This window comes from Onychostoma macrolepis, chromosome 09 (genome assembly GCF_012432095.1).
Source record: "Onychostoma macrolepis isolate SWU-2019 chromosome 09, ASM1243209v1, whole genome shotgun sequence".
NCBI lineage: Eukaryota > Metazoa > Chordata > Actinopteri > Cypriniformes > Cyprinidae > Onychostoma > Onychostoma macrolepis.
The window spans coordinates 14,717,807-14,820,186 of record NC_081163.1 but is presented as its reverse complement, the minus strand read 5'-3'; the positions used below and the strand labels follow the sequence as shown (position 1 = coordinate 14,820,186).

General features: G+C 38.5%; 3 protein-coding genes across 6 annotated transcripts; 2 read left to right on the top strand and 1 right to left on the bottom strand.

Annotated features, from left to right (window-relative positions):
- Positions 1 to 10,147: 10,147 nt before the first annotated feature.
- Positions 10,148 to 74,500, top strand: clybl (citrate lyase beta like). Of its 2 annotated transcripts, XM_058787267.1 has the most exons (8): positions 10,148 to 10,292; positions 43,521 to 43,731; positions 60,001 to 60,189; positions 66,074 to 66,175; positions 66,779 to 66,872; positions 67,099 to 67,266; positions 71,817 to 71,941; positions 72,945 to 74,500. In XM_058787267.1, the coding sequence occupies exons 1-8, from the start codon at positions 10,180 to 10,182 to the stop codon at positions 73,038 to 73,040; spliced, it is 1,098 nt and encodes a 365-aa protein (XP_058643250.1). In that variant the 5' UTR covers positions 10,148 to 10,179; the 3' UTR covers positions 73,041 to 74,500. The 2 variants fall into 2 exon arrangements, with proteins under 2 accessions (XP_058643250.1, XP_058643251.1); XM_058787268.1 differs by lacking the exons at positions 71,817 to 71,941; positions 72,945 to 74,500 and adding an exon at positions 69,679 to 71,808.
- A 13,520-nt stretch (positions 74,501 to 88,020) lies between these two features.
- zic5 (zic family member 5 (odd-paired homolog, Drosophila)) lies at positions 88,021 to 92,375 on the bottom strand. Its single transcript, XM_058787468.1, has 2 exons — positions 91,025 to 92,375; positions 88,021 to 89,452 (listed from the first exon to the last, which is right to left on the bottom strand). The coding sequence occupies exons 1-2, from the start codon at positions 92,073 to 92,075 to the stop codon at positions 89,007 to 89,009; spliced, it is 1,497 nt and encodes a 498-aa protein (XP_058643451.1). The 5' UTR covers positions 92,076 to 92,375; the 3' UTR covers positions 88,021 to 89,006.
- A 2,576-nt stretch (positions 92,376 to 94,951) lies between these two features.
- Positions 94,952 to 100,893, top strand: zic2a (zic family member 2 (odd-paired homolog, Drosophila), a). 3 transcript variants are annotated; one of them, XM_058787471.1, is made up of 4 exons: positions 94,952 to 95,116; positions 97,295 to 97,977; positions 99,412 to 99,575; positions 99,924 to 100,893. In XM_058787471.1, exons 1-4 carry the CDS (start codon positions 95,109 to 95,111, stop codon positions 100,116 to 100,118), a joined length of 1,050 nt encoding a protein of 349 aa, XP_058643454.1. In that variant the 5' UTR covers positions 94,952 to 95,108; the 3' UTR covers positions 100,119 to 100,893. The 3 variants fall into 3 exon arrangements, with proteins under 3 accessions (XP_058643454.1, XP_058643453.1, XP_058643452.1); XM_058787470.1 differs by having other exon boundaries at positions 94,957 to 95,116; positions 96,409 to 97,977; XM_058787469.1 differs by lacking the exon at positions 94,952 to 95,116 and having other exon boundaries at positions 95,158 to 97,977.
- Positions 100,894 to 102,380: the final 1,487 nt, after the last annotated feature.

The window sequence follows — 102,380 nt, the reverse complement described above, 5'->3', positions numbered from 1 at the left end:
AGTTCATCATTTAATGCTTCCCAAAAGTTGGTCCCAAATTAACTCAAATTAGCCCCTACTGAGTGACAGCTTAATTTAGGCAGCATTCGCATCCCTGTACTTAGAAACCTTCTTACATTCTGTCACATATTTTTTTTATGGTTAACATTTTTCTATTTAATGTGTGTGTTTATTCAATATTTATTGTTAAATGTACAAAAAATATTTTTTAAAGAGCGGCAGGTTCTATTTTGTACTCATGGCAAAAGTGCCTCACACCAACAACAGTATGAACACCAAATTCAAACATCTGCATCATTAAATCATTATACTCCAAGTCTAAACTGATTAATGTTGAATTGAGCATAAGTCATTTTCTTTTCATTTGTGTGAAAAATTGCTGAGACATCCTAAAACTTGGGTAGAAGAATTTAAATGAAAACATTTTGAATGAAACCCTAATCCCCCCCTCCCCATTTATTATTATTAATTTATTTTTTTGGAAGTGTGTATCAACATCCAGAAGCCATGTTTAACTTTAATTTACAAGTCATTTAAGACTTCATGTAGTCAAATTTACAGGTCATTTTGTAATATTTTTTAAAAATACTTAACTTAGCCTTTTAGCCAAATTACCTTGTTCACATGGACTTGATATTGATTTGTCAACTGAACTTTTCTTTCCTATTTTCATTTCCTTTTTTCCCCCAAGTTAGTTTAGTTATGAAATCTATGTTAATTTTGTAAGCTATAAAACTAAAAACTGATCTCCAAAACTGCTGATCTTCCTGTTAAAAAGCCTCTGAGTAGTTTACGATTACTAGCAGGATCCAATTTGATTTTCATTAAATAAATATAAAACGAATATGTAGGGAATCAATATTGATGCAGTTCTGTGTTTGAAGATGTTGCCTTTGTACTTGGCCTGTATGGGATAGCCTATTTTCAGGTCATCTGAGGCAAAGCCCATATTTTGGATGTCAATTTGGCTGTTTTCATATTGTTTTATTCACAGAGAGTGGACTAATTATTCCAGTGGGGCTGCGCTGCGGCTAACGGAGTGACAGTTGGCGTTATCGGAGTGATCAGTCTGCTTCTAAGCCTCTGCTTTAGCCATTTGACATATATTAACAGTAATTGGTGCCACAGCCACAATGATGTTTTGTAAACCTTATGCCATTTTCCAGGAGGATGGCCAAGAGGAATGCAGGGTGGAGGCTGGACCGTAAAGACGTCTTCAAAACCACAGAAATACACTTTTCATCATGAACCTCTATGAAAACTCGTCCTCCTGCCTAAAGGTTGGTCACACACAAAAACAAACAAGGTGGATGCAGGTTTTATATCTCTAACCTGTCAAAAAATGTATTTTTATTTTTATTTTTATTATTGCACCAGCAATTATTGATTTTGTAATCCTGCAAAGAGAGCTGTATTCAGTTGTATAATGCTGGATTTATCTAGCATCCAGTGGTTTCTCAACTGGTGGGTCGTGACCCAAAAATGGGCCATAGGCTTTCTCTGACAGTCATACACAATAATGCTAAATGCACAACATAAAATACAACCGTAGCTACTGTAGGACGGCAAAATGAATGACAGCAAGTTTTTTTATTTTATTTATTTATTTAGGTCAAGGCTGTGTATCCAATAAACTCTCAACTTAAGGTCAAAGAAAATTAAATACAGACTTTTCATATGCATTTTAAGTTATGAGAATAATGCTTTTTTTTTTACATTTCAGTGGACATTTTTGTTTATTAACAATTACAATACACAATTTTGGAGCTGTGTTGGGTCACCACTTGCTGTTATATTTACAGTTTAATTCTAAATGAAAAGTTCTACACTGATTGTGGGTAGACAAAAAAGAAAAAAGGCCACTGAATATTTTCGACTAAACCAAATCTGAGTACTTAGTCAGCATTTCCCATCCTCATGTAGGCCTATATGCACAGGGCATATTAGGTCGACATTAGCTACACTGTACAGATGTGACTGGGCCTCTTAAGGCTTGCGTGCAAATGCTCTCCCCTTTTGTTTGTGTGTTTATTTTTTGTGAAACGCACGTAACGTACTCCGAGGTTATTTAATAGTGAAGAGAGGAGTTCCGTGGACTCCAGCAGGTTCTGCAGCTGCCAGATTGCACAAGCGTATGCAGTGGAGAGATGTGTGGTGACAGCACGCCGCTCATTAAACCGAATCAGCATCAGGGGGGTGACAACTGGACGACTCGAGCCTCGCCTGGTCACTCGGCCACTCTTTGTGATCTCCTTGCTGGTATCAGGTCAACAGCGGGCATGGGTTGTACTCTCCGGGCTGTGCTGGTGATATCTATTTCAATCCACTTCACCACCTGACACGCAGAATTCCACGTGTGCCAGGGCGCTTTCAACACGGTCTTGTGTTGCAGCATCTCCCGCGTCTAGATCGCTTAGCCTCCGACGGGCTCGCCCCGAGCCATAGCGAGTCTCATTTGCGGAGGCTCAGACACTGAGGTAACAGATGTGTGTTGAATCTATTCATAGGGTGGTTTATATAATTCTGTCCGTCTCGGAAGTAATGTGTAATCCCTGTTAGGCTTTGTGGGCCTTTACAGTTTAATAGCAGTGTTTCAGTAACTTAAGTCATTGAAAAAGAATGCAAATACTTTTGTTGTACTTTATGTGTGTGAAAGCGCTGTATGAATTCAATAAAACAAAGCTTATATCTTACATTGTGTGCTAATCAGATGAAACGCCATAAAGTAACAACAAATAAAAAGCTCTTATATATGTCATAATTTCCCATGAGGCATCAATTCAGGTGGCTCTGCCCATTGTAGAATCTTATTGGTGCCTGTCCCAATATTATAAAATTTAATTCACTTGTCCACTTGTCTGCTTACATGACTTATTTTCTGTATTTGGCCCAGGCGTTCAAGTGGGCTGAAAATACCTTAAGTGTGTGAAGAACTTTTGATTACACGATGGGACAAACTTACAACCTAGTGTTGTTAAAATGCAAGCTTTATTTTTACATTTTGATTTTCAGATACTTTTGGAGCTTTAATCAAGTTCTAAAAAGATGTTGCAAACATTTTACAAAATTCTCTGCACTAAATAAAATGTGCAACACTTTACGTTTTACTACCAAATTGTATGTAATATCTAAAGAATTTAACTTGCACTTGAAAATGTTCCTTAAATTCTCACAATAATGGGATACTTTTAGCCTTAAATACTGATCCATAGCAATATTAGAGATAATGTGAATTTAGTTTAAATTTAGGGCACTGAGTTTTGGGATATTTCTGACCTGGGATAGTCTTGCACACTTACTGTTGAGTGCATACACTCTGAAGTGGCCAAGACTGCAAGTGTGGTTATTGGGACAGGCCCAAAGTAAACATCAAATCTGTTCTGATTGGCTGTGGTTTTGTTGCATCGTTTTTTTGTTTTCAGTGCGGATTTGAGAAAAAAATAGCAACAACTTCATTGTCATTCCTCTTGACTAAAGCCCTTCCAAGTAACATCTTCTGAGGTTTAACCACATGGTGTTGTGTTTTATATTATAAACAGACTTTGAAATGTAGCATTTTTCTATATGCTGATATTGGAATGAGACTAAACCAGTACCTCATGTTAAATTAAACAGTGCTAATTTTTTGTAAAATTGCGAAATCTTTTGTAAGGACACTTTTATAGGTTGTTCGCTTTGCTGTTTCTGTGTTTGGGATAGCATACCACTACCATACTCCTCATATTATTTATGCAATATAATGTTTGTTCTGTGTGCAGAATTCAAATTTTATGCATGTGCATGGATACATTTGCCAAAATGTGCAGTATGCAGTGTACAAAAACATTGAATCTCACAATGCAGTGCTCAAACTGACCTTCCATTTTCACTGTATCAAATTAACTTTAAATATAATACCAGCCAAAATCTGCTTCTTGGATTTTGCCTTTTGAATATGTTGCCATTATACAAGTTAACTGTGAATTTAGCAGTACCCTACTATTCTATTCCAGACCTCTGTTTGTTAGTGTACTCTAGTGCTCACCTTGTTGCAGTGTGTGGACACTCAGTGGCATTGATTGGAATGAGAGAAAATGGGAAGAAAATAAATGGTGCCAGATTAAACCCCATCTGCTAAGCTGCTAAAATTTTCTGAAGGGCAAATAGTAAGTGTTGGTGTACATTTTTAACACCTTGTCAAACTTCTGCCTCCTGAACAGCCCTCAGTGGTGAAAAATGGAAAACAAATGTTCTACTGACAGCTTTCCTATGCCCAGGGTGGGAGGATATTTATATCAAAAAGGTGCGAACATAAAGAGCTTTATAGACCGGCTAGTCAGTGCTAAGGGTGTATGAGGGGCTCAAGCAAATTTGGTACCTTAAGCACTTTAAAGTGTTAATTATGTTATTTTATTAGCTGATGGATGGACACAATGAAAATACGTCAGTATAGTGTGAATTGGTCTTTGTTTGGCTTGAGGAAAAGGAAAAGCTTCAGTAACATGTAGGCCATCTGGTGTAAAGTGGTTTACCCTCTAGGTGGGGCAATAGCAAAAAGTCAGTCTTTTATTTAATGCATACTTCTTTAAAATATTGTAGCATTAGGTTTACTTTTGTAAAGTGCTTAAAACTGAATGAATACCTTTATTCATGAAATAAACTGCACATGTGAACATAACCATCATACAAAGCTTGTTCATCCATCTTCCATTGATATGTGGCAATACATGCTCATAATTCATAATTTGATTGGTCTTTCCAACTTGTCTTTCATATATATTTGCCAAGCTAATGTTAACAGGCTGACAAGCAACAAATTTAGGCTTTTGTTCCTCCTGTCTTTACATAATACCCTTGGTTTAAAATGGTCACTAGCTTGGGGTGTTGTTTTTTTTTTTTTTTGACATATGATAGACTGTAAAAGAAACTCTTTTTAAGAGAACTTCTTTTTTTATTTAATTCATTATTTAATTAATTAATTAAATGTAAAAAATAAATACATTTTAAATCCAAATATACATTTAATAAATATATTTATAATATCAGTTTTATCTGTATGTTTCTGCCATGTTTGGCATATATCCAAACCGTAATTTTTTTCCTTTTTATTAAGATTTTTTTTTTTTTTACAGTGACTGTGCAGTTTTATACTTAAGCGGTTTCAGTTAAATAATCACCATTCTTGAGCTGCAGACATGATCTTGCGTCAATTCAAGGAATACATATGGAGCAGAATAAGCCCTCAATGGCGCCTACAATAATTAGACCCAATTTGTCACATGACCTGCTTTTATGTGTCCAGTGAGTGGAGTAAAACCTGTTTTCACCTTTCCCCTCATCACCGGTGTGTACTTGAGGGCCAATGTATTCATGCTTACCCATGGCTTGGCAGTGGGGCATGTTTCCTCGCCCCAATAATATATTAATAATCAGATACTGCCACCGCATGTCTTGCTGTCGCTGTTTGCTTGTTTTTATAGTTCACGGGTCAGTGGAGTGGCATTTGGTGCATGTCCCCTGTGCAAGTCATGTCTGTACTAACTAGCTAGTTGTGACCACTGTGAGGCCCTGCCGGTGACGAGCCGCTTTCATAATGTTGACTATGTAAGTGACAGGCATGATAGGGAAATGCTTATGCAAAACTGAGTATGAATAATGGATGAACTCATATCAATTCATAGATCACATGACCATGGCATAAGCAAACATATTGTCCTTGTCTGTTTGATGAGAGTGGAAGGTCACCAGAGGAACAGGAAAGAAAAGAAAGAAAAAAAAAAAACGGAAAAGAGAGAGAGACGACACATGAGAAAAGTGAATTTATCTAAAGGGGAGGTCAAGAAAAATAAACAGAGGCAAGACAATTAATGCTATTTTAAAATGTGCAATAAAATGAATGGACATTACAAATGCAGCACATGCTTGCTCACTTCAAACACGGCAGGTGCAGAACTGACCATTTTTCTCATTGGCTCTTTTATTTTCTGTCTGTTTGAAATGGGCCTGAACCTGCTCATTAATTTAGTTAAATGAGGTGAGAAAGTTGTTTTCGAGGTGGATGGGGGGTTGGGCGATCTTGAAAGCATTTCCTGTGATTTTGTTAATGTGCAGACCAGCTCCACCAACCCTGACTGCAAGCAGCTACTGGGTCACCGACCACAGTCTCGCTCAAAGTCTTTACTCTACTCCATTTACTTTGGGCCTCTAGGGGCTAATGTTTTGTGACATTGCCAGTTATGCTCAAATCACTGAAATACGAACAGTATGCCTGGATAGATTTGGTGCAATAGCTGATATTTATTAGTATGCATATAAACCTAAAAAGAAGAACACATCGATTTGAAGCTACCATTATACCCTAAAAGAGCAGATGTGACCGGTATCTCCGGCGCAGATCAATATCGTTGTCTTTGTGCTAGAAAAGCCCACAAGATACCTTCACAGGCATTTGTCTGTTAAAAGCACATATCTGAATTGTTGCTTAACCCAAGCAGTGACCCTGCCACTTGCAATCTCCCCCCCTCTGCCCAGATTCACCAGTGCACGATCCCCCTCGGAGGCAGGCGATACAGGGTGTGTCAAAAAGGACCACTAGAACCAAACAGGAAACCTGTGATTCACAAATCCGAAGGCTCGCTCCGTGGCTGCTTACTCATCTGTTAAAAACAGAGTGATCTGGAAAGTTTGTATGGGAGGCCTTTTGACAGAGCCCTGCTGCTCTGTCAGTGCAGCACATGCTCTAGGCACTGGCATCCCCTATTGCCTTCCAGGTCATTGGGTAGCCGCAGAGGGGGGTCTGCCCCAAGCCCCATGACATGCCTCTGATTCGCAGCTGGATCCGTAACAAGGTATCATAGTAAATGAGTCGGTAAAACATCACTGAACTGAGGAGCGTGACAAATTGCCATGATATCATTTGTAATACTTAATGTGAGTTGCAGAAGAAGGTGGTTCAGCAATGACGGAACTCATCCTCTGCTAGCGCCACCAAAACTGAGATTACTACTAATGCGAGAAGGCAACGGATAAATAGTCTCGGCATTGTGGTTTTACAGGTTGTAGGTGTTGTGACCGTGACATGGGTTGTTTGTGACATGTTGCCCTGCTTTAAATTTGGGTTGGGCTCTTCATTATAAATGAACAGTGATAATGTCACAAATTGCTGCTGTCTTGAGTTAGGTCTTCACCGCAGCATAGCGCAGCACTGTTTTGACACTTTTCCGAACCCCCAGACCTCAAAAAACAAAAAAGGGAAATTCCAGATGAATAACTTTGAAGCTCTGCTTTTGAAGTTGCTTGCCTGTAAAAACACAGCAGTGTGGGGAAACCACTCTAGTGCCACTCTAATGCTACTTTAATTATTACACTGAATTACATTTTCATGTTAATCTTTTTTAAATCCTTAATTTCTTTTAAATGTTATTATCTGCATCTTAAAATTTCTGACATATTTAATACACTGTATGTGAGCATTGTTCTCAGGCTCCTATGTTTATGTTCCGTTATTTCACTTTAATGGCAATGAAACTATTGATTGCCATTAAAGTAAAATTACTGAACCTACACATAGGAGCCTGGGGAAAATGCTCATTTTAGAAGAACATTTCAAACGGCATTTAGAGGCTTTTGCATCTGTACTTCATATATACAGGTTATATTAAGTAAGTACATTTCTTAATTTTTTTTGTTTGTTTTTGTTATGAATGACAATGTTTCATTTATTCACATGCAGGTATTTCAGAAATAGTATTTTATTATTATTATTATTATTATTATTTTAGCATGAACTTACATGCGTCTCTGAGAAAATTATAATAAAAAAAATAAAAAAAAACTTGCTGAAAATCACAATGGATATCTTAGGTCTAAATGTCATGGTTTCATACCAAATCCAGTGACATTTCTGTGATGGGATGTACCCCTGGGTGAACATTGCCAACACTGGGAGAGCATTGATGGCACTCATAAGGAATCTTTGTGATTTGCATTTGTTAACGTATACTCTATACAAAGCATACTCAAAAACAATATTTATCATGTATCAAGGATTTTGTTTCTTGTTTTTGTTTGATGTACTGTATATTATTAGCTTATTCTTGTTTCTTCAAAGACATCAAAGATGAATGACAGAACTGTTATCAATTAAACACATTTGCAGATAATATTAATAAATCAAATCGATCAGAATTCACAGTATAATATGACATATAGCCTAATGCAAATACAGAGAACATTTTCTTACTTGAAATTCCAGAGTTAAATTGTGACTTTTCCTCCATACATTTTGCCATCCATTTGTGTTCTTTAATCTCCTGCTTCAGGGTTGGCACTATTTCAAGATTTTCAATGAACCAGACATCCAAGACACCAAACCCTGCTGATTCATTGTCCATTTGTACCAGGGTAGACCAAAGAGAACAAAGGCGGTCAAGAGCTGCTGTATGTATTCTATATATTCTTACATCAATTCCTAACATTCAGCTTCTTTCAATAGTCATTAAACATTTCCATGATTTACACTGCCATTAAATAACGCTGGTGTTGTATCAGTTTTGGTATCAAGAGTGAAATGGTCTGATTATGATTTGTCGTGTGTATATCTGAGCGACTTTCATCAGACGGCACACAGGCCCCCTTTTTTGGGACAACCGAACTCTGGCTTCTTTCGGGGGCTCTGTGGTTCCTAGGGGAGACCAGAATAGAAGTCGTGGAGCTTGCTGTGATCCAAAGAAAGTGTGCCAAATGCTATCAAAACTGGATTAACAGACGACAATTGAGGTTGATGAAAGGCATTGAGCAAGAAAAAGGGAGTTTCCAAGTAACCCATGAATGGAATTTCAAACTATATGCAATATGTTGAATGTGAGTTCCCATTCTACACCTGTTATGTTGTTATGTTGTTATATTGTTGCAGGTCATGTAGTTTTATATGGTATATATATATATATATATATATATATATATATAATATTAATTATATTATATATTAATTCATACCTCATGTTGGCACTGAATGCACTAATATGAGAGATATATCTTCTCTGACATTAAAATTAGATTTTAGATAGAATTTTAACAGACAAATTTTGTCCAAATATAGTTTTAGTTTTCCAAAACAATGTAGAAAGTAATCTAGTGTGACATGGTTTGGACTCATTTATATTATATTCTAATCCAAATGAATGTGTCGTAGTTGTTGTTGTTTCTTTTGGGTTTTTTGTTTTTGTTTTTTTGGCTCTTACAGAGTTCCTCTCCTTCAAGCAATGCTGTGCACAACCATCGCATAGCCAAAGAAAGGGTTTTTGAAACCTGACATTTCCTCAGAGTCCCCTGCTGACTTAATCATGGCAAATATTGCGTGTCATTTGTTTGCCACGCATGGACCTGGCTGATGGTAGTAGTAGTAATTCACCACCGCTGTGCGCCGGTTCCTGGAGTGCGCTCCAGTGATGGTGTCGTGCACGTCAGCGCATAGACATGACAACCAGGATCATCACCAAACTGAGGCTATGCTTGGAATGGAGTACTGGCTTACTAGCTCGGTGTACACTTTATGATGCATTTCTTAAAAATGAAAACAAAATGTATGTGTTATGTAACTGTAAATGTTTCAACAGTAGTTTCCTAAATTGTTCTCATGTGATTTCATTATTATTATTATTAAGTAGGCTATAGCATTCTGTTGTCATTATGGGAATAAAAGTAATTTTAAAATCCAATTTTATGTGAATAAAATGTTGTAACTCAGTGAGTTTAAATAATGAGTCAAAAGTATTTTAAAATCCAAGGTTGAATTTACTTCATGTGCCACACTGTAATGGAAGGTCTAGTTTAGTGCATTGCATTGTGGGGTACAATTCCACAAAGTGTGTTCTATAGTTGTATGCTGCACCGTTCTGGCAAATGTAGGTCATGTAGGTATTTTATGTACAAAAATGTGCACAATATATACTACATACTGCAGAAATAAGTAACATGGTATTTTCTGAATATAGCCTCCAAACATTTAAATATACTAGGTATGATAATATAGTCCACATTAAAAGATGAAAAGGCTGAGGAATTATTTACCAAATGTAGAGTCATTATTAGCAGTAGGCTAGTAATGGTAGTATTTCTTAGTCCAGAACATATGCCTGCGACTTTAAATCAGAAAGGGGCGATTCGTCGTGGGCACCTAATTTTCCTCTGGCCAATCAAATGTCATTATTTTTACACATAGCGACGCTGGCAGCCAATAGGAACATCTCATGTGAGGAAGCTGAAGACATGGCGCTGCGCATAGGACGTGCTTACAGAAGAGAGTCTGTGTTGTAAGTTTGAACCTACCGGAGATTTCTCTACTCTTTACGTTATACATTATGTGTTAATGACACTGATCGTTTTCTAAGTGCATTTGTAGTAAAAGGACGTCCCATAAAAGCAAGCGCATAGAATTAAGATAGGATATGACAAAACTCTTATTTTATGAGTGTGACATTGACATGTTTCTATGCTTTGTTTTAGAAGAATAACTGTTTGTTTCTATGTCACAAAACGCTTGTGTAGCCGATGTTTGTAGTCCTCCATATGTCTCGTTTGCTGATATGTCTTTTACCAGAGATGTCAAAAGATTGAATAAGAAAGCAGAAGTTTGATGTCCAAAACTATTGGTCAAACCTGAATCTTGTTGCCTAGTCAGATGCAGAATGGATGTTTGGAATAGTATCCCAAGCAAATTAAATATTGTTATGAGCTAAAATGATTATGTATTCTGTTGGCCATGTGCATATTATTCAGCAAGGTGTGGAGCGTTTGGCGTGCTGATACACCTGTCGGTTGTTTGCCAGCAAAATAGGTTGACTACACTGATCTATAATAGAGAGCATTATAGATCAGTGGTTGACTTAAAAAATGCCTTCATTGTAGTCTCTCAAGTCTTTTAAGAGGAAAGAAAATAAAAATAAATGGTGCATGCAGCCTTTGCTTAGTAGTTCTATATATATATATGCTTATATGGACACTAGATGTATATTATTTTCTTGTTGTTTGTTGTTGTTCATGTTGTATGCTGTTCTTTTTTTATATGGACCTTTTTGAGTCTGAAATAAAGATATCATCTCATATATATTCAGGATTACTTTATCTGTCCCTAAGGAAATTTGTTTTGGACATAAAGGCTGCCACATACAAGAATACATAGAATTATAATACAACAATAACAAAAAACCCGACATAAGTGCCTTCAATACCCGCAACACCTTCATTTCACCCCACCTTAATGCCCTGAGTTTAGGAGATTCACTGATAAAGGAATGAAAGAGTTTTTATACCTGTTCAGATATCTTTTCCGGTATTTAATTGGAACTGTATAGCGGGATCAAAGGGATCTGCAATAATTTTCCTAGCCTGTTTAACTATGGTTTTCTCAAAAAGAGTCTGGAAGGAGCGATACTCTCTCACCCCCATCACTTTAATTGCTGTATGAACCAGTCCATTTATTTGTGATTTTAGCTTAGCTGATATGTTACCAAACCAAGCTACAATTCAATAACATAATACACTCTCTAACACTGCCTGGTAAAATATCACCAATACCCTCAATGATGGTCTATATATATATAATTATAAGTATACTGTAGGTTTTGAGTCTGTATGTTTTAAAAAAAAAAAAATTTATATTTCATATTATATTTATTATTCTGAATAAATGATCGTTTGAAATTTTAAATTTCAAGAATCCTGGTAAAAAAAAAATGTAGCATGGTTTCCACAACAGCAGCAGAACTGTTTTCAATATTGATAATAATAAGAAATGTTTATTACTATTTGCTGAAGACTGGAGTAATGAAAATTCAGCTTAGCCATCGCAGGAATAAGTTACATAATAAATAATAAATTGCGAGAATAAATTACTAAAATAGGGTAAACGTACCTATTAAGCACACTTCCATTTTTGAGATCAGATTATAAAAAGAAAAAATTATTTATTATCCTACTTGATGTCTTATCCAATTGATATGTTTGTTACTATATACCTCCTATAATTTCAAGTCAATCAGATCATTGCACACTGAGATATGGGTCTCCATGTGTTCACACTGTCTGGCGGCCATTTTGAAAGCTGTCTAAAAACTTTCACCAAAAGAGGAGGCCCTTAAATGTGCGGGTTTTTTTTAGATGTTTAAGCCTTTATTTTGGGTAAGTTTCACTACTTATTTTAAAATTAAGAGATAAATGTTCAGACTTTTGCATATTATATTCTTGAACTTGGATGTGGGAAATGGTTACACATTCAAGATAGTTTACGCAGATCAGATGCTACAGAACACAGTTAGCTGACTAGCTTAATAAGATTGTGTGCTACGTTAACATATTACTTCACAGACATTACTGGCTTGTACTTTTACATCCACAATATTATAAATTGACAGTTTATTGCTGGTCTGTCGTTTTACAGTGCTGTAATTAAGGTGAGCTTAAAGGGTGCACTACTATGAAAACCACACAGCTTCAGTCTGACATCAATAAGAAAAAGTATAATTTCATATATATTGTTAATAATAGTTGTTCATATTAAAATATGTATGTACTTATTACATGTCCTAGAATATTCATTTAGCAAAAATCCTGACATTTTAATAAATAGTACATGAAATTTGTTAAAAATTGTTGCTGCTCCAATTAAGCTCAGTGTGCTCTCTTTAAGCTCCTCCACATTGAACGTCTGTGTAAATACTTCATAAACAGACTTTAAATATTAACTGATGGTTGTCACTTTAAGTTAAGTTAATCGATTTTCTATGGATTCTGTCAACTCTAATCTGCAGACTGGCTCTGATCTTTGGCAACTATAGCATCAACTTCTCCAGACTGTAAATCTGTGGAAAATCGGGGCAAATATCATGTAGTGTATTCCAGCCATAAGAGACTATAGATAAATTGACATCCATTTAAAAAGTGGTTTCATAATGAGGATAGTTTCTGTGTTCATCCCCATGAATTAAATGTTTTATTTGTTTGGTTTATTTGATTTTTGAATGTTACTTAGCTGAAAGTGGACTAGCCTAGATGTTGCAATGTGCTTAAATGACACTTCACTATGAACATATAACTGATCAAATTGAATGCCTTGTTGCTTGATTTTAGTGTTCTGCTTTTTTTGTGATTGACTTTGTACCTTCAAAAATATATATTTGTACAATTATTCTTAAAAAAATTCCTTAAAATAAACAAGAAATTTTTAATAAAACATGATGTGAGCTTAATGGGAACAGGGGTGTGCTTAAAGGGTACAAAAATGTACTCATTAAGCACAGCCGGACTTTTTGAATTTAATGATGTATATCTTAATTGAAATGCTTTTGTCATTTAAAATAAAATTAAATATTTTTGTGTGAGAGATTAATATTTTATTTTAACAACTTTTTGTACTGAAACCAATATCTTGTGCACTAAAAATGTCTCAATGTAGATTTTGGTGAGCTTAATAGGTACGTTTACCCTATATATTTTTTAAAAACATTCTATAATATTTCACAATATCATTTTTTACTATATTTTTGATCAAATAAATGCAACCTTGGTGAGCGCAAGAGAAAATGTCAAAAACATTTAAAAAAAATCTTACTGACCCCAAATTTTTGAACATTACTGTACATGTATGAAGATATACTTGTGATATTTCATAGCTCTCTCTCGCTCGCTCTCTCTCTCTCTCTCTCTATATATATACACTATTGGACTAATAATAATTAAATAATACTGAATTAAACTATGAATTTTATATGAGTGGATGTTTCAAATAGTTCCCAAAGCAAATTAAATATAATATATCTTAATATAATACTGAATTAATCTACAATTTTAAATTAATTTACAGTACATCTGTTCTATTTAAAGAATTCATTGAATTGTCTATGGTCAATTCTAAAGTTTACTAAGAGCGGGCAGCATGTATTTTTATTTTTTTTTAGAATTATTGTGGATTAATTCATTTATTTATCTTTGTTTGTAAGTCAGTTTAACATGTTGAGTAAAGTCCCAATTTTGAAAATAAGTAAGTAAATAAATGGTTTGGTTCGTGATATGCTTAAGACCATGCTTAAATTTTGTTTTGATTGTGTGTGCGACATTTTCCCATTTTAAACATCTATGTCCTTCAAACATGAACGAATGACTATTAAATGACATTAAATTCTGAATGTTTAAGAATTCAAAAATGTTCAGTAAGCTTGTCTTTTCCAGAGGCATTTCAAACAACCACTCAAAATCACTAAAGCAAATTAGTACTGTACTTCTACATGGTACATCTGTGTCTAATTCCTCTTGAGAGACTTTAATGAGGGACTTCAAACAGTTTAAATGTCAATTACAAAGAAGGCATGGTTTTAAGGTCCCAGTAATCTGTCCATATTGGGCACTGGTCATCAGGACATGGTGCCAGGTGGCTGTAATTCGTGGCAGATGAATTTCCAGAGGCGCTCTACTGATGGGCCAGCTAATGTACAGTGTGAACTGTGACTGTCACGCCAGGGTTCATCATATTTGCAGTTAGTATGTGAATATGCAGTGCGTCCAATGACAGCTTTGGTGCCTGAGGTCGTCCAGGAGGATGTGTTTAACTCTGTTAATTAAACCAGCAGTTATCCCTTGAAGACAAATCCATTTGTTCAGCTTCTCTAAAGGAACGCGTTCCTCACACATTCGTTGTTAAATTAGTTTGCCCGGGCGCATGTATAGAGAACCTGGATTATCATCAGCTTTCCATTTGTTTAATAACTGTGTGAGCTGATGTGAGTGTTGTTTTTTTTTCTCCTCCTTCCACAAAAGCCACAAAGCAAACTGAGTTGGCTTGGAAGGAAATTTGAACACATGGCTAACTGCACGGGCTGGACCCAATTCCGAGGCCCGTGAGCGGAGTGTGTGTGTGTGTGTGTGTGTGTGTGCGTGTTTAATGGAGAGCCGAGAGCCACTGGCTTGGAAGCAGACTGGGATATGTCACAAACACCCTCATGTCAAAGATGCAACAGCATCCCAGAGGAAACATGGATTGACGCTATGAACTCGACAAGTGATGAAAGTAGCCTAGAGCTTGTCAATTACACTTCCCGGGCCTGGACCCTATAAGTTAATGGGCAGCTTCCCCTTTCGAGGCCTGCCAAGGCTTTATAGTACTGGTTATAAAACCATGAAGTGTAATGTGCTACCATAACTTTTTCAATTAAGAGCAACTGTGCACATGCCCTCGGATACCTGGAAGCAATGGAAAGCAATTTTAGAGGGGTTTGTTGGCATAAATCAAAGTTGGGGTTCTTTATGCCTTCATTTACGAAACATTTTAATGAACTTCTTTTTGGGATCCGATCCTGATGGGTTTTTGCTTATATTTGTCCACCTAGTTTGTAACGATGAACCTTGTTTTAAATGCTAAATGCGTGCTCCAAAATATCCCACTGTGCACGTCGCCATCAAGTTAATTGTTCATATTATTTGCTTTTAAACTACTGAATCAAATATACGGTCCGCGTTTGAATTTTATATCAACTGCGTCGGCAGTGCATGAAAGGGATAAATTAGGGTTGTTGTTGTTTCCTGTTCTAATATTCCTTGTGTGTGTGTGCGTGTGGAAGGACTGTGACATTTCCGAACAAAGTCAACAGGACAGGACAGATCATTTTAAATGTTCAAAGCTGCCGATCCCCCCTCATCTGGTGCCTTTTAGTGTAGGTGCAGCCTTTGGCATCCCATAGAAAAATAAATGAGTGCTGAGTAAATAGTGATGTGTTGACAACTCATTTCCACATTGATTGGTGCGGGTAACAGGAACAGGGGTGTGTGGCCTTAATCCAATTACGAAACAAAACCCGAGCCTCACTGTAAACCAACCATCTTACCGTATACGGCCTGAACCGAGTATAACCGAAATATGAGTTAGCCGGCTGACCCAGTGTGATCAAAGCAAGCCTGAGGTTGTTTTAGTGTGAAATAAGTTTGCTGGATTCAATAGCGCTCCCTCATAAAGTGTGTGAGGTTGTGTTTATATGTCTTTGCTCTTCACGTAACCAAAAACAACAGATATCGGTTTTGCGTCCGTCTTGCTCTCACATTTCAGATCAGCACGTCAATATATCGCTCTATTACCTGTTGTTGACCCCCCCCCTAAATTGGGCCTTTGAAATTTGTTACAGAGCATTAACTTAACACATGTTCGGAGGGAAAAACAAAGGGGAGGTAACAGGATTGGGAGCCAGCTGAGTAAACTGAATGTTAGAGGGATGGCAGTTCGAAGCGTTCTTGTCCCGGAGGTAACTGAGAAGGTCCATACGGCCAACAGATGGAGATTTGTGCTCCGAGTCCCCACCGACCCAAACAAGTGCCTCTGCTCTTGCATTAAAAGCTTTGATCAACGGAGGGTCTCGGCCAGAGAGCGGCTCCTCAGATAGGCCGTGGACTCGCATCTGTATAAACATGGCCTTTCAGGAATGTGTGAACAATGCAACAATAGAATCTTGTTCTAGAGCCAGACCCCTGGACTCGTGCGGTTCACCGATCGAGCTTGTGCTCGGATTGAATGAACAGTTTGGGGAATATTCGCTGTTTTCAGACATAACAGCGATGGGATGTTGAAACTTTGCCTTTGATTCACACGAGTTTGAACGTGAGAGTGGCATGAAATTATGATATACTGTGGAGCAAGTTAGCAAAAATTGAAATGGGCTTTGTTTGACTTTTAGATGCGTATTTAATAATAATATTCATGCCTTTTCTCCCAGTTAATACACTATACACTAATACACTAAAAATACTATTTTTGTACTTATTTACCCCTAAATTGTACATATTATATTACCTTTTAAAAGGTACTGTACCTTAATTTCTTTTAAAACTACTGCACAGCTCCAAGAATAGTGTAATGTTTACAACGAAATAATAAGGTGTTACATCGGGCGGCTGTTTCTGATAAACACGCTTCATTGCGTGCGTGACTAAACAGAACGGACCAATTCTGAGAAAATGTTTACGGAGAAACCACTGAGTCACTGCTTGCATCAGGTGAACTGGCTGCAGTGTGGGGTGTGTGCGTTGGCTTGCATGATCTCCTGCCACTGTGTCTGCCACGCTTAGTTCATCATACTCCAGGCAGAGCTCTGGAGAGACACCTGGACTGGCCAGCCTCTGCTGGGAAGGCCGCGCTGTGCCAAGATCAACCGTAATCAACACGCATTTTCTGTCTTATACATCATAATTATTAACTTTAGTGCTGAGTTTACAGCAGGCAGCTAAAGGAATTTTTATAGTGATTTAGATGCTCAGGTTTGTGGCAGCAGTTCTCTCTCAGTCCCCATGGTGTCAGTGTTTGCAACGTTTGATTATTGCCCTTTGGTCACACTCCAGGTAAGCAGTGCAGGGCCTGCAATTCAATGAAAAGTTTCAACTTACCATTTTATTGACAAGAATACAGTTGTATTCCTTACTTGTTTTTGTTTCTCGGTATGTATTTTTGTTGGATTAAAAATAAAATATTTTATATAAATATACATTATTGTATTATATATTATTAGAAATTGTTAGAAATGATATAGCGTTAAAATAATCATTTTAACATTATAACATTATAAAATCATAACATAAAATAAATCTATTAATAATAGAAAATATATAGGTGTGCTACACAGTTATACTCTAGTCTTGTCCAACAAATATGATCTGGTTGGTGTACAACCATGCAACCACTGTTTTTCTTTTTTTCCAAATACATACTTTGTATATTTGAATAAGTGCATATGCCAGCCTCCCTAAATCGACTGTCTCTCCACCTCCTAAATCACTAGAGGCTGCTAATTTTATGTAGAAACACGGATCTCAAGTTCTAATTTAAAGGCCAGAGCAAACAGCACTTACAGTGAAATTAGTCTCCGGCGATGAAGCGTGCAATGAAATCATATCCATCCCTTTTTAATGACTGAATGAAATATTAAAAGAACATAAGCAATAAGAGGAGAAATAATAATAGAAGCAGATTTCCCATGGTGCAGCACATGGAAATGGGGAGATAGGAGCCCTGAGGTTGGGCTGGGCTCCTTCTCTCCGTGTCTGTGAGGCTCTACCAAGCCAGCCAACGTTCCACCGTTTCTCATTAGCTTTGGAAATGAGCACGTCGTGGTACAGGCTACGCAGCAGGAGGTTTGAGCGCTGCGTTCAATGGTGTTTGGAAGATAGGTGGCGCTGGGGATCCTGAATATTGCCTGCTTGTCCGCTCTTATATGGCTCTGATATTAGAATAGTGTCTGTAGCTTATTTACAAGCCAGGCAAGCCATATACTCTCACAGTGTTTCAAAGTGCTTTGGACTTTTAAAACACCAGTTGTAGTTTCTATAAATGCTTTTGTAATTTTCATATTGGTTTAAGGCTCTTTTCCCACTGCGTTGGATGAACTATTGCAATCCCAAATTGAGCATTTGGCCCATGTTGCTGTGGGAGTATGTTTATGGATTTGAATAAGTGATTCAATGTTAATTTTATAGTAACTGTTAAATGTCAAATTTAGGTTATTGGACTTCTCTTTGCGTAATAGGCCTTTAATGCTCTGGATTCGTGTTTTGTGGAGAACAAAGCTCCTGCCTATGAATTTCTCTTTTTTTCCTTAGGGAATCATCTCCGTTTAACACTGTTTCATCATATGAAAGTAACAGCTGTCGTCAGATTCACAGAAATGCTATTCTGCCAGAATGTGAATTTAAAACAAACACAGGGACAAAATTCAGTCTTCCAAATTGTCTGTTTAATTTAAAAAAATAATAATAATAATCTATGTAGGTTAATAAAAAAAGCAGAGTGATATTTTTAATATAGAAAACCCCTTTTTCTTTAATATGACATGATTTTGTTTTAGAAAGAAACAAGTTTTTTAAATAAAAATACTAATGCCAGTTTCAATTTACAGAGTAGTAATTTTTTGCTATGAATGCAATACTGTCTCTCCAATTTGATTTTCAAGGTTTTGCTGAACCTGATATTTTTTTTTTTCAGGTATTCACACATCTGTGGGATTTGGAAGGAGTTAATCAGTTTTCTCTGCTTTCAGCAGCCAAAAAAAACTACTAATTATGGATATCACCCCTGCAATGATTACGCCTTACTTCCTCTTTCCTATTGCTTCTCATGCTTTTTGTGTCTTTTAGCTTCACCTTTAGGCTAGAAAGTAGTTTGCGCCAATGTCAGCAACTATGTACCTCACATGCTTGTATTCAGCACAGAGGATTTGTAACCGCTAGGAATTGTGCAAAATTATGTATCTTTAAAATCGAGTAGTCAGCAGGTTGCCTAAAAAGCTTTTTCACCTGTTGGAAGGAAACCCTGTATAATTAGGCGGGTCAGGTTCACCTGATCTATTTCGGGTGCATTTTTAAACAGAATGGGTCTTAAAGTTTTTAAAAGTTAGACTGTTTTTAACTTGAAACTGCATCTTCAGAATGGCAGCACTCGAAAAAAAAAAAAGCAAGATGGCTGAAAATGTGTAGCTGCATGTTTTTTTAAAAGTAATAAATAAAAAAAAATACATACAGCTTTTCCAAGAGCATTTTAAAGCTAAAGTACAGCATGCAAAATTAATTAATTATTCAAAAATGTATCTATAATACATTAAAAAAAGAAATATATATATATATACATATATACACACTATGGATGGAACTACTCTAACAATCATCCTACAGAATTAATTAGGTTGACCAGCTTACTTGATTTATCCTTATTTTAACTATTCAACCTACAGTAACTAATTGGCTAATAGACTTTTGGATGATAAGCCAAGCATAATAAGCGAACCCTAGGGCTTGCAAAAGATCTTTGTACTCTGAAAGCTTTTTGATTATTAAATATCATAACTAGAGTTTACTCTACTCTGACCCCTCCTGCCCTTCTCGATGCTTTCTATGTAGAACGCCTGCTCCTGAAAATCTCGTTCCATGCATCCTGTCCCATTCCCAGAGGGGTGAACCGGTACGGCCTTTGGAGGTGGGAGCACGCAGGCAAGCGAGACCGTTTACTTACGCCTCTTAATGGGGAGCGTGATGGGCGCCTGTTCACATCACTGGGAATAAGGGCCGACGCTGCCCTGCTAGTGCTGCAGCTCATTAGAACAAGGCCAAGATCCTGCCACAAACAGGAACTGGACCGAGCCAAAGACCGTCCTCCCCCCCCCACCTCATCACACTCCAGAGAAAAATCTGTGCTCGTAGGACGTGTCTGTCCGCATCACTGACCCCCTTAAGATGCTAGTTTCCAGGCTCAGCTGCCTTCGGTTCGGTTACAGTTAGTGCCTCCTGAGTACACGCAATATTTGTTTGGTTAGTTTTTGTTTGTTTATTGTTTCCAGATGGCAGCCCTCAACTTTGCCTGCGTGGCTTTCAAGTTCCCAGTGAGCGTTTTATAGTCTTGGCTGGAGTGCTTATCCTGTTTCCTAGACCTCGCTTTATGATGGCACTTTTTTTTTTTATTTTTTTTTTACCTTGAAACTGCGAGCAACTGTCAAAAGCTGTCTGCACTTTTCTAACGTGAAAATGTGCAGTGTAGCTTTGTTGTGACGCCACAAGGTTTACCCTAAGTTTAAGGGTCACTTGTGAAGGTAGTGTCCCATTCTCCGCAGTTTAGTTCCTTATTGGGAACCGGCCAAATCCCTTTGTTCGTAGAGGTGCAGTGAAATGTGGTCCTTTTGTTATGAGAAGGACTGATGAGGCTGGAAACCTTTTCCCATGGCTGAATCTGGGCACTGTTAAAGCCACGTCACTTATTTACAGGAATACAGGAGGTCAGTCTCGGCTGTAAACTGGGGGGGTGGACGACTTGCCCGTCGGATGCGGTTAAAACCGGGGGCCTACTCATATCCTTAAAGGAATATTCAGGGTTCGATACAAGTTAAGCTCAAGCATTTGTGGTGTAGATCTGCATTAATCGAAAGCACAATTGTTGATTAAATTAATTGCAACTTGTAACAAAAATCGAGGTTGCATTGCAGTACTTGCAATGGAAGTGAATGGGGCCAACCTTTGGAAAACTTAAAAACAAGTACATTAATTCTTCTGTTAAAACTTGAGTTATTTGAAAAGCTGTTTAAAACATTTTTATAGTTGTTTTAGAGTTTATGTCAGTTGTGTTGTCATAGTGACAAAGAATTTTTTTTTCTTCCGCACTACAATCATTACTGTACTGTACTGGTGGCTATGCTGTTCAAACAGCGAGCATTGTAGCATTTACAAATTGGCACCATTCACTTCCACTCTAAATGCCTCACTGTAACTTAAGTGGGTACAAGTGGAAATAATAAATATTTTTTTCTTTTATAACATCATGCCATAAATGCTGATGATCGAGCTTGACCGTCATTTCCACTGATTACTGGTTACTCTTGCATGTCATTCTGATTTAACCACAATCTGCATCGACTGCAGCTCGTTTAGTTGCGACCGCATGTTTACATTGCTAAAGCGACTGGAGACCCGTTTCCCGTTGCACGCAGCTGGTGTCAGCGCCGAGGTGTCATGGTAACGGAGCGATGACTGTGTCAGCCAGGGCTTAGCTCATGTCAGTCTTAATCACGGGATCATCGTGTTGTTAAGGTGCTGAGAAAGCTGCGATACAGTATCGCGTGTAGCACTGTAACACGCTCCGGCCTGAGGCTGACCCCTGGGATGAGGTGTGACTGTGACGTATAAGCTGTGTTTTTTTTTTTCTTTTCTCCAGACCTTGTTGTCTGTTTAATCTTTTCCCTGACCATTCGGCAGCATGGGTCGGGAAGAGGACAACAACTCTTGGCTGCACTTTTTCTGAACTGTGTTATCATGTCATACGTTCCTTTAAATAGCAGGGAAGCCTCATGCATTTAAGGTGTTTAAGAAGGGACCTTAAAGGACAACCAGATTGTCAATGGGAATGTAATAGTGTTGTGCACTAATAGCTTTTTAAGTAGTGCTCAGTACACTGTAGATAATGCGTGTTAAGTCTTCGCTTAGATTGTTTTTTGATGAAATGCTGTTGTTTATGCTAACCTGTTTTTGGGACACTAGGGTGTGATGCAGGAAGTCATTGGCGACTGGCCTTTTTTGTTTTCATTTTTGCAAACGTTAAACTCAAATTATGAGTGTTTACATCATAAAAGCACAATTTTACAGGTGAAAGTCTAAATTTGGTGAACCAGAATATTTTTACACTATTTTTTCACTCTGTTATCACATGCATTGGTAAAGGAGTCTATGTAGGTTCTCTGTAAAAATCCAATAGATATTTTTTTGTGGTGTGTATTGTTTAACTTTTTAATGTATATCTATCATATCTATGGGGGTTATTGTAGATGCCACATAATATATCCATCAATCAACACCTGTATATGATTTGTGACACCCCTTATGTGATCCATATGTTGCATACCCCATTTTTGCACTTAGTCATCAGTGTAAATCAGGAGTTGGGAAAGGAGTCTACAAAGGTTTTCTGGAAAAAAAAAATCCGAAATGTACTGTTTTGGGTGGTTTGTACTGTTCAAAATCCTTTCATTTCTTCACCTCTTGAATGGTGGACTTTGGGTCAAAAATATTTAACTCTATTGGTGACTTGAGAGATGCATGTCTAAGTGAAGGTTTAATTGTTACACGAAACGTAGAGGTTCATTTGGGAACTAGTACGTAGATCAATCAGGCCTCTTCAAATGCTTCACTTCTGAACTAATTATCACCTAATAGCTGATGTGCCAACAAACAACTAGGCTAATTATTCTCTGATTTTGCTTCCGTGAGAGCACAAAGTGAATTATTTTAACACCTTTGTAAATGTCCCCAGAAGAGCGTTATTTATCAGAATCTACCCCAGCTGCTAAATGCTCTAACAGGTGAAGATGTCTCGGTACATTTGTGGCTTTTTTGCTGCACTTGGAATACTCATTTTACCAGAGGAAAAAACGTTTGTGACTGGATATTGTTTGGTTTATTGGTAGCTAAGAACTTATGACACAATCTCTTTGTTTGTAGTTACTTCCGAACAAAGAAATGCAGCCTTGTGAATTTGCCCACGGCATTTTTTTTCTTTGCTCGTGTCTGAAAGGGTTGAGGGGGGACGGTTTGTTTAGCTGAAAAGGTCCTCTAAACGGTTTAACCTTCCCGAGCGGCCCAACAAACAGATAGGCTGAAATTGGTGGTGGCACGGCCGGCCTTTTAAAAAAAAGCAAAGCCCTTTTATTTGTCTGATCCGTGTGGATTTGTATTCAGTCGACACGAAGGGTCGTGATTATGAAGACGTGTGAATTACAGACCAGGTCATTTGAAAGTGACGACCTGGGAATGGCACCAAAGCCTTTAGAGGAACAGCCTTTTGAGGCCTTTTCCCTTTAATTCCGGTGCTGGCTTGTCCCCACAAACCCCCCTTAGTCCAGTTGGCACGGCTTTGATCTGTCCGTTTGACAATGAGCCCATCACAAGATTGCAAATTAAGGCAACTGGACACTAAATATGAAATGGAACAAAATAACATTTGGGGGTCTTTCTTGTGTTTGGAACGGACTGTTTGTGTTCACAATTACTGGGAAAACCTGTTGTGGTGTGCCTTTTTGATTCTGTCGAATTTTTGGTTTTCCTTTTGGGAGGTTTTGTGACTGTTTTCCAGGGTGTTGGATAGCCAGACCATGGTAAACATCTCTCAGACACATCGCCATGCCTTTTAGACCCAGCCGCAGCCATGCGCTACTTCCTACAGGCCTTTGTTTACCCTCCTGGGCCCCAGCTGTTGGGATAGGTGATAGCCATGCTCCTCGCCCCGAGGCCGCCCAAAAACCTGAGTCTGTGCACTGTTGCACCCCAAAACCTAAATAGGCGCATTAGACACAGCACATTAAGGGGCTGCTGGTGTGGAGGTGGGTGCGTGTCCCAAGAGGCCCTCGTCTCTCTCCTCCTTCACACCTCGCCCCCTTTGCTCTGTCTGGAGAGATCAGGGGCCACGACACTGCGAAAGCTCAACGCGGGCCTTTGTACTTCGTCCCCCCCCATTCTCCCACCTCCATTCACACAGTAGCTTACTGATTTAGATATATCTCCACCAGTGAGAAGGGGTGCCCATTGTTCGCATCTTTTTCTTGTTACACCATGTTTGATCTGCCATTATGTCGACCTAGAGTCATCATGATGCTGTTTTTGTGTCCCTGTTGACTTTTCTTTCCCTGCTTCACTCCCATCCCAATGTCTTTAACACCATATGCGCAGGCACAGCACTATAAGCTGTGAAAATACCCACAATGCTGTCGGGCCAAATGTAGCATAGCACTGATGACTCAGAGTAAAAGACTCTCTGGTAGAAAAGCTGTTTGAATGTACAAAATACAAATATAATCGCTGATACAGACCAGACAGGCTATTATGGAGATAATAAAGACTAAAGGGCAGAGGAAAAACTAACATGGAGATAAAAACAAACTGCCCAGTTTATCCTTACTGACAATTTTCTCCTCTATAATGAAGTGTATTTCCCTGTGGCTCGCGTTGTGCGCTCTGATTTTGTGCAGATTCTGATTGGTGTCATAGCTGAGAGAGCGCGAAAGATTGGATCAATAACGTGGGCCGGGATCAGAAAATGAGGAAACCTGTTCCCAAAATAATGAAAGCAATGATGGTGTCTCTCCACTCGTAATGAACTTTACTACGAGCGTACTTGAGCATGACTTTGTCTCAGAGCAATGCAAATGGAATTGCCCCCTGATGGTTTGGAATGCACCCAGCTGGCCTTTAAAAGGTGATAATTGGAAAATACAGGATACAGCCGTGGTCAGAAAAGGGACTTCTTGTTCGACTGCTTTAACCACTGTGTGTTTGATACAGGCGAGCTTGCTTTAAGCAAAATTTTTACATTTTGCGTTTTTCATTTCAGTTCATAGGCAAGTCACTTTTTAGTTTATGTTAATTTGACTGTAGCGTGCAACTTTTTCTGTTAAGATGTGTTTGTATTTTAATTCTTTTATTTTATTAATAGTTGTATTTTTTTTTTTTTTTTTCCTTGATTGATTTTAGTTGGGTTGCACTTTGAGATTAGAATTGAAAAAGGTTTTTTACCCATTTATTATGAATTATTATTAAACCGTTATCATTATCAAGAGATTTGTCTGGTGGGAAAATAAAAAAAGATTATAATTTATTTAATGTATTTGTTTATTTTTATTAATTAAATTTTTTGGGGGTTTAACTCTGCTCAGTGCCTGGTTAGATTTTTCCCAGGCTTATGTAGCTCTCACAGATTAAGGTAAAGTGGGGCATAGAAGGGGTAAAAGCGCGCTCCTTTCCTCTAGCTTTATTGTAGTCCTACAGCAGTGCATAAAGCCAGACAGCATTCCTCTACATCCACGGAAGGAAGTCATGAGGCCTGGGATTTTGGAAAGCTTCTGTCCCTTACAAGTCTAAATTGAAACCAGTTCGCTACTCCTCCTTTAACTCGGGTTAAGGAGGCGCACACGGACTTCATTAGAGTCGCTCAGTAGTAAGGGCTCAGTTATAATCGGACTCTAACTCTGGCAGTGAATACTTTAAGTTTGATTTGTGCATGTAATGTGCGGGGTGATGCAGTTGTGTCTATTTTTGGAGTCCTGTCAAAGCACAAACAAGAAGATAAATGTTATCAATTGACGCCATGCTCAGGCGAGCTGTTTTGAAAATGCCAACATTATCCAAACAAAATAGCGTGTGTTTGGTGCCATCCTGCCTGACCTCGGTGTCAAGTCTGCTGAAGTTTCCATCATTAGCACACCGATGTGCCGCCTGTACAGGAAAGCTTCTGAAATATCACATGGAACCTTTTCAAATAATTTCCTCTGAGTCAGGAGCCGTGCTGTCAGCGGTTATGTCAGCTGGAGGTGAAAAATCTAGACTCCAGTTCAAGTAAAAGATGCTCTGGGCTTTGCAAAATCACCCCTGCCAATACTAATTTATAAACTCCGTTCTCATCCCAAGACACCGTGCTTTCTCAGCTCATGTACCTGCTCTAAATGCGTGACATGTATTTTCCGTATTGATGTGTATCAGGTGGCAGAAATGTTGTCCAGGTGGAGCGGGGAAGGAAGGGTGGTGGTTGGATGCGGCCCATGGCCAAGCACAATAGCTTCCATTCCTCCCTTTCCACCACCACCTCCCACCCTCCCTCCCTTCATCATAATGATTATCCAGATTTTATTCAGCGAGATGTGAGAATTAATTTTGCTGAGCTTATCAGCGAATGAACTGACTGCTAGGAACAAGGGATAACTAATTAAACTAAAAGTATCAGTTACTAATTTATATTTATATACACTTTTTTTTCCTGCAGCAACTGTTTTTGAAATCCACTAACAATGAATCCCAACAAGTAGCTGTTTCTCATAGATACACAGATGACATGTTAACACTTTACAATAAGGTTTATTAATAAACATGAAGTAAGAATGAACAATACTTCTACAGCATTTATTAATCTTAATGCTAATTTACTAATGCATTATTAACATCACAATTTGTGTTTGTTAACATTAATGCACTGTGAACTAACAATGAACAACTGTATTTTCATTAACTAACATTACCAAAGATGAATAAATAGTGTAATAAATGCATTGTCCATTGTTTGACATTGTTGACATAAGACGCCATCAAGCTTTTTAAAGCTAGAGTTGAGTCACTCTTCGGAAAGGCTTGTTAGTGAAGCTACAAACTATTAACAAAAAGTAGCAAACTACATTTAGGATCTTTAAGGAGAGATATCATTTTTGTATGAATGGAGTTGGTGACATTGAATGAAAAAGATGAACTGTCATTTAGTGAGACAATCTGTGGCACTCCACTTAGCTGTTTGGTGTTAGCGCTAATCTGTTGACCATCTCTTTAAAAGAGTTGTTTAACTGTATGCCTTTCTCCTTAGGATGAAGGGTTGTTTATCCCCCCTGCCCCCTTTGCTTACACACTGATGTAGGCCTTCTGGATTTACTGTGGCGTTTCTACAGATGCTGTGAAGTTTGCTGTCTGCGGAGTCGAGGCGCCTGCTCTGCCATTTGCATCCACCTGGCAGTTTAGTAAATTCATTAGCCAGAGGCAAGAAAACAAACACACTGCCCTTTCCACCCTCCCACCTCCACTCTGCCTTTCCACGTTCGTTCTTTTTTTTTTTATTCCCTGCTGCCCTCCGCTCTGCATTTGTATTCCAGATTCCATTAGATTCTGTATGTTAATACTGTATTCAGTGGTTTGGAATGTTGGATTATAGCCGTAGCCTTCAGTCATGTTTCCACTGTCACGCTAATTAAACGAAACGCGGTATTTACTTTTCGAGAAACGCACAGCAGCATGTCTGTTTAGCATTTTGAGCTGAAATTTTGTATCGTAAATGCATTTAAATAAGCCCTCGGTTTTGAGAAGTTACAATGCTCATAATGAATGTTCCCGGAACCGTCTGCTGTAGCATACCGTGCAGATCTGTCTGAGCGATTTACAACGGGGCATGATTCCTAACCCCACGTTGGGCGCTATATCGTGGTTTTGGAACTTACGTGCTCCATTCCTCCTTCTGCTCTGTGCTGGGTGAAAATGTGGCAGCGATAAATGTTGGTTATCTGAATTTGCTTCTCCTACTGTAAGTGTTTAGGTGGTTTTTACAGGAAGCCAGATAATTAAATGATAGAGGAAATGCAGTTTTCAGCTGTGCATTATCACCATTGACCACAGTTCAGGCCCACTTGTCTGATCTGTGGAGTTTTTTTTATTTGATTGTTGGGTAACACTAGTTCAGAACGAGCCGAGCATCGTTAAGAGCCTAACAGCAGAACCTCGTTATTTTGGCTGCTTGAGATGGACCACAAGGACCAAAGCCTGTTATTTGAGTGAATTCTTAACTAGAATATGGTTGGATTTTAATTACTGTCCTCACAAGGTCTTGTGTGTGAGTGGAGGTGGGCGGCCTCGGTGGATTTGGTCACTGTGTTGTGGAGCAGAAGTAGGTTGGGCTTCAGGAAACTCCCTGTAGTGTCAGAAGCAATCAGGTCTAAGCCAGTATTAATTAAAGGATCTGGCCTGGGCTGAAGGGAGGGGGCAGTAGGGGGGTGTTCAGTCACATAGGCTTCTGGGTCACACACGCATACACGCACGGACCACAACAGCCTCAAAAACAGATTTTTGTTTATTTACGTATTTTTGTATGAACGTTCTAAGAACCACATTTTATTATGAACTAGAAAGGAAGACATTTTTTTTTTCCCCCATTTCATCCAATGATTTTAAGACGCGTCACTGGTAGCACTTACACATTTGCGCCGGTATCTGGCTAGATACAGCGCTCTAGCTAAACGTCAGTCATGCGTGCGGCATTTGAATGGCCGTCCTGTTGATATTAGCTGTTTAGATGCTATTAGTGCAGGTCTGGTGGAAACATTCATGCCTGAGAGAGTCTGAATCCTGCTTAAATGTCTAATAGTGCTGTAAATGCACACGGTTCATGACAGGTTTCACTGACCCAGGGTCAGCACGAGTGTCAGTGTCTCTTTGTTAAGTAATGGTGGTGCCCGTTTCTGTGTCTTTTCTGGGTTCAGGGTGTATTAGAGGAGAGGGGGACACCCGTGAAAGAGGCACCTCTCATTTGTTCCGTGCCTAACCACCAACTGAAGCATGTGTGAGTTTATCAGGGTAATTTGTGCCCTGGGAAATGTGTCTCCTTTTCCTTTACATAAACACATATAATTTCTTTTTTAATTTGTCAGTCACTCTTGGTAGATCAGCCTAACCAAAATCAGTCATGATTTCCCAAGTTTTCAAAGCACACACGAAGATGCTGCAGAAACGCATGCAGTGCCAGGTTTTACCACTTGAGGGCGAGGTAAACTAATCAGGTTTGTGTTGGGCAGCTTTAGAGGAAGCGTTTGGGATTAAATAGATTTGCAGCAGTGTAAACAGTTCTATAGTAGGGGTGGCTAATTCCACTTATTTTATTTTAGATCCAGTACTTTTTAAATAGGCCAATATTGAATCTGATACTTATACCTGAAAAAAAAAAAAAATTGTGATTTCTGTGGATGAAGTGAGTAATTATAGCCATTAACAGCTAACTCTAATTCAAAAGGCATTATTTACATTTGAATTTGCATAAACAAATTTATATATCCTAATTTGTTCACCATTTATTAAAACAATTATGGAACATATGGATTTTTTTTTTAAATTCACTTTGAAGCATGCCTCACATTAAATGTGTAATAATACTCATTAATTGCTTGAATATACTGTAGGGAAGAATATATGTCAATTATTATAATGTTCAATAAAAATCTATATTTTCCATCTTGGAACATATTATTATGCAGAAATTAACTGAATTCAGAGTCATTCCAGCGCTATTTGTTTGGTCTGGGACTCTGAGTAAGTACAAAACGCAACTGCCCATCATAGCAGCTCCAGTCTACTGGACAGATGGGTGGTATGGGAAGATCTTACCTGGGTCTTTCTGTCTATGAATTTTCACTATTTGTTCTGTGTTCTGTGTCTTCAAAGAGACACATGGGCTGCCTTCATATCCACAAAGCTGGAGACAGAGTCTTTCTGACCCGTATCCTCCCTGCGCTGGGCCTCAGCCACCTGTGGTGCAGCTAGACCATCCATCTTTCCCCTACACACACACACACACACACACACACATGCTGCTATGGGCTGTGCCCCGCAGTCATTGCGTAAGCATCCTGACGTCTTAATGTAAGAGTTAAAGCAATAGTCTCTCAAAAATAAAAATTATCATCATTTACTCACCTTCATGTCCTTCCAAAACTGTATGACTTTCTAACTTTCGTGGAACAAATATAGAAAATATAGAAATAATATTTACTCTGCTCTTGTCCTTTCGGTGAACTCAAAACTTGTGTACTGTATTCTAAATCTTTTTAAGCCATACGATAAGTTTATGTGAGGAATGGTTTAAATTTTATGCCACATCAAGGTTTAATGCCCTTGATAACCATTATGGCAAGTTTAAATATGTATGCATGTATAGTGAATCATAATTTCAGGTTTTTCTCACATAAAACTAGTAGAGGACATGGAATCTTCTGGTGCATGAGTTGCATTGGCTACATTTGTGGTACTTTTATGGAGCTTTTTGTCCTTTTTGGTGCTTAGCCTGTAGATTCTATATGTTTCCTTTTATGGAAAAAAGCAGCTTGAACATTCTTTAAAATATCTTCTTATGTATTCTACCAAAGAAAATTGAGAAGTAAATAATTAATAAAAAAAATTATATATTATGAAAATAGTCAGCGCTTTCATGGCACCATTCTGTAACACATATTCAGTAACATTTGTTTCAAAATATATTCAATTTAAACAAATATGTTGAAAAATTGGAAAAAAAAGAATATGACTTCTGCAATAGAAATAGTTTCTTTCATATGTCTGTCTGGTGTATATACAGTGCCATGAAAAGGTTTTTGCCCCCTTCCTGTTTTATTTATTTATTTGCATATTTGTCACACTTAAAAGATTCAGATCATCAAACAAATTTTAATATTACACACAGATAACCCGAGTAAATACAAAATGCAGTTTTGAAATAATGATTTCATTTATTAAGGGAAAAAAGCTGTCCAAACCTGCCTGGCCCTACGTGAAAAAGTAATTGCCCCCTAAATCTAATAACTGGTTGTGCCACCCTTTGCCGCAACAACTGCAATCAAGCGTTTGCTATAACTGGCAATGAGTCTTTCACATCGCTGTAGAGGAATTTTGGCCCACTCTTCTTTGCAGAATTGTTTTATTTCAGCCACATTGGAGAGTTTTCGAGCATGAATGGACTGTTTAAGGTCATGCCACAGCATCTCAATTGGATTTAAGCCCGGACTTTGACTTGGCCACTCCAAAACCTTAATTTTGTTTTTCTTGAGCCATTCAGAGGTGGACTTGCTGGTGTGTATGGGATCATTGTCCTGCTGCATAACCCAAGTGCGCTTGAGCTTGAGGTCACGAACAGATGGCAGGACATTCTCCTTCAGGATTTTCTGATAGAGTGCAGAATTCATGGTTCCATCAATTATGGCAAGTCATCCAGGTCCTGAAGCTTCAAAGCAGCCTCAGACCATCACACTACCACCACCATGTTTGACTGTTGGTATGATGTTCTTTTTATGAAATCCTGTGTTGGTTTTATGCCAGATATAACGGGACACACACCTTTCAAAAAGTTCAACTTTTGTCTCATCAGTCCATAAAATATTTGCCCAAAAGTCTTAGGGATAATCAAGATATTTTTTGGCAAATGTGAGACGAGCCTTTGTGTACTTTTCTCCCATGGATGCTGTTTTTGCCCAGTCTCTTTCTTATTGTTGAATCATGAACACTGACCTTAATTGAGGCGAGTGAGGCCTGCAGTTCTTTAGAAGTTGTTCTGGGTTCTTTTATGACCTCCTGGATGAGTCGTCGTTGAGCTCTTGGAGTAATTTTGGTAGGTCAGCCACTCCTGGGAAGGTTCGCCACTGTTCCAAGTTTTCTCCATTTGTGGGTAATGGCTCTGACCGTAGTTCGCTTGAGTCCCAAAGCCTTAGACATGGCTTTATAACCCTTTCCAGACTGATACATGTCAACTATTTTGTTTCTCATCTGTTCTTGAATTTCTTTAGCTCGTGGCATGATGTGTTGCTCTTTAAACATGCTTCACTTTGTCAGACAGGTTCTATTTAAGTGATTTCTTGATTCAACAGGTCTGGCAGTAATCAGGCCTGGGTTTGGCTAGTGAAATGTAACTCTAAAATAATGTGGTTAATCACAGTTCTTTTGGGGGCAATTAATTTTTCACGTAGTGCCAGGTAGGTTTGGACAGCTTTTTTCTCTTAATAAATGAAATCATCATTTAAAAACTGCATTTTGTATTTACTTGCATTATCTTTGTGTAATAATAAATTAGTTTGATGATCTGAATCTTTTAAGTGTGACAAATATGCAAAAAAAAAAAACCAAACAAAACAAAAAACAGGAAGGGGCAAAAAACCTTTTCACGGCACTGTATGTGTGTGTGAAGAGTGCAGATTGTTATGGCAGTCAGATGGCAAGTGTTACGCCATGTTTAAGAGCCAATCTCTGGCGCCGGCGTGCTCATCCCTGCAGGTCGCAGTCCGCTGGGCTTTAGTCAGGTAGGCCCTCCATAGAGAGATGACTACAAAGGGCTCAGATCTGTCCATATGGCGGAGGGACTGAGCGAGGCATGCGTTTGAGGTGCTTTGGAGTGCAGCCAGAAGAGTTGAGCATGGCGTGGAGACGGCAGGGCCTGTCGAGAGTAGAGGTATGACAAAGCAACGCCTGTTTGGGGCTGAGTGAGTGTGTGAGAGTCTGTTTGTTTGTGTGTGTGTGTGTGTGTGTGTTGCTTCCTTTGACATGGCATATAGGTTAGATTTGTTTAGCCACCTGTGTGTGTGTGGGTGCATGCAAGAGTGTGTGGGTGCGTGTTGCATGCTTAAATGCACACACCTGCATATTCATAATGTATTCTGGATTAGTGAATGGACAGTTATGAGTGTAACTTTTCTTGAAGCTTTTGTGCTGAGGACACTTATTGAGATGAAGTGTTCTATTACTAAGTTATTGGACTTGGACTCAGCTTGGTAAACCATAAAATGAGTAAAAATGGGTGATGCATCTAAATGATTTTTTACCGAAAATGAAATCATATTCTTAGGTGATAAATTTAACCAGTCATAGTAAAGTTCTTCAGCGGTGAGCCGCCTCTCAATGTGTTTGCCTTACAAAATTTGCATATTTACACATTTTACATTTTTACACATTTACAAGTGTTTTGGTCACTGTGATTTACAGTGTAGCATCGTTTATGGGCTAATTTATTTTTATTTTTTATATTGGCTGAATATTGGTTGCCAGAATTTTGTTGCATAAGTTATGAAAATAAGACTTTCATTGAAGGAGGGAACCAAGTTATATCTAGAGTCTGGAATATCATAGATATGACAGAAGCTATGTCTGAGATTGAACACTGCTAGTAGAATGCTGAAAAAATTCATAGTATTCGAAAAAGAGTAGGCGAAAAGTATCTAGATTACCTACTACATCCGCTGAGATTCTGAAGTGTGCATTTTATGGACACTTTACTATCCCATGAGGCCACGGGAGAGGATTTGTGAACAGCATTGACGTTGATCGGGCACATGACAGTAAAAACATGGCGGATGTAGTGCATCCGAATTTCATTCATACTGCCCATAATCATATTAAATGCAATGTGCTTTTCTAATAGTTGTGAAGTAAGCTCAAATTCAACTGTTGTACCCACAAATGTAGTTTGCAATTTCGAACACACCAAGGGTGTGATTGTTTATTTGGACCAGGAAATAATCATCTAACAATCTTAAAACAACCTAATAAGCATCTCAAGCAAAAACATAGAAACACTCTGTCAACCATCAACAATGGCTTAGCATCATGATGGCGAGTCTTGCGCTCTCATTTTCTGAAGAAAATGTAAAAATGTCACTTTTATAAGCCATTTTTGGTAATCTAAGTCATGTATGTCATCTTATGTCTTTTGTAGTTCATTTGAGTGTGTGGGAGTGAGAAAAGAGAGTGTCAGGCATGCAGAGCTTCTGGCAGCGACTCGTCAATCTTAGCACTGCTGTTTAAAACAAACGCTAATCAGTCAGCCCTCTCAACCTGTGACAGTCTCTCTCTAGCCCTCCCCGTGTTTAAAGAGACAGGCACACTGATCTCTTGTTCCTCCTCTCTCTTTCTCTGTCCTCCACTCACTGCTGTGTCTAGAACAATTTAAACCAATGGCTCAAATCACACTGTTTGCCAAACAATTACTACACTTGTACGTCTCGGGTCAGTGAAATAGAATTACTAATATTTGGCTCACCCCATCCAATTATTTTCTCAGTTTATTTGCATTCATCGTAATCCAGAGTATTATTCTAAAACTAATCATTTTGTTTTAATATATGTTCTATTTTAGGGCTAATGAATGAATCAAGAAATAAATTAAATAACTAAATGAAGGAAGGAAGGAAGAATGAATGAATATTCAAGAAAGAATGAATTAATTCAAAAAGAGAATAATTCAGTCAATTAATGAATCAATCAAAGCTGTACTACTAAAAAAACTGCTTAACACCAGATCCATGTTTATCAAAACACATTTTCAATACCGCCCTAAATTACTTCACAAGAGATTTTCAGGAATCCCCAACAGAAAAACGAACTGAAGGAAAGTATAATCATGCTATTCAAATTATAATAAAATATTGATATTGTTAATGCTACCCATTAATTAATGTCATTTTTCCTATTTGCATGAAATAAATAAACCGATTGCTCGTCAAGCGTGCTGCAGTGGCAAAAGGTTTCTACTCCCAGATGCAGTCTCCATCTGTGCCTCGACCACCCCGTTCTGTCGCTTTACCTCTTAAATAATTTCACTGGGACAGTACTTTTATTAACACAATGTTTTCTCTCTCGCTCTCTTTGTCTCGCGATCTCTCTCCCTCCTCGTTTTTTTCCTCTCCACTTAAGTTGCGTCCCACTGTGAGGACATTTTATCTTAACATTGGATGCCCCTGATCACATCAGTTTGGAACTATAGGCGAGTGGATGTGGACTAATTAATAAAGTGTTGGATAATGATTGGTGAACATGGCGAGGGGCTTCTCTCACCGTTGTAGCTGATGAAAAGGACAAGGTTTATTAGCGCTTTGAGAAGAGACTGACCCACTCAACTTCTCTCTCCCTCTTTTTACTCTCTGAAAACGCCCTGTCTGCCCTCTCAGTTGAGGGTTGAACTGAAGGGATGGTACACGCACCCACACACACGAGAATCCAGCGCCTCCACTGTGATTTAGAGTGCCTCAGATAATGAAGCCATATAAGCCTGTTATTTGCTGTTTTACAGCTTGTTTTATGAAGGTGAGCTGACAAGCACCGTCCATAATGGTTCCTGTCAGTTAAACTGACAGCATTACCAAGAGAAAAGAGCCCAAAGAAATTCAGCGCTCCAGAGAATAGCCGGCCTCTTTATGTGGGCTCTCTCCTTTGATGGCCATCAGGCTGCAGGCTATCATTTTACATTTTATGCCGACTGCTATTGTCAAGAGACCATTATTGCTGCTGAACTCTGGTTAAATTCACACCTTGCCACTAATCAATTACAGCGTTGATCCATTAATCAGCTAAAGTGAAAGGAAAAGAAAGAGTCGTGGGTTAAATGTAGGCTCCTCTTGGTTGCGTGGGGCAGTACACGCCTCGATCGCCGGGACCTTTTGACTGGGAATGTGCAAGGTGGGATGCTGTCTGTCATCAACAGCCGGGGGAAATGGTAGATCTTATTTAGATTTTTCCGCTCTGTGATTTTTTTGCTGTAAGCGTAATTGACAGTTTGATTAATTCTCTAGTTACTGATGCTTGCTAAGGCAAGGCTTACTATTAGGGTGGTAGGTTTTGAACAAAACTCTATTAAACAAGTATTAAACAGCTTGTTGCAGTCTAGTGCTTTTCTCAGTGATTAGATGATAAAACTGGCAGGAAAACATCCCTTTGGCTTTTCTGGTTTGGGCCTCTCATTTCATATTAAAAGACCAGGACATATTTCAACATATCATCTTTTTGTGTTCCACAGAAGTCAGTCATACAGATTTTTTGACTGACGTGAGGGTGAGTAAATAATGACAGAATGTTCATTTTTAGGTAAACTATCACTCTGTTTTTCTTAACAAGTTTGAAATAAAGTAGATTTATTTGCATATCACAAGTTCTAAGGACAGGCACGTGCAGAACATTTCAAACCACGTTATGCATATCTCAAAATTAGTTCTTTCTGTATGCATATCAGCATTAATCTTTCAGGCTGGGGCTGTGTGTTAGAGCATGCAAATGACCCGGTGCGAAGGGGAGGCGGCCATCGTTTGGAGAGATTTTATAAAAACATGTCAAACAAATCACTCCCCCCTCTCCTCCTCGCCGGCTTGTGTTCAGATGCTCTCAGTCTTGGAGGTGACACGATTTAACTGTAAATGAAGCCCTGCCACCCATTAAAATGGACAACGCACGCTGGTTCTGGTAAAAGAATCTTTTCTGTTCCAACAAAGTGTCGGGAATAAGCAGGGGAAATGTTAGTGGAGGGCATGATAATTATAGATGAGACTTATTTATTTATGTGCGGAGTCACGAGGGCCTTTTTATCAGGACAAGATGAAGGCGATCAGCTCTTTAAGAGTCGTCCACATGTTGAATAGGCGAGTGGGTGGGGATGAATGTTTCTCGGGGGGGTTAAAAGCTAATTGTGTTGATGCACAAAGAGGCACTTCAAAAGTCCTGGAAAAGAACAGAGTGGCGCGTCAGGAATAGTGGCGCTGTGGCAGAGCTCGCACTGTGGGAATGCATCAGAGATTGAGCTTCACCTTTTAAAGTGCCTTGAGAGACAGGAGCGACTTCCTCCCTCTTATTCTGTCTCTGTCTTCCTGAATATTCCCGTCTTTCCCTAAGTAAAACAAGCCCCCTATCTTTTTGCATATCCTCCTGTCAGATTCTCTGACTGTTGCTGTTTTCTTCACTTTTCTGGCTATAGTTTGCTGTCAGTCCGGCGTTGTTTCTCTCGCTCGTCCTTTTCCCCTCTGGGACAATCTGGCCCCTCAGCCGTCCAGCAGTTCCTTGTGGGTTTTTTGTGAAGTGGGGAGGGAAGCACTTCTTGTGTAGATTTTTCGGTTCTTCAGTGTGTCACTTGGCCGTGAGTGCCATTGTCTAAGGCTCCTTTTCTCCATGCCCCTCTGCCGCAACGAGTTGTGTCTTTCCCTCATGATCAGCACTTTTGTTGCCTTTGTTTCTGTCTGTACCTCAGAAGTCCATCTCCCCTTTTATGTCCCTCCCATTCAAGCCGAAGGGAACAGTTGTGCTCTGTTGTGGAGATGTTCCACTGGATTTTCACCAGTGGGGTTTCCTTTCAAACCCTTCAAAGTGCTACAATGGAGCTCCAAAGGCCTGAATGGCTATTGCCGAGTGCACACTCTTAGTAGGATCCCTTATTTTGTTTTCCCGGAGTCAATAAAAATGCTAAGTTAAAAGCTAACCCCGTTGCCCTCCCCACACCCATCGCTTGCTCCCTCCTTTTGATGGACCCTTCTCAATTATTTCTAAAGAAAAATTAATGGGAAAATTTTCAGTGTCGTTCCCGCTGTGGACAACAATCGAATGGAACGGTCGGTTTCTCGCATTGGTGCGAATTGAAACTTTAGTTTTTTTATGATTGCTATTAGCGCACACATCTGCAGAAGTTCTTTCGGGACCGGGTAACTTTCGACAACAGGTCGCCGTTATTATTTTGCTTTGGTGTGATGAATTGGATATAGACGTTCCTCGCGCTGAAGACAGGCAGTCATGAGTCTTTGGTCCAGGAAACAAAAACACTCTGATGCTTGACAGCTGAGCCGTCTGTAGTCTGAGCTTTTGTGTGGAGAAGAATTAGAGCTTAGAGTTTGCGGTTTGTCAGCCATTGTGTGTGTGCAGCTTTGCGAAAGAGAGAGAGCGAGCAACCCTTTTCCACAAGGATTACAGGTAGACGCGTAGGCCAGCGCACATAACTGCTATGACTTCACCCTCATTGTGCAGATTAGGGCGTAAAATCCACTCTAATGAGGCAGCGGCAAGGGGAACGATGGAGGAGCAGAGAACATGCAACTTCTGGGATACTGTTGCCAGGGTCACCAGCCACCAGCTGATCCTGTTACGAGAGGATCAGATGTGTCTGTCATCCCAGAGAGGGATTGGAACGGGAGGGAAGGAGGGAGATAAGGTCCCAAAAGAGAGAAGAAAGTTTCACTTTGCCTCTCTGACTATCGTCAGTGCCCCACAGTTAATTTGGCCACATATTTTCTCACCGGCACCTTGTGCCTTCTGACTGGAAAACAAGGCTGATCCCATGCTGAGAAGCAGCTTTTATTGGGATTGTTTTAGCCTGGTGCCAGGAGGAGGTGGGAGGGCAAGACAAGGCCTGGAAATGGGATAAATATTGATGACTCCTTGACCGTTTATTTCTCCACCGTCTTCCGAACTTATTTCATGTTTATGCATCACGGCATTGATTTGTTTTTGTTGTTTGTTTTTTTTTTTAACCTTCTGTTTCATCCACTCCCTCCCACCCCATTCCTAAATTTAATTTAAAAGCCCAAACACGACAGTTCCTGGAAATAGTTTGCATATTAAAAAGATGCTGATTATCGCAGAGTAGAAACACAAATCTTTAATTTTGTGCATTTTAGACACAGCTACTGCTGTTGCTGCCAGACGCTGGAAATAATTGTGAAATCTGCATATTGAAAGAGCTGCGGTTGACAGTGCTTATATGAGATGGGGAAGGGGGGTTAAATTGGACAACATATTTATCCATGGTGCCGTGTCCAGGGCTGTTTATGAATACATGAAACACAGGGGTTCAAAGGCTGAAATTCGATTCTGTAGGAAACAGACAAAACAGAAGAGAAATCTTTGTTTATTTTGTCTGGAGATGACTTATGTTTTTTGGGGGTTTTTTTTACAGCGTTGTCTAAAAGGCTATTTTATTTTGTTGCCATCATTTGATTTCACAGCCCCTTTAAAATGGGGTTTTGAAGAAGATTTGGCCTATTGGTTGTTTTGTCAGCGCAAGTTAAGATGAAATGCTGGTCTTTTTGTTTTATCATAAGATGCAGATGCAAGTTGCATCATAGGACTGGTGCACTTATTATTTAAAATGTCACCAACATGTTTTTAGCCAGAGTGAACACAGTGGGCGGTTAAACGAGTGCATTCTTAGTTTGTGTGGCTAGCTTACAGTATCATTAGGAAAAAATATAATAGCTACTTATGTCAACGTTAAAGTCGTGCAGTAAATCTTCACATCATGTCTCCTGGTAAGTTGGCATTTTGAAAGTGATGGTATACGACCCCATACATTCTCAGACCTCCTACTTGGGGTCTAATCTCAAGTTTAGAAGAGGAAAAGGAACATCTGAGATTAAATAAGAACATCTGAGATATGCTAATGATCAACATTTCTTTTTTAAATGCAACAGTGCAGTTTGGTAGGACAGTAATGGAGCTACAGCTGAGCAGAATCGATGTCCAACGAAACCACCAGAGGTTTTGGTGTTCTCTCTTGGTCCTCTTATATAGGGAAGCCAGACTTACATTTAATGAGGACCAGGCCTGTCTAGAAGCATATAAAAGCAGCAAAGAGCAGAAAACCTCAGAACTCTCACCAGTAAATCCACTAACTGCTAAGCTAACCACCCTGTTATCTTAGCCTTTCAAGTCCAGAAGAGTGAGGACTGCAGAAATGTTGTCTACATCAGGGATTGCTGAACTTATAAAATGTATATCATACTTTAATGACAGGGAAAAATGCTGGACAGATGTAACAATAAAACGGTCCAGATTGCGTATCTCGGAAGCTCTGAACGGATCTGGCTGGGAAGGCCAGCCCTCTCCAAATGGTTCCAGAGCTGCCGTAGTGCCGTAATAACATTTATTGCTTCTTGTTTTTATTGCCCATGGTCTGTGTTGCTTTTTATGTGAATTATTGTACACTTAATATTGGCCACTTGAGTTACTCTTGCGCGTATTAATTTCAAGGTTTTCTTAGCTAAGTGTGGATCCAAATGAGAAGTGGGCAAATCATGTAATCAAATAAATCACTGGGAGATAAGCTCATTTTCCTGCAGTGACTTTCGTGAATGAATTAGTATGTTGAAAGTTGGTATAAAAATCTCATTAGCCATTGTTAAACAGGATTCCGGTTGGTTTATAATGTGAGAGTGGTATGCCACAAAGTTTTATGACTTTCATGGCTAAGTAAGCCAACATTGCAAACTACTGCATAAGCTAATACTAATTACATCCGCAGTGTTTGCATTGCTATTATATAGCATCAGTACACTGGATTATAAACCATGTGGAAATTTTTTTAGTTTCAATCATTTTATTTAAAGAAAAGACAAGATATAATTTCTTTGTGTGATAGGTTCTTATTCACACAGATACTCTGAACCACAATTCGAATAATGCAGACATTTATATTTCTTTTCCTTTGGTTGGTCTCTGTCAATCAGTTCCTCCACCTGAGAATTAAATTCCTAAGTCAGAATGAATTATAATTTTCTGTGTTGAATAAAGACCCCTTAAAATGAAATGGATCTGAAATGTGCTAAGTGGACTTCACTGACCTAACTAATTTAAATAGGGTTTTCTATGTCTATTACCCAGTTTATATATTATAAACCCATTACTTTCCATTTCCAAAAAACATAATAATAATAATAACATGGGAAATCATCTCCAAATCCCAAAACAAGAACTTTTAGATTTTTATCTTAATTTTTGCCACCAGAATTTATATATTTTTTGCAAGACAGATTACAGAACCAAATTTTCTAGAAATTAGTTTAGTTTAGTTTTTTCAAATTACAATCCATAAAGAAATAGTTCATGCAAAATGTCACATGTCATTCCAAACCTGTATGATGTATTTCTTATGCAAAACAGAATATTAGGAAAAATATTCCCATTTAATTTCATCGTATGGATAAACAATACCACATTTTTAAAAACCATCTTCTTTTGCGTTTCACAGAAGAAAGTCAGTCATACAGGTTTGGAATTACTTTAGTGTGCGTAAATGATGGCAGACTTTTTTATTTTAAGGTGTCCTTGTTACATGTACTTATTATTATATTATAATAACAATAAGTTATGTATAATTACATGCAAGTAATCCTAACCCTAAACATATGAGTACATGTAGTTAATTAATATTACTCCGTACTTAAATGTATAATTGTACTGTAACAAGGACACCTTAAAATAAAGTGTAACCGACTTTATTTTTGGGTGCACTATTCCTTTAACATTGATAGATATACTGTAAGAAGAATGCAGCTAGTATGAAATCTTTTATTAGAAGCCTGATGGTTATGCATGTATTAATATGACCATGACATGGGCGTGTGAGTGTCTACAGCACATGAACACACAGCCAGCGTCCTCCCCTGCTGCACACACATCATCACGCTCTCTCGCGTGAGAGGCCAGCCGCTTGGTTTTCAAAGCGCCACCCTCGGAGAACACCAAAAAACCTTTCCTGAATTTACCGACTTGTCTTTCCCTCCTCTATCTCCTTCAAACATAAAAGAGAGAGTAACAACTAAACAAAGCAAACTCCTCTCTTTCCCCGTGGCAGCTAGGTTGCAGCAAAGTGAAACCCCTACTGTGTTTAAAAAGGCATAGAGGGAGAGCAGCGCTGAATGGCGTTTCTCTATTAGACCCCTTGTACCTCCGTCAAGCGATCTGCTCCCGCTCTCTTTCTCTCTCTGATAAAGATCCATCAAGGAAACCCCTCTCTTCCCCATGGAGGTTTTTACATTTTTTTTCTGCTCCTTTATGAAATCTATTCTTTAATTACGAGTGCCATCATTTTGTAAGCCTCCTACTTACAAGATAATTTATCTCTTTTTCAAGTGCTCACTTAAAATGGCTTTTTAACATTTTCACCCTGCAGCAGTATGCATTGAATGTAGAAGATTTAATTTGGGTCCTCCCTCCCCCTTTTGCCGTACCCATTTCTTCGCCAACCCCCTACACACGTACATGCATAATGCCCTCAACCTCCTCTGCGATTGTTCTATCCAATTTCGCTGTTTGTATTCTTTATTGCCAATCCGGGCACTGTAAGGTTTGGGGGTCTTGAGTAATAGCAAGTTCCTCCCCTCTCTCTCTGTCTGCATTGAGAGTGGTTTTGCATATTTCCTCCTCCTCCTTCCCCTTGTTGAGCTAGTGCCACTGACCAAGTCCGAACACTATAGTATTGCGAATCCCTGCCGAGACTCTGTGTACTTAGGCCCGCAAAGTGCTCGCAGCCATAACTACCTGAATTGCTTTTAATTGCCTGGTATAGCTGCATCATCTCAGTCGAGAATATGCTTGCTTGGTTCTTGAGGGCAATTGTGAGCGTGAAGGATTGGATTAAGTGGCTATTGAAGTGACTTTAGCTTCTTTTGACAACAAAGAGCAAAAGAGAATACTTCAGCCCTTCACTCCCCCCTTAAAGCACTATGCTACCCCCTTCTTTTTGTCAGGGCGGAAAGGAATACAGTCAACTAATACGGTCCCTTCATGTGCAATCGCAAGGAACCGACAGGCGAAGACTGTTCCCGGCTGTAATTAGTTGTATGTGATACCAATTATTTGGCGCATTTATTAACGCTAATTGTTTGAACACCCCGACATACCGAAAAAACAATTAAAACGTGTCTGAGCCATAACAGTGGTTATTAGTGTGTGATAAAATGTGGAAATTAAGCCATAAACGCACACCTCTATTAGCCCTGACACAAGGGAACAGAAATATGACGGCTTCTAGAACTCATTTACCAGACAGATTTGTGGTCATGTCTTAACTTTGTTGTGTTGGGGTATGTAATCTCTCCCAAGTCTCTTTCACATCATACTGGCTTGGCCCTAAATAGATTTATTCAGCTGTGCTTGCTAAGCCATTGTGAATTAGCATTAGAGAAGAAGCGTTTGCTCTGATGTTGTCGGAGATAACAGCCTCAGGTCAGCAGTGCTTATCCATTAGAAGACTGAAAGGAAAACAAACCTTGTTTCTTCAGTTTGTAAAGATTTGGAAGGGAAATTGAAGTTCAGGATAAGTGCTTGAGATTAGCCAGAGGTTTGTTACATGTGTGCAGGCATAAAGAAAGATCAGCAAACAAATGGATGGCTACAACAAATCTCTAAAAACCAACACTTCACAAATCACAGTATTTTAGTTTAAAACGCATGTTCTTAGAAATGCTACTCTTTGTATTCATGTTGGTTTTGAATTGCTGTTTTCAAGAAAGATTTAGGTTTATTGACTCTAAACTGTCATCTGGTTTAACTATCAAGCAAAAAGCAATGACATATTGTCCTTACAACTGCAATACATGCATCACTATGCATTATTTTCAAAAAGTGTTTTTTTTAATTCTATTAAGGTAATATGTAAATATAAGGTAAAATATATATCTATTTTTAAATCATGAATTATTTATTCATAAATATCATTGATTTTTTTGCCTTAGCACCAAATGATTTTACAACTGAACTAACGTTGCCTTGTCATAAAACATCAAATTATCTGATATTTTAATATGCTTACTGACCTTGACACACGGTCATGAGGGTCTGCAGGTGCCCTCTCTATAATATCATTTCAGGTTTAATTTTTATTAGGGTGGCAGACAGTTTTCAAATAATAATCACAATCTTTTTTTTTTTCTTCTTTTTTTTTTAGAAAGAAATAGCATATTATACCAAAGGTTTTTGTTTGTTTGTTTTTTTGTTTTGTTTCAAGAATTTCATTCTTTTAATTAGACTTTTTTTTTATATTTTAGGACAGTAAATGATGTATTCAAGTGATTTGTATGTATGAATTGCATTTTTAATGTAAATTAATAGATGGGACGGAAAATGTGTCATGTCATTGACCCTTGTTAAACTATTCATCATAAATGTTTACATTTTCTCAGGGGGATAAGTCGTCTACTTTTATCTGCGGTTTCCTGGTGTCAGTCCAGCCAGCGTTCCCACCATACTCCTGGCACCTCTCTGAAGTACATACCACGCCGCGCCGTGCTGTATGTTCCCGGCAACGACGAAAGAAAACTGCGGAAACTGACTTCTCTGGACGTGGACTGCGCCGTTCTCGACTGTGAGGATGGAGTCGCCCTCAACAAGAAGGTGCCGACCGCCCTAACCTCTCATTCTTCACCCAACACCTGACTCTGTGAGACATAATCACAAAATCCTCATCATTTAAAGCTCTCTTTTAGCCAGGTGCTGATCCTTAATCACTCCAAAGAAAGCTACCTAAGTGCAATGCTTAAAACAAGCACATTTCCGTCCCATTATGCGCCAATAAAGGCAAAAATGCCCCCCTATCACATTCACTTGAAACAAGGTGCCCACTTCACACTGAGCAAACAGCAGGACTTCAGCAGAAGCTGCAGGTTAAAAGCATTCTCGACCCGCCCACACAGCCAGCCAATTGGCCCTGTTTACCTCTCCATGAAATCGTGATTGGAGCAGGAGCTAAAAGGAGAACCGGTGGAAAGGAGTCAGCTAACAAAGGTTTTTAAGTCATGTTAATAAAGATGATTGATATGGCCAGAGGCTATTCCTGCTTGAGTGGGAAAAAGTTTGACAGGCAGCCTAAACGGTGACCCCTGAAAAAAGCTGATAGATCCCAATGTTTTCCAACACCCACTAATTTCTTTATCACAACCAAGTGGGGGAAAAGGTTTTATGAAAGTATCCACTAAAGCTGGACTAAAGCTAGCTTAATGCTTTCAGGTCTTTTGTGTCGTTTCAGAGCTTTAGTTACAACTTGATCCATCTTTGATGGCTTTTAAGTGTCAGAAATGTGCTCAAAGGATAAAAACATTATGGCATTGTTACCATGGAAGACCTCAGCATAATGACATATATAAATGTTAATGTTGTTCTTAAATGAGAAGTATAAAAAGATAAGATTGCTGAGCCAAAATTTAGTACTTCTGTCGGGTTCAGCCCGGATAGGATTATTTTGTTGAGAAATATTAATGCTAGGTGATCTGAGAGGGGAGAAAATGGCATTAGAGAAGGGTCTCGGGTCCCCTCTCTGAGCTGAGCGGGTTTCTTTTCGCTAGCTGATGTTCCTGTCAGAGCTGATAGAATTAACGCTCTCTGTAGTCTCCCAGATAAAAATGCTAATAACTCACTCTCAAAAAATAACGATGTACTTCGTGAAGAGCTTGAAAATAATCCCATTGCTCCTCAGCTTTTTGATGGTATAAATCTGTCAAGACTACAAGCACTTACAATCCTTCGTACAAGACGCAGTCAATTTTAAAGACCATATGTTAACTTTAAAGAGCCTGGCATGGTATGGGGAAAGCTGTGATCCATTATTTATTTGCTAGCACGCAACTGCGTAATGTAAAAATGAGTTATTAACTCAATAATAAAACACACTTCGCTCCTCTGCACCCGCTCTTTCACTTCCCACACTCTCAGCCGTTTTCCCCATACTGGCAATTGGAAATCCATGGGGGTTTCTGTATACCTATAGATAGATGTTTTATTTTTCGTGCTAAATGAAACTACTCCCGCAGCTCAGTTACTCTTTTATGGGGCGTTGAGGAGGACGGAAAAGGAACGCACACTGTACACATGCACAAGTTCTGAGGACTTTTTTTTTTTTTTCATCGAGGCACTGATTTAACCAAGGTATTCCTGTAATACTTCAGAGCTCAAATTCATTCAGATTGTGTCATTATTCAAAATTATTCCAGTTTGTATAGCTGATCATTGGTAAAATCTTTGCTGTAAAATTCTAAGTATTACATATTTGGGCTTTTGTAAATTTTATTAGAAAGGGCAAGGAGATGGAATAGGAAATAATAACTAGAGGGTTGGAAAAGCTAGATTCAAACTTGCCTGATATAAGCACCATAGTTTAATGTGTCAGATCATGTGCATCAGCCACTAGGCCACAACTCCAACATCAAACCATTTTAAAGGGGTCATATGATGTAATTTCTTGTTTTAATTTTCTTTAGTGTGTTATGTAGCTGTTTGTGCAAGTGCATGTATAAGATCTGCAGAGTTACAAAGCTCAAAGTCTCCCACAAAAGCATTTATTTTATCTAAAAGAGAAGGCTGATCCAGACCGGGCTAAAACACCTCGCAGGGCTCTAGACTCATTCTTCCCACTGATCGCACTTTTGCAACTAACTTTCTCAGTTGGTCGCACGAGCACATAATTTGGTCGCAATTTTTTATTTTATTTAATTTTTTTTTTTTTTTTTTTGCTGCAACATTTGATTAATCAATGCATACTGATTAACTTTTATCATAGTTTATAGTTATATGGTAATGAAAGCGTTCAACATTCAACCCGTTCTTTTTCATCAGTATTATTTGTGATTTTAAATTTTGTGAACAGGAATTCCTTTTTTCGTGCGTTTTCACTTTCATTTTCATTTTCAAATTCGCGATCTTGGTGTCACGTTTTACAAGAAAAGATAATTGTCTGTTTTGCTTGTATATCTATACACCTTTCACTTTTTAAGACTAAATCAAAAGATGGATTCTTTGTTATTCTTAATTAAAAAGCACAACAACAATAAAACAGTAGGCTACAATGACAAACTAGCTTGCATAACATTTATTAACAAAAACGAATAAGACGAGGCATGGCATAGGACACATCACATGCTGTATTATATACCGACTAATAAATTACAGAATGTTTAGCGAACACTGAGAAATCAAATAAATAATAATATTTAAAAAGATAAGGAAAGCCTCCATAGTGTAACTTGAGGTAAACAGCAAAGATAACACGCTTTTCAAAACGAAAACGAAAAGAAAAGTAAAACTAAACTGGCTGTGGCTGACAGGACTTGCATGTTTTTTTTAGTTTTTTTTTTCTTCTACAAGAATACCAACATGTTCACCTTCTCTGGTTTAAGAAGCGGCCTTTTACTTTAAAATGAAAACCAAACCCTCCGTTGCGCTCCCTCCGTGGCGCTCGTGCTGATGCAGCTAGAATAAACCAGGCTCTAAACCTGAAGCGCTCGCGCTGAAAGCCCCTCTCTTGACATAATCAGTAAAATCTGACTCCTGCTACAATGCGCCGCGGCTCGGCAGCTCGCGCTGTATGAAGCAGACGCTTTAGAGCTCTGCAGAGCATGCACTCGGACACGTGCGACCACGTCAAATTTTGCACATTCTCAAAAAATGGTTGCAGTCTAGACCCCTGCCTCATTAAAACACGCTCCCAAGTGTCTGTGTCACGATGTGGAAATATTTGCATAATGCTGCCCAAATGTTCAGGCAAAGAAAGAAGGCGTGGTTTCAGTAACCGCAGTAGTGCTGATGCAGCCATGTCAGGGAGATGCTGTGTTTCTGTGCAAAAGCACTTTATTTGGCCTTCCGGAAGTAGATGCAAATAGGAATCATTGGTTAAGACTATTTACAACAGAACAGCACAACCCAAATGTTCGAATTTGTAGAGTACAAGGCTGGCTGTGCACAAATGCTATTTCTACAAAAAAAAAAAAAAAAAAAAAGGGTCAATTCCACTTTGCTATGACAATCTGGCCCTTCTAATTCAGAGACTGTAAGTATGTTTTGTTGTTAGGTTAAGTATTTGCTATTGACTGTTCAAATGCGAGTTTTGCGCAGCATAGAGTAACTCTTCGTGTGTGTGTTTGTGTCGTCAGAAATCAGAGCACGTCAGTTGTATTAACCGCGGCTTGTGTACTGCAAATACATAGGAGCATCATCACCGTGTCTGTCACACGACTATGTTCCCCTTTTGGGCCTGTACTGATGCTAAAACTAAGGACATTATTAACTGTCTTTATATTTATTTTGAAAGTTGAAGCTCGCGATTATGGTAAGGGGCGTTACATTTCCGACACGTGCTTGTGATTTTCGGCCAATCACAATGCACTGTGTCATCTGGCCAATCAGAGCAGACTGAGCTTGTTGGAAGGAGGGGCTTTGTTGAAAATGACGCGTTTGAGAGAGGCGGGGCATAGAGGACCTACAATAATGTACAGTATTTGAAAAATGTTTTTTTTTTTTTTTTTACATTAAAGCATGTCAGCATATTCTGTTACACCAAATACACAAAATAATGATCTTTAAAATAGCATCATATGACCCCTTTAATTCTAAATTAATATGCTGAGAGTCTACAGGTTAGATAGTGAACTAAGTTAAAGGGATAGCTCACCCAAAAATTAAGTAGTTAGCTCACCTTCATGTTGTCCTAAAACTGTAAGGCTTTCTTTTTTAATGTATAAAAGAGATATTGGCGACACATTACTTAAAGCCTTAATGTACAATGCAAGTGTTATTAAAGGGTATAATGCATTATAATTATTCATAATGTGCATGATAATACATTACATCTTTTTGGAAATATTATAACTGAATTTAAAATACATAATGTAACAATGAATTGATAAGTGTTATAATGTAATAACTGTGGTTACAATTAGTCATGAGATTGTACAATGCATTATAAGGTGCATTATAAGGCATAATGTATTATACATAAAGGATTTAAGTAAAGTGTTATTGAAATATCCTGAAGAACAAAAAAAAAAAAAAAAGAAAAGGGGGGTTTCGGGTGTTGTGGATGGGGTCTTTAAAACAGGTCCATTCATTTATACTGTTATCAGCACATGTTGAAGTAGATTCGTCTCTTGTCGTCTCTGAGGGAATATGCGTTATTAATGCAGCGTTAGAAAACTGTCAGTTTTTTTTTACTTTCACTTTCTGTATGACTGAAGTTAAGACATTCACCGGCATAACTATTGCGCAAAGTTTGCACGTTGCTTGTGAAATCTATTGGCTCGCCTTCATGGTTTAAAACAGAAATATTTCCAGTATTGACACGTAACCGCAAACCCCCATGCATATGTATCTTAAAGCAGGGATACATGAAAGAGGAATCAAATCGCTTGCCGCGCTGTCTGAAACACATCTATATGATTGTGCGCGTTGAGTTCTGTTTCGTTTCTTCCTCTTGTGGTTTTAAATAGCTTGAACATGTAAATTGGCAAATTAATCTGCGTATATCACGGATCAACTGCGATCCGTTTAAAGGTGCTGTATGTAGGATTGACACCCAGCGGTTGAACTAGGTATTGCAGTCCAAATTCAAAATATTGGAGACGGTTTTTTTCACCAGGCCCCTCCTCCTCAGACTTGACGCACACGCAGGTTGCCAGATTAACAACACCAACAGGAACGAGCGCACATACCGATGAATGAAATTTAAATGCGCTGTGTTTTCCGCCAACTGGCAACCCGCGGTGCCGAAATTCAATTGGGTAAACTGACAGTGGGCGGGTTTCACAAACCATAACACAAACAGACATTCCGGGCCGGAATGCACATTTTCAAAGGGGAATAACTGACTGTAGCATTGTTTTTCAGATAAACAAGTATGTTAACTTAGCATGTTTCTTAAATATCTGCAAACATATTATGGCATTTTTATGCTTTAGTAGAGTCAAAATCCTACATACAGCACCTTTAAGCCCTATATGACAGATCAGGGCAATCTTTTATTTACTAATTTAACATGAAATCGTCAAATTGCTACTCCATATCAATCGCATACAACGAAAATACAGAATAATTAGAACAATCAATTACGCACAATAGATAACAGAGCATCATATCTATACACATTTTCCGCAGAACTTTCTCGGTCGCAACTCTGTGGCTGGCATTTAACCAGTTTAATATGGCGAGGCACTGAAATGTAGACCTTCGTTTGTGTGTTTTTGACCTACACTGTACAAGACGCAAGAACAGTCCGCTATTTAGGTTTGTACATTAGCATGGACTCACTAACTTTAACATTAGCTAGTTTTAGCCAGTATACCTTGCTGAAGCACAAGATAACAACGTTCTGCTTCAGCAGATGAAAATTGTAACTTAATGAGTGTATGACATCCAGAAAATGAACGTTTTTGTCTTCATTTGTATTGGGGTGAATACTTAGGGACATTTTGCTCAGTTTTGTTTGGATTCAGGAAATGTAATAAAATCAATTATATTGCCCATCCTCTCAGGATACCTGGAATCAGTGTTACAAGTACCCCAGGCACATCGTTTTTCCATTTTTGAAGCATAAACCCAATAAAACCGATACGAGCTTCGGATCTTCCAATGTTTCTCTATGGCGCTGAAACCTAAAGATGTCCGAGTTCCGCACCCTGTGCAACTGATACTCGACTTCCATTGGCTAGTCTGCGTTCGAGGGGAGGGGCTTACCGATAGGTCAATTGTTTATTCTGATTCTTTTTATGAAATTTTAATTAAAATGAACTAATTATTTATTGAATAACCTACACATGCTTTGTTTCAGAACCTACATTAAAATAATAAAAATAATTTAATTCAATAATAAACGTTCTTAGGATGTATTTTTAACCAATATTTGTGTTGAATGTATTATATGCTTTTTAGAGTATTGTGCTTTTAGCTTAGCAACATGCTAATGTCAGACTCTACTGAAATAAATTGTCAGTTGAGTCTTCCATGCAGAGTGCTACTTGTGTGCCACAAAGAGCCTATGTAGAGCATTCTGAATTAGTCCCTTATGAGTTTCCTTAGATTTTCTGACATTTTAGAGTTATTTAGTTCTTTTTCATATTGTTATTGTTGTCATTTTATAAAAAAAATGCTTAACTGTGGTAGAATCATAATGTGTGTGTTGTGCACTGATAAATGAGGAAATTGATAAATGAGAATTGTTTCTTTGTTTTAAATTGATGATCGGATCTTGTCTGTGTGCCATAAGCATCATTGTTGTTAGACTCCCCCCCCCACCCCCAAACCAGTGCCAATCTGTCCCCTGTCCTGCCCACTTGGTGCCATGTGACAGACGGTTCAGACTACTCAGTGACTGCCACTGCCACTCAGGACCAAGGCTTAACTCACACACTTAGTATTTAAAAATATCTCTCCTTACTGATAAGGAGGGTAGGGAGTTGTCCTTTTCTCTCCTCCAGCAGGGGCTGATGGCTACACCTGTCTTTTTTTCGCTCCGGGGGCGAGTTTGTTTATTTGTGTGTTTTGTGGCAGAGATGCCCTATAGACTGCGGCTCAGTTTGGGGCATTCCACTCAACGGCTCCTTTCCCCCCTCTTCTTCCCTGCCCGCCTCCCCTTTCTCTCTGCGGCAGTCTCGCTCCGCACTGCCCCCCTCCCAGCTCCAATCCCTGGAAGTTTGGAACTAATGAACTGACTGCTGAGCTGCCGCCACGGAGCTTGGTCCCAAACTATACTGTACTTCACACTCGATTTATTCTCCAGATGGCAAGACTACGCAGCCCTGCCGGGAGGGGCCACCTCTTCCACTGAAGTGTGAAAGTGGACGGATGTTGTTTTCGGATCCTCTGTGATCAGCTCCGAGCTCCCTCAAACCACCCGGCACCGTATGTAGAGAATAAATCCCCCTGCTAACGGGCACACTCGAGCTGTGATGGCTGTCTGTATGTTTGTGTGTGTGTGCCCTTGTTGCTTTTGCTGAGGTGCAGTGTCACTGGCATTGGCACTTGTGTTATCTGATGCACTCACCTGCGGGTGGTGGCGGCTGATGCTTGGAATCATGACAGTTATCCCTGCTCTTTTTTTTTTTTTTTTTTTTTTTTATAACCTTTCTCTCCCTCTTGTTCTTACTGTCTCTACACTCCTACCCCTTTCTCCTTTAGTCAGCAGAGCTAGTGCAAAACATCTTGCTAAGCAACAGGTTTGCTGGTTCTGCCCAGTCTGATGGAGATGTGTTTGCTTCTCAAAACTGATTTTGATGCTTTGTAAGATCCAGATCTCAAGTTTTTGGGGAAGCTGCTTTAAAAAATAGCTTGGTTTCAAATATTTAACCGGTAACACTTTACAATAAGGTGTCATTTGTTAAGGTTAGTTAAGGTATTAACTATCATGAATGAGCAATGATCAACACATTTATTACAGTATTTATTAATCTTTGTTCGTTAGTTAATGAAAATACAGTTGTTCATTGTTTATTCATGTTAGTTCACAGTGCATTAACTAATGTTAACAAACACAACTTGTGATTTTAATAATGCATTAGTAAATTAATATTAACTAAGATTAATAAATACTGTAGAAGTATTATTCAGTTCATGTTTACTAATGATAACTAATGAACCTTATTGTAAAGTGTTACCACAATTAGCTACATTACAAGCTGCTTCTAAAAAGTTGTTAACCAATTTATAGCTATTTATTAAAACAAATTTATATGTATAAAATTTTAAATGTTTAACCAATTATATAATTTTGAGTTCTTTGAAGGAATGGAATTTGACTGAAAAAAAATATATATTTTTTTTTTAATGATTTTTTTTTATTGTTTATCTTGATTAAGATAAAATATCTTGATTAAACTGTTCAAAAGTTTGGGATCAGTAAAATTCTTTTTTGATCAAAAGTGAGAGTAAAGGCATTTATAATGTTACAGAAGTTTTCTATTTCTATTTATTTTGAACTTTCTATTCATCGACAAATCCTGCCAGGAGGCAGCAAACTTTTTTCAACATTAATAATAATAATAATAATAATAATAATAATAACAACAATGTGTTTACTGAGCACCAGACTAGCATATTAGGATGATTTCTGAAGATTCGGCGTTACACTGACGACTGGATTAATGGCTGCTGAAAATTTAGTTTTGCCATCACATAAATAAAATAAATTACGTTTAGAATGTATCCAAAAAGAAAATGGTAATTTTAAATTGTAATATTTCATAATATAACTGTTTTTTGTTTTGTATTTGTGATCAAATGAATGCAGCATTGGTGCACATAAGAAACTTTCAAAATGCTTAAATCATACCATCCCCAAATCTTTAAACAGTAGTGTAAATCAAGCTCAGAGGAAAGTTAATAACACAAATATATTAATTGACTGTAAGTGTGTAATTTCTAAGAGCTCAAATGTTTTGACTGTGTCACAGCAGACTGTCATGTGTCTGTTTATATTGTGCCATTTGGTCTTTTCTTTATCAGCCCTGGTGGTGGCAGTAGATGAAATGATTTGGGGAAAAGAAAAGTCACACATGGCTTATATTTTAACATATGCAATCAGCAGTACATATATCAGCTGTGACTTGCAGTAAAGTTCCGTAGCAGCAGCTCCCTTTGTGAGAACGTTTCTGTTATATTTTTCTCTAGTATACATTCACAAGTACAGTGTGCATTTTCTGTTTGTCAGGACTGGCTTAATAATACACTATTGTAGTCTTGAATTTCAGTCTGAGCTCATTTGAAAGTGTAATACTTTGGCTTCCTGTCAACATTCCCAATTTACCATAATCTATGCAACCAACTGTTATCTGATATAGAAGCTTAAAATGCAATGCCGGCATTTTGAAGTAATCTAAGATTTCCTCCGCCACACTCTGACTGAGTCTGTTCAAAGAGGGAGTGCCACAATGCATTGCAATAGTGTAGATTTAGCGAGCGTTAGTGAAGTCCACATCTCAAATACTGCAAAATAATCAAATTTAGCCTTTGAGCTCATTTGAGCTGGGAGGTTGCTTAAGAAAGCTGTCCTGGTGCTCATGGGCGGCTTTTGATGTGATCAAATGTCAGCATTTACTTATCCTCATGTCGTACAAACCGGTAAGACTTCCTTTCTTCTGTGGAACACAAAAAGAGACGTTTAGCAAAATGTTCACACTGCTATTTTACATACAGTGAAAGTAAATGACTACCACATATAGCAAGCTCCAAAATATGTGAGCATACTTTATGTGAGGAAAAAGGCAGAAATTTAATTTGCCACATTTGAAAAATTTTCACTAAAATAAAACTTTCTGTATGTTATTGAGCTCTTTTTATTTTTGGACCTCAAGCAAGTCCAGTTTTGTCATATGAAAAGGAATGGCTTGTACATTCTGCTTAATGTTTTGTGTGTGTGTGTGTGTGTGTGTGTGTGTTCCACCTAAGAAGGAACATCATACAGATTTTGAATGACATGAGGGTGACTAAATGATTACAGAATGCTTATTTTTGGATGAACTATTCCTTTAAGTAGAGAGGGCTCTCATCAAAGTGCAGCTGAGGAACGTTCCAAAGGAACACAGGTTGCTCTACTGCCAAGAGAAACAAACGGCGATTTGAGGCATTCACACAGAAAATGAATCCCCAGCATTAGTGAACTCTGATAGCCTGTGTGCTGCCAGAAACTGCCTGCCAGTCAACCCTGTGGCATGTGTGTATGTCATACATTTGTCATAGGAGCTGTGTGCACTGTGTAGTCATCCTAGGGTAAAGTTTATTGAGGGGTCAGTGAAGAAGGGTGGTCCCGATTGCTTGGAACTGAATGAGAGAGATGATGATTGAGGAGGAGATTGAAAGATTTCTTCAACCATCACAGTTCTGACATCATCTTTGCTTTTTTTTTTTTTAATGTAAATTAAATATTATGACACGATAGATTGGACATCTGTATGTGTTTTTGTAAGATCTGGTGTGTGAAATCTGAGATCTAGTCAGCACTTGTTTTTTTCTAGTTCACTTTAAAGAGGTAATTCTCCCACAAATGAGAATTTTCTCATCATTCACTCACTCTTGTGTTGTTATAAACTACTGTGTGACTAACTTTCGACAGTGGAACTGAAAAGGAGGATTTTTTTTTTTTTTTATGTTCGAGCTCTATTTTGGCATACAACAAAAGGAGATGAAAGAACTGTCAAATTTCAAAAAGGTAAAATAAGCACTATAAAAGTACCATAAAAACCATGCTTTAGTTTTGTGTGAGGAACAAAATGTAATTTATTGCCACAAGATGTGACAAACAATGCAGTTTCATGTCTTGAGGCCCCAGGAGTGAATAAGCACAAGCGCAAATGAGAAATGAGAATCACAGAGGGTCAACTCTTCCTGTAATTTTAATGTTCATGATGTGTAAAGACTAATGACACACATCTGTCTTCTGCGAATCCTGTGGAAGGAACCAGAGTAGGCCAACGCATGCCACAGTATCTCATTGTATCTCTCATAATTTGCAGCTATAACATGGAGATCTGTCTTCACGTTGTCACCGGGAAAAGGATGCATGCCAAATATAGCTGCTGCATTATATGCAACCAGACACTTGTACGTTATGCCTGATGCATATAGCCAAGATAAGTCATGAGATATGTGAAAACAGTTTGCTGTGTGTTAGTGATATCTACTTGATCTGGGGGGATTTCTCTGTCTCGCAGTATGATGAATGTTTATGAGAGGTGTTAAAGACCGGTTGATTTGTTATGGCTTGATTCAGGATGAATGGATACATGTGCTCTGAGCAGAATAATAACACATGATTGGAGATTGGCTCCATTGTCATATGTAATCTTGTTGAATCAAATTTATAAAGACTGCGTCAACTTGATTTATGTAGGATCTATTATACAGCAGCAAACACTGCCTATTATAACGCAAAGAGAATTTAAGTCCTTTATCTAACTCATTAATACATATCATGTTATCTTATTTTAATCTAATAGTACAAATCTGCAATTTATTAGTAGTAGTAGCAGTAGTGTTTTTTTATTTTTTATTTTTTTTGCTTGACATAATGTGATTCATGGTTTGTGTTGGATTAATGCTAAATTGTATAAATCATAACTGACAAATTGTCCCGCTGATAAAATTTTCCAGCTTTTTAATTATTATTTATTGCATTACGACATTCACTGGATTTACACTGGATTTTTTTTTTTTTTTTTATTACTTTAATATTCATTTTGATTTTAGTTTAGGTTTTATTATTTTTTTCCAGTTATTTATTACATCAAGTTAAACTAAATGAAAAGAAATAATGTATTGGTAACTATCTGAAATACGTTTTAGTTATAGTTTGTAGTTAGCTATTATAACCCCTCTGTGATTCATTGTGTCCAATAGCATATTGTTGTTGTAATTACTATTGTTGTTATTATTATTATTATTATTATTATTATTATTATTATAAGTTCTCCCATGCTTCACATGGTACAATGGACATGGAAAGGTGACTTTATAACACTCTGGCAGCAGGTGTGAACAGCTCTAATGGCCAGAAAATTGAAAGTCAGTTACTTCCAGCACTCCTTGTACCTCATGTACTGTCACTTTTTAAAGCCTAGCAAATAATCTGCTCCCTTGTAAGAAGAAACTGGGTTTAAAAAAAAAAAAAATGAAATCTACAGAACATGGCCAGAGAGACATCTGGGTTAATGTTTATAAAAATCCAGATTTTACCACATTTTCGATGAATAATGACCTGTGTGTTTTTCGTGTTGTTCATATTCTCAAAAGTATTAGAAATGTTAGATAAACTTTCAGCAAATTAAAATAAATCAGAATTAAGAATATTTTTTTACCATCTAATTTTATTAACAAAAACAACAGGTCAAACTTTTGATGTTATTGTTGTTTATCATTTTAGTACATTTAATTGTGTTGTTTATTTAATGTATATTGCTTTTAAGATTATATGCAAAACTTTGATTAATAAGGTTATGAAAATTCCAATATAATATATTTTTAAAATGAAAATAAAACCACTTATATAATATTCAGTTTAAGCACAGAAATTAATTCACAGAAATTTGCTGGGGGAAAAATCTATTTGTTACTACCCTCTTTGTGGAAACTGTCATATCTGGTCTACCGTTATTATTGCAACACAACTAAAAACACTTATACAATCATAATCAAGATCTTTACTTTGCAATGTTTAGTGTTTTCTGTTTATCTTTGAATAAAACAATTCTCTCAAGAGTTGCTACCTATAAAACTATGATACAGTACAAAACCCTGAGAAAATTGAGCTTGGTCGTTTCCCTAGAGGCACAGAGATCCTTCTGTTCCCACTCGTATCACAGGCGTAGATGTTTTTCCTTCAGCACTTCAGTAGCAGAAGAGACTCGCACATGCAGCCTGCATCACAAGGCTACACTGGCACATTGTTAAGAATAATTTGTTTAGGTTGAAGTTTTCACTGGCACAGCTATCAAATGTGTAGATTGTGTTGCTTAAAGCCCGGTTATGTTGACAGATATTTCAAGTACTTTGAAAACTGAAATAAATAGTGAACAGTAACTGTGGACGGCAGATATTGAATGTGGCCTGAGGTCCACATCTGAACGCTCCATTACTGTAACTTCTCTATCATCTTAATTCTGGGAGTCCAATACGGCCCAACATATCACAAAACGCTGAGTTTTGAAGAAAAGCACATATTGTCCCTCTCTCATTATCGAATTACAGCCGTCTGTTTTGATTGGCAGAGCCGGTCAGTAAAATGTGAGCTGCCCGAGCAGCACTCAGAAGTAGTAACAGATCATTCTTCAGCCTCACAGTGTGAGGAGAAGTGGTGGTTTTCGAGAGGCTGAGAGAATCTAGCGGCGAGCCTTGAGGGACAGGCTTCCCTCTCATGCGGAACCGGACAAATGCAGAATCAGATGCTGGATCTGTTAGTCATTCATCTGGAATAGAGCTCCAGATGCCCAGTGTGTCACCTGTCAGACCCTGTCCATGAGACATTGTTTGCTTAGATTACACATCTAGGGAATCAAAGCCACCATCTCTAATTTAGTTACAGCTCATTTTTTATTTTTTTTTTATAAAATATCACAGTCTGTTGCAAGAAGCTGGGATGAAAAAATAACAATTAAAAGAATGAGAAACGTTAGATCAAATTTAGTTTCTTTTTGTCCCTCCCTCTCACATTTCTTGCATTTTTAATAATGCAAACGTATAAGAAATCATTATACATTTCAAATGTCATACAAACCACCAATTTTCCCTGTGCTTTGATTAGACACTGAATAATCCAAACGCAGATCCATTTCTTGGCAGATCGCACAGTTGGAGTCCAAATTCTCTAAAAATGCGAAGGATCTGGCCTTTTTTAAAATGAGAAGTCAGTATCTACAAAGTCTGTCCTATGTTTTGAGTGTTTTGTGGACGTGCTGTCATGATACTGTGTTGAGCTTTAATGATGGGCTTGATGGAAAGAATCAAAGATCCCTCAAACCTGCAATTCTCCTGGTCACTCTGTGGGATGCTGGGTGATTGGGGAAGGGTCTTTTGAAGCAACTAGTTGGACGGGGTTCCATTAATGTAAAACATTTCAGCTTTCAAAGTACTTTTATTTCTGCTTGGAATGGCTGGGTCCCTTCAGGAGCCCGAGATCTTCTCGAGAATATTCTTTCTGTCAATTTATTGTGAGGGGAGATGAGTTAGCGAGCCCTTCCCATTGATAGAAATTCAAATGTTTTGCTGTCGGGAATATCAGTTCAAAGCAAAATGTAGTGATAAAAAGCAGAGAATCGTGTGGCATGAGGTTTGATATAGCATTACACAATACAGCCGTTATTTCATTCTGATTGGTCCATTTCTAGCTACACTGTCTTTTGACTTGATATAGGAGCTTTTTGATGTTGATTTGTTACTCAAAGCCTCATGTTTTTGTTCGGGAGTGAACGCGATATCAGCCATACAAAGCACATTGGTTCACCAGTGTTTAAGACACTGGATCAGTCTTGGATTATACTGGAGGATTCAAACTGGATCCACCATGAAACAGCTTTACGAATACTGAGTTATGGCTTCATAAACCTGTCGCCCCTCCTAATATTACCACTGTGATCTCCAAATATATTATAGGCTAAGAGTACGCATGACTTTCTTTTGAGGATCCCTTTGTGTTCAGTTTGCAATTCAGCAACTCTTACCATAAACTGTAAGTTGAGGACCACAATGTTAGTTTAGACGTGAGTGTCTAGACTGTGTGTTGGTTTTAATCTGTTTTGCTAGTATATCTGCAACGCTTCGGATGTTATATAGAAGATTTCACAGCTTTGGGCTGTGTACACATTCGGTTTTGTTATAAAAATGGTTGACAACGTTGTTATTTTAGCTCTAGGTTGAGGGAATCTGAATCCAGACCGGTTGTGATTACCAGTTCAAAAGGAAGGTTTTATGGTCCAGACTTAACTTAAAAGAAGGTTAAAGACTTAGACTAGAGATTTACCATCTTTGACATTTCATGACCAATGCTGATGGTTATTTTTAAGTTTCTGACATGCAGAACCCCCTTTTTTGTCATTTTTTCTATATGTGCTTTTTGACACAGTAATACCTGGATGACTATTAAGCTAAAATGTAGCATGCCTTATAATATTATTAATTTTATTAATATATTTTATTTATTTATTTTTAAACAAATATATTAATAAAATAAAAAAGCTGATGAACTTTAGGCTAGATCATAACGTGATACATTTTATGACTAGATGATGATAATAATAATAATAATGGTATAATACATATAACATATAAGATGTTGTTATTATTATTGCTCAACTATTATTTATTCATTCATTTGTTCATTTTATTCATTATCTCTAAAGTTGATGTATATGCCATGTTTATGGCCATTATGGTCTGGGCTAAGGTTCAACAGTTTTTGGGTAGAGGTGATGGTGGACGGTGTGAAGATGTCCTAGGCCAAGGAGTTCCTCGTTCAAGTTAAATTAACCCCTGAGCCTTGGCCCCCCTCCTCTCTTTCTCTTGGCCTTTCTCATCCCTCCTCTGATCTAACCTGACAACTCCTGAGCTACTGTTTCCTCCTCCTGCTTAACTGAGACCACATTTCCCTTCGGATGGAGAGCTGTGTTCAGACCAATGGAAACCTCTGCATTGAGCTGCATCTGGTTTGAATCTCCTGGCGTGTGCTGCTGTTGTCACAGTTAGGCCCTGGAACTTGGCTTTAACTTTGATTCTTCCTCCCTCCACTTCCTTTGGTCATGTGTCTGTGGTGTTTGTGTGGAAGACTTGTGTGCAAGGCTTTTCACTTTATGGCCTTTGGTGAATCCGCTGTAGTGTGGTTGATCCCTCTTGCTAGATGTTTGTCCGCACTGTAATCCCAGGCGCCAACCACCACTTCCTCTGTAAATTCACATAACGTCCACTCGTCTAAACTGATGCATTTTTATCTTTTTACAAGTGCACCAATGCCCAGTTCAAACGGATATGTCCCATGTTGCATTTTTATTGCTTGTAGCTTTTCGTACGTGGCATAGTATTTCCTCCTGTTTATCATGTAAACACAACTCATCGTCCAGTAGCAGAATAACATATAATAAACCCTGTCTAACCTACTTTCGTTCACTTTTTTCACATTTGATAGCCACAAGCCTCTGTTCATGGTCAAACAGAGAGTCTGAATTGTGTAACATATCCATTCAGTGTTCTTTTGCAAGCGCATTATGTGTTTTTTACATCACTGAATACTGCATAAGCAGTTGGGTCAGTCTTTTATTTTGTGGTCGAGCATGCATTGGGACATTTCCATTCTTTAATAGCAGCTGTGGTGAAGAAAGTACTTTTGACACAATGGCACATCAAATTTCTTTTTTGCTTTTTTGACAGGATGCAGCTCGGAAAACCATCCCAAAGATGCTGGCCGAGCTGGATCTGGGGCGTATGGAGAAGTGTGTGCGGGTGAACTCGGTGTCCAGCGGCCTGGCTGAAGCTGACATGGAGGTTATTCTGCAGGCAGACGTGCTTCCCACAGCTCTCATGCTGCCAAAGGTGGAGGACACAGGAGAGGTGCAGTGGGTGAGTGAGTCTTTTAGCTTTTTAAATAGTAGTTCACCTAAAAAAAAGCATTAGCCATTAAAAAAGCACATTATGTAATTATTTACAATTTCTTCTATGGAATACAAAAGAATATGCTTTGAAAAATTCACTTTCCATACATAGAAATTATACAGTGAGCAGCCACTGTAAAAAAATATTTAAAAGGCACTGTAAAAGTAGTCCATTCAACCCATTTTTTTCTAAGTCTTACTTAACTTCGATAGCCATGACAGAAGCAACTTTAGTCTATATTTTCTGAAAAGCATCAATTTTCAATATATTGTACACAACTATTCAAAAGTGTGAGTAGTATTTTTATTTTTTGGCCAAGAAATTAATCCATTTTATTCTGCAAGGATGCATTAAATTGATCAGAAGTGACAGTAAAGACATTTATAATTGAAAAAACAAAACAAAAACAAAAAACAATTCAAATAAATGCAGTTATTTTGAACTTTATAAAACAATTCTTAAAAACAATACTTTACCATTTCAAACACATTTGAGCAGCAAATTAGCCTATTAGAATTAATTTAACCTATTAGAAAATTCAACATTGCCATCACAGAAATAAATGACTAATTTACTAAACTAATTTTAAATTGAAATAAACTTTCGGTAATATTACTGAATATTAATATTAGTTAATATTAGTGCTGTCAAACGATTAATTGCAATTAATGGCATCCAAAATAAAAGTTTTTGTTTACATAATAAATTAGTGTGTTCTGTGTATATTTATTATGTATATATAAATACAAACACATACATGTGTATATATTTAAGAAAAATGTTATGTTTATATATTAAATATATTTATATATAATGCAAAATATAATAATATAAATGTATATACATGTAAATATTTTCAAAATATATACTGTATGTGTGTGTATTTAATATACATAATAAATAAACACAGTATGCATACATATATTATGTAAACAAAAACTTATTTTGGATGCGATTTAATCGTTTGACAGCACTAGTTAATACATTATAACACTTAACAATTCATTGTTACACTATGCATTTTAAATTTGATTATAATTATTTTCGACAAGATACAATGTATTACAACGCACATTATGAATAATCCTAATGCATTATACCCTTGCATTAATAACCCTTTTATAATGCATTATACATAAAGGCTTTAAGTAAAGTGTTTCCAAACTTTCATAATAATCCTGTTTTTACTGTATTTTTGATCAAACAATTGCAGCCTTGGTGAGCATAAGATACTTCTTTCAGCCTTGAACAGTAGTGTTTTTCCCCAAATTTTATCAGTACATTAGCAAATATTGAATTGTGCATTGAGGACTCATATGTTTCCATATGATTATGGCCAGATTATAGGTAATGTGACATTCATGATAATTTCATCCTACAAATTGAAGTCTATGCCCTGTTTAATGTGAAAAATGAGAAACTAAAAATACCTTGAATGCTCTTGCATTTTCCATCATTTGTAAAGAACACAACACCCTCTGAACTCAAAGGGTAAGATGAAACCACAGGTCTTTTCAAAGCAATAATAACAATCTTTTCTATTAGTCTGTACAGAGGGCTTGAGCCCGGGGAGAAATGGGGCTGTATATCTTGGCATCAGCTCAAGAAATCCATGACATTTTAAAGCTAGCTTCACAAGGCAGATATCACAAAGTACTACTTTACCCTGGAAACACAGGGGCCTCTTCAATAGACCTATACTTTGTTTGACATTGTTCAGATTTTAAAATCAAAGTAGGTGGACACTTTAACCACTCTTATAGATCTCATTATCAGATGGTTGGTCGGTCAGTCAGTCAGTGACATTACAGATGGTCTCAAAGCTTGCAGACATGGACTGAAAGCCACAAAACACGCTTTTCTCCTGATCACCTCCATGTGTGTGTGTGTGTGTTACAAGAGGTGTTGAGGATTCTTCTAGACGTCTGTTCGTCCATCAAAGCAGGGCTTCCTCTGCCAGGCGGCCCCAGGAGGCCCCTGGTGGCCCCCAGCATAGCCAATACACCAGCCCCCAAATCCCTCCAGCTCATTTCCCCCAACCAGCCAACCCAGCCCAAATCTGCAGTATTCAGCTACTCCGCATGACCACTGAAAAGACCTGAAAGAAGCCACAATGTCTTAACTAGGTAGATGAAGGGAGGGAGGGAAGCTGAGAGATGGAGGGGGCCCCTAGTCTGTTGCGCACAGTTAGTTTAGACTACAAGCAGGAAGTTTTAAACTAGTGGTTTTAATTAGTGCTCATATATTTCCCGGGCCGCTCGATGTTTCTTCCCTTTTTAATTGCTGACAGGTGTTCATATTTTTGTCTCTAATTCCTGTTCACTTCCATTTTGTCATTTGCTTTCTTTTGAATTTGTTTTCTCAAAAATATTTGGCGTCTCTTGAACGTAGTCCATAAAAAAACATAGTATATGTAAAAAATGAATATATATTGCATATATGAATGACAAAACATGATTTTTGAGAATTGTTAAAAACTGAGTTATCTGCTTTTGCAAATGAACTCTTTTATATATATATATATATATATATATATATATATATATATATATATATATATATATATATATATATATATATATATATATATATATATATATATATATATATATATATATATATATATATATATATATATATATATATATATATATATATAAAATTTAAAAACTGAGAAATTATTGTTGCATACTGCTGGTTTCGGAAACCTCTCTCATCCCACAAATAAAAATAAACCTATTTTCAGAGTAAAATTACCTACACCATCAGCCATTCACTACCCACTTAGCCACTCAAAAATCAATACAACCTCTACACATATGTCACATTGAGCAATACAGTGTGTGTGAATGCATTAAAAAGTGCACACATATGTGGTGGGGGTTAGAACATGCTCTCCACATGCTTTGCACACGGTCGAGCTCATAGCCGCAGCAGGATACGGGAGATTGTGAGCGGAGAGGAAGTCATGTAGCACTGACCTGACATGGGCCCACTGCTTTGAAAGTGGCGTGAGACAAACATGAAAGGAAGAGGGTGTTTCTCTTTCTCTTTTTCTCCTTTTTGCTGTCTCTAACAGCTCTGATCATTGGACAGTTTGGATATGTTGTCACACTTGGTTATGCAGAATCCCTACCAAATCTGACCGTGGTCGCGTAGCTTTTGTAAAAATGCCGTAGTTACTGCGGTTTTTGTTGCTACAATATATTTTTGGTATCTCGGTATTCTTGACAACTATCCTCAAAAAGTACAAATCTGTAATTAAGTCATTTGCAGGTTGTTTCTTCTCAAAAGGAGTGTGGTTCTGTGCCACTATTGGTCTGTTTCTTTGCAGCCTGACATGGCAACATTGACTCAACCAATGGCATGAGTTGAGGGCGGGACCACCTGTTTGGCCAACCAATGGCAGACAAACCTATTTCATTAAAACTGAATGTATTATTTTTGTAATTCCATTTGCTGTTATACAGTCACATTTAACCAATTTTAGTGCAGAGACTGTGGATACTAATAGTAACTATAGGAAAACTGAACATTAAGTCATTTGCAAGTTAAGTCAAATAACAACATACTAAATAAACCATTTAAAACAGCAGCGTTTTGATGCCTCAGTATGTTTGTATTTACTCGCTAATCCAGTGGTGTTCTTACATGTTTTACTGTGGAATGAAAGAAGGAGCATCAAGACATAATGGAGCTTTTTATAGTGAAAACTGAGTGCTACTTTAAAATCAATTTTTATACGGTAAAATAATCACCAGCTATCAAATGCTATTGTGTAGCACTAAATATCTCTTTTTCCCTTGTGTGTTTGTGTCTGTGATGAGCAGTCAGTGAGTGTCTAATCCAACACACAACACAAAGTCGTACCACTACAAGCCTGATTATCTCTCTCTCCTCCTTCTCTTCTTCTCGTCCCGGCGGCCGCCCCTAAATCCCTCTGTTGTTTATTTTCTTCCCTTTTTTCACGTAGATGAGCAGAGGAACCTCCAGACTGATTTGTTGCTAAAAGATGGACTTACTTGTTTCCTTTTGTGTGAAAATCTTCTACTCTCCCTTTCTATCCTCTCTCTGTGTGCTTGTTTGACTGACAAGGCTTATTGGACTATAACAGGCGTAACTCTTCCCCCCCTCCTCCTTTTGTCCGCAGACAATTCTCCCACAGATTCGGAGCTGTGCGCATTCTTTGGCCGCCACACTACTGAGTCCTGAAAGGAACCAGCTCGAGTCCCGTCCCTCCCCGTCCGCTCCTAATTCACCCCCCCCTTCACCACCACACGGTGAAATGAGCACTTCAGCAGGCCGGAAACATTTAATCTGGCCCTCTTTTGAAGAGAATTAATTGAAACTTATCCACTTGCCGCCTTTTTCGCTCTAGCGGCTCCCTCGTTGCCTCGTTCCAATCCAGATCATGGTGGATGGTTGGCACTTGTGTCGTGAAGTGTGGGTTTTTGCAAGCAGCCTATAGGGACCAGAAAAGCTTGTCACCTGAGAGCGGTATTAGCGTTTGCGCAAGTGTGGTTCAATGTCGAGTTCCCCTCTGAGACTGTGTAAATATTGAAACTTCAGCGCAGCAAAAGCACACCTGTAATTTGTTGTCACTTGTCAGTGTCCGAATGATGCCTCTCTCTTCATTTGATTGAGGGCTACATAAACGCTTAATTTTGCTGCCAATTGGCTATTTTTTGCGCAAAAATCCGGGGCCGTCAGAGAGGGCAGTGTGGCGTCTGATAAAAGAGACGGTGAGGAAATGGAAGGGCCGCCATACAAGCCCTTCCCTCTCCCTCCCTTTTCTCCGTTCGAGGGGAATATTATGCTAAGCCGTTGGCGTTTTTATGTTGCCATAGCAGCATTACTCCTGCAGGGTTGTGACCTCAGATGATTACAGTACAAAGCTTATTGGGTCTTGAAAACCCCTTTGAAGATGAAAAGTCTTTGATGGTTTATATTTATGCAAATCTCTCAGATATGATTTATCCTACTGAGATTGAATGGGGAGATGATTAAAATTCCCCCATTAGAAAAAAATCCCTCAATGAAGGCATATTCTTTGAGCTAATAAAACAAGTGTGTGTGGGATATTTTAGCCTTTATTTGGAAAACTAGCCTTGACGTACCTGAGGTTATTTTAATCTGCTGTCCCCGATGTGTGAAAGAGAGACGGAATGGGGGGACAGGGAATTACACTTTTCTGCTTTGTTTTTTTTTTTCTCTTCCCTTCCCTTCCCTTCCCTTCCCCCCTCCTTTTATTTTTTTGTACAGGCTTTAAAAGAAAATATCTGACAGAGGGAGCTTTTGTGTGTTTCCAGATGATAGATTTTGGAATTTGGGCAACCCCACTGGCAGTCCACGGCTAGCTGTGAACTGGTCTGTTGGAAAAAATCGGAATGCTTTGGTCTTCAAAGCACCAAACTTCATTTTAAAGCCTTCTTAGGTAAGCTCAAATATTAGCGGGAAAATGAATAGCACGGAGAAGTGTCGTATCACACGTCGCAAGTCTCACGAGTCTGTCCGCCAGGGGAAGCCGAGGCTCTGCATAAAACTGAAATGAAATGCGCTCCCAGACAGCTCAAATCTCATCCTTTCCCGTTTCATATTCAGTGCTCCTTTCTTTGTAAATTCAGACAGGAACCTGTAGTATATCTCGAGGGCCCCTGTGAAACAGGAGTTGTCCAAAGACTGTGTGAATCCTGTCAAGTTTTTGAAGCAATATTTCTTTCTTCTTCTTCTTCTTTCTCCAAAACCCTGAGTCAGAAGTTTTTCAATTTAATTAGGCATGGCGTTTGAGTAATGTCGTCTCTTTAAATGAGATTCGAAGTGTTGTTTTTGACTGTGTGTGTGTCCATTTCAGTTTGTTGACAGGTTTCAGCGATACTTAAAAGGCAGAGAGCTCGAGGAACCCATCCGCTTGGTCACCTTTGTGGAAACTGCTGTGGGTCTGCTGAATTTTAAGGTAAACAACAACTTTATAATTTGAATTAGAAAATACAAAATTGCCCCCATCAGGGAGAAAATGGCCACAGTCATGTTTTTTGTCCTCTTATAAAATATGCAGCTCCTTTTTTCTTTTGATTATTTTTCTTTCCCCCTCCCCCAAACCCTCTGTTGTGCTGGCTAGAAGGAATCCCAGAGCCAAGACAGGGAAATATTGCAGAGTCACAGCAAGAAGTGAAATTAATTTGGAACTCAACAAAAGCATTCAAGAAATTCCATCTGCTCCGTGCCTGACACGGTCATATCACATTCCAGACTGTCTCTCACTAGTCCTGGTTCTGGGGTTAGTTACAGCCTTGGACGGTCTTCACAGATTTCTAGATTTCCCCATCCACGGAGAGAGACGGGCCATTAATTGTGTGTGTGTGTGTGTGTCTTTTTTAATATCTGATATAGTTCCATTTCTAAACACAATATAAAGAACAGAGGCATGGACAGCGATTAAGGGAGTTTTGGGGAAAATTAGAGTCGTCTGACTGGGTGACTTGATTGAGTGCCAAAGTACACACGCACACACACACACACACTCCGCACAGCTCTTCATTTTCTCTTTCTCTTGAAGGCAGTGTGTGAAGCACTTCGAGATCTTGGGCCAAAGGCAGGTCTTCATCATGATGGAGTTGTCTTCGGGTCAGATGACTTCTGTGCCAGCATAGGTCTGCTATCTTTTTATTTCACTATTTAATACCTTTATTCTTCTTCATTCACTTATATGTTGAATGACAGTACCACAAATAATACCATTTCTTTTAATTAACTGATGCCTTTTTATGATAATATATCATTAATATTCCTTCAGACTGCACATCGTTATCATATATGATGCTTGGGTTTAATAACATTTTTGTAAAAATCTGGTGTCGGATCTCTTTTAACCTGCAGGAGCCACACGCACTAAGGATGCTAAAGAACTCCTGTATGCCCGGCAGAAAGTGGTGGTCACCACCAAAGCATTCGGTCTCCAGGCGATCGACCTTGTTTACATCGACTATCAGGATGTGGAAGGACTGAGGCAGCAGGCCAGAGAGGGCGCGCTTATGGGCTTCACTGGTACGCTGACTGCTAAATCACATACATTTTCTTTTCTGTTCATTTACTGTATGACATACTGGCCTGATCATCCAACAAAATGCTATTTTGGATTCTAATTAATAATATAATTAATTATATTTTATAAATTATAAATATAATTACATTTGATGAATGTGCGTGTGTGTATAGATTAAAAAAAAATACATATAGATTTGTGGTTAGAGATTAGTGAGGTTTTTTGTGTATTTTAAAGTATTCTCTCCCTACAACTTTGAGTTCCTCTACATTTCATGTTTTACCTTTTTAGTGCTTGCGTAGTGGTTATATTAATAATTTTTATGTGAAATTTGCAAAACTGTGGCTTCTTTTTTATATTTGTGTTCATTTTTATTATGCTGTCTATATTTGCATAGATGATTTCATTTTAATATCTGAGCTTTTAATAATGTACTACATATATGAAACTTCAAAGAAAGTTACCGGCATGTGTTTATCAGTATACGCATGCGTGCATGTCTCTTTATTTGCCTGTGTGTATGTGTATCCATTACTTACAAGTGTGTTTGTGGGAGATAGACGTATGTTCGCAGCTCAGCGCTGTGTGGGTTTGTAGCCAGGCAACGTGTGTTTGTGTGTGTGTGTTTGTGTGTGGAGTCCTGGTGAGCGGGTAACTGGCCACGGGAGGCCAGACACAGCCCTCCTCTGAGCCTCCGCTAATGAATATGTAATTGCTGTTTGCAGAATACACACTGTTCTCCCTGCACATCTCTGTATACACTAGCACTGCCATTCCTCTAGAACACAGCACTCCAGTGCTAAAGATCACTCGCTTTTCTCCCGTCTTGTTTTCCTCATGCCAATTTTTGTTTTGTTTTTTTTACTTTTTTTAACATCAAAATTCATCAATAATTCCATCTAACGCATTTAATCACTGGATTTAATTTAAAACAGCATTTTATTATCATTTAAAAAGGCTTTTCATACAGAAACTATTTTAGTAGCACTTATTTGAATAATTGAAGGGTATTAACAACTGTTATAAAAGAAATTACCATGATAACCATAGTCTCTCCAAATTACCATAATATTATCACTTCTGTAAAATCATCATAAATTATTATTGGATCACCTTTAAACTATTTGATTTTTTTTTTTTTTTTTTTTTTCCTTGAAGATTGTAATGGCATTTACTACAGTGCAGTAAATTAACACATCTTTACTTAAGTTTTGTATTTTGTGTAAAATTTTATAAGGAATGCACAAATGTATGTGAGCTAACTAAATGGTTTATTTTTTTATAATTTATTTTACGTTTTGTGGGATCCCAGGATATCTCTGGGGTTGCCACTGCAAGGTTGTTTGTTTTTATTTCCCCAGCAGCCAGCCTGCGGGTTGATCATGCCATGTTGCAGCCCATCAGCCGGGCGCTCTGTTCAGCAGCCTGTCATTAGGCAGGTGGGGTCGGGTTTGATGACTCTCTTCTGCCTCTCGTGCGAGTCTGAATTGGAGCGGCTCCTCGTGTTTCATGCGCTGAGCTCACCGCCGTTCTGTTTGCCACTGCTAGTCTGAGGTCCTTGTGTCGGGAGGCCTACAGAAACACTGTTTACAGTTTACACCCTCAGTGTGAAGTGTGTGTGTGAGCGAGCGAGTGAGTGTGTGTTTGTCCGTAGGCAATTGAAATTGCATGCAGATAAATGTAGTTTAGCTAATGTATTTTTTTTCTTTTGCACTAGACTTGCATGAGCAAATCTATCACTATTAATGCAAATAAAGCAATTGGGGTGTCAGAATGCTTTTTATAAATAAAAGGGTTAGTTGAAATCACACTTTTTGTATTTTGAAAATGCATTTGTGTTTAGGAAATGTTTCTGATTTTAATGTTTTAGAATTTAAATCAGAAAATTTAATTCAGTGAGCTTTTAGATAAAGCGTGGCAGACTAATTTCAAATGCTTTAATTATTTAGGCATTTTATTTAACAACACATTTGTCTTAAAGTAATTATATTCCTATTAAAATAATAATTGAGCAAAATACTACAACAGGTACATCTTTATCAACAGACAAGTAATTAAATGAAATCAGAAAGGCCAAAAAGTTAAACATCTACCATAAATTGTATCCTCTCTTCTTGTATGTATCACTGCGCACATTGTGTTTTAAGCATTATTTCCCTGAATTCCTCACCTGTGATTTGACCTTGCCCCATGTTTATTTCTTTATGAGGGCTTTTAGTCATAACTACATAGATATGGTGTTGTGTAATGAATAAGAAAACATTTTGTTGGTCTCCTAAAAAAAGGAAAATATATAAAAAGGTTAGATATTTTTTTCCAGTACATTAATTCAGACATAATAATATTTTCCTTCTAAATTTTATTCACTTGCATCCTCTTCAGTTGTTTTTGTTTTTTTTCTGCCTATTTGATAGATTCTGTCCGTCTATGTGAGATTTTGAGAGTCATCTGACAGTGGCACTCTGCTAAATGGTAGTGAGCCAACCAGACGTACCCAAACCAGATGGCACCTCGTGATTGGCTGAATGGCATTGGGGAGCGATAATGATGCACAGCAACCGTCCAATAGCGGCGCTGCGCAAGGGCTCACCACGCCCACTTTGCTCACCCTGTCACTAGCTGGCTCAGAACAGACAGCTCCTGAACAGGTGGTAGTCTGGGGAAGGGGCATATTTTGTTGATGTGAGGGAACGACCCCCTGCCAGTCTTTTCTGGGATGGGCGTCACAAACATGGACCTTGAGCCTCAGCTTTAGGGTGTTGATCCAACAGGCCGTCTCCTCCAGAGCAGCAGAGGGACAGTACACACACACACACACACACACACACTCTGGTGATTTTTCCGTCTGCAGCGCTGTTGGCTCAATAAGAAAACGCAGTCACCAAGCTGGTTTGCTTTATTTACATTGAAGCGCATGCTTAGCTGTCATTGGTTAACCTGACGCCTCATTCACTCCCAGCTGCATCATCAGATTGTGTCGTATCTTGCAGCATTTGGCTTCGACAATGTGTAAAAGATGCAGAAAGTAACACCTGTGCTGTTGCAAGACTGTGTTAACATATGACTGACATTACGCTGCAATATGTAACATTGTGTGCTAAATTATGTGGGAACTCAATGGATAACACATGGCAGAGGCTGTTTCAGAGGGGTTAACTGGGGTAAGAGCCACAGATGGAGCTAATGGTTTTCTCATGTATTAAATTCTACGGCTGTCAGCTAGCTACCTTTCCGTATTTGTTTTGCAGAAGCAAAACGTAACAGATATTTCTCAAATTAAGCCTCATCACCCAGAGGTTTGATCTGGGAACATGTTCTTGATTATTATGGTGCAATGCTGGACAGATGCTATTTTTGAGAATAAGGTTTCTGCCGTCATGACCGTAATCCGTTTTAGCTTCTTACCCGATGCCGCAAAGCAGGGAGGAAAAGGAAATGTATATTTGAAAATGGCATCCACATTGTTTTCAAAAGACCTTACATAAATAATAATTACATTTACATTTATGCATTTAGCAGACGTTTTTATCCAAAGCGACTTACATTGCATTCAAGTTACAGTTTTTACATTTTATCAGCTCTATTTTAATAATAATAATAATTAATAATCGAGTTTAAACCAATGAGAAAGAAATCATTTTAGTATATCAGATTATCTTTAAGCATTTTTCTTTTTCTTTTTTTTTTTTATGGATAAAGTAGGTAGTAAGTACATGGATTCCTGACTTTGGGTTATGGATCATTTTATGGTCATCTGTTGTAGTAACCTCTAATTTTTCACCCCAGCGTTGGGTCATTAACACACATACCTGAGTTTATGAGAGGTATCAGTTGTTGCTGTCCATGACATCTATATCTATGTGTAGTGTGTGTGTGTGTGTGTGTGTGTGTGTATGAAGTGTGTTGAGGTGACTGCATGTGTGTGGCTCTCACATGGGCCTGTAATAAAAGCAGCAAGTCAAGTCTCACAGAGGCTGCCTCAGATTGGAGTGTAACTAAGCGTGCAGTAAAGTTTCAGAGTTCAGCGGGGCACGAGGCGAAAATCGGGATGACACCCATAATTCATAGCATCCTCTGTGCCTGCTGTGTCCCTTAAATTCATTCTTGGTCAGGGAGCTGTACTGGAGTGCCAATGCCTTTGCTTCTCTGGAGCAAAGCCCTTTAAATGTGGAGGAATAATCCTAGATGTTTTTTTTTTTTTTTTTTTTTTTTTTACAGAGTTTTGTATGCGAGTGGAAATAAAAAGGTTTATACCCAAATAAATGAATTTTTATCCTACATTTGGGCTTACCTTTAAAGATCACATGAATACTACTAACTCTTATTACTGGAGACTGTTGGTTGTAGAATTGTTGGCCTGTGCATGTTATGATGGCTGGTTTAAAAAAAAAAAAAAGGAAAAAAAAGTGACGTAAGGGTGTTTAACAATTAAAAAATATTTTATGTCTTTTATTTATTTACTGAGACGGGGCCATTAAATGTGTTATTCTCTTTGGAATATTTATTTATTTTTGTTCAATTGTTAGGGATTAATTCTGTCCCTTCTTTCTAGGAAAACAAGTGATTCACCCCAACCAGATTAAGGTTGTTCAAGAGGAATTTGCCCCCAGTCCAGACAGAATCAAGTGGGCCACGGAGCTGATCGCGGCATTCGAGGAGCATCAGAAGTTGGGAAAGGTGCACGTTCAGTAGTTCCTGAGTTTCCACACAGAGATCTGTATTATTTTCCAGCCTGATATAGCATCCATGGCGCACGCCGCACTGTAGCTTTTGTAGAAGAAAATCAAATGAGGTGTTGAATATTATAGTTCCTAATTTAGTGCATCATTGAGTCCTGTGTTTTCTGCTCGGTAGGGCTGCGCGTGTCTGAGATGTGCTAGTAATGTACAATCTGCCAGTAATTCTTACGCTAAGGATGGCCTGGGGGTGCGTCAGCGACACTCTCCCCGTTCGGCTCTTTGCTCACAAACTGAGATTCCGGGACACAGTTGCTCGATTTATTTTGCGTTTTCCTGTATATTTCTATGCCCTCTTCAATCTCCTTGCAGATTTGTTACAGAAAATGTTTGCAAAGTATCCACCTGAGGTTTTCTGCCTCTCAACATATCATTTTTAGACACTCCACCACCATTACATTACATTTAAGATGCAGCTTAGCTGCATATTTAGTTTCTTTTATGCATATGTCATTTAATTATTGAAACTCTTTCCTCTTAAGAGGTCTGGACTGGTTAGGCTGATTGAAATATCCGGCTCAGTACATTGGCGCAATGAATAGGAATATTTAGCATGCAAATAAATGGCTTCCAGCGCTAATTCCTGCATCTGTCAAGAATGTTTCAATTTTCATTCTCATGATCCTTAGGCTTTTTTTCCACTCATTTGCAAATTCCCAACCAACCTGAATAAAACACAGGCTCAAACTAGAAGCTAACAGGATATTATTGATTTGCTACAACAGACACCAATAACATAAGAATTTAAATAAATGTATCCCTTACAAAAAGTAGAATTATATATGTATTATATACGTTGGCTCTTTTCTTGGTTTTCTCTAGGGAATTTATGAATAGCCATCCTGTCCTTCTTTATAGTGTCATATATGCATTGTGGCTATGTACTTCTAGACAGTATCTGCCTTTATTGTTATTCAACCATAGTTTTGTTCTCTTCTCCTCAGGGGGCTTTCACCTTTCATGGCAGTATGATTGACATGCCATCTCTGAAGCAAGCTCAGAACATTGTCACGATGGCTTCAGCTGTTCAGGGAAAGTGAGCCAAACCTGAGTTCCTCAGACATCAAAATCCGCACCATGCTGGCTGTGCCGTGCACTTCACGTCAAGAGCTAAAAACGACCTGCAACAGAGATGATGTTCTAGTTGATGTGTTGATTTCAGATTAATTGACTGATTATTTTGTCTCCTGAAATTCCTGTTGCATTACTATTTTCTGCATTAGTTTGCATTTGTGTGTGTGTCATGCCTGCCCCCTGCCTCTCTGGTGTCAGGGCAGACGATTGGCTGTGGTAAAGGTTGTGTGCACCCAACGAAAGGGCAAACAAACAGAGCTGCCCTGCCGTCGAGCTTCCATTCAGCCTGAAGGCTCCTCCAGGCCCCGGAACATCAAAGCGCTATTTGCCAAGAAGCGGCCGCGAATTTACTAAAACCAACATTGAGAGAATGAGCCTGTGAGCCCGCTCTAAATTGTAGGCCTTTGTTTCACGGGACTCAGCAAGCCAGTTTGTTCTTCAAGACGAGGCTTGAATGCGTCTGCAGCCTGGCGTAAGCTCTACGCGCCGTGCCACACGCTCACTCGCAAACACGTACACAAAGGGCTCCGCGAGGGCTCGCTCTATGTAAATATCAGTATTTTTCCATGCCTTTGTTTCCCGGTCAGTGGTTCCCATCTCTCCATCCAGCGTCGAAGTCACCGTGAACATGGCCAAGTGCTCAAAAGACATGCCGCCGTTGTCCATTTCACCAGTGTTCCTCACACACACTTTGTCAAGAATGCCTCTTTTGAAATAAAACTCCAGGATGTCATTCCCAATGAATGACCATCCTTTCCACCCTTGAGGGCGTTGTTGTTTTTTATGTTGTGTTTGTCATGAATACATTCTACAGTACGCTATGTTCCCGCTCCTTGCTGCTGGTCTCCCACGAGCTGATGACATATTTGGCAGAAATGTCTGGGGCGGATTTGTCTGGGATGGGGGTGGGGGGAATGGTTGATGGTTCAGTTGGTCACTATGGTAATAGAGGCCTCTGCATAAAACAGGAATGAATATGGCGTGATCAATAGTGTCTGTAGCGAGCGACTCGGCCCGAGCTCTGTGCCAGTCTCGGGACGCAGACAGAAAGATGGAAGCCGCTGCTGTGAGTGGCCCAAAGGGCCCGACAGTAAGCTGACGGCCTGGCACCCGGCCCACACCTCTCTGCCGCCCCCCCTTCCATGCTCTCTGCCTTTTGCACTCATTTATTTTTCATTTTCTTTGGAATCGTCTTTTTGGACTCATGTCAGACAAGCCCTTTTGCTGTAAGTGCTCTATAAGCATGTCTTCAAGACTTAGACCATGGGTCAATAGGCCAATGACATGAGATTCATCTAGAGCCATCCTGCACTTAGTTAGCTAAATTGTTAAATTTGCTTGTATTTTGTTCAAACACCGTTTATAGGACCAGAATATTGGGCTATTGTGCAAAATTCACCGAAAATAAATAACAGGTTTAAAGTTTTTTTGTTTTTTTATGATTATTTATTTTTTATTTGTGTGTGTCAGTGTGGGTTGGCATTTGTGGTTTACTGGGACACAAATTTGTTTAATGACATGGGTATGACAGAGGTATTACAATTTGAAGGTGGTTTATGAGGACACTGCCTATGTCCCCGCAATTCAAAAGGCTTAAAAAAACATACTAAATGGTGTTTTTTTTTTTTAATCTAAAAATGCACAAAGTTTCCAGTAAGGTGTAGGGTCAGTGTATAAAAACCATTACGCCTATGGAGAGTCCCCATAAACCACAAATACCAACGTGTGTGTGTGTGTGTTAACCCCAATGACTTCAATTATAAGGACAAAAACTGCTGGAACATTCTTCAAAGTTTTTTCTTTTGTGTTGGTAAATGGTGACAGAATTTTCATTTTTGGGTAACTGTCCCTTTAACACACCCCACGCGCACAATAGAGTTAAGATGATAACCTCTGAACTTCAGTCACTTCAGCCTTTGTAGAAAATTAGTGAGATTAGATATTTGATTGTCCATTGATATGAAACTAAAGCTTTTTTGACTGCCCCTTACTTCGTGGGTTGTGTGCCTTTATGGTGTGTGATCAATTTTTGTGAAGTGACATTATTTTTAGCAACGCAATTAACCCTGATCCGTGCACTAAAGACACCATTAATTTTATTAATTATGTTGAAACTGATCTGTGTAGACAAAGATTCCAGGTTTAAAGGATTTACGGACTCCGCCACATAGATCAGCGAAATGCTACTTCCTCCCACTTCTTTGTCATTTTTCATGACATTTCTATTATGCCTGTAAGTTGACATAATCTTTTCAGCTCACAAGGCGGAATTATTTAAATACATTTACTAGTATTCCCAAAGAGAGTACAATACAATTAACACGAATAGGACCTTACCTAATCTTGACAGCACTCAATTAGGCTTGAAACACAGTCCTGATGGTTATGTGCTGAGATTGCTCTCATAAATTATCTGATATCAACCCAGCAGAGAAAATGCATGTATGCAAAGTGCTTTCAGAGGAAAATTAAAAGGAAACGTTTTACATATTTTTCATTAATCTCAATGGGACCCGTGTGGCAGGGAGGATTTTGCTCGCCTAATTTCTCGCCAAGGGATCTCCCAATAATGACTTCATTCTTTTACTAGACAATATATGACAAACTCATTTCAACAAAGATAATTCCCCTGCAATAAAACGAATCGTTTTCAACAAGAGCAGGCAGGAACCATTTTGGAAATAACGCGTAATTGAAATGAAATTGAATTTATTGGCATTGGGTGTAATGAGTGAAAATTGAACTCTAGTAATGTTGTAAAATGTCTGGCGTTTTGTGGACGTAGACTAACGTGACTTTTGAATTTGCTGGAATATCATGAACCCAGAATAATTTAATATAGGCTATGTAGCGCTGTGCAGGTGCGGATGCGACGCAAAGATTTAAGAGGGAAAACTAAATAATAAAGTATACCTTTAGCTCTTTTGAGAAAGTATTAACAAAACGCTAAAATAGAAATTGTTATTGCATTTGAGATATTAACTTACTGAACACTACACTTTATTACCTTAGGGATGACTATAATAGTAGTAGTAAATTTAATAACATGCGTAAATTCTGCTGTTATGCCCACGTTTTTGTTGTGTTGCTCTCCTGTCAGCATGTTATCAGTTTAAACAAGTCTTTAGAAATATCTGTGCAAACTTCATTTTATTCCTTAAAAAATACACATGACTCGAGATAGACACTTTAAAAATATATATAGGCCTAGGCCTATGTATGAGTAATATGTATGATTTATTTCCCCCTTCATCTCTGCTTTTTTATTTGTTTTCTATAGGTGCAATGCAGCGTATTAAAATATAATGGGTTAATTCAACTCTTGTTTGTTTGTTTTTTATTAAAAAAAAAAAAAAATGCGCACACCTTGATGTCACAATCCAACGTGAGTTTGTTTATTGTAATATAAATGCATTTAGGCCTGCATGAATTTTCAATGATTTTCTATTTTCAATCATGTTCCATATTTCCCAATACTCCTTTTTTCCCCCCCTTTCATAAGCTGTTAAAAAGATGATTTGGTCATGTGTGGTATTGTAAGCTGAATCTTGGGCCAGAATACTGAATGTGTGCTTGAGTGAAGGATAGGTTTCTCTGAATAACCGGAGACTTTGAGCTGACTGTTTATTTGAAATGGAGACAGATCAAAGGACAAACCCCAGTAAACCTCCTCCGGTCTTTGTCTGCGGTTGCTATGGCTTCGAGTCGAGGGGCCACGTAAATCAGACTCGTTACAGTGCGACAAAAAAGTCTTCAAAACTTTTTTTTTGGTTTTTAGCTGACTTAACCCCATGTATCTTTATTCATGAAAGTTCGTCTTAAGAAAAGAAATACAATGTGGAAAAATGTTTATTTGTGCATTGTTGTCTGTTACTTGAATTAGCTATTAATTGAATCTAATGAAATGCATAATATATGTTATAGAGTTAATAATAATAATAAGTTTTTAATAGAGATGAATGACTCCATTCATTATAAAGAAGACAATTTAAAAAGGATTGCCGTTTTTAAGCAATATTATGTTTTATATTTTATTTTAATAACATCTTCATCGTCAGGGTTATAGAGAACTATGAGCAGATGTAATTTCCACCTCACTGGTAGTAGTATCTTAGGAACAGCCCATGGGTGGATTCCCCAATTATAAGCCCATGGCAGCCCCCCTTCAAATTGACTTTTCCTTCTGTTGTGACAAAATGGTGCAATTGTCGCGTAGCCTCCAGGATAATCAGAGCATCATGGTTTTATGTATATTATGGCGGCTGGCTCATTATCACACAACAGCTCATGAATTAGAGAGAAATTAAAACAATTCCGCTATATCTTTCATGGATGCGATAAAAAAAAAGATACGCTTTTGAGTGCTAGTGAGCTTGCTGTGTGACTTGACTGCTTGGCGCAGCTTGTACCATCTCACCCACTGGCTTTCTGATGAAAGAAGAACAGAACTTTAAGAAGTGTGCCGCCGGATGCTGTCAAAATTGGGGGCAGGAAGAGAATGGCTGTTCATAAAGGCGACATTTATTGCTTCTTGGCTGTTAGGACTTTTGCAGTTGAACCCCCTAGAACGGTGCAGATGCATCCAGACAGAGCAGTCGAGAGGAATATATGATCTGTCCGCTCTTATAGTTCGCTGTCTGCTCATATCTGTACTTGCGTGAAGTTATAATGAGTAACAGGTGCATTGGGAATTAAAGTCGATGCTCATTTACAACTGCAATCTGTTAAAGATAAATGAAGCTTTGCAGAGTGTAAAATACTGATAAAAGACGTCATGCATTTGCGTTTTTAGGGTGTCAGTCAAATTGCATTTATTTCTATAACTCTTTACACAATACAGGTTGTTTCAAAGCAGCTTCACGATATAGCCTACTTAACAGGAAAATATATAGCAAAGTCAATTATAGAAACTCAGCTATGGAACTGGAAACGATTCAAATTCTGCTGTAAAACAGCTCCAAAAGACAATCGTGTCGTTATTTAGCAGTCCAGTTAAATAATAGTGTAAATTTCATCAAAATAGTTCAATTCAGCTTTACAAGTTCTTCATCGTCTTAAAATTCCCGGGGCGGCAAGTGAAATCCTAGTATTCATTTCAAGTTGATATTATGTTGTTCTAGAGGCCTCTACGCTTTGGCTATATCATGGAGTGACCCTATGACCACTTACACATGCTTGCATCTTTTCCAGCTCACTTTTAATTGTCAGGTATTGAGTCATGGGAGCACGAGCGGCTGGTTTATCACCTTCCCTTGACACAGGTTCTCTGTGAGTGCTCTTACCCTGTCCACCCTGTGTCTGGTATTAAACAAGCCATAAGAAACACGTAAACCTTTAAATTACTTATTAGATTGTTTCTTTCCTCGGCGGGAACCTTTTTAAGATGATAATTGCAAGCATTGCATAGGCTATATGGTGCTGAATAGGTCATGAACGTACATTCAGCTGGTTATGAGTGTGATATTTCTAACTTTATCTCTTAAAAATATTCACAAATGAATATAAATAAAACCGTGTTATCAAAAATTATATATATTAAAAAAAATAGCGTCACATCACAACCTTAACAAAGTCAGATTATGAATTATATTATGAACACTGTGGAGGAGGACGAAGAGTCCGATGGGACATATAAACATGATCTGTGTTTAGTTTCTCTAATGGTTTGCAGTCCCTGAATTACTCTCTTCAAATTTAATTCATTTGACAGAAAGTCCAAAGCATTTAATCATTTTATATATATATAAACTTTATATATATATATATATAAAAGGGTATTTTTTACCTTTTGTTAAATGTTAATTAGATCTTTTTTTTTTTTAAGTACTTGGTTCTGATCTGTTATTTTGGAAATTCTAACTTTGAACTGATTGAAAATTAAATTGTCAAAAGCTTGAACTTAAACTTGTTCGTAATCGTATCGTAGCCTATAGTTATAAAAATGATTTGCAGTAACTTTCATATTCTTATGCTCCTAACACGTTCAGCGCGTGCCTGTGTTTGCACAGTCAAGCTCTTAATTGTAGTTTATGACATCATCTCTGCTAATCCAATTAAACATGTTTGTCCTATAGACCCAGAACTTTGTGAAGAGTGAATACCGCTGTTTAAGGCAGGGCAGAAATAAATTTAATTGGTTGAACTTGCTTGGAAGGGGGAATTCTTTAATGCTCTTTTGTATTTAGTAAATATTCATGAATGTATGAATTGCTTTATAAATATCCATCGCGACAAAAACTTTTTAATTTAGCTAACAATGCGTTTGAAAGATACACTGAAATTAGTTATCGAATTTTTTAATTACATCTTACTAGAAAGAAAAAAAAGTGAGTAGCTAACCTATTCCTAGATACCTACAGCAGGGCGAGTAGAACCTTCCAAACCTGTTGGAATGGTTATTTGAATAAACCCGAAATTTATAAGCCATAATTCCGCAGAGAAAAGGCACAGGTTTCTCGAAATTTTTACATACAATTTCTTGAAAGTTTATGTCGTTTCTGACACATTTTGCCTGTCAGAAAAGGCAAAATTTTAACTTTAATTTTTATTTTTTATATATGTATTTGAGTTCGTTCAGAGACTTTAGATTTGAAAGATTTTAATGAATCTAAATCCGTATTTCGAAAAGATTGTTTTTATATAAACGAAAATGTTCTCTTTTTGGTTTCTAAAAAAACCCCAAAAAGTTTAAAAAATGTTGTTTCTAAAAAAGTATCTATTTGGTATCTCCGAGAGAGCTTTTACTGTGGAAAGGAAATCCTGTTATTATAACACTTCTACCCAGATGAGTTCCTTCTGAAATATACTTCATTGTTTCTTTCGAAATTTGTTTAATAAAGGAGCCTCAGCCGACAGGCTGGTTTTACCCAATATAGCCTAATCAACACAACATTTCCGGCTCAAAATGTGACATCTCCACCACACTTTTGATTACTTAAGTCACTTGCTTGCTTTATACACCGATCTGTTCACCGGTCTTATTTAAAGACAAGAATATCAGAGTTTATTTTGTCATTTCGACTCTTAAATAAATACATGATAATTAATGTTTTAAATAATAATGAATGAATTAATTCTTGAGAACAGTGAATTGAATCCGACCAGCATGTAAGGAACGCTTGGCACAGTAAAGCAGGATAGGGCTCATGAATCATTTTATCATGCCCTTTTTCTTTGCACAGTATGACAACTTTTATTTCTCACTTCAAGATGAATTGTGAGTTTTCAGTTCAACATTGCCTATAAATACTAATGGTGTTGGCCCTCCTTTTCGTCTAAGCTATTTATTGCTTTTATATTTGTAGCCTTCAGAAAGCTTTTGTGGAAACACTTATTTTATCAGCTATATTTAAACTACAAATAAATAAATAAACAAATAAAAAATGGGTTTCTAATCTATTTCTTTCTCCACAACGTATAACCGCGCAGTCCGCATAATATAAAATGTGGTTCCTCTACAGAAGAGGAACCACATGGAGGGAGCAACTTAATGAAACCTCACACCTCAAAGCCCTGTACGCTGAAATGGCAGCTTTATTTGAATATACAGAGAGCATAAACACTCCAAATTATAACTCGAAGTAGATTTAAACAAACAAAACCTGACACCAAGAGGTGTCTCAAGTCAAACCGTGCTGTCATATACTCCTAGCAAACGTGAGACAGCGACGTTTCACAGGGAACCAAAGGGAATGTATTTTTATCATGTCTATGTTCCAGGAGGCTGTAGTTGTGCGTGAGCTGTCAAAAATCAGGTTGGTGAAGGCGCGTATGTTTTTGGCGTGTGGAAGCAGTGATGCTCAGGTAAGGAGCCTCTCTTCTCTGAACCACAGCACAGCTGACTGCTCCAGGAGCCAAAGTAATGAGGGTTCCGCTGGGGGCCGCCTGGTTGGAGAGGTGGCTTAACCCTGCCTGGACGAGGCAGGAGCCCGGGCTCTGCTTTTTCAATCGGAGCCCCTCGCAGAGCACGCGGCCCGCAACGAACATTTTGACAATGCCGGTGATAAGCACGAGGTGATGAAAGGAAGCTGTCCGCGAGGGCGTTTCTGTTTTGTCGCATGATCACTTTTCATACGTGAATAAAGAATTGTGGGTTTCAAAACAAGACAAACATAGCCTATTTTAATGCGACGATTCTCAAGTGATTCTCAAAAACTTTAAAACAATACTAAAATTAACGCAAGCGAAGTGCTTTACATTAAAAAGGGACAACTCTGTCTTATTCTTCCTAAAATTGAATCCATTCAGCCATAAGACACTGCATTTTATTCATAGACTCTTTCAATATTACTAATGCAAATTACTGTACTGTTGAAATAATTTGCTTTTGATTCATGCAAATCTCTCAGACAGGCCTGCCCAAGAATCATGATCATCTTTATAATCAAATGTAATGTTTCCCTTGAGTCCATATTGTCATTTTCATGGGATTTCTCAAAACCAGACAATTAATACAACTGTAAAGAGAATTCTGCGTGTGTCACCAAGATGAATTTGCTCAGTTATTTTAGCAAGATATGCTGTCATTTACCATCGAAGATGTCAAGAAAGGGGCAAAGGTGGCCATCCCCTAAGACATGTGCCTAATTATATAATTTGTCTTGTGAGTGGGACAGACCACTGTAAGGTCTCCACTGGGATCACTTCTTCAGCAGCCTGAGCCTATCATCAGTTTCATCAACCGTCATTCATGTAAGGGCACAGTGAGCGAGTTCATTTATCTCTTTTTCCATCCACAGGAACTAGACATTAAGCAGCCTACGAGATTCAGATTTTAACATTAGACTTATACATATCTTCAGGTTTGCCTGACAGTGTTGTGAGCTTTCTATGAGATGGAGCGATGATATTTGAACCACCAAGAGCAGAAGTGGACTGAAAAGACTTTTAAAAATCTGTTTTATTAGACTCTTTAAATCCTATCAAAAACTAAAACGAATAGTACATTGTCCTAGTATGTAGTGGATTCTATAGCTTCTTTTTTTTTTTTTCAATTTCATCAATTTTATATTCATTGCAATACATTTATTCATTTACCAGGCGCTTTTATGATTTGAAAAAAAAAAAAAAAAATAATAATAATACAAGCAACTGATCCAAGGGAGACAACAATAATGGCATAGCATATGGTAATTAGCTTCATCAAAGAACTGTAGCAATGATATTTAAAGCAAACATCACCACTGTACAGTCACTAATCTTTTGTGGTAATTCTGAGTTTGTGTCAACACTGTAGTGAGCCGAAATGCTTATCAAGGCTGGACATATGCGTGGGCCCGGGCCTATACTTATTCCGGGATGCGCAAACACAGCACTGTAAATCGCAGACTATGCAGCTCAGATTCGCACCTGCTGAGGGGGAAAGGAAGCATTGCATTCTGGAGATATGGCCTGTGAGCACGCCTAGCGCACCTTCACAAAATGTCACAGCAGTTATGAAAGCAAGTCATTATCAACTCAGGGGGACCCTTGACACTGGTCTATGAGAGATAGTTCCAGTAGTTCAAAGCCATGTCTAATGGCCATTCCAAGGTCAGCTTGAAACAGAGAAAGTGGCTTGTGATGTTTAAGAACATCTAGCCACCTTTGTGAGTCCAGCGGGGTGTTCTGGTGGCTGGTGACGCACTAGGGGTAGTGCAGGTGATTCTATAGGTGAGCTTACAGGTTTATTAAGCATGTATTAGGCCTTTACTGGGGGGAGAAAAAAATCTGTATACTTAAGGTAGGAGACTTTTAATCTAACCATCTGAGTTGTAAAGTATAGTAATGTAGAAGTGGACAGGCTTTTTGAGGGCTTTGACTGTTTGACTGTTCTGCTCTTCTTTTTCCTCATCCCTTACTCCGTGCACTTGAGAGTTGTATATTTGTACTCGCTCTCTCTTCTTTTCTCTTACTGAGATGATCCAGCACTGTGGTTGTCCAGCTGTGCAGGATGATTTCCTCTCACTGAATGTTGACCTTTTCCTCTATGAAAGATGCTGTATTCAGAGGCACGACTCTGATGTGTTGCTCATGGTAGTTCATCAGATGTGGAATGGATCAGCATCTACAGGATGTAAAATCAAAATGGGAAGCCAATGCTGTAAAGATTGTAACATGAATGCACATTATTATATTTTTTAGTTAGATAATTTTTTTACTGCCAAATATTTATATAATTATATAAAAAAAATTTTCATATGAATATATTTATTCTATTGTACATTTAACCTGTGATATCCCACTACCCTAAAAGCTATTTTTTTTATGTAAAGTTGAGAACGGGTCTTTTATCTTTCTAGACTTTTTAACTTAATTTGTCTTGAATATTTAGCATAAGGTAGTCATTAAATATGGATTTGTATAGTACAAAGTTTTTTCTTTTTTATTATTTATGTTGCTGCAGTGTACATCAAATTATCTAAAATACTTAATATTACATAAAATAAAGTAAAATCATATAACTTTTGTATTACTCATAATTTATTTTATTTACTTACAAGGTCTTATACATCTACCAACAACACTGGTAAACAGAACATGCATATATAGTGTGTAAAGTAGTTTTACATTAACTGTGTCCACTCTCCTTGTTAAAGAAGACTGAAGAAGACGGGGGTTTTTTTGTTGGGTTTTTTTTTAGATCAAACTGCTTTTATATAAGACACTGACATCCTTTCATGTCAAGGCCCGGCCCGCAAATGCTTCTGAACATTTGCCACATGGATGGAGTGTTTTTCTATTAGAAGTCCAGACCTGCGTTTAGAGCCATTTAAACAGGACCTGTCAAATACAAGGCAAGCAGAGAAGTGGTCGCGTGGCTCTGAGGTTTGGTTCATGTGCTGCATCGGCTGAACGGACCAGGTGTAGAGCTCTGGCTCCTGGACATGTCCGTGGACGACCTTGCTCTCATCACCAAGTGTCTTGGAAAGCCTCCCAATCCTGGGGATCCTTATTTGGACCAGCACCAAGTTTGGAGGCCCACAGATGTTGAGGAGAGGCCAGATATTATGACAGTTGTCTCATGCAGACAGGCAAGATGATTCATATGTGCTAAGGATGAAAGGGCTCATCTCTGTGGTGCATATGCTGAGGTTTAAATTCAAAAATTTATTTTGTATTTTATCGAGGGTTTTTTTTATCTTTTAATTTTTCCTTTACACATGATGTGCCCACAAGATGAAACCTTAGTAAACATTGTAAAAAAAAAAAAAAAAAAAAGACATGATCAGCAATGTCGCTAATACATCTAACCCGAGGTATAATGCAATCACCAGATAACTATTTTCTTTACTATACATGGCTGTCAGTTTACTTACACATGTTTTTGTTATTTTAATATACACTAAGATACAAGTATTGACTAATTTCTTACAATAGGTATTTTTAAAACAAACCTTTGCAGTCAGTTCACATTGATATTTTTCTGCTGGTATTTTTTTTTTCTCTAAATTTGCCGGAATATCCAAACATGTTCCTAGTAAAACCGGGCATGCAAACCTCACTAATTCAAAAGCAATGTTACGAGAGCTACACAAAATCTAAATGGTACAGAGGAAACTTCAAATCTCAACCATGAAAGTAAATGCCATGAATGTAGCAAACAAATCCTGCATTACAGAGCTTACAAACTCTAAAAAAAATAAAATTGTAATACAGGCTCTTAAAAATGTATGTAGGCTAATTATGCTGTCGCAAAATGAGTAACACGTTATAATATAATATTAACAAACATCATTCTATTGCCAAACAAATCATTAGAAATGTCTCCAACTTAAATTTGCATTTAGCTGGCTGACCTGTAAAGAGTTTTGTGATCATGTTTGTTAATGACTTCATGAAAGTGTTAGCAAAGAATGTTTTGAGCGATAAGTACAAATAAATGATGATGTGCTCGTGGAGTAATTGATTTAATGAAGTTCCTATGAAACTATTAAAAGCGAGTGGAGGTCAGGCGAGCGGCACCCCTGAGCGCTCATTGTCAGATGTTTAACTCAAGCAATCTTTTGGGAAAGACATCGGGGCTAATAGGTGAACTCACAGCTGTCTGAGTCGGGCTCGAGCTTTCAGAGCAAATAGCAAACAACTACTCATCCGGCCTCTAACTTAATGGGACGGCAAACTTTCTCAACAGCCTCTTCTTAGACGCATGCAAGAAGGACAAGCACAACACCTAATCAATAAGTGCGCTAAACGACTCTTAGTTACAACGATAAAAACATGCAGCAAGCTTTTTTTCTTCAGAGTTGAGCTCATAAAACATGTACTCACGTTGCACTGTATAAACACCCCATGAGTTTTCGCCCATGCGTCAAAAGTTTTCTTGTCCGTGTTTTAGAGTTCAGTCTCGGAGTGCAGGGAGGAAACATGCAGTCCTGCAGCTGCAACTGGATTGTGTTTTCTCACTTATTCGGGAAACTTAAGATAGTAGGCAGGTAGGGTGCTTGGAAGAGTTTGGCAGAGTGCCTGGAGAATGAATATGTGCCCAGTTTTCTTGGTCTTCAAAGCATACTGTGGTAAAACACTCAACGGATGTTTATAATACCTCGCATACTTCAAGTTGTTATTATTTTGAAATGGTTTGGAGGAGAAGAGTTTTGTTTGGTTCTTTGAACATGTTTATTCGTGCACCGTTTTTTTCTCTCTCGTGGCTGTCTTTACAGAGTCTGAATGACAAAACATTTGTCTCAAGGCTACTAATATTTAACATTTAATAATGTGACTTAAAGTTGTTTAAATAGCAAAATAATTTATAAAAGGTCACGTCGTTTTATGAATAAAATGTTATGCTCAGTTGTGGTTTTATTATAATTAATTTTAAAAATGGATTATAATTGTATTTCACATATTTTAGGATGGTTTAAACAAGAAAGTATCAGATCCTTTTTTTTACTGATAAAAAAAACATTAAATCTTACACCTGGTTGTCAAGTGTACAATTTTAATTATCCTTAGCTTAGAGGTTGACCAAACTACAACCATGCGTGATTCATTTAATACGATTTTGGAATTAGATTTGTGTCATTTAATATTTATTGCACATGTCTCTCTCTCGCTCCCTACAGACACTCAAACACCATGGCAAATATTCCATTAGTGCCGTAATTTACCTCTGAGACTTTGCAAGCTCGCAGATGAAATCTGACAGTGTGAGTTGAACATATGTGCGACGTTCGAACAGATAAAGTGTGAAGCGCACTTTGGAGAAAGTATGGCAAAGTTTAATGTTTTCTTTTCATTGCAAGTGCTTCACATGCTCTTGGTGCATCGCTTAAAACAGGGTGCACAATGACTCGGGTGCTTTGAACCCTCGTCAAACGCATAATGAGAAGCTGACGGTGTGAAATCTGACTAGACTGTAGTAAACAGCCTCCTCTGATGTGATCATTCTGTCCAATAAAGGCAAAACGGGAGAGAACTCGCTGCGTTTTCACACTGACTTCTGCTTTGTCTTTTGAAAAGTGGCGTCTGAGAGTCTGACTCTTGGAGTTACTGATTTGCAGGCTGCATGTTAAGGTAGACCATGTAAGTGATTTCCACGGGCATTGCACTAAAGGAGAACAAATCGCTGACAAAGGGGGTAGCTTTTCGATTCAATAGCGTCGTTAGGACGACCGAAAAGTATTCCTCAGATAATAAGTTCTACTTCAAAGCGTCTCCCATTCAGCTGTGACTGCTGCAGCTTTTATGAAGTCCCCCCTTTTCAGTCCGAGGGGACTATCTCTTTGGTTATTTTTCACCGTGTTTATTTTGCACTATTCAAAGGGCACTTGTTTTAAATAAATAGAAGAACATTCTTTCCTTGAGCAAATAATAGTTCGTGGACAAAAGATGGGCAGAGCGCGCGCTTATTTCCGAATTGAACGTTAATGCGCGCGAGGGATTTCAAAGATTTGGGAACAAAAATATGAGCGATTCCGATGAAGAGCGAATTGACTGCTCTAACGTAGCATGAAACTAAAGGTCAGTGCGACTTTATCTTAATAGAGTGTTTCCAATTGAAGTGGCCTTTTTCCAGCGCCCGGTAAACACACACGCGCTTTATGAAGCGCCCTTGAACTTCACACTATTTATGGGGCGTTTCACTGACACGAAACGCTAGATTTACAATCTCCAAAGAGTCACCAACTTGTGTGCTGTATTCCATAGGGGTTAGCGTGATGTTCATTAGCTTGAAAATACAAATCAAACTTTCTTAGGAGGCGTTTTAGAACTTTCTTCACAGATTTTCCACCCGCCATATGAAATGTCCAGAATCTGCGCTGATATAAAATGTCGAGCCCGCCGATTTTAAGGGACAAGACGGTTCGTGAGAGAGGTTTCTGCTTTGATGATTGACCATTTAGCGGCAGTTAGTAGTTTTTCTACCATAAATATTCAAATGAGACCCATAGAAATCCTAACGCACCGTGCAGTCTTCCGTTCTGTTGTGGCGCTCTTTGAAGTGGTCCAGGACTTGCGCTGGTCAATTCTGAGCCTATAGTCTGGGACAGGGGCACTTTGAAACTGTTATTGTGCGTTTTAATGAAGGAAATGAGATGGGGGACTTTGTTTCATATTCTCCATACAACTTTCTCCTTATTGTCGGGCAGCTTTTATGTCTTATATTCCCATGAATGATTCATGCATTGATGGCTTTGTGCTATTCTACCTTTCATAACGTGCACTATTAGTTAAGTGATGGTTCCCTTTTGAAATGACACTGAATGGCCAAGGAATATTTTCATTCAGGAGAAAATCAAGAAAAAATGTCTAGAAAGTGTTTTGTAGAACTCTGCTGTTTCGTTTGGTTAGCTTTACCGTCCCAACTTTTACAAGCAATTTAGCATTAGGCTTACTTCTTACCGCAACAGTGATATTCATTGGATGATTAGTTTAAATCATAACTTGGAAATCTGCTGAATTTTACATGAAATACGCACACTGATCAAAGAATGAATCAAGGCCTTTTTTACTGAAAAGACCATATTTACACGTCCTGCCTTTTATTCAAGTTTTCCATATATCTATACACAAACATCACATTTCTTCACGACCTTACGTTTTTTTTTTTCGTTTTTTTTTCCATCAACACCATCATGCACCTTAACAGAAAGAGTTACTACACGGTTCATGCGAAAGATTCTTCACATTATACAGCCTATTCAAGTAAGACCTTTTTACAGAACACGATAAAAAGCATCACTTCTTTTCACCAAAATTATATTATTCTTTGGTGTATCTGTACTTCCAGACCAACATTAATACCAGCAAATAAATTACAATGTACAAAACTTGTTGAGACGCTACGAAAACATTCACAAGCATCAATACCATATACTATTTACAAATCAGTCAGGGATAGGCCTGTCAACGATACATTATTTAGGGTCTCAGTGGACATATTTCGTACTCTTTAATCAGAGTTACATTGATTTTGCATAAAATATAGGTTTAAATATTTTAAATATCACAAAAACCGTCCTGACCACAATTAGTGTATAAACTTTAACAAAGACTCCACCCATTCATTTTTTTTTTTGACACTGACAATATACAAGTAAAAACTTAAAATTATTGTCACTGCAATTTTTGCCCCTCAGACATTTAACGTGTAAAACGATTCTCTATAAAAAAGATTTCTGTGCAACAAAAGGGGTGTAATATTAAAAAAGAAATCAGCCTAAACATAATTGATAAATCAATGTTATTTGATCTCGACAAGTCAGGTAAAATCTTAAAAAAATGTACAAGTCGATTTTTCATGTGGCAAGTTACAACGGCTTATCATATGAAACATAAATTGCATCAATGCTCTGAGCATGTTTTAAGGGCAAAACGGGGGGCAAAATCTCTTCACCCACTGACATCCATAGGTGTTCCACTTCTTCGAATTGCAACCCTTGAATTTGATGGTTTTTTATTATTATTATTATGTGGAGCATTTATAATGAATGTATTCCTTGGTGTTCACATCAGAGCATTGCCCTTGGATCTGTGTGTCTGAAAGAGTCCTCGTCGTCGGATTCCGACGTTGGCACATCGCTGGAGGGGGTGTGTAGATTGTTTGGTCCAGCACTCCCTTGGCACACGTACCATTCGTTTAGGTTGGTCACCTGAGGCGAAAGGTTCGACGAACGGTTCCTGTGGGGCTCCAGGTTTGGTGAGAGGGCATCACCGATCGTCGTGGACGAGGGATGGTAAGAGGAGCCCGTGTTGGCTGAAGGGGGCGGAGGAGACTTGCAGTGAACCTTCATGTGTTTGCGCAGGGAGCTCGGGTGTGTGTACGACTTGTCACAACCCCTCACTTTACAGAAGTAAGGCTTATCGCTCGTGTGGACGTGAGAGTGCTTCTTCCTGTCACTGCTGTTGGCGAATTTCCTGTCACAGCCATCAAACTCACATTTGAACGGCTTCTCACCTGGCAAGGAAGAAAAAACAGAGCAATTAGATATAAAAAAAAACACCCATACATATTTTACATTTTCTTGTTTAAAAGAAAATAATAGCTAATGGATGATCCATTCTCAGCAAGCACTAGTAATGGATGGTTTCGTTTTGAAAAATCACAACATTAATCACTGTAACCCCACAGTACTCATTTTCTGCTATTACATATGGAATGTTCAGGCGCACCACATGACTTATGCAACCACTCTGTAAACGCTCTCATTTTCTCTGACTGAAGCTTGCCAAAACTCTTTTTTATTATTATTTTTACTGGATATGCAACCGAGTCAACTACTGAAAACATTTCGGCCCGCCATATGCATTAGATTGCTTGGAGTAAAAGAACTGACCCGGCTTTACAAGATATCCAAATCATATCAAAATTACATTACACGTTGCCCTGATTGACTGTGTCATTCCGGGACTTGTTACAAAAATGTAAAAAAAATAAATAAATAAAAAATAACTAAAATACCATAGGGGACTTTTACACATATCAATGATGATTTAATATACCCTTATAAATGTATACTCTAGGTGGGTTTGACACGCATATTCTGACCTACATATTCAGGGCGCAATTTACGTCAGCAGGTGTTGTGAGCATAACATGATACAGATATACAGTAAAAGAACCCAAACAATACCTGCAACTCTTTAACAACTTGCAATAACAAACTGTTACGTGAGTGCATATTTTAGTACCTGTAGAAAGAGCTTTATATCTATTAAATACCATCATATTAAATATCTATTTTAATATCATGCACAGCACGCACGCATATCATTTTGTTAGAATACATTAGAAGAACATCAGAAGTAGAGGCCTTCTTTGCTCTGCTAAGACATCACCATACTTTGGTTAATCACAATGTAGTAAATGCCCCATGGCTGACCCATTCTCCATATTTACATTAGTATGGATCTATTCAGACACTGTTTGTAATTCCCTGTGGCTTTAAAGAAGACAAACACGTGCCGAAAACTTCGTGTTACTATTTTACCTGCAGCCTATAAAACAATTCGTACTTTCCCTCTTTTGCTCGTTATTTTCTCTTTTTTACGTTAAACACGTAGCATTCAAATACAACTGCAGCCTGATGTCTTCACCCTAACGTTTTTGCACCTCTCCTTGATATAAAATTGCATGCATCAAAGAAAAAAGACGCAAAAACACTGGTCTGCTCATAGCAGCATGGTGTCGGAAGTGCTTATTCCATATGTACAAGCAGCAACAACATGCACGTTGATCTCTCGCTGCATTTTTGAAGTAAGTTCATGACGCTTAGCCACACCAAGGGATACTTTAGCTTGGCGAATAGGCACTGTAAACAAACAACCTCCTTAACCTTGGTTCTGTATGAATGGGGGATATTTGTGCATGAGGCGGGGGGACAAAAAAAAAGTGATTTTGCTCCCCCATAGTAGGCTAAATAACGTTTGGTACATATCAAGACAATTCGATTATCTGCCAAGTAGCGCAAACACGTTCAATAACAGACCACTAAAGTTTTTTCAAAGAATCGGTCGACTTTTCACTAACCTGTATGCGTCCTCTTGTGAATCTTGAGATTTTCCGAGCGCGCGAATACTTTGCCACAACCGGGAAAGGGGCACGGGAACGGCTTCTCGCCCGTGTGCACGCGGATGTGATTGATTAGTTTGTACTTGGCTTTAAACGCCTTTCCCTCGCGCGGACACTCTTCCCAGAAGCAGACGTGACTGCTCTGCTCCGGTCCCCCGACGTGCTCTACCGTGACATGGTTGACGAGCTCGTGCATGGTGCTGAAAGTTTTGGAGCAGGGCTTCTTGGACGTCTGCTCCTGGTCAATCCACTTGCAGATGAGCTCTTGCTTGATGGGCTGCCGCATGTATCGCAAAAACGCCCCCGTGGCTCCGTGAGGAGCCGTGGCGAGGTTCACATTTAAGTTCATGGAGTTGTAGCTGTGCAGAGAAGAAGATCCATAGTGCTCGGGCCTGTGGCCGAAGTGCTCTGGCCTGCCGTAGATGTCCCCCGGTAGACCCAGACGCATCTGCCCGTTGAGGGCATGGTGGTGGTGGTGGTGGGCACCTGGGGCCGCTTGCTCGTGCAGTCCAGAGAAAAGTGGATGGGCACCACCTTCCGCGTGCCCATAAGCACCTGTTGGGGAAATGAACATGCCATGGTGATGAGGGGAGGAGGCGGAACTATGCTGGTCGCCAAGTGCATGCATAGCAGAGGCTGAGAGCTCTCTCCTGAGGATGAAGTCCCTGCTGGTGGTGTAGCCTGTGTGGGGGTGAGCCACGGGGAAACCAACTGTGGTCTGAGAAGACGTGAAAGATGCCGCGGTCTGGGCTTCGGGATGGCTTTGAACAGGCTGAGAGGGACTAAGTTTGAGAGCATTGGTCTGTGCCATGTGCTCGGGTCCAAATGGAGTGAGAGCCACTCCGGGGTCGTTGCCCATCTCCCCAGGGTGGAGGTGGGCATGGTGGGAGTGCGGGTGATGCCCCCCTATCCCCGGGAAGCCTGTCATATTCTGATGAGGAAGGGCTTGAGTCGATGCCAAATCCGCTAATCTTATCGCCGAATTCCTCTTGCTTAAAGGGGGCTCCATCACTACGCTGTCATGTCCACGCTCACCGCTATTGTCTTCGCCAACTACGGGCCTTCTGAAACCATTAAAATATATGTATATGGCCGTCTATAGAACTTCTTTTGTCCTGCCTCTAACTCTGCTTGCTCCTTTTCCCACTCTGTCCTCAAGCGATTGGCAGAACATACAACAGTTGGAGGACACAGTGGGGAATAGAGTTTAGAAATGGCACTGCGGGTATTGGACAGATTTCGGTGACTGGCAGTTAAGAGAACGAAGCGATTGGCTGTCTTTCAGCGCAGAGGCTCAGCGGGGTTCCGCCCCCTCACTCTCTTCATCACTGTTCACTCCAGAAAGTTGTGCTCACAAAGTTACAGGCAAATCTGTTTACCGAGGCACACACACGCACGCACGCACACACACGTGGAAGGATGTTGTTTTTCTCTTTGCACAAAACAGTGACACTACACACGCGGAGCATATTGTGCAACACCCCCACACATCGTTTGAAATATATTTAGAAATTAAATTCAAATCATATAAATAAATAAATAAATAAAACGTTGTCAAGCATGAATTCGGCAAAAATAAAATTCATTTTCTTCGGACAAATAAATCGTTTCATTATGCTGACAGATAGAACAGACTCAGGATAAAATTGGGACAATGAAAATAAAATTACAAGTTAAAAAAATTACAATTTAGATCTTTAAAACAAACGCATGCTATACCAAACTTATTTGTTTCTAATTGTTGCAATGCATGCATATAGGTAAAACTAAATTATTAGATAGGCTACATAAAACAAAATCTTACATGTGGTTTTTATTCAACCAAACAAACGATTAGGCTTTACGCCCTAATAAACAGAAATTGCAAAAGCCTACGTTCATGGAATTCTTTCTAGTATCCTGCTTTATCCAGATGGGTTTATCGTAATATAATTTTACATAATTAACATTATCATGCATTTAAAAAAAAAAAAAAAGAAAAAATTTAAATGCAACATGTATTTTACCAAGGTATCTGTGCTTAAAAAAAAAAAGCAATTTTGAACATTAGATCTTCGGTCGAATGGGCGCTGTCAGAAACTGATTCCTGTGCAGAAAGTACAGAAGAGAACAAGCGCCCCTTGACATATTTTAGAAAAAAGTCTGTCAATAATCTTTCCAAAAGCGTTCTGTGACATGATTCTTTATAATGTTATATATATATATATATATATATATATATATATATATATATATATATATAAATCTTAATTTTTGTCCCCAAGTATTTTTTAAATAATAATATATATGAAACATATTACTTTTCACATAATTTCATGTCATGTTTGTTTGTGTGTGCTTTACGTGTGTGTCATGAAGCACGTCCACGCCCTTTTAGAGTCCATGTTGAACTCAGCAGGAAGTGTATGCCATTGATTTAATATGTCTTAATTCAAAGACATCTTTTAAAATGCTTCAGGGCAGTTGTTACCATATTCCAAATAATTATTTCAAAAACTAATTACCAAAGTACAGCAGAAGGTTAAACAGCCCCACCCTTAAACCTCAACAAAAAAAATAACAATTCTGCTTACAAATCTGAAGTCACATGTTTTTTAACAACACTAAAAATATAGATTTAAAATTTGTCCTAAATAAATTTGAAATTTATCAACGTTATTGGTCAGACATTTCTGGTAAAACTCCATACCCAAATTTATCAAACCTTGAAGAAGAAAAAAAGCATTCATAGGATTTTCTTATTTTTATGTATATAAAGCACGTGTATCTCTCCTGCACCTGTAGTAACTGAAAGTGTTGTGATTTCCTGCATAAGCCATCATGCCTGTCAGCTTTGTCAAGGGTCTTAATTTGGAATGAATGGAAGCACGATGTATGCCGGTTAATGTGACAGAAGCATTACAATCTATGCATTCTAATTGAGATTTACGACATCCCAACGTTTACCTCTGAATTGTGTTGGACGAACAGACCGTATTCAAGAGTGTCTTTAAAAATAATTCAGTCGTACTGATTGCTGAGTAGGCTACACTTACAACAAAAGTTAAATGATGAGAAGGTCATAAATAATAATAGTTTAAAACAAGCTTGTGAGTAAATGTGAATTTTCGTTGCCTGTTATTTATGAAACGACGTAACGGAGGGAGAAGGCCAGCACTTGTTTTACTACAACCTTTGAACAGTGAGGATTTCTTAAGTTCAAAGGGTAGCATATGTGGTCTCCACGGGTCGAAGGTCAAACACCCTTGAAATACCCAAGGTCAATAAAAGTAACCAATAATGTGTCACCATATTGATAATGTCAAAATTAAAAGAAATGCCTTGTCGCTTTGTCTAAGAGCCTTACACATTAATGGAAAGCCATAATTCTAACTAATGTAACTATAGGGGTATGGTCCTTCACGTATTATAATTTAAAGGTTATTTGGGATTTTTTGCTTTCACATGTAGAGAAAAAAACAAAAAAAATCAAGGTTAATACCTAGGCAGTGACGCATATATATATATATATATATATATACATACATATATATATATATATATATATATATATATATATATATATATATATAAATAATAAGCAACATTTGTTTTCCCCTGTGTTTCCGTGTGTGTTTGGTTTTAGCCTTTTCGAACTTTTTCCCTTCCTTGCTACATGAGAAAAGAAGAACAAAAACTGCGGCTATGTGCTCCAGGCCGACTGCACTCTCAGACTAATTTCTCTTTCTTCTTCTCCCTGCCCATTGAAAAGGGGAAAGGTTTTTGTGGTTTTCTGGAGAAATAAAGAACTTCTTAGAGAGGTCGGCAGACGTGACTTTGAACTTGGATCAGATCCTGTGTTTCCTGTGGAGAGGGTAGAAATAGTCTTGGAAGAATGGTACATAACGTTCAAACAGCATGGCTTTGAGCTGAGGCACACAGAATTCCCAAAGTTTTATACATCCTCCGCCCTATTATTTACAGCTTAAAGCGTTCGGAGGAGAGGAAAGACAAGACAAAGTGTGTTGTGCGTTGGAACGGGACTTTATGGGACTTAGGTTCAATGCAATTGTAAGTAAACCTCCTTTAACTGAATGTTAACATTTAAATAAACGCTCGTATGCTGCACGTATAGGACTTTTTCTTAGATCAGAAATGGTCCCTGGTTTGGCTTATGTACATTGGCCTGGAGTCCGTAATGCAGTAACTCCATCCACATGTGCTAGGATAACTTCAGATGGACGGTTTGGTTATTGTCAGGGAGTGTACAGTGTAGTCTACATAGGCTAGGAAAAGCTCGCATATACGCCTGTTCCGTAACCACAAAATGCCGCTAAACTTAATTTTAAATAATACAGATTCCCTGATTTATTCACGCAGAAAGACCAGGCTCTCGGTCCGTGACGTCACTATTTATTATTTTTTTTTAATTAAAGGTATAACACATTGTGTTTTTTGACATGGGAATGTAATCTCATCTAAATACGTTCAAATGGCATTGTGTTCTTGTATGTGCTAAAATATTTAGAATAGGCTACTCTATGTGCGTATATTTAGATGTGCCTAAAAATAAGTCTTATGATAGGAAAAATGTAAATGGTACTATAGCTTCCAAGAATTCTCAAATTTATACTGTTGTTGTATTTACTGTGTTTCAAACCATATGTGGAGTTTATGGTTCTGTTGTAGAGGAAACACAGTGTGTTTCAGAGTCGGTCTAAGAGCGTTTTGGTGTTAGCTACGAATTAGTGCATTTTTAATGCAGTAAATTAAAGTATTCAATGTAAAGATGATGTTGATGGCAATGACGATGGTGTATATATTGCCGACAACTCTCCTGCCTTATTTTTCATGTCATTGAATCTATTTTTAATAGGCTACTTTATATCTCAATAGGATAATGTTATAGGCTGTTTATACATTAATACACTTTTGTTTGTTTTTGATGTGTCCATCAACACTCAGGGAGACATGATCACGTCCTTTATTCAAATGCTGACCACCACATAGGCTACAAATTGGATGCGAACTAGTGTTTTAATACATCATCATGTGTTGTCAAACTCACGTGCAGATTTAGTCAAGGCACCTCGAGCGAGGTTTGTGAGTTTGTTTTTCATTTACGTTAACCCTGTCTGTTTGTTGGATTACACTATGCCAAAGTAACTAGATTTCGCTATAACCAAAATATCCTGCACATTTTATGCTATTAAGTAATTATGCAAACTGTAGAGGCGAAGTTCACTAAAGAATTATGGGTTACACTTACTCTTATGAGCCCGCGTGGCAAGTGATTTAGATTTTTTAAGCGGTCTGATTAAACGCGAGTATTTTTGCTCTCCTTCTACCTATTCCCCGAAAAGGCTCTCCGAAAAGTAGGCGGTAATTGTCGGTGGAAGATGGCGATCAGCGATTAGTTGCCAAAGCAGTGCGTTCGATTGGAGGGGCACCTGGGATTGATGAGGAGCGGCGGCCAATGAGAGCGCGTCAAATGAATGACCGGGCTCCAGTTAAAGGGGGCGTAAGAGGAGGTAGTGCCAGTCCACTGAGAAAGAGGGACCCTCCGAGATAAACATAGACAAGCGAAAGAAATAAACATTCCAATTCGAGATGCTTCAAGAACAAGGAAGACTCAGTAAGATAATAACTCGTATTTTCGTGTAATCCGAAAATTACGACATCGACTCAGTTTGAAAGGGAACGAGCAAAGGAATCTTTTCATTTCGCTGCATTGGGGATTTTGAGTAACAAGTTATCCACAAGAAAAATATAGTCTAACTTAATACGCAAAGCTTTTTTCCTATGAGCGGATCGAACTTCATCGCCTCATGTCGTGTTCTCAAATCTGGAAGTTAATATTCCTGTAGCGCATTCGATTTTATTTTGTTACATGTTTTGTTGAAGCGCCGCACATAGACTGCTTGAAAGAGAATTGGTTTTGCTCAACGAAAGCATGTTACTGGACGCTGGGCATCAGTTCCCTGGTTTGGGAGTGGGCACCTTTGCCAGGCATCATCACTCCTCCAGTGAGATGCAGGACAGAGACTTGAGTATAGCGCAGAACAGCTTCGTCGACTCGGCGCACATGGGCGCATTCAAACTGAACCACGATCTCTCGCCCGGACAGAGTTCTGCATTCACGAGCCAAGCGCCCGGTTACCCTGCCGCGGCTCTGGGCGCGCACGCGGCTCATGTCACATCGTACGCGAGCTCGCCATTTAACTCCACGAGGGACTTTCTCTTTCGCAGCCGTGGATTCGGGGAATCGTCACCGGCGGGAGGCCAGCACGCACTCTTCGGCCCCTCTGCCGGCTCGCTCCATCACTCTCACACAGACAGCCAAGGCCACATTCTGTTCCCTGGCATCCACGAGCAGCATGGATCTCACGGCTCCCCAAACGTGCTCAACGGGCAGATGCGACTCGGACTACCGGGGGAGGTTTTCGGGCGATCAGACCAGTACCACCAGGTCTCCAGCCCGAGGACTGACCCTTACTCAGCCGCTCAGCTGCACAACCAGTACGGCTCCATGAATATGAACATGGGGATGAATATGGCAGCGCATCATCATCACCCCGGAGCCTTCTTTCGCTACATGAGGCAGCAGTGCATTAAGCAAGAGCTCATCTGTAAGTGGATCGATCCGGAGCAGCTCAGCAATCCGAAGAAGAGTTGCAATAAAACTTTCAGCACCATGCATGAGCTGGTCACCCACGTCTCGGTCGAGCACGTTGGAGGACCCGAACAGAGCAACCACATCTGCTTTTGGGAAGAGTGTCCCCGGGAAAGCAAGCCCTTTAAAGCCAAATATAAACTGGTCAATCACATACGCGTGCATACGGGAGAAAAACCTTTCCCCTGCCCGTTCCCTGGATGTGGCAAAGTCTTCGCGAGATCAGAAAACCTCAAGATTCACAAGAGAACACACACAGGTATGATATTTATTTATGTTCGCGCTTGTCTCATTAAAGTCTTGCATTTGTTTTGCAGCTATACAATGGTCTTTTTTTTTTATAACCCCCCAAAATAGTAGCGCAAATAGTGGTTCTTACAAAAATAAGCTGATTACGGTAGGTTGGTGTATTTTTAGACTTTGAGAGCGCATACTTAGATTGACGCTTAAAGTAGATTTAGATCTTTAAAAGAAAACGGATGCTTGTAAGCACATATAGGCTAATTCGCGTAAGTGAACGCGGCTGAAAACGATTATGCCTGGTCGCGTACCGAGTAAATGCGATGTTTTGCAACAATGTGCTGAATTATGTAAGAGACTGCCGAGGGTTTGTGGTTCATAAAGTTTAAACGGGTCAAAGGCGACTTGAGGGCTCATCGCGTGCGCAGAGCAGCCGTAAATCTCTCCAACCGGTTTAATGTTTGCGTGGACCAATGCTCGAGCACTCGGGTGACTACGTCAGGATTTTGAAATTACTCCAGTTTGTTGCTTGTTTTTGGCCACGTTACGGGGTATTTTAATTGTTGTTAAAATTAGAAACATTGTATACACTAACAGCGATACACTTAATATTCATGAAACCATTAAAAAACAACGATTACAAAGTGTATACTACAGAGCATACAGCTACACGTATACACACGCACGTACATACGAATTACAAAGTGAATACAGACCATTACCAGCACAAAAAGGGCGACATAAAAATAAGAATATATTTCCTACTTTAGGAATGGGCGATATGTGGGCCTATTGTTATTCTTTCCATTGCATTGACAGTCTATGTGTTAGACAGGCCATTACCAGGGTTGCATATTTGAGCAATTTCCTCTTTAGAATACACGGAGGTATTGAGCCTTCTATTTGTCAAGGTGTTAATTGCATTTTGATTATTTCTAAGCAAATGGCGAAGTTTTGTGTGGGGCTGACAAAAGCTAAACGTTGAAAATAGGAAATGGTGTTATGTGACCGATTTCCCCCTTGTTTTAATTTTGTTTTGTTTGTACAGATTGTTAAATAAAGTAAATTCTCCCAAACGTAATTGTCAACAAAATTAGATTTTATATAGCCTATATAGGCTATTTTGTTGTTACCTTTACACTGGTCATCATATTTGTAGATGTGGTTGTGTGACCCCCTGTGTAGTTGTAAGGCATCTCTGTATTACAACTACGTGCATATGATAACCTCTTGAGTGATTTCATCTCAGTTTATTTAGAATGCTACGCAATTTATTTCTTTTTATTTTTAGAATTTAGTCCTAAAATATTTACATTTAAATGTTATTTTGAAGTGTATCGGGATGGCAGATTTATTCTGTGTTTTGATGTGCGCTATTTTTGTTGTGTTTTTAAAAGCTGAATTAAACTTTAAACACTAATCGTGTGAATGTTTATGCGGTTTTTCTTCTCAGGGGAGAAACCATTTCAGTGTGAGTTTGAGGGATGTGATCGGCGCTTCGCGAACAGCAGTGACCGAAAGAAGCACATGCACGTTCACACGTCAGACAAACCGTATCTTTGCAAAATGTGTGACAAGTCCTACACTCATCCCAGCTCTCTTCGAAAGCACATGAAGGTAATTCTTCCAGATTCCTTTAGAACAAAGAATGAGAAATACATTATGCTTTTTTTTTGTCACTAAAATGTTTACTAAGTGCCACTTTGTGTATTAATAGCAGTAGGCTAATACATCTAATTAAAATTAAAATAACACTAACAAACATAAATTACAAATGCATAACAGATAATTGGCTAATGCATATTGAAAAAGTTAGAACTGACATGAACTGACATATATTGTCATATTGGAACGAACTACTGATTTGTCTAGAATTTAGTTTTGTCAATACACATTATTCATGATTCATTCCGAGGATCATTAATTATTTTTTTTTGTTGTTTTGTTTTTTGGTGTGTGTTTTAGGTTCACGAGGCATCCCCACCTGCATCTGACTCTTCGCCAGCGGCAAGTTCTGGTTATGAGTCCTCAACACCCCCTGGTCTGGTGTCCCCCTCCACTGAGACCCAAAGCAACAACAATCTGTCGCCTTCCTCAGCGGTCCACAGTTCCAACAACCACAGCAGTTTATCGTCCAATTTCAGTGAATGGTATGTTTAAGACTGTGCCATCCCAGGAGGAATCATTTCAGAAAACCAGGAGATCCATATACAAAACGAACGCTCCTATATTATGCGCTTGTCCAGCAGGATTAACATTCCCACATCGACAGAAGAACCGTGCGCAAAAGCACTAAACGTCCTCTTTTTGTACATACTACGCGCTCTCTTTCCCAATGGTTGTAATAGGTTTTGTCGGTTTTTTGGTGTATAGATGTTCCTTCAATGGTAGCTATTTCTCTAACTGGACTTTTTAGTGCACATATTACCATAAAGTTGTATTATCAAAATGAATATTGTGATCCCATTATGGCAAACTGATTGTAAACTAAACAACTATTAACTGGAAAGAGTGCCAAAGTCAACATTTAACGAAGACTGACACAATATTTGCTTGTGAATGTATATCTTAGTTTGCTGGGCTTAACTTGTGATGTCTTGTGCTTTGCAAGTTTGAATTGTGATATATATTTGGAAGATTGTGGGGCAAATTAATGTCGTGCCGTTAAATATCTGTAACTACACCCTTCTTTTTGTAAATATCGACTGCCATATTTATCCATTTGTAATTAAATTATGGTATTTACTTGCTACAGATGAAACAATATTTATAAAGAATGTTTCTTTACTATAAATATGTACAATTATGGGCTGAACAGGGGCAGTTGTTTTGTTATATGTGTTTTTGTTCAAAGTTTGAGAAGTGTTTTCTCCATTATTGTGATAAAAATTTTACTGCATACAGATATAATAAAACGTGGTGCAAGTGTACAATCTTTACAACGCGTCGTGTTCTTTCCATGTTATCTACGCATTATATAGCTAAACTTCGACAACTTTTAGGCCTTATTTTTGTATAGGCTAAATAGACTATTTAAGACTATTAAACCAGAATTTGCACAGTGGTCTGAAAGCAAGACGCATACAGCTGTTGTGTAGTGTTGGATAGATATTGTTGAAATGTCTTTCCATACACAATTCGGCGATTCAAACACTAATAATTTCTAGCACTGAAGGACATATTTCAGCATTTTAAAAGAAAAAAAAGACAGAAACATTTAAACAGAACATGCGCAACATAGGAATACTGAGAGCAGTATGCAGAAAATGTATACACGGGAAAACTGATCTGACTTTTATAATCAGTAGGCCTTAATATAAACCTTCCCGCCACTATTCGAGTGCTCCATTTTTTTTTAAAGACGCATGAGTTTAATTTTGGATAATGCAGCAGTCGCCCTTCCTTCCACACTTGGGATAAAATAGAGTTTGAAATCAAGTGGCCGTGAACTTGAACTTGACTCTGGCACTCTTGTCAAGCTCTAAGGGGGGAAAAAAAACTTTTTTTCCTGCAGAATTAAGAGGTGACTGGCAGTCCCTGCGACTTGTTCGCTCGATTGTAACCCGGATTTTCTATTTAATTTCGTGTGTTTCTCTCGGCGCTCAGAGGACGCATAAACACCTTCAGATGCGAGAATAAAAAAGCGGAATAAAATAAATTTAACAGGGGCATTTGACATTATGCAGCAACATCAAGGAATATTGTCGCAGGCTATTTTTTTGGCGTATGATGATATCACTGACAGCACGAAAACAATCCTCCAGCATGAGTAATTAATAGACTGGAGATACTTGAGAGCGATCGTATCCGTGTCACTATCTGTGTTAAAGCTTTAGTGCAATGTGTAGAACTTTAGACGGTGAAGGATCAGATTAATATTCATGTGTGTAAAGCCTGGGGGAAGGGATAGGCTGTTAGACGCGTTTCCTATTGTTGTTGACTGTAAAATCACCACCTGGTGCCACAGTGTGTTTTAAGATGGGCACATGAACATAATGCATACCCTACATATTTTATTCACGGGAAATTCACTTGGAGCCACCCACAAGAAGCCAGTTGGTCCGTTCAGAAATCACCAGAACACTGATTATTAATGTGCAGTTGCCTATGGGCTGCAGGGTACAATCTTTTCTTGGCTGTTGATTGAATCGCCCACTCATTGGCTTGTGTTGGTTATCCGCTGGATATAAATATTCTCTGTTAAGGCATACTTTGACATAGTTGTGTGTTGGTGTTTTGACCTGTTTAGGGGAGGATGGTGTGACCTGTAGGGAGAGTGAAAGGTCAGCGTCCTGCGGAGCTTGGATGGCGTTTCCTTCGCAGCGCATGCTGCTCTGATATTGATCCGTGTAGAAAAACCTGCCCACAGAAAAAAAAGTACTGTTCAAGACTGTACATTCCACTTTCAAACAGACTTTACTA

Bases quoted from the DNA above. Each gene is read 5' to 3' on its own strand.
- clybl (XM_058787267.1), top strand. From the start codon at position 10,180: ATGTCATTATTTTTACACATAGCGACGCTGGCAGCCAATAGGAACATC. The intron at 10,293-43,520 runs GTAAGTTTGAAC...ACATTTTCTCAG, and splicing joins TACAGAAGAGAGTCTGTGTT to GGGGATAAGTCGTCTACTTT. The intron at 67,267-71,816 runs GTACGCTGACTG...CCTTCTTTCTAG, and splicing joins CGCGCTTATGGGCTTCACTG to GAAAACAAGTGATTCACCCC.
- zic5 (XM_058787468.1), bottom strand. From the start codon at position 92,075: ATGGAGCCCCCTTTAAGCAAGAGGAATTCGGCGATAAGATTAGCGGAT. The intron at 89,453-91,024 runs GTTAGTGAAAAG...CTTCCTTGCCAG, and splicing joins TCACAAGAGGACGCATACAG to GTGAGAAGCCGTTCAAATGT.
- zic2a (XM_058787470.1), top strand. From the start codon at position 96,999: ATGTTACTGGACGCTGGGCATCAGTTCCCTGGTTTGGGAGTGGGCACC. The intron at 97,978-99,411 runs GTATGATATTTA...TTTTCTTCTCAG, and splicing joins TCACAAGAGAACACACACAG to GGGAGAAACCATTTCAGTGT. The intron at 99,576-99,923 runs GTAATTCTTCCA...TGTGTGTTTTAG, and splicing joins CTCTTCGAAAGCACATGAAG to GTTCACGAGGCATCCCCACC.